This window comes from Oncorhynchus clarkii, chromosome 33 (assembly GCF_045791955.1).
Source record: "Oncorhynchus clarkii lewisi isolate Uvic-CL-2024 chromosome 33, UVic_Ocla_1.0, whole genome shotgun sequence".
Lineage (NCBI taxonomy): Eukaryota > Metazoa > Chordata > Actinopteri > Salmoniformes > Salmonidae > Oncorhynchus > Oncorhynchus clarkii.
The window spans coordinates 17,590,530-17,734,708 of NC_092179.1; the positions used below are offsets into that span (position 1 = coordinate 17,590,530).

A 144,179-nucleotide genomic window follows, 5' to 3' on the forward strand; every position below is an offset into this window, starting at 1 on the left:
CCACCTGTACCTACACCTGGATATACAAGGGGAGGCTGGCAGAGATGAACGCCTCCTTCTCCCTCACACCTGAGACAACCATGGACGGAGGACCCCTCAGCTGTGTGGCTTACAACTCAGTGACCAATGACAACAGCACTGCCAATACCTCAGTTGTGTTACTTGGTGAGCAGCAGTTAGATTGTATTTGTCAAAACATATTTCTATGCAGACCTTGAAACTGAGTGGTCTTGTCACTGTCGTATGAAGCATAAAAAGAGGTAGTTCAGAACGAACAAGCCATTCTAGGTCTAATGTTGACCTTTCTTTCAGATGGACCATCTAATGTGACCATCTCAGGACCAGGTGCCCTGGAGGTAGGGGTCAAGGCCAGTTTCAAGTGTATTGCCCAGTGCTCTCCCTCTTGCAGCTACACCTGGAGTGTGTATGGTCGGACCATGCACGGCAGCGTGGTTGATATAACCGTCAACCGTTACGTGGCCACTGAGTCTTTCAGCTGCGAGGAACACAACACGATCACCGGGAAGACAGCAACAGCCAATGAGACACTCAGTGTCACAGGTATGGTCAAACTACTATGATCCATCAATTTAATTGTTGGTCTTATAACACTTCCTACTACTCCATTCAACTGGGGACGGCATCTTCGGTAATAATTGTCATGCAACCGGCCAGTTATTGCCATCATTTTAATTTTAGTATAAGCTCGTAATTTATCATTATGCACATTTGAAAATTAGCTACACCAAACCTAGTGAATACAACAAAGCTTTGGTGAAACCCGCATCTCAATAAAGTTGACCACTTGGAACTTTTGAAAATGAAGCTTCTCTCGACCGTGCCGTTATGCTCGTAAAATGATTACCAACTTCACCGAATTCATGAAAAACTGCTATTGGGTAAACTGTTAACTGAGAAAAAAGTTGATTTGCCTGTGCTAAAATATAGGTATTAAGACAACTGACACGTTGCTTATAGCTCACGGTTATTCTCAGTTACATGCTAATACAATTATTGTGCAAGCCTTACATGTGTAATAGACATGCCACAAAGTTCAGTCAGCTATTAACATTTCTCCCCTTATTCCCAAAGATTCTCACTGGTGTGGATGTTGAGAACAGTCAAGACAAGAATTCCATTCAATGGCGATGGGACAACAATGCAATCTAACAGTGTCTTTATTATCTTGTACTGCTGTCTGGAAAATGTGTGCTTTGTTAATGCAGTTTGACAGACTTCCTGTAATTTGTTTATTTTCCACATATGTATACTTTGCCAACTTCTTAGTCCATGTGTAGATGTTAACTGTAAAATATAGGTTTTTGGTGTCATGTGAAAACGCTATTTGCTGAAAAGTATCTTCTCCATATCTGCACTTTCAGTGAACATCGATAAAGGTTGTCAATTTATTAAGTATTCACTCATTCACTGCAATTAATGTCTTGGAGATGTACGGTCCTGGACAGAAGAATTGAAAATAACACAAATGTTTTGCCTTTATTCATATTTCAGTTCTCATGGCTTTCTAAGAGTAGCAGATGAATATTTGAACAATTACCCATATGGTTCTTTTGGGCCGCAGTCAGATAGAACATTCTTGTTTTGGCCATGCAGAGTAACTACTGTTCTCATAAGGATGAAACTTATACATGTTGAGCCATAAGGGAAAAAAAATACAAAATAAAACAGTATTACATCAAAATGTTACAGACCTTCCAACATGGCAGCCGAAATTAAGTGACGCATTGTTGCGTACATACAGCAATGTTTGGATTAGTAACATGGACTAGAGCATTGGAAAAACTCCTTCAAGCGATTGCTTGCTGAAGTAAAAAAAAAATTTGCTCTCCGTGGCGATGTCCATTTTTAGGGTTCTGCACTCACGTCACACTCCATACTTCTTTTGCAGGGCTCCTACTGAAACGTCCTCAAGTCCAGCTTGACGAAGAAAGTCAAACAATTCTTGTAGAACTAGAAGAAAAAAAAAAAAGTTTGCCGTTATCAATGACATAATTTTGCATTGGGGTTAAATAATGTATCACAAACTGGGCCAGTTCAACAACCAAATCGGTACCTTTCTTCTCAGGGTTGGACATGAACATGACAGCCATATCGAACCGCCTCACACCGGCCAGATTCCTGAGGATCTCCAGTATGACAGGTGGCTCTTCCTTCCTTCATTTGATAAGGACAATGTGACAGTCACATTTCTTGTAAGAGCCATAACATTCGTAATGGCATGGTATTTGTACAGTACTTACTTGATGTAGAAGCTTTGTAACGTCCTTAGAATCTGATTGAGCATGTCTGGTTCAAGAGAGCTCTGGAAGATCTTTGCAAAAGCCTGAGGCTGGATTTGCTAAAACAACATAAACATACAAACATCAGTCCTTGGTGGCATCTACATGTTTTTCTCAGCAGAAAAGACAAATCTCATTGTATGGTGATTTGTTAGTGAACAAATAGAACCCCAAACAAGAGATGAGGTCGCTGCTGAAGAATAGATGATCACAACAAGACAGGCATCCAAGATAAGATATAGCCTATTAGTAGGTCACATCATTAGCAACCATTTTGTATAGGCTATAACTAAAATGTTAAATAAAAAAGGACATTAATAACCCATATTGTTTATTTATTTTCCCCTTTGAACTTGAACTATTTGCACATATGACATTTGAAAAGTCTATTCTTTTGGATGTGTAATATTGTGTTTATCATCATATTTTAATTCCACACCCACCTTCAAATACTTGTAGATGACTTCAGGGCCATTTCCAATCTTCCTTAGGTCTGCCTCTAGCTGGAAGCTGTTGGTGGGGGCAGGAGGTACGAGCTCAGTTGATGGTGTAGCAGGCGGTTCTGTTGGTTCACTGACAGTTGCCTCCCTGTGCTGCTGTGTCTGTGCTCTCACAGCATACCTCACAGGCCCTCTGAAATAAGAAAACAGCCTCATCAGTGGTGTTAAAGTCTAACTATTGACAAATGTTCTATTCAAAACGAACTAAAAACATGCATTAACAAAATCCTCAAGCCGTTCGGCAATTAAACAATATCTCTTACTTGACAGGGGAATGTGAGGGGAGGTTTGATGTTTCTTCAATCTTCGGGATCTTAGCACTGGGGGAGGTAGAGGGGGGTGAGGCCTGACCCTCTCTCACGGTGTATGCAATGGAGGTGGTCTTCTGGTGCCTAACATGGGGGGCTGTGGTTGAAGTCAACACAGCCGAGGACTCCTCCTGGACCAGGATCTTTCCACAAACCTCTTCAATGTCCACTCTACTCAATGGCTTCTGGGATAAGGAAATCCAATAGGAACATTGTCGTGTGTCAATCTTTCAAACCAAGTTTAGAAACAGCCTACCGAAAATATTTTCCTGTTTTATCTGAGTGACTCACGGTTGACTGCAGGTCAGGTGGTTTGTTAATTGGCTGTACTGTTCTCCGCTGTGCATGCTCTTCTGTTGCCAGCAGACCACTGGTGTCCATGTCCTAAGAGCAGAGAGAGGCTATGTCAATGATTTGTCAACAAAGACAACAGGTCTAAGAACATTAACACAAAAAACATAGTGAGCATGGAACCACATACGTACAATTGCAATCTTCTTCATCTCATAAAATGCCTGCTTGTTTCCTGGTTCTAGCTTCAGGACCTCCTCAAAATCTATAATAAAAATAATAAAACATGACATAATAAACAGTTCCATGACTACTGCTACCATTCACACAAAGACTTCAACCTGCTCAAGGTAGTTACATAGAAACATGCCAAGCCTATACAAAATGGTTGCCTACTAATAAGATAGGCTGTGTCTACTGTACCTTCTTTAGCTTGTTTGAGCAGTCCCAGAGCAGCCCTGGCTGTCCCTCTGCGGGCAAAGGCCTTTGAATAGGTGCCATCCAGGGCTATTGCTTTACTACAGTCCTCCTCAGCCTCTTTATATCTAAGGAGAGAATTAAGCTTAATCAATGCACAGCTTTGACAAAATTTACACTTATCCAATACTCTCTTATCCTGCCTTCCCTGCTGCTTACCTCTGCAGCTTTAAGTAAGCCATGGCCCGGTTGGCAGGCAGGAGGACGTTGGTGCTGTCCGCTTCCATGCCCTTGGTGTAGTACTCTACTGCAGCCTCGTACTTCCCCTCTTTGAAGTATGCATTCCCCTGAAAGAGTCAAGGTTTAGTGTCGTGGTAACGATTTAGAAAGCAATGCACTTAAAAACAGGCAAATAGCATGCTGTAGTACACCTGTGGTATGTCTTCAGCACTGCAGTGTCTCAGAGTCACTGGGTAACTGGTACCCAATATGTAGCGGGCCTACTCTAACAGCAAAATATAAGTGTAGCTGGTGGCTCTACCCTGTCTTTCTGCACCACCGCCTCCTGTCTCCTCTGCTGTTCCTCCATGAGCTGCTGTTGCTTGACGTCCACCACAGATGGCGTCACCACTGCAGCCTCTGGGCTTTCTGCCTTTCCACCCAGTTTAGCAATGACCTACCGATAGAGGAGAGGTTAGAGTGGATCAGGGAGGGGGATACAGAGGTACAGTAATAGATCCAACACCAGATAATGTCTCACCTCTTTGCATTTCATCACTTCCTTATGTGCCTCCAGGTTTCCAGGATCCAGCTTGAGAACCATTACATAATCTAGTTATGTAGAGGAAGGAAGCAGAAATAGTTTTTAAGTGACCTATTCTAAGATAATACAGCATATAAAAACTATACATCCTCTGCTGGCATTCTACCCATTTGAAAACATGTTTTGTTGTGTTACTATTACTCCTCACCTTCTAGGGCAGATTCATAATGTTGCAGGGCGAATCGAGACGCTCCTCTTCGTGCAAATGCTTTGAAGTAGTTACTGTCCAAAGCGATGGACAAGTTGCAGTCAGACTCGGCAACAGCAAACCTGACAGACAGAAATATGAATTCTCACATTAATGTTGTCATTTAAAATGTTTGTTTGTTTGTTTGTATATATATATAGCTTATTTCCTTACATGTTGCTTACTTTTTGAGTCTGAAGAAGCAGGCAGCTCGGTTTGTAGGCAGAACGGGGTTATAAGGGTCTGCGCCCATGCCTCTGGTGTAACACTCAATGGCATCCTCATACTTCCCTTCTTTGAACAGCTGACTGCCCTGAAAAGCAATTGTCAAACTCAGTACATAAAATATAAGATTTTGCAATCTATACATACAATACAAGTAGTAACATTTACTGACTACCGACTGAGTATTATCAACTACTACCATCAATGACTGGTGATAGTTGCTAGAGGCCCCGATGGCGGTATACTCTTTGGGTAATTGTCTAGGATTTCAGAGGCAACTTTCTAGTCCTACAGACATCTAAATCACAGCATTCTGCAAACAAATGCCCAGTGTGCAAGTCTGTTCCTTGAATTGACCTTCAATGGTGGTCATTGTGTCATCATAAAAATAATAAGTCATATTTTAAAATGACAACATTTACATGAGAAATCATATTTGAGGCGGCAGGGTAGCCTAGTGGTTAGAGCGTTGGACTAGTAACCGGAAGGTTGCGAGTTCAAACCCCCGAGCTGACAAGGTACAAATCTGTCGTTCTGCCCCTGAACAGGCAGTTAACCCACTGTTCCCAGGCCGTCATTGAAAATAAGAATTTGTTCTTAACTGACTTGCCTGGTTAAATAAAGGTAAAATAAAAAAAAAAAAAAAAAAAATTCTGTATGTGTCAGGTTTTCTGTGGCTGAGTCTGACTACAATACTATGAGTGTGAAGTCGTACTTTCTCCTTCTCAGCAAGCACCTTGTCTTGGTCAGTAGCAGGAACCCCAGAATCCTCAGACTCAGAGTCATTGGATTCAGCAGCGCTGTCCTCTTTATCCATGGACTCCAATACCTTGTCCTACCAGAAGACAAAAAAAAACACCCCAAGAAATGTTTAGTGTAACAGCAAGCAGTACATTCTGTTTAGCATGGTGCACTACTGCCATTCAGTTTAAAACCATATACTTAGTTTAAACTCACTATTGAAATCAAAGGAGAAACAGGCAAGATCCACCTAATCCATTACCACATCAAATTTGTCCCATGACTGATAGTCATGAGACTTTATCCTGCGTGCTTGTTTTGGTTCAGTATTTGCATTGTTGTCTGATGCCTTCTTTTTCTCTCGCTTCTTTTTGTAGTCCTTGTTTCGCACTGGTGGCAGGCTTTTCTAAGGCAGGAATACATAGGTCAGGATCTTTCTAACATAGCACAATCTCAACGGCAAATATAAAATATACACATTTTCAAGTGTTACATACTTGAGACTTGCTAAAGCTCCCAGTTCTTAGTTGCTCATCCTTCCTCTTTATGTCAGTTTCCCAGCTGTCAAGATCTTTCATGAAGTTATGCAGGTCCTCTGCATTTTGTCGCATTTGCAGTTGGAGTTCAATGGCTTTGTTTTCAGACATGCCTACCTGTCAAATACATTGAATATACTAGGTTGACAAAACAGGAGATAGGATCACTTTCATTTAATATGTTAGTAAGCTAGCTACATCAAGTCAACGGGGACAGAAACAATAAAACACTATCTTTATTGACGTTACTCAAACTGTGGAGCTAGTAACATCAGGCTACTGTTGACTAACTACTATAACACCAAGGAGCTAGCTACAGTTGAGACATTAGATAGTCACGGCTGTCTCGCAAAAGCAGCCATTTATAGCTGGTAGCTAGCTAGTTGCCTAAGCGAACGCAACGCTTTTAACGAGTTTCGACCTGGATATAAGAGCTGATTACATTATAATATTTGAGTACCTGTTACTTGCGTCCCAAATTGATTGTAATTTATCAGTTTACGTTTAAACGAGGCTTACTAGCATTTAACGTTCGCTACAAACTATCACCATACTGTCGTTTTCTGTTTGTGTTCGGCGCCATGACAGCATGTCCTCTTCTTCGATGGCGTTTAATTGCGGTTGGCAACCAATACATTTTGCATTACTGCCACCTACTAGACTGGAATACTCCCCTATACTTTGCTTATTAAAAAATTAACAAACAACACTCACAAAAAAGTAAAACCACGCTACTCCAGTATTTAAATATATTTAGTTCTTCCTCAGGCCAACAACCTGAAAGGATTGGACACCACAACTTAACACACCCCGTAACTCGCCTGATGTCAAGTCTCGCACACCCAAATACCTCTCAGCAGCTGCCACCACAACCTACATCTTCTGCGACTTACGTTCCATCCCTGCAGTACAGTTGATAACCATTGCTATAAATGCTAAAAATCTAAATCGTACTGAAAAATGTGTAACTTGTTGGCCTATCCTCCTGTACTGGTACAGATCTGCTACTCACACCACTTCTCTCAGGATCTGTCCCCCTTGACCCATCTTCCTCTACTTTCTTTACTGCCTCAGCATATGACAACTTTTCCACAGGACACTTCTGATCCACAGCCCCATGGGCACCCCTACAATTAACACATACCACTACTTTCCCCAATGCTACACATTCCTTTGACTCATCTGTAACATAATGCATTTGTCACAAAAGCCAGTACAGGATAACGTATATACCCTAACATCACTGTCGGTCAGACTCAAAATCAGAACTCAAAATAACCGACAATGACGCTTCTATTTAAACCACTCACGACACCCTGTCTGTCGCACCAAACGACGAGCATCACAAACATTGGGAATCTTCCCCTTCAGCTGGTCAACCTTTTACTGCTACTCCAGTAATCACTCCTTTCAATGGCACCCATTTCTTGAGAGCAAAACAATTTACATTTCTTGGCCCCATTCCTTTTAACGCGGAGCGCCTTCTCCCTCTGAACAGCAGAAACAAACAAAGACCACGTCTGGTTACCTTCAAAGATTCCACAGCACCCAGCTCTGTTTTCACCCACCCTGAAACCACAAATGGATCAGCGAAAAGGCACGGGTCCCCTTTTTCCAAAACCTCCACTCCTACTGTCAGACATCTTTATCCCGGTGTCCACATTTCTCGGGCTGGTTGAATTGGAGGGGGCGATGCCAGATCAATAGCAAAGGCGGTAGTTGAGTTTCTTGGGAAGTGTAACCTTAAAAAAGAGAATCTTCAGGGTATTGGCACTGATAATGCGTCCGTGATGACTGGGGTGCACAAGATTTTAAAGGAAAAATGTGCATTGCCAGATTTGGTACTCATCTGCTGTGTGTGCCAGTCTTCACAATTGGCTGTCTGTGCAGAATACAAAGAAACCATCCCTAGGAGTGTTGAGTACTTAATCAGGGAAACCTACAACTGGTTTTCGATTTCCACAAAACGGGCGCAAGGCGTTAATTGTGGCCAGAAACCCCTGCAGATCACGGCTATCGATTGAGCCTGCGGTAACTCATATATTGAGCCAGTGGGAAGAACTGAAACTCCACTTTGAGTTGACCAATGCCAGTGAGCGTTGCTACATGGCTGATGTGCTCCACGCCATGTACATGGACAAGACCAACTATGTCTACCTGATATTCTTGAAATCAATCCTGTCAGACGTACAAGTTGCAGTGAAGTCATTTGAGGGTGAGCAAACAGATCCTGTCAAGCTTTTGGACAATCTGGTACACCTTTTAACATCAAATGGCAAAAATGGATGTCCTGAAGGATGCCATACCTTCGGTACCTTTTCGAGCACACGGTGTACCAACTCAGTCTTGCGCCAGAGGAGAAAAAGGTCATTCGGAGACAGTGCATCAACTACATTGTTGCTTTAAGCAAGGAGCTGCAAGCAAGGCTCCCAGACAACCTAGAAGTCTTGTGAAACATGGCCTTGTTCAGTGTTAAGGAAACACTAAAGCACAATAAAGGCACCACTGAAATTATTAAAGTAGCTGGGCTACTGGGATACCAGCCCCAAACAATTTATCAAATGGTTTCCAATGGAGAAACATCCATCTGTTTAGGTGGGACTCAACTGAAAATACAGTCGAGTTTTGAAGTGAAGTCAATAACTACACGGACTCTTCCGGGTCAAATCCATTTGAAGAACTGTGCAAAGCTGCACTCACTGTCCTCTCCTTACCACACTCAAATGCGGAGGTTGAACGGCTGTTCAGCCAAAAGAGTGTGGTCAAGTCAAAGTTAAGAAATAGAATGTCACTTCACACTCTCAACTCCATACTCCTGGTGCGGTATGGACTGAAGCTGGCTGGTGATACCTGTTACCAGCATAAACTACCAAGTGAAGTTCTGCAGCAGTTTGGCAGCATACAGATTTAAGGCCACTCCATCCTCTACTGCTGGTTCCAGCTCCATGACAATGCAGGTGGACAGTGAAGATGAAGAGGATTGCCAATCTATGATTCATCATATTTACAGTACGTACGCAAGGAGTGGACTTTCTGGAACTGGCAGAGACACACAACTGATGGTGGTAGTGTGTACTGCAGTGTGTGTGAGAACAGTGGCAATATCTGGAGGAGACCATTGAGCAGCTAGCCAGCCAAGCACCACAACAACCTGGAGAGAGCTGGAGAGAGTTGCCTAGCACATAGCTCATTATTTGTTCAATGAGATAGCATATATACCTTGGTATTAGCCTGTACCTATAAATGTTGATCAGTTAGGTAACATGTTAACTAACTACCAATACACTGCTTAAAACTTGAATTGTTCAGAATGTGTAGGTTCACTAGTTAAAAAGAAAATAAATACAATTTAATTGTTCAATAATTCAATGTGTTGTGTTTAAAAATAAAAATGTGATCATATAAAATGTGTTGTGTTTATATTACTTTTCCAAATAAAAATATATGATAATAAATAAACAAATCTAAACTAACAAATGTGAAATCATGTTTTTCGCCGAGATGGCCAGTCAATTTGAGTAACGTTATTGTGTATTCTGTTTAATGACGCAGTTTTACGTTACTACGTCGCAATGACATCCCAACGCCATTTAGCAACTTTTAGCAACAAATCGACCTGCCTCTAGCAACTCACTGAAAGTTAGTTGGCAACACTGTACCGAACGTGCACGCAGTTAATGTTACTTGCCAATGCATAGAGTAATGTGTTTCAATAAACCTAGTTTGTAATTATATTAGAAAAATCAAATGTATTTTCTATAACTAGCTAACAACAATGTTGTCGCTGACATTAATTTAATCTTTCACCTCTGGTTTACAAGGTAAAATTAGTTTTATACTGGATATTCTGTTTTCTCTTGTCAATAGTTAATAGTTAGTGCAAGCATGCCTTGACTATGAAAATTGTATATTCTGAATCAGCATGGATGGATAGAAAAAAAAAAGTGGATTTTTCTCCATTTCTCCATCTCTTTCTCTCATATATATATATATATATATAATATTATTTTAAAAATACAGTATATCATTATCATAGTCATGGCACACCGTGTAAGATCTATTGATGATTGAAAAACGAATATCTAATATCAAACTACTTTTACCTCGGTCTGGTTTACCACGTGATTTGAAAAACAGAACGACCTCTCGTTGCTAGGCTGTAAGTAGCTATTTTAGGAACTATTTTCATGCAATGGATCAAACTGAACAGCAAGAAGAGGACTATGGATATAACCTATTCCCGGAGAGGAATTCGGGAAAGTTCCAAAAGGGATCGATAGCAGAAAGCTTGTTCACTTTCAATCACAAATGTCAGGTCATGCTACAATTCGCAATGGAAACAAGTAAGCTAACAGGCTAGCAAGCTGATATGTCTGTCATCCTCAAATATATCGCATGGCAATAGTTAGCTAGATGACCGTGTAACCATTGATGCCATGTTTACATTTGTCATATACGTCATAGCCATGTTTCTAGCAAGCTTAGCTAGCCAACTAGCTAGCAATCGTTGAACAGTAAAAAGACTGTCATGAGTAAGCCAGTTAGCTATAAGCTAGTTGTTGAATGACCTGATTGCTGTCATGGTGCATAACCGATTAGGCCTAATCTCATTCTATCTCCCCTTCAGGTCCATATGCAAAGCTTCTCCTTGGAGCCATGAAAAGCTCAGGATGGTAAGTGTCAGCCAGCCACTAGCATCATCAATCACAACTCAACAAGGCTGTCAGCTGCCATAATTCTTCTTCTTCCTCCTATTAGTTACCAGCAGACTAGACACTGTAATGCGTATTGCTGCCTTTCTCAGGCTGGAGAGTGAAAAACACACTTCATTATATAAATAGCCTAGGTGCAAGCAGATGGAATAAAGAAACCACAACAGCTTCCTTTCTATTTTGCTCCGCCTGTCATTTGAGCCCAAAATAGTTACAAGCGAAAATGTGGTTACACCCAATTTAGTCAGCTCACAGAAAAATATCCTCCTATTCTCAGCATACTGTCTGCTATAACAGAACATGCGTCACAGTAGTACAGTCTCTACCACCCCACATTCCTCAGACTTGCCATCTGGGTGTTTCTCCACTAACAATAACTCACTTCCCAATCCACAATGCCCCAACCTCAGCCTCATCAACAGAACCCCATCCCTCCTTTCCCTCCCCAGATACCTACTACCCTTCCTCTTAGAATTCTGGACAGACAAAAACTTCCTACCCCGCTCCTCTCTCTCCCACTCCTACATTCCATCCCCCCTAATGGGACCACCACATCTCCCTCCTGAAAGCGGCCTTTGCCACCATATCGGCTGCCTCATTTCCTCCTACCCCAACATGAGTTGGAACCCACAGAAAACCTACCTTGCAGCCTTTCTGCCCCACCTTATAAAAATCCATCATCAGCTCTATTATCAGGTCTGGGTGTGCCTTTGACTTCCCTTCTCTCAGCGGAACGAGGCTGGCAGCAGAGTCTGAACACAAAACACAGTTTTAGGGCCCACTTATTTGACCCATCCCAATGGTCACACTAGTACTAGCATTTCAGCAGAGAAGACTGAAACTCCATCAGACAGCTGCCTCCCCTGATGTATCTGAAACTGGGAACATGTATCCCAAACTCTGCTCTCCCACTGCCTGGTTTCTTTGATCCATCTGTTAATATGTGTAAGTAGGCACCCCCAGGCTCACGGCAGATGGGCCTCAACCACCGGAGAAGGCTCTCTACAGTCCTTAGTCCTTATTACATCAAGAATGTTCATGTCAACATCAGGCTCTGGCAACAGCCTCCGTGGAACACACAGCCAGCAGACAGGGACCCCCACTTCCAGACCTACCATTCCTGACTCCACCCCCCGTTAGTGCACTTGGGTCAGATAGCTTGGCCTACCTCTTCTCACTCCAGTTCCCTCCCCCCATTCCCATGCCTCTCCTAACAGACACCTTGCAGGGTGAGATGATACATGCCCCTGCACTTTCATCCCATAGCGCAATGCCAGCTTAGCTAGTTGTAGCCTCAACGGAACCTCCTCCATTTCAGTCAACAACGCAGGGATAGGGGTAGTTTGAAATGCCCCACAGCACAACCGCAGCGCAATTGTCTGTACCACATCCAACATCTGTAGTGTTGTAGCCAAACCTCCATGAATTTGAATGCCTTGACCCGGTCCAGCAGTCAACCACACATTTCAAGCCCTTGCACAACCTTCTTTCTTTTAAATCCCAAAATTACAAACTTGCTCTTTGCTGCTTAAATTCTAAATCCCCACTTATCTGCCCAATCCACCACCTTTTCCATTGCCTCTTGCACCTTCTGGACCACAAACAGGATATTCCTTCCTCTTTTCCAGAGCACCCCATAATCGGAAAACAGGGAAAGGCCCAAAGCAGGCCCAACATCCTGGAACATGGCATTCACCATTTATGTTAAATAAAACTGGACTAATTACACTTACCTGCGGTGTCCCATTCTCTATCCCCACTAACTCAGAATAAGCTCCACCAACTTCGACCTGTGTGGTCCGGTTCTTGAAGAAATCCTGGATCCAATTAAACAGCAACCACTCACCCCAGCAGAATATAGCTCCAGCAGCAGTCCCCCTTTACAGAGCATGTCGTATGCCATTTCAATGTCCAGAAACAACACCACCACTCCCTCCTTGTTGGCCAGCGCCTTCTTTATATCACAGTCCAGTACTAGCACTGAGTCCATAGTACACCTTCCTAACCTAAAACCACTCTGGTACGAGGAAAACATACATTTACTCTCAAACATATGTACTAATCTGTCTGTGACCATTCTTTCCATTACTTAACACAGTACAGAGGTCAACGCTATGGGTCTGTATGAACCCGGGTGTGATGCTTCTTTTCACGGTTTTACAGTTGGTACCACTAAGGCATGTTTCCACAGTGCTGGTAATGCCCCTTCTTCTCCTACTGTTAACGCCAGTACCTCCTCCAGTAACAAATCATCCAGGTGTTTAAGTTGCTCATAACATAGCCCATCCAATCCCAGGGCTGTGTTTCCTCCTTGTATCACCCGGCTCATTCATTGCAAAAAACACGTTACTCGGGTCTAGCTGCCATGACACTGATTTATTGTACACTGAACAAAAATATAAACGTAACATGTAACAATTTCAGATTTTGCTGAGTTACAGGAAATCAGTCAATTTAAATGAATTCATTAAGCCCTAATCTACAAATTTCACATGACTGGGAATACAGAAATGCGTGCATCTGTTGGTCACAGATACCTTTAAAAAAAAGGTAGGGGCGTGGATAAGGAAACCAGTCAGTATCTGGTGTGACCACCATTTGCCTCCTGAGGTGTGACACATGTCCTTTGCATAGAGTTGATCAGGCTGTAGATTGTGGCCTATGGAATGTTGTCCCACTCCTCTTCAATTGCTGTGTGAAGTTGCTGGATATAGACGAGAACTGGAGCACGCTTTTGTACACGTCGATCCAGAGCATTCCAAACATGCTCAATAGGCTTCATGTCTGGTGAGTATGCAGGCCGTGGAAGAACTAGGACATTTTCAGATTCCAGGAATTGTTTACAGATCCTTGGGACACGGGGCCATTATCATGCTGAAACATGAGGTGATGGCAGCGGATTAATTGCTTGACAATGGGCCTCAGAATCTCGTCATGGTATCTCTGTGCATTCAAATTGCCATCGATAAAATGCAATTGTGTTCATTGTCCATAGTTTATGCCTGCCCATACCATAACCCCACTGACACCATGGGGCACTCTGTTCACAACGTTGACATCAGCAAACCACTCGCAAACCACACGGCACTACACACGCTGTCTGCCATCTGCCCGGGAACAGTTGAAACTGGGATTCGTCTGTGAAGAGCACACTTCTCCAGCGTGCCAGTGACCATCGAGGTGAGCATTTTCTCATTGAAGTCAGTTATGACACTGAACTTCAAAACCCTGGTGAGGACGACGAGCATGCAGATGAGCTTCCCTGAGATGGTTTCTGACAGTTTGTGCAGAAATTCTTCGGTTGTGCAAAACCCATGTTTCGTCAGCTGTCCAGGTGGCTGGTCTCTGACGATCCCGCAGGTGAAGAAGCCGGCTGTGGAGGGCCTGGGCTGATGTGTTTACACATGGTCTATGATTGTGAGGCCAGTTGGACGTACTGCCAAATTCTCTAAAATGACATTCGAGGCAACTTATGGTAGAGAAATTAAAATTGTATTCTCTGGCAACAGCTCTGGTTGACATTCCTGCAGTCAACATGGCATTTGCACGCTCCCTCAACTTGAGACATGTGTGGCATTGTATTTTGTGACAAAACTGCACATTTTAGTGGCCTTTTATTGTCCCCAACACAAGGTGCACCTATGTAATGATCATGCTGTTTAATCAGCTTCTTGATATGCCACACCTGTAAGGTGGATGGATTTTCACTAGTGCTCACTAACAGGGATGTAAACAAATTTGTGCACACATGTTGAGAGAAATAAGCATCTGTGCTTATGGAACATTTACAAACAGTACAAACATATTACATGTTGCGTTTATATTTTTGTTCAGTATAATTGTAAGACAGACATTACAATTAGAATAAGACATATTGTAAGGCTTTAGTCACATGAACAGAAGTCAAGCTCTAACCACAGGGTAGCCTTGGACTAGTAACCGGAAGGTTGCAAGTTCAAACCCCTGAGCTGACAAGGTACAAATCTGTCTTTTTGCCCCTGAACAGGCAGTTAACCCACTGTTCCTAGGCCGTCATTGAAAATAAGAATTTGTTCTTAACTGACTTGCCTAGTTAAAAAGGTCAAATAAATAAAATTATAATATGTCATTACAGTTTTGCTACATTATCTATTATATTATACACTGAGTGTACAAAACATTAGGAACACCTTCCTAATATTGAGTTGCACCCCCTTTTGCCCTCAGTACAGCCTCAATTAGTTGGGGCATGGACTCTACAAGGTGTCAAGTGTTCCACAGGGATGCTTGCCCATGTTGACTTCCAATGCTTCCCAAAGTCGTCAAGTTGGCTGGATGTCCTTTGGGTGGTGGACCATTGTTAATACACACGGAAACTGTTGAGCTTGAAAAACCCAGCAGCGACGCCAGTGCAGTTCCCTAGTGGGGTCGCGACCCCGACTTTGAATCCCACTGATCTACACTGACGTGGATTTAACAAGTGACATCAATAAGGGATCACAGCTTTCACCTGGCCAGTTTGTCATGGAAAGAGCAGGTGTCCTAATGTTTTTTTTTTTCTTCTATTGTGTTATTTACTGTACGCTTGTTTATTCCATGTGTAACTCTGTGTTGTTGTTTGTGTCGCACTGCTTTGTTTTATCTTGGCCAGGTCACAGTTGTAAATGAGAACTTGTTCTCAACTGGCTTACCTGGTTAAATAAAGGTGAAAGGGAAAAAAAAAAAAAAACAACTATGTTTTGTACAGTCACTGTAGGTAACACAGGGGTGTCAATCTAATTATACCGGGGACCGAGTGTCTTTTTTTTTCTTTTGATTGAGACCTAGACAACCAGGTGAGGAGAGTTCCTTACTAATTACTGACCTTAATTCATCAGTCATGTACAGGGGTGGAGCGAAAACCCACAGACACTCTGCCCTCTGTGGAATGAGTTTGACACGTGATGTAATAGATATATCATGCTGTTTTTTTTCTTCTTTTTCTTCCATGCTAATGTACATTTGACATCATTATGCCACCCTTTTGTCAAGTATTATTTTGTCTCTTCAGTGCAGTGTACAAAGATAGACATTTCTCCTGTGAAGACTGTGATGGGACTGTCAGTGGCGGTTTTGATGCAACATCATCACAAGTAAGACAGCTAGAACCGTTACCTTTGTGTACAGGTTCACATGCTACATTGTGTACTTTGAATCATATCTGTAAGATACCAATTGTTTTTCCCCCTTCCCATTTCTAGATTGTTTTGTGTCAGAATAATATTCACCAGCAGTCCCACATGAACCGGGTGGTTACACATGAGCTCATCCATGCCTTTGACCACTGCCGGGCGCATGTGGATTGGTTTAACAACTTCAAGCACTTGGCCTGCTCAGAGGTGAGACCCAAGAGATAAATGTGCATGTTATGGGGAAATGAATTGTGTTTGTAATCAGTTTTAATTGTGTTTTTAAAGGAAGTCATGTTAATTGTTCGGCTCTTTTTTAATTTTTTTTAGATTCGAGCAGCTAATCTCAGTGGGGATTGCTCTTTCCATAATGAAGTATCCAGGTTCAACTTTGGCCTCAAGAAGCACCATCAGGTAATATCTGGAGATCATGTGAATTCACTGCAAACAAAATTATTCTTACTTGTATGTATTTCAGTCAAAACTGCTATCCTTCATGGTATAGCAAAACATTATTTTTTTTTCCCCAACCTGTGGAATGTTATGTTTGAATTGACAACCTGTTTAGTTGAAACTGTAGTACAATGTAATAACAAGTATAGCACTGCCTTTTTCAGTGCTTAGCGATTAACAAGAAGTGCTAATGATGGCCAATATTCACATGAAGAACTTCCTACCTAACCCATTTACTACTATCTATCAGGAATGTGTTCGGGGACGTGCCTTGCGTTCCATCCTTGCTGTTAGGAAGGTGAGCCGAGAGGAGGCAGAGAAAGTGGTGGACGAGGTATTCGACACTTGCTTCAATGACCACGCCCCTTTCGGCCGCATCCCACATGACAAGAAGGACGCCAAGTTTGCCTACAGAGATTTTGAGAACCGAGATCGGTATTCCGCAAACCTTTAATGTGTTATTACGTGTACAAATGAATTGTAATTTAATTTCCATGGGTGCTATTGTGAGGATCCTTGCAGAAACCTGGGCAACCTACCTACCACTGCCCTAAGCAGAATGACTGTGTCAAAAATTGTATGAAATTACCTCCTGAAGGGAAAATTCAGAGTTCTTTCTCTCTGTCATTTAAATAAATCAAAGGATATAATAAGGACCTCCTCCTATAATAGGACCTCCTGCTCTCACCTACCGTCAACCAGTCATGTCTATACGGAGCCCTCCATAATGTTAAAACATTTGAGAGACGCACGTCGATGCGGTAGAGCTCAATTTTGCCTCCGCGAGGCTCCGCAATTGAGTCACACAAGCCATACTGCGCCTACGACCACTTCTTTGGATCAAGCATAAATTGTCTCCAAATCTCGAATAAGAGTTTTGCATACCTGGATAACACAATGTTTGCACATCATTATTTTTTAAATTCTTCAAGCTCTGTCAAGTTGGTTGTTCATCATTGCAACACAGACATTTTTAAGTCTTGACATAGATTTTCAAGCCAATTTATTAAGTCAACACTTTATAGTAGGCCACTTAGGAACATTCAATGTCGTCTTGGCAAGCAACTCCGGTGTCTGTTGGAAAGCTGATGGTACCAGATTTTCCTCTTGGGTTTTGCCTCTTCTTAGCTTTATTCAGTTTTCTTCATTTATTTATTTTTACTCTCAAATCCTTGCAGATGACAAGTATGCCCATAACACGATGCAGCCACCACCATGCTTGAAAATAGGAAGAGTGGTACTCAGTGATGTGTTGTGTTGGATTTGCCCCAAACATAACACTTTGTATTCAGGACATACATTTTTATGAAATTCACTGTGGAGGATGATCCTCCCCTTCCTCCTCTGAGGAGCCTCCACTGATTCTCACCTATATTTTAAGGTACACTGTTGTCCTCTGAATGTCAGTGCAGCTGAGGCCTCTCTTTCTCAGTGTGTGGGGGGAAAAGTAAAAACAAAAAACTTATTCCCCAGACAGATGATGGCAAACACTACCTCTACATCTTATAAACTTCCTACTGTAAAATGTAACTGGGGACATTTTTATAGGACATTAGCATTTTGAGAATCCGTTATCCTTCTTTGGATTAATGAGGAACGGTTACGCGGGAATTAGCCTCATAATCTTCCCACACCATATACTGCATATGGTGACTCTCAGGCTATCGCAAAGAGTCCAGACATCGACTACGACATTTTAATTGTAATTAGAAATAGTGTGGTGAAAGTTACACTGTACTTGTCTTTAATGTATACTCCACCAACAGGCACTACAGAGGGCATATATTTTACATGGGATCAAACAACAAGAAGAGTTGGTTGAATAAGACAAAGAAAAGAAGATTAGGTTCATTTGTGTAGTTTGCAAAAAAAGTACACCCTCATAGGCAAGCAGGGGATTAGTGTTAACTGCATAATAACTAGTAAACAACAGCAGTTAGAGGATATTATCCAAATGACTATGGGAATACCACACAATAAAATATATTGCCATTCATATAAAACAATAAAATGACTTGTAGAATTATTAACTTAACTATGTTAATTGCCATATTGAACAACACTGTGCTTTGTGACATGATCCTTTTTGTTCCATACATACACCTGAGTATGTGGATTTCTGACTTTTATACTTGTTTGAATGGCTGGTGTAATTTGTAATCTAATTCAATAGGTCCTTCCTTTATGGTATTTTCCCCAAATCTGCCTCCTGTAAAACAACTTTAGCAACATGATTTTGGAATTGGAACTGACTGACTTGGTTCACATAGGACCAAGCAGTTGACTCCTGTACATAATGGGTGATTTCATACATCTCAGTTGAAGTGCAGAACCAATGTCGAATATATAAATGCTACGCACATCTGCATGCTAAATGTTGATCCTTGCATTCAAGACCTATGACACATCAGCAATCATCTTATCTGTAGTACCATCATTGTCCTTAGGATGGCAGTCTTGATGTATCAAACTTCAGGCTACAGTGGTCGATTCGACTCCATAAAGAAGTCAGAAGAAAGTGCAATCACAGTTTTAGTGATACAGATGATTTAATCCATTTCAATGAGCCCTGGTTCAGGTGAATGCCAGGCCTTTGTAGGGTAAAATACAGCATGGTGATTAAGTTACCACTGAGAGAATGACTCATCTCATTACTCCATCCATTTAAACAGGCAGCTCCCACTGAGTTCTAATTAGAATGTTCCAGCATCATTTAAGCCCCCTGCCAACTCTAATCTACTCTAGGACAACACATTAACCCAGACCTCACTGATGAACTAATGTGTTCAATCTGAATAATTCCAGATTTAGTTGTGAGGAGTAACACTAAAAACATGAACTTGTGTTTGGTATAATGTTTTTGGAAGTCATCTTTAAACTTGAAAAACAGAAGGAATCCGGTTTGTGCCAAATTCCACGAGTAGGTTCCCAGCATTTTGAAAGCATGGCTCGTTAGTAATGTTGCCACTGGATTGTTCTTGACATTTTTGGCAGGGACAGCCCACGGTACAGTTTTGAAGAGGCAGGTGTGAAACCAAGCTTATTACGCCAGAACTGGAGCAGGTACTTGTTCTATTTGGATGGCTCTTTCTGTCCAGAGAGTGAGCTAAGTAGCATGCTGAAGTGTAATACACTGAAGTGTAAACATGAAACATGGGTAAAAACCAGCTGGAGAGAGACTAGTCCAGTAGAATTTACAGTATAGGGATCTTGCCAATGTTATCTGTCTTTCAAAACACCCTGGCATGTGTCCACCATTATGTTAAAGGTGTATTTTAGCCAGTTATTGCCTGTTTCTCCATATCTGTTGTGTATGGTGATTACCATAACAATTAAAACGACAGTACATTGTCACACTTTTTTTGGATGTTTAATGAGGTTTCATTTAAGTCCAAATTAAGAGTTCTGAGGAGTGATATAAAAGGTTAGGTCATTTGTTTTGCTAAGATGGTCATGCACTGCCCTATCTCCCTCACTCTTTTGTAATGCCATAACAAAAGAAGAATATTGAGTCCATCAGTGCCTGTTCTTTAGCCTGAAGTGGACAATGACTTTCAGCTTATCGAGGACAAGGTTGCCTCTCTAAAGATGGATTCCTGAATCACTTAATGTCCTTGCAAACCACTCAATACATCAAAATAATAATAATCATGATGCACTAAAACTTAACAAATATCAGCTGGTTTACTATCGCCTTTAGGGATGCTAAATGATCACTTATGTTATGAATGATAAAAATGAAATATATGTGATATGTAGGCATATTGTAAATTAAGAAGTGCCCACTTTGTGGCATTATGGGTATTAATATGATTAGGAAAACTGTTATCAGCTCACTCTGACGGAATTGAAACGACTTGCTATCATTATAATTCACAGCACAAAGCCACCTCAGGCTAAGCATCTAACCTGACGATTAACTTGCCCAGCAGGTAACTGCTGTAAGAGGTGCTCAGCATGGCGGTTGGAAATCAATTAATTATCTGTGTAGGGAATTTAATTAAGAAGGTGTTTATAGGTTGGCACAGACCCAATGGCCATCATCATCTTCTTTATGTATATTTTAAAATGTAATGGATTGGTACTGAGTCTCGGGCTAGTTTTAAAGGCGAACTGCACATATTAGCAAATCAATTACCTGGCCAAACAGTTCTTATGTGAACACATAGTTCACTCAAAATGCTGTGATCAATTTATCATTTAAAACACCTATATATTCAACCTCCCCCACAGAAAAATGTGTTCATTACCAAGCTTCTGCAATGAATGATCCAATGAAACACTGTAGGCTTAGTATTCTTGCGAAACGATTTTAATGAGTGAAAAATATAATTAGGCTAGTCCCCTCTCAATTTAGAGTCCCTACTTTGGCTTGATCACTATGAAGTCATCACTGTATCTACATCACCGCAGTATAATACATGTGTAACTGTGTAACATATTCAACAACAATTGTTTAAATCTCTGCTCTCAGACATACATAGCATGTAAGGTCAGGGCAGAACAACAGGTGGTTTAGTGATACGAAGCATCGTCATTGTGTCTGCTAGATGACAGAGATGAAACGGAATGTTCATAAATGACTCTTGGCAGATTGTTAGCATTCATGGCAGAAATGCTCGACAAGTTCTTCAGCGGTAATTAATGTCTGCTGGCATTTGAATCTTAATTTTCCACTAATGATATGCGTGGTATTAATTAAGTGTTTAGCATAACAACCATTGGACAATGTCTTGGGGGAAGAGCAGGGGGGCTGCTTTTACTCTCTGTGAGCCATGTGCTCATTAATGAATCCTTTCAGCTAACTCCAATAACCTTAACAAACTTTCCTCCACAAACATAGTGTTTTTGTCATTAATATTGGCTAATTCATTAATATTCTCTTTCCGTGAATCAGGAGGCAGATTTGATGTGCCTCACTCCTCCACCTTGAGGCAACACTCAAACACATAATTGCAAAACAATACAGTTTGGCCTCGAATTACTGATGTTATTGATTAAAAATACATTTGAATGAAAGCAAGGTTTTTCAAGCATCAATGAAGATGGAATTTTGTTCATCATTATGTGTATGTGTGCAGTGTCAAAAGGAAGACGATGATTCAATCCATGTACGTCCATGTACGTCAAGGCAAGGGGAAATTACTCAATGCCTTTTCATATTTAACAAATTTTCAAATATAGACATCAACAGCAGGAGCAAGAATTAGGTAGAGTTACAGTGGAGGAAGGGGAGTGTAATCCATATTTACTATGTAGACTAATATGCCACAAGGATCAACATTCTGAGAAACTGAGAAAAAGATCATCGGCGTTTGCTCCCCTCTGCTGTGCACAACATGACTGTCCCAGAGCTCCACTGAGGAGGCATTGCACCCCAGTAACCACCACAGCCCACGGCTCTGCTTTGTCTCACTGCTCTGAGAGAGAGGGAGGGAGAGATCCCCCCCTGATACTGGGAGGCAATTAGTTTGAAGTTTGTGCAGCAGAACCTTTGCATACACTTGACTCTGAAACAGTGAAGAAAACTTTCTCCCTGATCCTGCTGTGTAGTGTCTGTGAGTAAGATGCAAGACAATAAAGTCACTATGACCATGGCTTTGATAGCCTGAGGTCAGAGCTTACTCTAGTGGCTATGATGTGAAATATCTTGAAACATACTGTCAATATGAAGGCCAAACCTACCATCAAACTTGATATAACATAACAGTATGGTGGTGTTAAACGCTCCCTGACGTTGAGCTCTTTGTCAGTCTCTGCTCCAAGGACACAGAGGAGAATCACTCCCTTCTTCTAGCTCCCGCTCCATTTGCAAGACAGCGGTCAGCCTTCTTAGTGCCACAGAGTGGCCAGGGGCGTTACACATCATTGAAGAGAGGAGCAGGACTCAGATTGCCTTGAGGTTGTAGACAGATCTCTCTCGTGAGCCAATTTAGAGTGACCTTGAGTTGTCCCCTGCGTTTGGAAGTCCTGATAAGTGTCCCCTCAATCTGGGGGCTTTGTCACACCCCTGTGCGTGTGGTCCTGCAGCAATGAGAAGGAAGTGAACCCCAAAAACTCTGACAAACAGGGATTTACCTTGACTTCACTGAGCCGCAGAGCTAGGGAAACAGATAAGAACAGATTTGATGCCTTTCACTGAAAATGTTCAGCACTTTGTTGAGGGAAAATGGATTGTAAAACACATGCTGCCTAGCACACAGTTACAGTAGGAATGTGTTTTATTTTGATAAAAGGTCAAACATTTGATCAATTTAGGATCAGAAGTGTACGGTGTGTTTACATTAATTAGCTACTACTAAGGTGATGAGAGACTACAAGAAGTGGTGGATAAAAAACCCTCAGAATTATCTTCGAGCAATCCATAGAATGGAACTCTCCTGTCTACGTCAACATTATTGATTTTGAAAAGGTGTTTCACAGTATAGACCGAGAGATGCTGAGGAAGCGTATGGCACTCTATGGATTCCCATCCAAATTCAGGATATCATTAAGCACACCTATCAAGGAACGCAGTGTCAAGTCCTTCATGAGGGAAGTCCATCAGAAAAGTTCAAAGTCCTTACCGGGGTTCGGCAGGGCTGCCTGCTCTGTCCCTTCCTCTTCCATCTTTGTGTTGACTAGATCTTGAAACAAACAACCAACAATAACCAAACCCATATTCAGAGGAGCCTGACCGAGCAGCTAGAGGATCTCTGCTGATGATTTGGCACTATTAGCACACACTCACCAGCGACCCATACTGTAGAAACAATAGCAGCTATGCTTGGACTTAAAATGAATCCCCCGAAAATGAAAGTCATGAGGATCAACAATAAAGACAATGCACCAATATCCATGGAAACAACCACCTAGAGGAGGTAGTCAGATTAACCTACCTAGGTTGTGTGATAACTGTGGATGGAGGAAGATGTGAAATAAACAATTGGTAAAGCAAGAATAGCATTCAACATTTTTTTTAAATTGAACCTTTATTTAACTAGGCAAGTCGGTTAAGAACAAATTATTATTTACAATGACGGCCGACCAAAAGGAAAAAGCCCTCCTGCGGGGATGGGATTAAAACATTTTTTTTTTAAATGAAATATAAATATAGGACAAAACACCCATCACGACAAGATAGACAACACAACACCACATAAAGAGAGATATAAGACAACAACATAGCAATGCAGAAACACATGACAACAAAGGGCAAGAAAGTAGAGACAACAATACATCACACAAAGCAGCCACAACTGTCAGTAAGAGTGTCCATGATTGAGTCTTTGAATGAAGAGATTGAGATAAAACTGTCCCTTTTGAGTGTTTGTTGCAGCTCTTTCCAGTCGCTAGTTGCAGCGAACTGAAAAGACGAGCGACCCAGGGATGTGTGTGCTTTGGTGACCTTTAACAGAATATGACTGGCAGAACGGGTGTTATGAGGAGGATGAGGGCAGCAGTAGATATCTCAGATAAGGGGGGTAAGGCCTAAGAAGGTTTTATAAATAAGCATCAACCAGTGGGTCTTGTGACGGGTATACAGAGATGACCAATTTACAGAGGAGTATAGAGTGCAGTGATGTGTCCTATAAGGAGCATTGGTGTCAAATCTGATGGCAGAATGGTAAAGCACATCTAGCCACTCAAGAGCACCCTTACCTGCCGATTTATAAATTATATCTCCACAATCTAGCGTGGGTGGATGGTCATCTGAATCAGGGTGAGTTTGGCAGCTGGGGTGAAAGAAGAACAATTACGATAGAGGAAACCAAGTCTAGATTTAGCTTTAGCCTGCAGCTTTGATATGTGCTGAGAGAAGGACAGTCTAGCCATACTCCCAAGTACTTGTTTGAGGTGACTACCTCAAGCTCTAAACCCTTAGAGGTAGTAATCACTCCTGTGGGGGAGAGGGGCATTCTTCTTACCAAACCACATTACCTTTGTTTTGGAGATGTTCAGAACAAGGTTAAGGATAGAGAAAGCTTGTTGGACACTAAGAAAGCTTTGTTGTAGAGCATTTAACACAAATTGAGTGCACACCGAGCAGGAGGCCACATAAACCCTCACGTCCTTGGCTAAAATGGACCACCAGTACTTCCCACGAAGACATCGCACCGTCCTACCGATCCCCGGGTGACCAGAGGAGGGGGACGTGTGAGCCCACCAAATTAGCCTGTCTCTAACTTCCAGCGGAACGTACAGCCATCCCGCTGGACACTGTGGTGGAGTAGGCTCAACACGCGACGCTCTCTCGATGTCTGCGCCCACCTCCCACCTCACACTAGACAAGAAGCCGGGAGGATGGGCGCAGGATCGATGGCCCGCTCCTCCGTATCATATAGTCGGGACAGTGCATCTGTCTTAGTGTTCTGGGAGCCTGGTCTATAGGAGATGGTAAACCTAATTTGGGTGAAAAACATGGCCCACCTTGCCTGACGAGGGTTCAGTCTCCTCGCTGCCCGAATGTACTCTAGATTACGGTGGTCAGTCCAGATTTTTATTTTTATTTTATTTTACCTTTATTTAACCAGGCAAGTCAGTTAAGAACAAATTCTTATTTTCAATGACGGCCTAGGAACAGTGGGTTAACTGCCTGTTCAGGGGCAGAACGACAGATTTGTACCTTGTCAGCTTGGGGGGTTTGAACTTGCAACCTTCCGGTTACTAGTCCAACGCTCTAACCACTAGGCTACCCTGCCGCCCCATGAGAAAAGGGTGTTGAGCCTCCTCAAGCCAATGTCTCCAAACCTTCAGGGCCCTGACAACAGCCAGCAGCTCCCGATCCCCCACGTCATAGTTTCGCTCAGCCGGGCTGAGCTTCTGAGAAAAGAAAGCACAGGGGCGGAGCTTCGGTGGCGTACCCGAGCGCTGGGAGAGCACGGCTCCAACCCCAGCCTCGGATGCGTCCACCTCCACTATGAATGCCAAAGAGGGGTCCGGATGTGCCAGCACGGGAGCCGTGGTAAAAAGAGCCTTCAGGCGACCAAAAGCCCTGTCCGCTTCAGCCGACCATCCCAGACGCACCGGCCCCCCCTTCAGCAGGGATTTAATGGGAGCAGCCATCTGCCCAAAACCCCGGATAAACCTCCGGTAGTAATTGGCAAACCCTAAGAACAGCTGCACCTCCTTTACCGTGGTTGGAGTCGGCCAATTACGCACGGCTGCAATGCGGTCACACTCCATCACCAACCCCAATGTGGAAATGCGATGCCCAAGGAAGGAGACGACCTGCTGGAAGAACAAGCATTTCTCAGCCTTGACGTACAGGTCATGCTCCAACAGTCGCCCAAGTACCTTGCGCACCAGAGACACATGTGCGGAGCGTGTAGCGGAATAGACCGGAATATCATCGATGTAAACCACCACACCCTGCCAGTGCAGGTCCCTGAGAATCTCGTCTACAAAAGATTGGAAGACTGCTGGAGCATTCTTCAACCCGTACAGCATGACGAGGTACTCATAATGGCCGGATGTGGTACTAAACGCTGTCTTCCACTCACAATCGCCGTGGCAATGAGAGGTAGCGGGTAACTATACCCCACAGTGATGGAATTTAGACCTCTATAGTCAATGCACGGACGCAGACCTCCCTCTCTTTTCTTCACAAAAAAGAAACTTGAGAAGGCAGGTGAGATGGAGGGCCGAATGTACCCCTGCCCCAGAGATTCAGATATGTATGTCTCCATAGCCACCGTCTCCTCCTGGGACAGGGGATACATGTGACTCCTGGGAAGTGCAGCGCCTACCAGGAGATGTATCGCACAATCCCCTCGTTGATGAGGTGGTAATTGGGTCGCCCTCTTTTTACAGAAGGCGATAGCCAAATCGGCATATTCTGAGGGAATGCGCATGGTGGAGACTTGGTCTGGACTCTCCACCGTTGTAGCACCAATGGAAACTCCTACACACCTGCCTGAGCACTCCTCCGACCACCCCTGTAGAGCCCTCTGTTGCCACGAAATCCTGGGGTTGTGACGGGCCAACCAGGGGATCCCCAGCACCACCGGAAATGCAGGAGAATCAATGGGGAAGAGACTAATTCTCTCCTCATGACCCTCCTGCGTGACCATGCCCAGTGGAGCCGTGGCTTCCCTGACTAGCCCTGACCCTAATGGTCGGCTATCTAAGGCGTGCACTGGGAAGGGTTTGTCAAGCTGAACAAGGGGGATCCCTAACCTGTGCGCTAAACCGCGGTCAATAATATTCCCCGCCGCGCCTGAATCTACTAGCGCCTTATGCCGGGAAAGAGGGGAAAATTCAGGAAAAACAATCCATACATACATGTGACCAACAGGGGGCTCTGGGTGAGCCTGGTGCCGACTCACCTGAGGTGCTCGGCCTGGCGAATCGACTCCCTGGTGGACCCCCCCAGCTCCTGTCAGCAGTGTGCCCTCTGCGACCACAGCTGGCACAGGAAAGGCCCCCTCCTCCTGTCGCCCTTGCTGCAGCACCTCTTAGCTCCATGGGCATTGGAGTGGAAGAATCTGGGGGATGGAACTGACAGAACCCGATCTGGATGTCCACGGGTCGCCAGCAAGTTGTCCAACCGAATGGACATGTCGATCAACTGGTCTAAGGAGAGGGTGGTGTCTCTACAGGCCAGCTCCCTACGGACGTCCTCACGCAAACTACACCTATAGTGATTGATCAAGGCCCTGTCGTTCATCCCGTGCCAGCGGTCAAGGTCCGGAACTCTAGAGCAAAGTTCTGAGCACTCCTCTTCTCCTGCCTCAGATGGAACAGCCGTTCACCTCAGGTGGGTGATCGAACACGGCCCGAAAGTGGCGGGTGAACTCTGGGTAGTGGTCCCTCGCCGAGTCAGTATCGTTCCATACCGCGTTGGCCCACTCCAGGGCTTTACCTGAGAGGCAGGAGACGAGTGCGTTCACGCTCTCACCTCCCGAATGAGCCGGACGAACGGTCGCCAGGTATAGGTCCATCTGGAGTAAGAACCCCTGGCACCCGGCCGCCGTCCCATCGTACTCCCTCGGGAGTGCGAGTCAAATCCCACTGTGCCCAGGCAATGAAGGATAGGGTAGTGGTACTGGTTGGGGTGTGGCTGATAGAGGTGTGGGAAGGCCACCTCTCTCCCATCTCTCCATCGTCGCCATCACCTGATCCATGGCGGTCCCCAGCCGTTGTAACACTGCCATGTGGTGTGGAACTCACTCCTCCACGGACCCTGGGAGTGCGTCCGCTCCTGCTGACTCCATAGATTTGGTGCGGGATTCTGTGATAAGGTGCATCTCGGTGAGAGGTGTAGGAGTCATGTGCAGGAGAGCAGGGATGTCTGAGAAGCGTGTTTAATCATATAGTCCACCAATACAAAAATGGCACAGAAGAAAATCCAAAAACTATGCTCTGACACTTTAGATACACGTGCGTAATTGTGAAAACAACAAACATCAAATATAATCGAGCCCAACACACACAAGTCTAATCCCGCACGAATTTAGGCAGGCAACAGGTGCCCTATATACAGACAGAAATAAACACAAATGAAACCAATTGTGAAAAGGATCATAGACAAAACAGAAAAGGGAAACAGAAAAGGGAAAAGGGATCGGTGGTGGCTAGTAGACGCCGACCGCCAAGCTCCGCCCCAACAGGGAGAAGAGTTACCTTCGGTAGAAGTCGTGACAAGGAGGGTTTATTCTCCAGGTCTTTAACCATTTTCCAGAACTTCTTGGGGTTAGACCCACAGAGAGAGAACTGCTCCTTAAAGTAACTAACTTTGGCCTTCAGGATAGCCTGAGTGCACTTATTTCTCATTTGCCTAAACGAGAGCCAGTCAGACTGAGTGTGCGTGTGCCGAGCCTTTCGCCAAATGCAATTCTTGAGGTGGAGTAACTCTGCAAGATCACGTTCGAACCAGGGGCTGAACCTGTTTTTAAATTATAATTTTATTAATGGGAGCGTGTTTGTTAACAATACCACTGAAAATATCAAAAAAGAATGTCCAAGTGTCTTCGACAGAGGGGATCAAGCTGATTCTATACCAGTTTACAGAGGCCAGTTCATGAAGGAAGGCTTGCTCATTAAGGTTTTTTAGCGAGCGTCTATGACAGATCACGTCAGGCTATTTCACTGAGCAGCCATTACGAACACAGGCTGTAAAACAGTGATCACTAAAGTCATTACAGAAAACAGCATACGGATACCTATCAGGATTATTTGTGAGGATAACATCAAGAAGAGTAGCCTTTCTGGGTGTTTGGAGTCATACCTTGTGGGATTGGTAATAATCTGAGTGTCACGTGTGCTCCCTCTCTGGCCTTTAGGTCACCCGGCTGCTCATTAGGGCGCACACCTGCGCACCCCTGTCATCAGCGTTAGGCACATAATGACATTCACCTGGACTCACCTCCTTGATTACCTGCCCTATATATGTCACTCCCTTTGGTTTCTTCCCCAGTCGTCATTGTTTCTGTTCCATGTCAGTGTGCTGTTTGTGTTACGTGTTTGTTTAATTTATTTATTAAATGTATTCACTCCCTGAACTTGCTTCCAGACTCTCAGCGTACATGGTTAGAATGGGATGGGAAGCCAAAAGTCTGTGTAACCAATAGAGAGTCAGAGTCCTGAGTGTGGGAACAAACATAGTGTGTCCCACAGTTGGGTAAAGAAAGTTCGAAGTCAACAAAGTATGCAGGAGTTATGAGGCAAATAGCAAAATGCACAAGGAAAAAAATAAAATATATAACGACTTCAGAGTCAGAGTCACTCGCACCAACAGTGCCTGTGTGCTGGAGGAGAGCGAAAGCTTGGGAGAGAGGAATGGGTGGGTGGGAGGTGTGGTTGGGGTACCTGTACCAGACAGGGGGAGACAACCAGGGCAGACGGTGAACAGATCGCCAGGTGGAATCCAAGCAGCAGTGCAGCAGGCAATGGCAATGTTACACCCACCTGGGAGAAGCTTTAATTTATGGAGGCAGATTTCTTGTAGAAAATGCCCGTGGATGGCCCTGAACATCAGGATGAGACTTCAAGGCCTCTGGATTTGGGTGGGGTAGCCTACCATTTGTTGGGCTCAAAGGCTTCGACACCTCTCGCTTCACACGTCAGTGCTAATTGAAGTTATGTCTCTTTGTCCTAGCAAGCTTGGTAGCTTAAGCATTCAGTCCATAAAATAAAATATATCATGGTAATGTATTTTTCTTCTTGGCTTTTGAAAGTAAAAAAAAATAGCTTCAGACTAAGCATTACTCACTCAGTTTTTGGTTGGACTGTGTTTTGTTTGTTTGTTTGCCATAATAATCATTGGGTGTAGGAAGCATTCCAGGTAATTCCGTCCAAAATCAAGGTTGTAGGTTTGCAGTTTTGATTTGGAGTGAAGATGATGTTGTTTATGGTAGCATCCTGTATATATATCCCTGCCAAAACAATCAAAGTTCTAAATATACAGTATCTATTTTTTTTAAACATGCTGAAAAACATGGGAGCTCATCTGCTCATGACCTCTCTCTCTCACTTTCTCTTGAATCTAAATAAGATCTGGAAAACCAAAAACATCTCACTTTAAACAAAATGGAAAATCTTCAACTAAAATGTGAAATCCATTCTTCTGTACGGATCTGAAACATAGAGAACCACCACTAATATACTGAATATATTACAACAACCACTGTCTCAGACGCCTTCTGGGAGTCCACTGGTCAGATACCAACAGCAACATCAAGCTGTGGGAAACAACTAAACAATAACCACTAGAAGAACAACTCAAGAGGAGAGTGAAGTTGGACAGGTCACACTCTGAAGAAACAATAATTAAATCACAAAACAGGCCCTAACATGGAACCCACAAGGCAAACGCATGAGAGGAAGACCTAGAACAACCTGGAGACAAAGCACAGAGCAGGAGATGAAGGCTGAGGGTCTGACATGGCAACGCCTGGAGCGGAGGGCAAAAGACCGAAAGGGATGGAAGCGATTCATCGATGGACTATGTTCCGCAAGGAATACAAAGTTTTAAGTAAGGACATCATAAAAAACACACAAAAACAATCACAACTCTCTCGCCCATCCAACCAAACCAAACAACCGTCCAATGTTTTGATCCAAAGTCAAAGCAGAAAGACTTCTCACCCACATCAACCTCTTTAGGGTGCCCCGGTCAAACAAGTCTCTAATTGCACTTTGCATCTTCGTTAACCTGCGCTGGCCCACAATCCACAGGGGGTTCATTATCCGGGTGGACGGACCTCCACGGTACGTCTCTGACCCAGTCTTTGACCTGGCCCACGTCGACGTTGCTCCTCACTCTCATTAGTAAAAGCTAGGCGAGCGAGGCAGCCGAGCCACGAGCCCAGTGCTACAATGTAACCCACTGTTATTGATCAGCCTTTGTATTAAATGTTGTGGTCGCCCCGAGGCAGTGAGCAATTAAAAAGCAAAAAGCTGTGTAACTATACACACTTAGCATGACATAATGAATGCATGCTAATTATTTATTTTGAGAGTAGGAAAGAAACTCTGTGCACTCTCAGACAGTGGTGTTGAGGAGAAAGAGTGAAAACAAAGTACAGATGTAGTATCTTAATTTGATCACTCTTTTGTTGCTGAGAATCTTCCTGTGCTGCAGAAAATACAGATGACCTTTGTGATATACATTTTAAAAAATGAGTTACAGTTCACATACTGAAATCAGTCAATTGGAATAAATTCATTAGGCCCTAATCTATGGATTTTACATGACTGGGCAGGGGCCCACCAACTTGGGAGCCAGACCTACACACTGGGGAGACAGATCCAGCCAATCAGAATTTGTTTTTCTCCTCTAAAGGGCTTTATTACAGACTGAAATACTCCTCAGTTTCATCAGCTGTCCAGGTGGCTGGTCTCAGACGATTCCGCAGGTGTGGATGTGGAAGTCCTGGGCTGGTGTGGTTACACGTGGTCTGCGGTTGTGAGGCAGGTTGGGCGTACTGCCAAATTCTCTAAAGTGATGTTGGAAGTGGTTTATGGTAGAGAAATTAACATTCAATTTTCTGGCAACACATTCCTGCAGTCAGCATGCCAAATGCACACTTCCTCAAAACTTGAGACATCTGTGGCATTGTGTTGTGTGAAAAAATTGCACAAATTTAAAGTGGCCTTTTATTGTCCCCAGCTCAAGGTGCACCTGTGTAATGATCATGCTGTTTAATCAGCTTCTTGATATGCCACACCTGTCAGGTGGATGGATTATCTTGGCAGAGGAGAAATACTCACTAACAGGGATGTAAACAAATTTGTGCACATTTCACATCTTTTATTTCAGGTCATGAAACATGGGGCTAACACTTTACATGTTGGGTTTATATTTTTATTCAGTATATATTACCAGTATTGTACTTTTCATGTAGCTTACTTTTGTCCAGCTCACCACTGATCAAGCAACATTAAGGACTAAACAGTCAAATCCTGGTGCTGCAGGATTATTTTTCTGCGACAATACTGGTCAAATTAAGATCCTACATATGTACAGTGCCTTGCGAAAGTATTCGGCCCCCTTGAACTTTGCGACCTTTTGCCACATTTCAGGCTTCAAACATAAAGATATAAAACTGTATTTTTTTGTGAAGAATCAACAACAAGTGGGACACAATCATAAAGTGGAACGACATTTATTGGATATTTCAAACTTTTTTAACAAATCAAAAACTGAAAAATTGGGCATGCAAAATTATTCAGCCCCTTTACTTTCAGTGCAGCAAACTCTCTCCAGAAGTTCAGTGAGGATCTCTGAAGGATCCAATGTTGACCTAAATGACTAATGATGATAAGTACAATCCACCTGTGTGTAATCAAGTCTCCGTATAAATGCACCTGCACTGTGATAGTCTCAGAGGTCCGTTAAAAGCGCAGAGAGCATCATGAAGAACAAGGAACACACCAGGCAGGTCCGAGATACTGTTGTGAAGAAGTTTAAAGCCGGATTTGGATACAAAAAGATTTCCCAAGCTTTAAACATCCCAAGGAGCACTGTGCAAGCGGTAATATTGAAATGGAAGGAGTAGACCACTGCAAACCACTGCAAATCTACCAAGACCTGGCCGTCCCTCAAACCTTCAGCTCATACAAGGAGAAGACTCATCAGAGATACAGCCAAGAGGCCCATGATTACTCTGGATGAACTGCAGAGATCTACAGCTGAGGTGGGAGACTCTGTCCATAGGACAACAATCAGTTGTATATTGCACAAATCTGGCCTTTATGGAAGAGTGGCAAGAAGAAAGCCATTTCTTAAAGATATCCATAAAAAGTGTTGTTTAAAGTTTGCCACAAGCCACCTGGGAGACACACCAAACATGTGGAAGAATGTGCTCTGGTCAGATGAAACCAAAATTGAACTTTTTGGCAACAATGCAAAACGTTATGTTTGGCGTAAAAGCAACACAGCTCATCACCCTGAACACACCATCCCCACTGTCAAACATGGTGGTGGCAGCATCATGGTTTGGGCCTGCTTTTCTTCAGCAAGGACAGGGAAGATGGTTAAAATTGATGGGAAGATGGATGGAGCCAAATACAGGACCATTCTGGAAGAAAACCTGATGGAGTCTGCAAAAGACCTGAGACTGGGACAGAGATTTGTCTTCCAACAAGACAATGATCCAAAACATAAAGCAAAATCTACAATGGAATGGTTCAAAAATAAACATATCCAGGTGTTAGAATGGCCAAGTCAAAGTCCAGACCTGAATCCAATCGAGAATCTGTGGAAAGAACTGAAAACTGCTGTTAACAAATGCTCTCCATCCAACCTCACTGAGCTCGAGCTGTTTTGCAAGGAGGAATGGGAAAAAATGTCAGTCTCTCGATGTGCAAAACTGATAGAGACATACCCCAAGCGACTTACAGCTGTAATCGCAGCAAAAGGTGGCGCTACAAAGTATTAACTTAAGGGGGCTGAATAATTTTGCACTCCCAATTTTTCAGTTTTTGATTTGTTAAAAAAGTTTGAAATATCCAATAAATGTCGTTCCACTTCATGATCGTGTCCCACTTGTTGTTGATTCTTCACAAAAAAATACAGTTTTATATCTTTATGTTTGAAGCCTGAAATGTGGCAAAAGGTCGCAAAGTTCAAGGGGGCCGAATACTTTCGCAAGGCACTGTATGTAATCAATATAGCAAGTCTTGAAGAAAGTGAATCAAATATTTCCAGTGTAAATGATAACCATGTTATGATAAACCAAAGATGAGATTAATTTTGTCTTGAAAAAGGTTCTGGCAGTAGTTTTCTCAAAGCCACCAAACGTTCCTATGGTGACACTTTACCTGCAGTGGTAAAGCGTCCTCACATCTTGTCCTCAAAGCAACACAACCTTTCACTGTAAAGACCGACGCTGGAGTAGAGAAGCAGGTACTGGGAGTCAAGATTTAATAAGGAGCAGACATGGACCAGCGTCAGCACACGGGTAACACAACAACATACAACATTTTTCATGCTGAAGCGGGGGAACAGACAGATATAGGGGAGGTGATTACATCCAGGTGAGTCCAATAATCGCTGATGCATGTGATGGGAGAAGGCAGGTGTGCGTAATGCTGGGGAGCCTGGTGCCCTCGAGCGCCAGGGGGAAAGAGCGGGAGAAGGCGTGACATTCAGTGTCATGATTGTTCTCACTTTTACCCATAGTAACTGACTTTGTTCCTTAGACCTCCTAAATTTTATTCCATTGTATGACCAAGTGCAGTAATTATACAATCATTATGGTCAACCGTACTCTCTATCAAAGAGGTTCTGAATGGCAAAGGCACTGAGGAATTGTGAATATTCAGAGGTGAGGGAATTACATCTATGCCAAAGAGGAGACTTTCTCAACCTGCAAATGTCTTGTTTGACACTTCCATTTTCTAGAAAGTTCACAGAATTGACAATGGCGATTCGTGTTTATTTTCTACCAGCCAATAAGATTGGGAGAGAATTAGAAGACCAGGTGCTGTTGGGAATAGTCCAATGCACAAAACACACTGCATTAACAAGTAATATGTTCGTTTAAGGGAGTGGGGAAAGTCTTCCAGCTGTAAAATGAAAAACAGAGAGAATGGATGCATGAGCAAGTTATGAGAGTCCTTCCCTGAATACCGACCTACCTAGTATTGTACCTCCTTGCATAAGTTCATGCCAGAGGTTGCTGGTGGGAGGAGTTTTAGAAGGACGGGCTCATTGTACAGACTGGAATGGAATATATGGAATGGTATCAAACACATCAAACATATGGAAACCAAATGTTTGACTCCGTTCCATTGATTCCATTACAGTCTTTAAAATGAGCCCGCCCTCCAATAGCTCCTCCCACCATTCTCCCCTGATTCCTGCCTACCTATTCGTTTTTTCTACCTTTATTTAACTAGGCAAATATTATTTACAATGACGGCCTACACCGGCCAAACCCGGACGACACTGGGCCAATTGGATGGTATATGCCAGGATCAGTTCATGGAGATTGGCTACCTGAATGGTGGTCAGGATTCACAATCCTACCTACTTACCTACATGTCTTTTCGCATGTCTGCCCATCCATCCGTCCATCTGTGTCTGTCTGTCTGTCATAGAATTTGTATTCTAACATGTTTCACCAAGGCTATGTTTTGCTGATAAGGGAAGGCAGGAACCATGCAGCTGACCAACCGCCACATGTTTTCTCACTTAAACTCTCTAGACTTCTCTGGCTTTCATCTACACCCCTGCCTCCCATTCTCCTTATTCCCTCGCTCCCCTCCGCCTCCGAAAGAAAAAAACACTTTCTAACCACTTCTAATGGAAAATGCAGCTGTTTGCAAGTTTTCTCTGTGAGAGTGCATGGAGCACTGTACAAGAGGGTGGAGAGAGCGGGGGGGAGAGAAGAGGGTTGAAGGAACATACACAAGGGCACAGACCTGCGGTTGGCCATGGGGTTGTGAGTCATTGACCAGAAACATGACTCTTCTCACATAGAATGGTGGGGTGTATCAACCCAAGATATTGCTGGATACAAAATAATAGTTAAAGAGGTGTGTTGCTATCTACCCAGGGGTACATGAGTTTCAATCAGACAATATATAACACTCCTTATCAGGATTTGTGTCAAAGTAACACAATAGGAGTCAAGTTGCTTGAAGAAAAAGTGAATTGAGTGAAATTAATTTGAGCTAAAAACCCTTTCTTGTGGTGAAATCAGCTGTTAGTCTGGGAATGAATTCTCCCCCCAAGCAGTATTTGCCACAAAAAGTGAGAGAACAAAAACTAAATGTTCTATGTGGTGAATAACAACAGGGTTACATGTTGTTTATCCAAGGCCATACAAGTTCATAACAACACAACCACTGATCTGAAGAACTGTGAACTTGGTGGATATGATCTGGTTATACGGCCTACACAGAAATGAACTGTGTCACCTTCTCTGGTTATAGATCTTAAAAACATTTCATGCCAGATATACAACATAGTTCCCCTCTCTTTCTTTTCTTATCTCAAAAGATACGTTTGAACCACGTTGTGGGTGTCAGAATGATCATTGCAATCATGGCAAAGTGATTAAACTCGGACGTTCTTCTTTGATTGATTGATGCAATATGGCCCACATATGTGCTCTTGCACTCTGGTAATTACAACACTTTGAAAGCCGTGGAATTCGCCTTTTGATGTGAGTCCGTCTGCGCTGACTTTGAAGAGTCCAACTAAAGGCCATCTGGGTTTGAAAAGAAAGATGATCGTCAGGAAAAGAAAGGGAAAAAAGCCACCCAGAGACATTCATGTCTGAAAACGCAGTGCAACAAGTCGTTTGAACAGAGCCAAGAGTTCTCGGCTCTTGACTTCGGAGAGAGCTGTGACGTGTCCAGCATTTACATGACGTAGAGGACCATATGGTGGTTTTTAAGACTCATGGGTAGTTTGAGGCGGCTAGAGGGAGGTTTTCATGTGGGTTATATGGAGCGTGGAGGTTTAAAGGGATCAGTACATGCCGGTATAGTGCATGGTTGGAACATAAGTAGTATGTCTATGTGGAAATGGTAGGGCTGTTTCCCTATAACCACATAAATGTGTGATTTAGTTGTAGTACACAGAAGTCTGGATGAAGCAAGATACCAAGTCAGTTGTACAACTGAATGCATTCAACTGAAATGTGTCTTCCGCATCTAACCCCTCTGAATCAGAGAGGTGCAGGGGGCTGCCTTAATCGACATCCACCGTCAATGGCGCCCAGGGAACAGTGGGTTAACTGCCTTGCTCAGGGGCAGAACGATAGATTTTTACCTTGTCAGCTTGGGGATTTGACGCTCCTACCCACCAGGCTACAGATGAGGGATGTCACTTTATGCCAAGAGTGCGTGTCTTCCCACTTGATTTTAGTAGGGAGTAGGAAGGACATTGATCAAAAGTCTATTAGCAGTACTTTTCAGCCTTTATTGTACAAAGGAACAGCATGCCCAAATGCTTTCAGAACTGAGTGCTGTTGTGGTGTCTGCTAGCTAACCGAGGGGGCATATCAAAGACAATAGTGCTGGGCAATGGAGGGAGGTTGGAAAACAGTTTCATACACACGGGGTACATAACCTAGAATAATTGTAGGATATAACAGTAGGGATGGAAAGGAACAAACAGTACAAGGAAAGGATCTCCTCAGGGAGATAATCAGACAATTCTGCCACCAAACTGTGCATGTTTTCTCCCCAGCTACCTCCTCCATTGTGGACATGATTAGTTTAACTGCAGCGAAGCAAGTTCCACCCACTACCATGGAAAGTAATGCTGTTTTTCTCTGTAGGGAGTAATTTGTCCACCTGCACTTCTGAACACCAGGTTTGGTAACAATTACTGGCCCCAGGAGAGAAAACATTACAGAGTCATTACAATAATGATAGTAATTCAAGCCAGGATTGATGGAGGGCTCTGCCGGCTTTCTCTCTACCTCCGTCCCTCCACCACTCTCTCTCTCTTTCTTTCTCCCTCTTGTCCGTTCACTTTTTCTCTCCCTCCTGTCCACTTTTAATTCCTTTGTCTGTGTTTCACTGTCTCCCAATACTTCTCACTCACTGTGAACAAACATTGGCATCTGAAATAGCACAGGTTAGTCCCACTCAAAAGCTGACTGAGGCCTTTGACTGAAGTGAATTCATCTGATTGCAGAACTGGAATCAAAGCAGGGTATTCACACCACATATTGTATGAATACAATCTGAGAAAAGCCTGAGGGATCAAATGTTATTTTTACATGTGCATTGAGTTTTCCAGCAGGGGGCACAAGGCAGCAGAGACAGAGAGCTGCTGGACTCATTCTGCCTTCACCACGACCATCTTTTATAATAATCTTATTTATGTTTCAGAAAGCTAGCAGTGCCAGGACATTATCTAACACACTGATGGAGCCACCACAGTGCTTGCTGCCGCTGCTTTTCCCCCCTTCGCTGGTCTGGAAAACATTAGAAAGTCTTTGTTATGAAAAGCGTGTGATGCTCACCAAAATGAACTGCACGTTTGAGCTCTCATGCCTCAGTCTTCATGTTGTAGAGAGAGTCTTGAGGAAGAAAAATAAAAAAATCTCTATTTCCATTTGGATCGTACTAAATTGATGTGGGGAGGAGGGGGTAATGTATACAAGACTTTGGCACCATACCCAGAAAGTCAACCTATGGAGAGGAGGGTTGTGTAACTTAATAAACATTTATTGTAATATTCTTCTGGGTGGGCTTGGAGATGTACATCTCAGAAGATGTCTCCAGGGGCTTAACTGTACTTATCCTTCATTTTGGGTGAGAGAGAGCCATCAGCTACAAAAAGACCCTGGCTAAGGTAGACCGATCCATCAACGGAGAGCCCCTCTGGACAAATCCACCTGATATGGAAACTCTTCATCTATCAACTGGAGTTGGTGTTATGTCTTAAAACAGAACCAACAGACTGCTAGCCAAATGGCACACTATTCCCAATTTAGTGCACTACGTTTGACCAGGATCCATAGCACTCTGCTCCCAGGGCCCTTGGGGCACTGGTGAAAGTAGTGCACTACTTAGGGAATAGGGTGCCATTTGGAATGTACAAATCTGGGCTGGGAAAGTGGGAAATCCCCCTCTCTCTGTCTCCACTGTGGGCCTTGTTGCTACTCAAGTCCAGTGTCATAATTCAGTGCTATAACCCAAAACCAAACAATAAATATTAGACAGTTTAGTTGTTTTAAAAGCAGCCGTGTTTCTACAACAGTGCATGCCTGAACATGTTCGCTTTATGGCGATGTGGAGGCTTTTTCTATTGTCAACCACCAGCCTCAAAACATACTGTAGCCTACTATACACAACCCAAATGAGGTTTCACACACAGGCTCTTACATAACTTCATTGCAAGTTCTCCAACAGCACAGATCTGTCTGTATTTTTACATATAATATTTTATCAGTTCAATAGTCTTCAGGCACATGGTATATGTCAAGTGTGTACATTTTCAGATTGACTGCACATATTATGATTAGCCTGGAAAACACACAAGTTATGTGTTTCAATTGGCTTTTTTGATGGCAGCAGTGCATCAGGGCTCCCCAGACAGCACCAGCAGAGCACGAGGCAAACAAATACACCATGGAGCCAAGAGTGGATTCTTTGCATGTGAAGGGATCGAACAGATTGTTTCCATTAATCACTGGCAAAACCCAGAAAAACACAATAATTGCCTTAACATACCAGCCAAGACTTGAAATCAACATATCTGCAGCGCTCTCTGATGCTCCACAGAGAAACTCTTGGAGCTGAGTACTTATAATACTGTATATGGGAATATAGAAGTACTCCCTATAATGAAAAGTCTCCGGCACATTCAGGTAATCTCCATAGCACAGTACTGGCTAGCTATCTTCCCCACACTGGATGTAGCCATATTACTCCCCAATGTCATTCCTGGTCCACCTTCTGTTTGGCCAAGTCATTTGGAGTATTCTAAAACAGCAGCCATTTGGTGGCTTTGTCTCTCAGTAAACAGTAGATTGGTTACCGTGGTAGAAGACCAACCCAAACACCCCCGCTACTCTAAACCTCTTCCCCTGTTTGTTTTCTGTCATCAGATCTGGTTTCTACGTAGAGCACTTTAAATCAATGAATGAGTCATTTTGGGGGTGAGGGGTCGATGTCTGTGTGCCCTCCTCCTGCCTTCCTCCCTCTTCCTCCCCCTCATCCCTCTTCTCATTCAGGTGTTGTTTGAGCTGATGACAGGGGGCTTGGCTTCACATTACAGGCCTTTGGTGTTCGCTTGCTCATAGTAAACAAAAGGGCCTATTCCATCCATTTATGGAGGAGCATCACTCACACCTTTTCAAAGCACATCCATTGACTTGTCCCAGGCCATCCATTGCAGTGCCGTAGGTAGACTCCCAATGGTGGAATTGAAGATATGTCATGTCATCGTTTGACAAGGACTCATCTGCACCTCAGTTCCAGGACAGCATCTTCAATGTCTTTAAAGGATAGCTATCTTTATTTAAGAAATTAAGCAAATAAGTGAAAGACCCTTGAGGTCAGGTCTTTGCCCATTTTTGTGTGTGGTTTGAGTGTGTGTGCGTATGGTGAGGTTCTCCTGAGTTGTTGTGTCAGCATGTTTGACCCTGGAGTGTCTGAAGTGGCGGTGCTCCAACAGGTCAAGGGTCAGATCAGTCAATACCTGGTGTGGGAGTGTCACCATCGCCTACATGATCAGACACTGTGTGGCACCCTGAGTTTTGCTCCATTTCACCTGTCAGTTACTCCAAGGATGTATGACTTAATAACCCCCTCTCAACCTCTCTTTGAGCAAATCTTCTATTTGCATTGATCTACGATACCATCTCAATTTCGAGCATGTGCCTCAAGTTAGCATTAATCTTTAGGTTTCTTGTAATTGTAAATAAATTCTGAAATTCTTGAATCGGACAATTAGCATGGCACTTCAACAACGCAAACTCAGACGCATTATTCGCTTCACTATGGAAAGATTGGGGGGGGGGGTATCTTACATGGAATAGCCTTGGGGTCAAGCCAATCAGGCCCTTCTCAAGAGTGAATGACCCTCTCTCCATCGTCAAGCGTGCAAGGCAGATCCCCTTATAGATAAGAGAATTGGCCCTCTGGCCAGTCACACATTTTTAAGGGGGGGTACTAGCCACATGATCTTAGAAGTTTCATGTGGCTGGTGAAAGCACCACAAAAAGGCAATATTCATGCCTAAACTTTGCTATTTTCTACAGCTTTAATACGGAACATTGTAATACTGAATATATTGTTTTAATATGAAGTTGTAATAAGAAGGCGGTGGAAGAACTATCAGTGCCAAGGGGCATCTTCTATCTACAGAGAGCATGGGGCACCCTTGATTGATTGATATTTGTGGCAGTGCCCTCCAAGGTCCTTCACTAAGTGAAGTTAGCCATGAAATGTGGGTTTGTGTCAATGACCGATAATGTCATAGTTGCCAGGTCAAAGAGTTTAACTCATGACACAATCTACCAGGCTTGACAAATAGCATGATGTAGCTGTAAAAGACGTTATGTTCTCACCTGCCTTGCTAAGACTGTCATTGCCATCATCGTGGCATCACGGAATCGTGGCTGAATGATGAATGATGACATGGATATTCAGTTAGCAGGATAAACGCTGCACCGGCAAGATAGAACAGCACACTCCGGTAAGACGAGGGGAGGGCGGTCTGTGCATATTTGTAAACAACAGCTGGTGCACAAAATCTAAGGAAGTCTCTAGACTTTGCTCGCCTGAAGTAGAGTATCTTGTGATAAATTACAGACCACACAACTTGCCTAGAGAGTGTTCAGCTATACTTTTCGTGGCTGTTTATTTACCATCACAGACTGGCACTAAGACCGCACTCAGTCAACTGTATAAGGAAATAAGCAAACAGGAAACCGCTCACCTAGAGGCAGCGCTCCTAGAGACCGGAGACTTTAATGCAGGGAAACTTAAATCAGTTCTACCTAATTTATATCAACATGTTAATAACCTGTTGAATCTAGGGTCACTATTTTCATTTTTGGAAAAATAACGTTCCCAAAGTAAACGGGCTATTGTGTCAGAACAAGATGCTAGAATATGCATATAATTGACAGCTTAGGATAGAAAACACTCTAAAGTTTCCAAAACTGTAAAAATATTGTCTGTGAGTATAACAGAACTGATATTGCAGGCGAAAGCCTGAGAAAAATCCAATCAGGAAGTGACTCATGTTTTGAAAGCTCTGCGTTCCGATGCATCCCTATTGAGCAGGGAATGGGCTATCAACCAGATTCCCTTTTCTACTTATTCCCCAAGGTGTCTACAGCATTTTGACATAGTTTCACGCCTTTATGTTGAAGAATTTTTGAAAAACACCTTGAGGATTGATTATAAACAACATTTGCCTTGTTTCTGTTGATATTATGGAGCTAATTTGGAATATTTTTTCGGCGTTGTCGTGACCGCAATTTCCAGTCGAATTCTCAGCCAAACTAACGGAGTTATTTCGGCTACAAAAATAATATTTTTGGAAAAAAGAAACATTTGCTATCTAACCGAGAGTCTCGTGAGTGAAAACATCCGAAGCTCATCAAAGGTAAACAATTTAATTTGATTGCTTTTCTGATTTTCGTGACCAGGTTGCCTGCTGCTAGCTAGGCATAATGCTATGCCAGGCTATCAATAAACTTACACAAATGTCTTGTCTTGTCTTGCTTTGGCTGTAAAGCATAATTTCAAAATCTGAGATGACAGGGTGATAAACAAAAGGCTAAGCTGTGTTTCACTATATTTCATGAATATGAATATTTTCTACAAAATATATTTTTGTCCGTTTTTTGTCTGTTGCGTTATGCTAATTACTGTAGTTGATGACAACGCTCCCGGATCCGGGATGGGTAGTTACAAAAATTAAATGTGCAACCAGAGAGAAAACATTTCTAGATCACCTGTACTCCACACACAGAGACACGTACAAAGCTCTCCCTCGCCCTCCATTTGGTAAATCCGACCACAATTCTATCCTCCTGATTTCTGTTTACAAGCAAAAATTTAAGCAGGAAGCACCAGTGAAGTGAGGAAGTGAGGAAGTGATCAGATGAAGCAGATGCTAAACTACAGGACTGTTTTGCTATCACAGACTAGAACATGTTCCAGTATTCTTCCGATGGCATTGAGAAGTACACTACATCAGTCACTGGCTTTGTCAATAAGTGCATCGAGGACGTCGTCCCCACAGTGACTGTACGTACATACCCCAACCAGAAGTCATGGATTACAGGCAACATTCGCACTGAGCTAAAGGGTAGAGCTGCCTCTTAAATGATGCGGGGCTCTAACCCGGAAGCTTATAAGAAATCCTGCTATGCCCTACGACAAACCATCAAACAGGCAAAGTATCAATACAGGGCTAAGTTTGAATCATACTACATCGGCTCCGAGGCTCGTCTTATGTGGCAGGGCTTGCAAACTATTCCAGACTACAAAGCGAAGCATAGCCGCGAGCTTCCCAGTGACACGAGCCTACCAGACAAGCTAAATCACTTCTATGCTCGCTTCGAGGCAAGCAACATCGAGGCATGTATGAGAGCATCAGCTGTTCCGGACGACTGCGGGATCACGCTCTCCGTAGCCGACGTGAGTAAGACCTTTAAACAGATCAACATTCACATGGCCGCTGGGCCTGACGGATTAACAGGACGTGTGCGCCGGGCATGTGCTGACCAACTGGCAGGTGTCTTCACTGACATCTTCAACATGTCCCTAAATGAGTCTGTAATACCAACATGTTTCAAGCAGACCACCATAGTCCCTGTGCCCAAGAACACGAAGGCAACCTGCCTAAATGACTACAGACCCGTAGCACTCACATCCGTAGCAATGAAGTGTTTTGAAAGGCTAGTAAGGGCTCACATCAACACCATTATCCCAGAAACCCTAGACCCACTCCAATTTGCATACCGCCCAAACAGATCCACAGATGATGCAATCTCTATTGCACTCCACACTGCCCTTTCCCACCCGGACAAAAGGAACACCTATGTGAGAATGCTATTCATTGACTACAGCTCAGCATTCAACACCATAGCCCTAAAAATTGTCAGACTCCAGCCACCCCAGTCATAGACTGTTCTCTCTACTACCGCATGGCAAGCGGTACCGGAGTCTAGGACAAAAAGTCTTCTCAACAGATTTTACCTGCAAGCCATAAGATTCCTGAACAGGTAATCAAATTGCTACCCAGACTCTTTGCATTGTGTGCCCCCACCCCAACCCCTCTTTTACGCTGCTGTTATTCTCAATTTATCATATATGCATAGTCACTTTAACTATACATTCATGTACATACTACCTCAATTGGCCCGACCAACCAGTGCAACCGCACATTGGCTAACTGGGCTATCTGCATTGTGTTCCGCCACCCACTACCCGCCAACCCCTCTTTTACGCTACTGCTACTCACTGTTTATCATATATGCATAGTCACTTTAACCATATCTCCATGTACATACTACCTCAATCAGCCCGACTAACCGGTGCCTGTATGTAGCCTCGCTACTGTATTTAGCCTCGCTACTGTTTTTTTCGCTGTCCTTTTACTGTTGTTTTATTTCTCTACCTACCTATTGTTCACCTAATACCTTTTTTGCACTGTTGGTTAAACCCTGTAAGTAAGCATTTCACTGTAAGGTCTACACCTGTTCTATTCAGTGCACGTGACAAATAAACTTTGATTTGATTTGAATAATGGTTCATTTTCTGCTCGGGTATTGCCACACTGAAATCTGTTGATTATGCTGAAATTAAACCTGTAAATACAAAAAGGTAAATACATTTTTTCTGGTTGTAGTTTGTAAGTTTGACTTATTCTTCCTTTAAATCTACAAACACCTGTCCCCCTCTCCATCTTACAATATGAGTTTCTTCACAACAAAATTACTTTTAACAAGAATTTTAACACAGAATTTCCATTTTTCACACAGTTTATTTTAAGGCTTCAAGAGGGATCAGACGAGCACAAACAAATGAATATGATAATGATAGCCTGCCAATTACAGTGCCCACTATGCACAAAGAGCATTGTTTGCTCCCTGCAGTGGCTCTTTGCATACAGTGAAAGAATGCAAAGAGGCTGGAACGTCGATTGTGTTGACAGAACGAGCAGAAACCACCTGGACTTAAATTAAACAGGCAAGGTCACCTTTCTTTAAAAAAAATATATATATATATATATATATATATATATATATATATATATATATATATATATCTCCGCTCACAAAAGATGCCCCGAAGACATACACTTAACCAGTCTGGGTTTATCCAGGGCTATAATTTCAGTCAGGCTAAACACAGACAACATTTAGCTCTTTATTGGCCATTTGTTAAGGGATTATTTCTGGAGTGTTTGACACCACCAATATTGTAACACTATGTTTAGATCCATTAGCTACTGTTATTTAATTGATACACTAACTGTTCTATTCTTGTTTTTACTATGATAATGACTATCCCTTTCCAGCAAAACAAAGTAACGAATCCTTATTTTGTTAATCAAGGGGAATATGCCATGGAATTAATATAACTGTTCTCTCTGACAACACAAACAAATTGACTGAATACGTACTACTTCTGAAACAAGAAAGGACTCCTTGCAGTCAGCCTTTAAAGCAGCTGTAAACCAAAACAAAAACCTTAATAAGGTCTGAGGTAACCCTGTTTCAGGCGAGACTGATGGTCTCTAGTGGGTTGCTGTCACCATCACCTCCATAAATCCTGACACTTAGCCTCTCGTCGCTGTACTCCCCCATTCTTCTCTCACCCCTATCCCTCACTACACTACTCCCCCAGTCCACTACACTCAGAGCAAAATGTCACAAACCCCTATTACAAGGTCAGGAAATGGAGAATGAAAGGGGGCACACCACTATGAGTTAGTTAGACTATATTTCACCTGCAGGGTTTGTGTCAACTAGAATGGGGGCATGTAACTGTACACTAAAGCACAGAAAGGTTAAACAATGATGAATAAGACACATCTTGCTTTAATTGATGGGGAGAACTGGAATGAAAATCCATATAGAGTTTGAAGGTCTGAAGAAAATATTTTTTTCCTGTATCTTAGTCTAATTAACAGTAGATTAGTTGGCTAGACAGTACAGTGGTAGTCACTATTCTTGTATTTGTGTCAAAATAGCAAGATATCTCCTCCCCTGGTTATAAACATAAAATCCTCTGGGACCCTGTCCTAATCCACCATTATCAGTGTGAAATGCAATGGGATGGGAGTAGACTGTAGTGTGGCTTTGAGGCTATGGTGAGAGAGCATCTTTTTCGAAGCTGTCAAGGGACTGATTCATGGCCTTGGCCGTCGCCTCAGGCATTAATGCTTTTTTTATGGGGTGGGGATATTAGCTAACACCATCCGTGGAGGCTTAGGCAGTCTGGCTGGTTCAGCCGCCATCATTTTGTGTGGAATTAGTCACAGTATAGACTGCATTGGAGACAAGGGAGTTTAAGATCGTAGCCTCCATTGTGAAAATAAACTAGTGTGAGAGAATGAGAAAGCCGGCTGTGGGCGTTGTTTCCTTCCTTTATGGTTCCTTCAGGTTTTCACCTGTGCTGACATGGTTGGGAGTTTACAATTGTCCCGAAAGATTTACAAGCAACCTGGCAGAAATTCCAGACTTTTTTCTTCAAATAGTTTTTACGGGAAGGGTGGGGTGGGGGGCTTAGTTATTGTGGAACATTTGTCAGACATCCAGTTGCCTATGCAAGGCCAACTAGTGATTTATTACAACATCTGCAAGATGAAAAATGCTTCTATCTGCTTTTAATCATATGAGCCCCTATGGTTCGATGGGAGAGCCAAATGAGAGCTTTTTAGTGGCGGAGAGGGTGGGATTCACTGATGGTTAACTTAAAGAGACGTTCCGGAACTTTGGCGACTATGTAAGTATATTTTAAACCTCCCAATTTGGGCTTGATTTGTCAATTTTTTGTTCATACATGCATAATCTATGAGCATTATTACTGTCTTACAGTGGCGCGTCCTTCAGGGCAGGTGGGGCAAAAACAAAAAATAATAATTGAGTTAATAAAACCGCATACAAACATGGTCTCAGCAACTTTCTGTGCCAGCGGAAAATACAGAGCATAGGGGTTGGTAATATTCATTAGTTGCACCGTGATTGGCTCAGTGTTCTGTCACTCATGGGGACACTACATCACCGCAAAATCTACGGGTAGAGCTTGAAATTCAAGCCCTTTGGGTGCTGCCAGAAACTTACATTAGAAGTGCCCATCCAAGAAGCCTCAAGGACATTGGCCACAGATAAAATGACGTCAAATCAAGTTATATCTACCTTAGCTTTGATTGGACTGAGCATGTCAACATCATACTTTCAAAATCTTAGCTAGCAAGCTACACAAGCAGTCATCATCATGCATCAAGTCAGCAATCTACTGGCAAATCCTTTTCAATCCTTGTCATATGAAGAGAAATTATAGATAAAACGTATCGGTTCTCATCGGCCATTGGACATAAACATTACACAACAAGTTGGAAATCGCAAATTCAACAATGAGTGCCACTGCAGCCCCGGGTTCGATCCCAGCTTGTGTCACAACCGGCCGTGACCGGCAGACCCATGGGACGGCCAGGATGTCCTTGTCTCATCATGCTCTAGCGACTCCTTGTGGCAGGCCGGTCGGTCGACTTTGGTCGTCAGTTCGACAGTGTTTCCTCCGACACATTTGTGCGGCTGGCACGGGTTAAGCGAGCAGTGTGTCAAGAAGCAGTACGGCTTGGCTCTCGGCCTTCTCCGAGTCCATAAGGGAGTTGCAGTGATGAGACAAAATCGTAACTACCAATTGGATATCACGAAAAAGGGGGTTACGCCATGAGCCATAAAAGTTTGAATACATTGGCTGTCAATCAAGCATGACTTCTGCCATGTTCAAAACAACTGTAAACTCAGATCTAGGAAATCTCAGATTTCAGTGAGTTCAAAATACGGAAAATAATGTTGAACGGTCATCCATCTCTGAATTCCAAGTCGGGATTTCAGGCCTCTTTCTAGAGCCCACAAGAAGGAACGTCGTGCCACCTTCCTGTTCAAGTGAGCACAGCACAACAAGGTGAGTGCAAAAATGTATTGTATGCTGCTGCATAATTGATCAAATCAAATTGTATTTGTCATATGCGCCAAATACAACAGGTGTACCTTACCGTGAAATGCTTACTTACTGTGAAATGCTTAACCAACAATGCAGTTTTAGGAAAATATAGTTAAGAAAATATTTACTAAATAAACTAAAGTTAAAAAAATGCAATAAAAACAGTTACACAATAACATAACAATAACATAACAATAACTCGGGGGAACCGAGTTAATGTGCGGCTTTCAGGTTAGTCGAGATCATTTGTACATGTAGGTAGGAGTAAAGTGACTATGCATAGATAATAAACAGCGAGTAGCAGCAGTGTAAAAACAAAGGGGGGTTTTGGACCTAGTCTTAGTGCCCCGGTACCGCTTGCAGTGCAGTAGCAAAGAGAACAGTCAAAGTCTTTGGTCAGGAGGTATCTCTCACTGGCCACTACTCCAGTGTTACCAGTCAACTCTCAAGACGCTACAGCTAGCTCCCCGCTTGTGGAAGATCCAAACATTTTATAATGCTGTTAATGACAATCAGACAAAACCAAGAACGTCCTTTAGGCAAAACCAGCAGTGGGTTTGAGTTACTTGAGAAGGGTAAACTGTGACAGCATGAACAAACTTGCAAACAAACTCAAATTTGCATTGGTTTGGGGGTGGTACTGTTGTTTAGAAATGACATGATGCGTGGAAGAAGCAAGCGCTCACCATTTTGTTTTCCCCCAGAAGTTGCATCAACCAAAAAGTTGTGAACTAGTCTGGAAGGGCTTGAAAGAATATCCACAAGAAAGAATCTCCACTGACCAGTGAATGTAAGTCTCACCATGTTCAGAAGCAGATAAAGGAAAACATGTTTTTTAAGAGAATCATTATGAATAATTCTAATTATTCATGTCAGTGAATAAACATGATTTTCTCTATGCACGGTCTGAAAACTTCTCACAGACGGAGTTTGAAAGCAGAATATTGGGATGTGGAGGTAGGTAGTAAGAGTTAGACTCCATTCCCCCAGCAGATTTTCTGAACTTCACAACAAAAGAATACAATTTCAGCGAGCCGCCCGTGGCCATTTAATATCATAAACATCTGTATCCATGTCGCCACATCTGGCAACAATGAAGACAAATTAGATACGAATTTCAGAGTGTCTGGCAATGAGATAAGGCTCTGGCATGCTAATTCACAGGGTTGGGGAGTCCAATGCTGGCCTAAGGAACTGATTCAAGATCAGTGTTTGATTGCTGGTGTGGGTCAATGTGTGGTGCTCAGAAGCTGATCCAGGACCAGGGGTTGGGGGGGGGGGGTGACACTCACTAACCCCTACTGTCAGTCATTTGTAGTCTGAGGAATAGTCGACTTCCTGTCTCGTTTCTCTGGAGCCGAAATCAAAGAGGGGAAATTATTCTGTAATCTGGCCAGTGTTTTCTTTTTTCCCCCGGCTGGAAACGTGAAGGTTCTCGCTGGCTGCAGTCTCTGCAGGAGTTTACTGGCTCTAAATCATTTCTTTTTTTCTCTCAAGTAAACCTTTTAAACCCCCCTCAGCCCCTTGTTATGGCACAAATTGTTTCTCGATTGCAGTTGTTTTCGAAAACTTTGCCAGAGGAATAAATAAACCATTTTGGCCTCACCCAAATGTGTGGAGGTAAATTACATCCACACAGGTAATTGCTACAGGCATAGTAGTTTGGTGTGTAGTTATAGTAATACATAGTAATGCAAAACTATGTTTTCTAGTGAGAAGTCTCATCTGAACAACATTGTGGGGAAATCAGCAAGGTATAATCTTAACCTAAAGAAACCCTTGGTGAGAGTTAATGAACTATGATTTTTTTATTTACATGGGCAGCTAACTAACTCAGTAATGGGAACAACATATACATTTCCTAGATCATTGAAAAAGACACGAGTGGAAGTTTGGTTTTACTGACTAATAACATGAACTTCAGCATTCTTTGTGTTCATCAAACATCAATCATCTAGCCATGAATTCACTACACTGTTTAAATTCAGGAAGGTTTGAAGTGAATGCTTGCAGGCTTTGGTAATTCTCCAAGTTGATCAAACATCACATCTTTCTGCACCACCTCATCTGTATCGGGTCATTTTTGTTAGACCCCACAAGGTTCTCTAAACCAATGGGAGGCCTTGGGTTTGAGGACTAGCTTCAGCAGCTGTCTTCCAGGTGTTTAAATGTGTGTGGTTCTGGTTCCACCATCTTGTGCTTAGCCCAAGTTTCTCAAAGAGCTGGCAAGACTTCCAACAGATTGTTTCATTCCTTCACACTGGGGTGAATGTATATTCCCCAATAAGCACTCAGTGAATAACAAGGTGTGTCGCTGAGGCTCAAGGACATGGATGGGTTTTCAAACAAACCACTCTGAATATGATTCCATCAAACAAAAGGTTTAAACAAAACATTTGAATACATCTAGAAAATGTGTTATAACTCAATGAGGTCTTTATAAGCTCTTGTAATATATTCCACATTGGAAGATTGGCAGATGAAGTGGACGGCTGAACTGAATCCCCTTAGTAAGGCGTCTTTCTATAAGCCCACCTCAAAATACTGGCACCACCATCCCCTCTCAGTGAATCATCCATTTTATACACACATCTCCAATGTGGCAGTGAGAGAGCCCGCAAGACAATTTCCAAGGGCAAGTTTCAACAGCTAGCGGACAAGCACACCTTTTTCCTCCATGTTGAAAAGGAGAGGCCTGAAAAAACAAACCCAAGATGTGAAAAAGCCAGAAGGGGACAGGCTTGAGGAGTGACTCATCTGGTGAAAAGCTTCCATGTGCTGAATACAGCAAGAGCAGCAACCCCCACCCTCCTTCCCAGAGACGAAGGCCCAAAGAGGGGGAGAGGGGAGCCCTGTGACTGGCTGGTTGGGAGAGAGCAGGACCAGACCAGACGGCCAGCTCCAACAGTTCCAGAGACCTCATGTGACTGTTCCTTTCCTTGACATGTCTTCACTAATTTAGCCTTCCATCGATTGTCTCCAGGGTACTGAGTCTACACTGAGCCAAAGACTGAAGAAGCTAGCCCTGAACTTCCCACACACACAGACAAATGCCAAACGTATACACACACACACACTTTCTCAGCATACACTTGTTGGATTCTATTTGGGCAGCATGGTGGGGGGCCTCATGGCAGGCGCAAGCCGTCCTTGGCGGTCTGTGGTTCTGCTCGGAAAAGCCACGCGCTATGTCAAACCCCCCCTTCTCATCCCCGGCTTCAGCAATACTCTCTTCTACCTCGATTCTCTTCGTCCTCCATTACAGAACAGTGGTGTCTGTGCATGGTACAGCCATTTAAAGATAGGAAGGAGTCGCAGTACTTTTAATGTACGTAGCAGCACATGTTATGGTGTTTTATTATGTATAGGTATGTGCAAAGGGGTGCTTAACTCAAAGCAAAACAAAAGCTAGAATAACTGAACTGGCATGGTCGGTCGCACAACACAAAATACTCATTTACAGGAAAAAGGACAGCAAAAATAATGGATTCTATTTTTACACTTAATTTACAAAATATAATAAACTTTGTATAAAAAAGTATATACATTCAATATCTATCTTCAATTGAAGATGTTTCCCATTTTTCTTAAAAAAAGAACAGTCCTCGCTGTTAATATCTCCTCATATAATTTTTCAGCCTTTTGTAGGCACAATGCATTGTCCTTTTACATTCAAGCGTTGCACATTTGCAGTGTCCATCATTAAGAAAGTGTCCATCATTGAGAAAGTGTCCATTCACTGAGGTAGTATTTTGTTTTGGTCATCCTCATTGTGAAGAAAAACTCAAAGAAATGTCAGTTTGTTTGAATGCACATATCCAGTTATGTGCTCACTCGACCTTGCTGACTAGTAGCAGTCCTGTGGAGATCATATGGTTTCTCATAGATATTATTGCCGCTCTTTTCCGATTCCGATTTAGAATTCTTTGACTGGACGCTGTTCTTGTCTTCCTCGCGTTCCGAGTCTGTGTCCAGGGCTGCGTAGGGATTCTCGTGTAGCATCATGCTGTTGTGCAGGGCCAGTGGCGGTGGTCCAAATCCGGGGTATAATTCCTGTTGAGGCCTCCATGGGGCTTTCCCAAACGTTCCTGCGAGAGAGAAGGATGGAGGGAGATACAGGGTAAGGCCTGAGACATTCACATGTTGTGCTAGTTGTCAAGAAAATTAATATTCAATAAATCACTTAGTAATTGAGTGAATTTATTTTCTGAGTGGACTTAAAATGTGCTTGACTTGACCCAAATCCATACGGAGAAATTTCCTCAGACGTACCCATGAATGTGTTGGAGGAGGAGAGCCTCGTCTCCCGAGGTCGGCCGTACTCACTTCCATCTCCCTCGTCCATGGAGAGGGGGCCTTCGCCCTGTAGGTGGGGTGGCCCGTGGAAGCTGCTGCCGTTGGGCATCTGCATCAGCACACTGGGGCTCCCGTGGTCAAATGGGTCCTGGAGGGCCCCGCCACATGGATAGTAGTTCCTCCTCTTGGAGCTGGTCAGGCTGCCACTGTAGGAATCTATGCAGATGGGCCGCTGGTCCATAGCACAGCCTGTACGGAGGGGGGAAGAAGTTACAGTGAGCCATGGTAAATCAGATCAGTATGACAGCAACACATTATTGTTATTGTTTCATTTAGGGAAAAATACTTATAATGCTACAATTTAAAAATATATATATCTATCTGTTGCACCAACCTGTGAAAGACTCTGAGGATTCTTCGGTGTACATGTTGCCTCTCCTGAGGAGAGAGCTGATGGGTCCTTGGTAATGGCAGAGCAGGGGATCTATGGCCGCCTCCATGTCCGCTTCACTTCCCGTGTCCAGCTGACACAGACCTGTACGAGTCACATGACATATTAGTAACGCATTGGTACTTGCCTCAAATGACTTACACTATTCCAATATGTATTCAGGTGAAACAATACATATAGAAAAATGCTCAGAATACAGTTGACTGATCTAATGCACATATTCATGACATAAAAGTCCCCATGCATTTCCAATGAAAGAGCTGCTCTCCTACCATTCATGTCTTTAGGCTGCATGTAGAATCCACTCATGGAGGAAGCCATGAACTGGTGGTTGCCACTGCCACTCTCTGAGGGGACATAGCCATCTTGTCTGTCGGCCAGCGTGCCCTGAGAGGATAGGTAGCTGGGGATGTCTGCAGGCAGGTTGGTCTCGTCTGCAGGGAAAACACCAGGGAGGGAAAAGTCTCAGAAATGTTTCCATAGAGAAATACAATGCCCAATAATAATCTGTTCAAGGCAATGGTCTGTCACTGATTCATTTCAAAGCATTCGTAAAAGGTGTGGTTTTAACAACATGCCAGCCAAAGTATGTGGAGCTGGAGCCCAAAACTCAAGCTCCCCAAAAAATTGTATTTTCTGTTTGAAGGAGGAGGCAACATGGGCATGCAAGTACTGAACTCTTCAAAACCAGTTCCGTGCTGACAAAATAAAATGGCACCCTCTCTTCACCTGTGTTGGTGACGCTGCAGTCCTCGTTGCGCCGACGCGTATGGTAGATGATGACCACCCAGACCAGCGAGGTGCCCACCACGCAGCACACCACCGCGATGATGACGATGCCCACCGTGGTCCAGCCGTCCTCGTCGGAGCCTACGCCTCCCGAGGCGCCCACCCCCACGTCACAGTTGGGGTTGGGCAGTACGGCTAGGCGCACGTTGCCCCGCTGGGTGCCCAGCGTGTTGGACATCTCGCACGTGTACATCCCGGCGTCGTCCTCCGCTGCATCTACGATTATGAGCAGCTGGTTGCCGGCGGCGAAAAAGTGGCGCTCTGTGACCACAAGGGGGCTGTCGTCTTTGGTCCAGTTGAGCCTGGGGGAAGGGCTGCCGCCGGCGATACACTGAAGGACCGCAGTCTCCCCTTTGGCCACGGTGCGGTCCATGAGAGGGCGCAGGAAGGAGGGCGTTTCTGGAGGAGAATGGGGTAAGGGGGAATGTTAGTTGTCTTACAGTCCCAAAACGCCTGATTTATATGTCATTTTTGGGTGGGGAAAACTTATGGAATACCATGAAATTAAATTGATCTGTGACAAAATGAAGAGGCACACACAGACAAATGCAAAGTTCTTTGACAGCAGGTGAAAATAGAAAGAACCATTCTCACCTAGCACAGTTAGCGTAGCGTTAGCTGATATGGCTCCGGCGGTATTCTGGGCGGTGCAGCTGTACAACCCGATGTCCTCTGTCTTCACATCCACGATGAAGAACACATCGTCCTCAGGCATCACGTGCATACGACGCTCCCGGGCGGCGGGGAAGTCTGTGCCCCCGTCTTTCTGCCAGGCGATCTGTGGAGACGGGTGACCCACGGCGGCACACTCCAGTCTGGCCGTGGCACCAGCCCGGATACTCAGGTCCATGGGCATCTTGGTGAAGGACGGAAGCACTGGCGGGACAAAAGGGATGGAAATGTTATTTGACATCTAACTGCACCACCACTTCAAGAGCAACATGATAGTTACAAGGTTTTGCAATGTCAGTCATAATGAGATTCCTTATATGTTCTTAGGGCACTCCAAGATGATACAAGTGTACTTGTGCACTGGTTCGTCATAGTTTATCATGCTGAGAGTTATACTAAGAAAGACAAAACTCTTGAAATAACCAGTGTAAGGGAATTCCGCCCTTTGTGCACACAAGTGACCCCAGGAAACTTTGATCAGAGGTTAGTTGGTTTTCGTTTAATAATGATTGCAATCTGGAGTATTCACCCCCCTACTGAGGATCACCCCGCCCAGGGTGATGTCCCTTAACTTTAATACCATATAAGCTCATAATTAATAGTTGCTAATACAAAGATGTCTCTGCTAGGAGGAGTTCAGCTTATTGTAATTTGCAGTTAGTTTCCCAATCCTTCTTCCTCCTATTGCTATCATGTGCTCGCAGAAGTAAGACTGGAACATAGTATCAACAGGAACTGAAAGTATAGTTTCAACACACATGAGGCAGCGCACAATTGGCTCAGCGTCGTGAGGGTTTGGCCGGCCGGGATGGCCTTGGTCCCATTGCGCTCTAGCGACTCCTTGTGGCAGGCCTGGCACATGCACGCTGAGTTCGGTTGCCAGCTGTACGGCGTTTCCTCCGACACATTGGTGCGGCCGAGTCCGACTTTTGCACAGTTGACCTCTTCATGCACTTACAAAGTCTACCACTGATTCTCAATCTCAAGCAAAACATGAATCATTGTACTTTTGTAATTACAGGTGTTCCTATAATCTACAGATATTATACAATTCCTTTCACTAGTCAAATCAATACCAGTAGGATATTTAACTTACTGTTGACAGTGAGCTTGGCCTTGGTGGAGTAGGAGGAACCAAAGTGGTTTGAGATGACACACTGGTACTTCCCCTCGTTGGTGAACTCTACACTGCGTAGCTGCAGTGTGGTGGTGTACTCTGTAACCTCTGTTTCACGGCCTTGGCCTCCCCCCTGGGCTCTGAGGTGTGCCTGGTTGTGGATTTCAGCGTCATTCAGGACCTCATTGTCCTTCTTCCAGGCAAAGGTCATGGGTGAGTCGCTGGAGCTGGCTGCCGAGCACACGAAGGTGACGTTGGTGCTTTTGATGGCCGACTGGGTCTCAGGTTGCACCGTGATCTGAGGATTAGGGAAGTCGTCTGGTTGGAAGACAAGAGAGGAAAAACATTAGTTTCCATTTGATGTGAATGGGGCTAACTCAAACTGACATTCATTTTGGGGCTAACCAGTTTTTGTTAAAACCGTGATGGTCCACAAACAGCTTAAATATGGAAATTATACTATTTTATGCACCAAGAGAAATGAGAAATGTTGAAAGCTCCGAAGGCAAAGCACCTCAGCTCTAATAGTAGTCATTACTTAAAGAAACTGATCCCAGAAATTCCTCAACAATGATTTATTTTCTCCCTGCTCTCTCTGACTCCACCCGGCCAAGCTGTTAACTCACTGAGTTTCCACATGGTTCCATTACTACGCTGGCTCCATCAGAGTGTCCATGAGTTGAAGGAAAATATGGAACAATCTGGGTCAGTTCATAAAATGGAAAACCTGTCACGGCTAAATGGCTGTTTTTAACTAGGGCTACATTAAGAGGCTTTGTGTGTGTGTGTGTCAGTCACACTCACCACACACAAAGTCCTCCTGTCTGACGGTGAACACGCTCTTGCCCTTCAGCATCAGGGGATGGGCACAGCTGGCGTTCACGTAGGGCAGGAAGGCCTGCTCCGCCACCCACAGAGGAAACCACTTGAGCTGGCAGTCACACAGCAGGCTGGATGTGTTCAGGTGCCTGGGAGGGAGAAGGTACTGCATTAGAGCCAGGAATCACAAGAGAGACCCAGCACAAAGATTATCCATAATACTTGAGCAAATGTATAGTTGTTCCATTTGAAGATAATCACTTTTATGAATATAGGTGCTTTTGAAGTAATCGTCTATGGAGGATTCTTCATTTCCTCAGTTAGTCCAGAACAGTGACTCTGGTCTATTGGCATTGCAGAATATGAATGCAGTGTGACTGAACCAAGAGATACTTACAGTTCCTCAAGCTTCTTCATCTGCACAAAGGCGTTCCCTTGGACCGACATGATCGCATTGTTACTCAAATCTCTGAGAAGGGGGGGAAAGAGGGGAGAACGGATGGATCTTTACACAGAAAGATGGCAAACTTTCCCCTCCATCTAGACCTATCTGGAGGAAGACTGCTAACACTTCAATCATCAGAGAGGGGGAGGGAAGAAAAGGTCTTGAGAACAATAGAAATCTGGGCAGCACCGTGCTTTGTTAATCAAGAGGGGCCCGACTTCGGCTCCTTTGAGCTCAGACACGACTGGGGAAAAAAGTTAATTACAATCAAATGCAGCTGTTTCACAGATAGAAATACACACACACAGATGTACACACACACACTTGTACACACAGAAACCAGCACACATGCAAGCACGAACACACAGGCGCACACAAACACTCCTCTCGCAATGCCTAAGCAGTTAGTGATCAATAGTCTCCCAACATATGGAGATGGTGAATACCAGACAGCTCTGTTTTTCATCAAAGTGTGGACAAGAAGCAGGGACAAGAAGCAGAGACAATAAGGTCATGTGGTTCTCACTAACAGGCTTTGTTTCTCATGGTTATGGATTCTCCCATATTTAGTTTACAGCTTTAGGACAGTTGAGACAGACGTATGAGGATATTGATTTGAGGTCAACTCACAGGTGCTCCAGTGTGTCCAGGCCAGAGAATGACTTCTTGGTCACCGAGCGGATTTGATTTCCTTGAAGGAACCTGAGAAAAGGATATTTCATTCAAATACAGCAATTTATATTAAGATAGCAAGAAAATACTTCCAGTTAAAATCCGTTCTCATGGTCCATTTTATAGTTTCTAATCTATCTTCTGGAAACTAACAGGTTAGAAGACAACGCCATGGTAAAGTCAAGCCTACTCACAGTTTCCTCAGTTTGTCCAGAGCAGAAAATGGTCCGTTCATATCTTCAATGGTCCAGGAGATTTCGTTGTTCTGCAGATCTCTATTTCAACAAAAAACAAAAACAAACCACATTGTAAAAATCCACACCCAGAAAACAATTGCACTTATTATAGTCTTAGCAAACCTTGGTGCGGCTTTGCGTTTCGTCTGAAGGACGAGAAAGAAGTCAAAGTCTTTACATTTGTATTCAAATTGGTCCCATCACTGGAGGATGTTTCTCGCAAACTTTGGGGCTTTTTAAATGTTTGCGATGGTTTCTCCGTGTCTCGCAGCTTCACATGCAATGCTGCGTGTTTAACAGGGAGGAACTCAAACCCACACGTTGGTTCTTCTTAATTTAGTGATAAATTATACGTTTTTAGTCATGGGTTTTATGGCTGGGGTAAATAACATTTTAACTATATATCAAAGGGTTTTGAAAAATGCGAAATATCTTTGAACCTAACTGAATGTCATGTGCACACAGCAGTACATCATGTCTGCTAAAGAGATTTGCTGGATGTCGTCGCCCTTCCCCCGCTCCTTCACTCTCAAGTCTCTAAATACTTTCAAACAGCTAGTTTCCTCCTCTGCATGCCTGGTTACAAATGATTGGGGTTGAGGAGGGGTGGAGGGGGTAGAGGAGCGGGTTGTGGAGAGAGGCTGGGGGGTAAAGCCCTCTAAGCCACCCCAACTCCCCATCCACCAACCTACACACCTGCCCTCTGTTGACCTTTCACGCACAGTTAACATTTGGTTCCATTTAAGAGAGGGACAAGGGGCAATGTTATGGAGCCGGTCTGGAGATGGGGGGGGGGGGGTGGAGCGGTGGACTCAGTCTCACTCTGCTGACTTGTTGAGGTTATGTCTGGGGAGAAACCACAGGCAGTACGTTCATCTATTCCACATCCCGAAAACAAACAAGGCGGGAATATTTACACTCACGCCTCGATGAGTGTGGAGAGGGACAGGGAGCGAAATGCAACAAGCTGGCAGCATCTGAGAAGTTAGCTACCTGCTAATGTACTCTCATAGAAGTGAAATAGGACTTCTCTTATAGAACACAAATCAATGATAAAGTGTAGGCTGATGGGGCCTCCCAAGTGGAGCAGTAGTCTAAGGCACTACATCGCAGCGCCAGAGACATCACTACAGACCTGGGTTCGATCCCAGGCTGTGTTGCAGCTGGCCATTGTGTTCTAGCGACTCCCTGTGGCAGGCATGGCGCATGCACGCTGAGTTCGGTTGCCAGCTGTATGGTGTTACCTCCAACACATTGGTGCAGCTGAGTCCGTAAGGAGTTACAGCAATGGGACAAGACTGTAACTACCAATTGGATATCATGAAAAAAGGGTAAAATATATATATATATTTAAGTGTAGGCTGATGAGGAGTTTAAATCGAGTTCATCCCTAAACTCTCATGAGCCTTGAGGCTTCTCAAACAACATCAGGGAAAACTCTAACCAGGATTAGTGATATTAACCATGGCTAATACACTCACTGCCAGTGGGACGTTGAAAATAATAATTTAATGCTTCGGCACATTATACAATAGAGCTGTCATCTCTGACAAGTAATTCACTGAAATTGAGTTTAGACATCCTTATTCAAACTTACAGCATCTGTAGGTGGGAGAGTCCTCGGAAGGCTCCGTCTGCGATGAAGCTCACACGGTTGTTCCCGATGTGGAGTTCGTCAAGCAGGCTGAGGCCCACAAAGCTGGACTCCTCCAGTCTTGTCAAGTGGTTGGACGAGATGTCCCTGTCGGGTGGAGAGAGAAGGAAGATCAGCATCACACAGTTCATACCCCCAGGGCAAATGGAAAGGAGGGGGGGTAGAAATAAACAGTTGAGGTAGAGGATAAACTGGCCTCAGATCACTAGGAAGGTGCACCAACTAAAGCCAGATTAATCTATGAATTACCAATAAGGTAAAAACCTTTCGGTATAGACTATTTTAAGTTAAGTTTTGAAAGTTAGATTGTACCTTGCACAGCTGGTCTACTTTGTTTAACCGTATGCAGACTAGAGGTCGACCGATTAATCGGAATGGCCGATTAATTAGGGTCGATTTCAAGTTTTCATAACAATTGGAAATCGGTATTTTTGGGCGCCGATTTTGCCGATAAAATATATATATTTTTTTTACACCTTTTCTTTAATCTTTATTTAACTAGGCATGTCAGTTAAGAACACATTCTTATTTTCAATGACGGCCTAGGAACGAGGCAGAATGACAGATTTTTACCTTGCCAGCTCGGGGGATCCAATCTTGCAACCTTACAGTTAACTAGTCCAACGCTCTAACCACCTGCCTCACGAGGAGCCTGCCTGTTACGCGAATGCAGTAAGCCAAGGTAAGTTGCTAGCTAGCATTAAACTTATCTTATAAAAAACAATCAATCAACGACTGTCGTTGCTCCAATGTGTACTTAACCATAAACATCAATGCCTTTCTTAAAATCAATACACAAGTATATATTTTTAAACCTGCATATTTAGCTAAAATAAATCCAGGTTAGCAGGCAATATTAACCAGGTGAAATTGTGTCACTTCTCTTGCACGCAGAGTCAGGGTATATGCAACAGTTTGGGCCGCCTGGCTCTTTGCGAACTAATTTGCCAGAATTTTACGTAATTATGACATAACATTGAAGGTTGTGCAATGTAACAGGAATATTTAGACTCATGGATGCCACCCGTTAGATAAAATACGGAACGGAATAAATGTTTTGTTTTCGAGGTGATAGTTTCCAGATTTGACCTAAGGCTCGTATTTCTGTGTGTTTATTATAGTTAAGTCTATGATTTGATATTTGATAGAGCAGTCTGGCTGAGGGGTGGTAGGCAGCAGCAGGCTCGTAATAGTCAAAGGTATATGGTTTAGAGAGAAATAGTCGACGCGTTAAAATTCCTGTAATAACTTGCGGCTGAACTTGAGAGGGGTTCCTTCGTTATTTTACCGTTCATGTCTTCCATAGAGAATGTCTTGATCTACTTCAAATAAGGTCTGTGTTTCGTGCAGGCTTAAACCGCCTCAGCGTTTTGATACTCGTGTAACTCTCACTAGGATAAGGTAACGGTTGTCAAAATATTTTCATAAATCCACTCTAGAAAAAAAATGATCTTCGCTTATATTTAGCCAATATTGACCGTATAAAAAGTATTAACTTTGTACTAGAAATCCTCAAATGCAAACATCAGACGAAAAAACTAACAAACCAGGAAGAAGGTTATTTACCAAAGAGTGGGAGAAAAAAGATCAGTCAACTGCCAATTTGTTTAACGCTCAGGCTCACTTGATAAGAGAAATGGAAAAAACAACCACTCCCCTCTCAGAAACAACCTTGTCGCTAGTAAAAAAAAACATGGCGGACTTAGTAATTGGCCAGTGCCATAAACAAAGTTAACAACAAAGGAAACAATATGTTGCTGCCGCCACTTGTGGCAGCAGACACTCTGGTTGTGAAATCCCTCCCTCCTTCTCCCCCCTTTCTCCCCTATAGACGTGGCGAGGCATTAAAGGAAGGGGGCTATAGTGGCGGGGGTGAAGTGGGGGAGTAATATTTTGTCAGGAGCCCTGCATTGGTGTTGGCACTGGGCACTAGGGGTGGAGGAAGAGAGGGTGTGTGTGTGGGGGGGTGGAGAGTTGGAAACTGCGAGGAAGGTGGGGAGAGCAAAGGAGAGAGAGAAAGAGAGAGGTGTTGGGAGTTCACAGTGTGAATAGGAGAGAAAGTAAGAGGGAAAAAGAGAGGGAGGGAGAAGAAGAAGAAGAAAAAAGGGTCACTCACAGCTCGCTGAGTTTCTGGCAGAACTCCCAGGCGTCGGGCTGGATCCGGCTGATGGCGTTGTGGCCCAGGTGGAGCTGCTGCAGAGTCAGCAGGCCGTACAGCCAGCCCTTACTCACCTCCGTCAGGTTGTTGTAGTCCAGCTGCCTGCAGGGACACACAGAGACATACAAACAGAGGTCAGTCATCAACATATAGACATATAGACACACACAGACAGACAGAGATGAAGACGTATGCTGGCCTGGACTGATCCCACACTGTATAGGCTATAGTCAACTATCGTTGTCTAGACATATAGCTGCAAATACGTATCCAAAGATGGTATGCAGACACTTGCAACCAGATATATGCTGTTAAATCCACCAATGTACACTAGTAAAGGAAGACACATTTTCTTGTCACAGAGGACAGTTACTTACAGGACCTCCATGTTACTGAGGCCCCAGAAGGCTCCGTCCATCAGGCGGCTGATACCATTCCTCTGGATCTTCAGCGAGCGCAGGGCGTGCAGACCGTGGAACGTCAGGCCCTCCACCCTGCGCACCCGATTCCTGTTCAGCTCCCTGCAAGGTTGGACCACAACCAGACCGTAAGAGAACCGCAGCATCATATATGCAGGGTAGGAATAAGAGTTCACTCAACTCAAGAAGTGAGGTTGAAAAGGAATCTAATTCATCCAAGAGAAGCCAAGAAGATGTCAATGACTGTTGGAAGAGTGGTCAAAGAGTGGTTAGAGACTTCAACGCATTGTCAATAAGTGCCGTCACAATGTGTTTTCAGGAAGTTCACAGAGCAGTCAGAGAAACATCAAAGAGTAGCGAAAAGTTGTGGACTGTTACACAAACGTTCAAAGAGCAGTCAAAGTATAGTTTGAGGTCAACCCCAACAGCGCTTAAAGTGCAATTGTCACTTACAGGTGCTGGAGGTTGGGGAGCTGGAAGATCTTGGCAGGGATGGTTGAGAGGCGGTTGCGGTTGAGCCTGAGGACCTGCAGAGTGCTGGACAGGTTGACAAAACAGCCCGTCTCCAGGGTGGAAACGCGGTTGTTGTTCATGATACTAGAGGAGAAGAAAATGCATAATGTGATATTGATCACATAATTCATTCCAAAGAGGAAAAATGACCAAAGAATGTTGTAGTTCCACCAAAATGTTACTATTTGATCCAAACACTTATATCGTATTCTTGGACGGAGTTTAACCATGCATTTTAGTTCAAAAGTCCAAACGGACAGACTCACAGGATCTTGAGAGGCAGCGCAGGGAAGGAGTCAGCCTTGATATCCACTATGCTGTTATTGCTGAGGTCCAGGGTCTCCAGGCGTTGCAGGGGCCTCAGCTGCTCCAGAGAGATCTGCGTGATCCTGTTGTTTGCTCTGAAAACACAGATCGAACGGCTCCAATGAACGCTAGAAAATACGCTGTATTTTAACAACGCGGGTCACCAGTCTAACGTTTCCAGACATACAAACACTCAGAGCAGTCAATTAGCGGGTGGTATTTAAAAATGACCAACCTCGCCCGAGCATTCCCTTCCACCCTCACTACCCGTTTTCCCATTATTATTATGTTATTAGACATTTTTCCTAGAACATTGAGTCTCTCCCTGAACCATGAAAAAGACCACAGTTCCCTTGTTGTCTAGGAAAGGGGGGAGGACGGGGCAATACTAAAGCTAACCAATGTCACTACTCATCTCAACAGGTCAAAACAGCCGTTTGGTTTAGTGCTGTGTTATTTTGTTTATAAGGTAATTACTAACAAGGTATTTAAAAAAATAACCTGCCAATTACTTGTCTGATGAATACCATTCCCTCAGTGAAAGCATGCCTCAGCAGAGGCTGGCAATTTCCTGAGCTGCAGTGCAGGGACTGCTTAGTTATAAACAGTGTCTGTACAGAGCCGTCTTTGTGTATGGGCCTCGATGGGTAGAGAAAGGGAGAGTGAGGGAAAGGAGTAGGAATTCCCTCTAATACACCAGACTGCAGGCCCTGTTTCAGTATTAATTGCAAGGCTAACATAACAACAACCCACCCCCCCCCCTCAAAAAATATAACTTGTATTAATGCATCAGTTCTTAATTTGATCTTCTTTATGATACGTATTTTTTGTGCATTTTCCTGATACTGACCAAAGTGTTTGCGTTTTCCCTATACTGTGCATGCATGCAATACACACGTCAACATACAGCCCTTTGGAGAAATGGATGAACATTGACATGGCTGAGAAGTACTGCTTTATGTGAACACTAGCACCCTCCAAGAAGCTGCCAATAAGAAAACAACAATGAAACGGACACACGGAACCAGCACTAGTCGAGAGCCAGGCTCAAAGTCTCAAACTGACTCAGCTCCTCTGTACGCCTGGCCAAAGCGAGACTAAAACAGCACTGAAGATACAATCAAGCGAGAAATTGAGCACAGTGGCAACGTAGCTTCTCAGTCCATCATAAAGCCTCAGAAAGTGGGATCTTTGACTTGGACAGAGCAGTCATTTTCCACACATTTCCCTAAATCTGCCATCCATACCTCTCTTATGACTAGGCTCCCCACGTTGAGACAGTGACACCCCTTGGCAGCCTTTTCACCAAAACATACAGAGGAAAACAGACGAGTGTGTCTGTCAGTCAGTCCAACCTGGAACAAATGCAGTACCAGGAGGATATATGGATAGAGGCCCAGGAAGGAGAGGCTGATGGGGTGTCTGGGGCACTTAGGGGTAGAACCTGCCACAGCACGTCCCTCTGCCTAGCCTCTGGCAAGGCCAAGACTCAACGCTTGGTTCTATGCCAACCGACTGTAAGAGTGTGGAGCTGAGGGTGGGGGTAGAGTGTGGGGCTGAGGGTGGGGGTAGAGTGTGGGGCTGGGCGTGGGGGTAGAGTGTGGGGGCAGAGTGTGGGGCTGAGGGTGGGGGTAGAGGGTAGGTTCTGGGAGGCTGAAACTAAATCCCCCTTTTTTCTTCTTAAACACTCAGTCACTGCCTAAAAATGGTTTTATCATTTTTTAACACAGTTTAGGCAACAGCCACTGGCTGAGCTAGGTGCAGTGCAGCACACCACACCACCCGCAGTAAAAAGGGTACAAGCCAGCCTTTTGTGTGCAGATTTGCAAAGGGCTTTCCACGCACCACGGCCTCTGTGGTCCAAAACAAAAGGGGCACACACCACCTGGGCCTGGGTTTTCATGTTCCCCTGACTGGTCGCTGAGAGAAGAGGAGAAGAGAGGTTGGCGAGAAAAATAGAAAGAACCTGTATTTCCAGTTTTGTGGAGCCCTGGATATTTTGAGGGGAGGGGGCAGTTGAAAAGCAACTGTCAACGCTGGCTGCTCAGTCCATGTTCCTCTACAAAAGACGGACTGACCCTGGGGCCTGTCAGCTGGAGGGAGGTGTGATGTGGTGGTGATGATGATGATGATGATGATGAGTCCCTGGTCTTTGTACCCCAACACGCTCTCCCTTCCCCCCCCCCCCCCCCCCCCCCCCACAGTAAACATCTGGCCAGCTGTGGAGACCAGACAACTCATATACGAACAAACCTTGTTTGTTTGAGTGCAAATGGGCCAGATACATCCAAGATTCCATTCAGCTGCTTGTGATGCTAACCCTCAGCTAAGTTGTGGAGAATTAGCAGCCCCTCCATCGGATAAGCCCCAAATACAACATGGTGTCCCAAGCTGATGTTGTTAATGCTTACTCTCTGACACACTTCCCACTTGAACCAAAACAGTGCTGCTACAAATGAGCCTCTCCGTGGCTTTAAAAACTTGACATGACCCATGAGGAGCATAAGAATCCATACAAGAGTCATGTCTTGGGAAGTACAAAGACCACACAAGTCAACGCCTTTTATAACCTTCACGAGGACCCCTATTTTGAAGGAAGTGTTAAAGACCATCTGGCAAAACATGGACTACACACAGCAGAGGCCAGCCCTCTCCAGATAGACAGAGAGATAGGCTACGTGGGGACCTACAGGAGCTGTTATGGCTACACTTGCTTGAATCTCAGAGACCACTGAGCAATTAATTGAACCCGGTTGTATTAACCTGTAAGTACAACATACAACAGAATCTCAACACCCAGCCAACTCTAACTTTAAACATTGTGTCAGATGAGGACTGTGATATCAACTGAGACTGTGCATTTGAGGCCTACAGGGATAGACGTGAAGGAGAACTTGGCTACGGTCCATTCAACAAAACAGTTTCTCTCTCTCTACTCCCTAACATCTGCCCAGAGATCTAATGAGAGCTTTTGAAAGGCCAACCTAAATGCTGTGTACAGGAGAGTTCTGTTATCTGTTGATCTCCACCCGTCGGGCCAACTCCACGGACAAACAAGCAGGGGCATTGTCCATTTGGACGGCACACACTTCAAATTTGTTTAACCAATTTTCTCGCAAATAAGGTTACTATGCACCGTTGGGTTAATAGTTTCAAGATCTGCCTGTCATTCTCGTTTGGGTCTCTTCAGGTTTTAGCTTCTCATTTTAACACACATTGAAACGTATGACCAGGGACATTTAAAGCATCTATAAAACTGTGCTTTGTTTATTCATTAAATGAATCAGGTAGCACATGCATGTGTCCCAATTTGAGGAAACTCCAAGCCTTTGGGTATAGTAGGCAACTTAATAACTATTTGAATAGAAGGCGGTGTACCCTACATTATTGCTGAGCTGATCCTAGATCAGCTGAAATGTGCTGCCGGACTCATTAAAGTGTACTCTAGGGAATTTGATTGATATCAGTCAAAAAAAGCTAAAATGAAAAAAATAAGACTACACAGCAGCACATCTAAATTTGAATTACACCTCTGTCTAATTTGTCTGTTTTCGAGCAAATCTACTCCATATTTTTGGGCTGTGTTGCCTTCACACGCCGAATGTGTTTATCTGAAGAAATATGACCTACATAAACAAGACGACAGTGTCAGACTTGTATAGACAGCTGACGCTGCAACAGAAATATTCCTTTTTGAATTAAAGAATTTAAAAAATCCACATAAATTATAGCTAAACCGCAGAGGCCGCTGTCAGTCAGAAACACACATACGCAAACAAGTTACCCCAAAGGCAGCAACACTCCACTTTTTAATAACGCAATAAGATGGAATCAACAACGGAGGCCTGATAATCCTGAAACCCCCTTTTTCTCTCCATTTAGTACAGTCTGATTTTTCCTTCCATTCGCACATACTGGAGATGTTCTTCCCCTTCCTCCATTTCTCTGGCCTGGGAGGGGAGTAATGAAAAAAAAAACCCTGGGGTATCGAATGCCACTTATTCAAACAGCCAGGCAGACATAGCGGCAGCTCTCGTCAACTTCCTTGACCCCGCAGACCAGAATAAAAACAAACGGCAATAACCCTGCAGCTGGTAGTAATTGAGTTGTGATCATCTTAATTAATTGAACAATTTCCCAGGAATTTATGGTAGGGGGTGGGTGCTTTAACCAGATTGCTGTGAAACCACCTCTTGTTGAGTTTGGTGGGCTCTACAAATTATCTGGTGATTCCAGGGCTGATTAGGTATTTGGAGAAGACGGTTTGATGGAATCTCTGTGTATGGAAAAGGTAACCGAGTTGGAACTGGAAAGAGTTTCATATTCTGCTTATCTACCAATTCATCCTTTCTTCTGTGGCTAAATAAGCTGACAGATATACTTGGATGTCTTGCTTACAAAGCTCTTGGCAACAAACATTGTAACTTTGTAACTCAATACTGTAATAACCTAATATCTACTAAAACAGTGTTTCCCAACCCTGGTTCTCAAGTACACCCAACAGTACACATTTGTATTGTAACCCTGGACAAACACACCTGATTCAACTGGTCAACTAATCATCAAGCCCTCAATTAGCAAGAATCAGGTGTGTTTGTACAGGGCTACAACAGAAATGTGTACTGTTGGGGGGTACTCGAGGATCGGGGTTTGGAAACACTGTATGAAACCAACATTATAACGCTTTCTCTCATCGTTCAACCATGTTTCCCTTCAGACAGACGTTGTGTATTATGTATCAGTTATAGCACTGTAGTTGATGCGGTCCTACTGCAACCTGACAATGTACAGGAACAATGTCGTGATGATGTGTTAACTGTGCTATTAGCAATTTGGGTCAGATGCTGGTGTAGTGTTTAATATAGTGTCTGATGTGTGCCTGAGCCGCCCCAGCTAACGCAGCAGCCCTGCTTCTCATTACAGGCGCCAGTCTGAAAAATAAGTCATCTGATGGCTTCTCAAAACTCTGTTATTTTTCCAATAGGAAATACCACACACATATTCTCCATCAATGATGCCAATACCAGCAACAAAAAGAAAGAGAGCGGGGGGAAGAGGAATTTTGTATTTACCCCCCCCCCCCCCGAGATTTGAGTTGCCGAGTAGACACTAAGCAATGCAACTGGGAATACTATGCACGCACCCACAGACACAAATGAACACACGTTGTGGTAAGAAAGTATGAATTGATCATTCCCAAATGCACATTGAGGATGACAACTAGGCTGGCTGACATACTTTGGAACATTGCTTTCAATGGTGAAATCTATTGGAATTGTTCTCCTATTCATGCATTATATGTTTTAATAAGAAGCATCAACTAAATATACACCTTGAGTGGAGATTTGAGAGTAGAGGGGAATACTATTGTACAACTCCTAGAACCTCTGAATGTTGTCAAAACAACAATGTTCATAAGTTCATAAATGAATCAGACCTACTGGAAATCAAACATACCCTGGGGCACTGCATTTTGTTTTAGTTCCAGGTAATACCGCCAGCCACATCTGTGGCCTATAGGCTATACACCTAAAAGTCTGAAGACAAATTGACTAATAGCCGACGTCTGAAACCCCTTAGGCTTCTTTCTCTGGTGTTACTGCTTGTCAAGTTCAGGCTTGATGAGGAATATGCCTCTTCTACTTTTTGAAATGGATGCATTCTTGTTGGGAAAAAAACGTCCTATCCATTGATTTTGTGAGACATTGTGCCGGGGGAAAAGTTCGAAATCAATGCCTTTGAAACCTCTGACATTGTCGGGTCTATTTGTCTTTGAAAACACATGAAAGCCCCACATTGCTCCATCATGTTCTGGGGCCATCCTACTAGGAGTGTATACAAACACTCAACCTCCAGATGGATGAAATGCCACACTACTCATACAATCAATCAATCAAAATGATTTATAAAGCCCTTCTTACATCAGCTGATGTCACACAGGGCTGTACAGAAACCCAGCCTAAAACCCCAAAAAGCAAGCAATGCAGGTGTAGAAGCACCTAAGTAGATACAGACTTTCTATAACGGAAATGAGATGGACAGACAGAGAAGTCTAATCTTACAGATCCCAGATCAACATTTATGGAAACACTGGAACCACCTCTGGCGATTCCATTTTTAACAATTACATTTATTTTCAGACATGTGAGTGACTTGTCTCAAACTGGCTGCCATGCCTGGGACAACCCAGTCTGGGAACCAACTCAGCCAAAAGGGGTTCCACCAAGGAGGGAGGAGCAGGGCTTAGCAGCTCTACACTGTTAACTAGCACTGACAACTCTGATGGGTGGGTTGGTGGGGGAGGGTTGTTTCAAAAGTAATTCATACTTACAGAATGAGGGTGGTGATGTTTGCTGCATGAGGGCCCAAATCAGGTACCGTCTCAAATTCATTGTTGTTTAGCTTTCTGTAAACATACAGGCATAAAGGTTGTTTGTCACATGTGGTGTGAAGGGGCGGTGGAGGGAGAGTGTTTGTGACTGATGTTGTTTACTCTAGGAAGTACAGAACACAGAGTATACTTACATCTCACTTAAGTGCCGCAGTTTCCTAAACACAGTGCTGTCGAGCGACTGCAATTTATTATGGCTCAGGTCCCTGTAAAGAAAGACATTTGTTAGAGGAAAGTTATACAACATGGAGGGCCATTCACTTCACAACCAATCATATACTGGCCTTTCTGTTTTTAAACAGGAGACATAAGTTGTCTTAGTGAGCCTAGCTTATACAGCTCCAACTGAAGTAATGTGGGAAAGCAACTGAGTCATTTTCAAAACAAACCACTGTATGCAAAAAAAGTAAAGCTAGCCAGCTATAGGCCTAGTTTTGGCATAGCAGCCTTTTTTAAAACATTGAGAGAAAATCCAGCCAGACAAGCTCACGCATCCAATCCGCTCTTGAATCACCGAGCCAAAACAGACAACCAGATAAGTTATGGAAGGGAGAGATTCCATTTTTTTTCACTTTTTGAGAGGGGGTGGAAAACAGGCCTAGAGAAGCCTGCCTTGCCCAGAGTGTTATAAAGCTGTGGAGTTATTGACGCTGCTGCGCACGATCAACATTGTGGTGCCAGACCCTTTTTTTGGCTTCCCCCCCATCTGGAATCCATCAACTGGAGCTGAAAGGAGGGAGGGGAAAAAACTAACAACTGGTAATCTATTCACAATGCCGGGGAAGTGAGTTTCCAAGCAGAAACACTCCTGTTGCACTTTTCTAGATCTGGCCCTGGTTTTATTCTTCAGCAAATCGTTTTTTCAACTCTTCAACAAGAGTTTTACTTCTCTCTCTGAAACTTTTTTCCCTTCCCAACATGCAGCTGTATGTTTTTTTCCCCACTAATCGGGCCATATGGGAGAGGTGGAGAGGTGTAGTATCAAAAATGTCCAGATAAGCCCTGAGGGTTTCTGACACTTACACTTCCTTCAGAATTCTAGGTCCAGAAGTGGACCCGATTAAATCAGTACAGCTAGATATGCTTTGGCCTGTATATATTAGACTGTGCGCCACACATTGATCCGTGTCTGAAGAGTGAATGAAACCAAGCTATCCATCCTCTTAGTAATGAGATAAGATAGACCTGCTGGTTCTTTGATGTGGTTCTTAAAGCACAAGCACATTGACTTCCAAGCTGACAAAGGCATTCCCTTACCCACCAGCTAAAGCTCTTACGTTATAATCCAGAGCCCTTTCTCTCCTTATCTTTGAAGTGCCATAACATAATGGCTTGATCTCACTCGCTCATGTAAATCTGAGAAACATAAAGTTATTTTATAGGTGAGAACTGGCTGTGGATGGGATGGTCTGGTAATACAGCAATGTTGAGTGAGTCTCCTGAGAGAGCCTACCTCCTCAAATGCATATTACGCTACATTCCAGGCTATAAACCCGAAAAAACGAAAACTTGTCTAGATTTGAATCGTAAAATCTTTACCCCTCACTCACTCATCGAGAAATTTGAAGCTCAAACTAAATGCCTCTCCCTCCTTCCCTCCCACATTCACTCCCTCCCTCCATCCATCCCTCCTTCCCTTGCTTTCTCTCTCGTTCAGAGAGTTTGTACGAACTAATCCAACAGTGGCTCCTTAATCAGTACCATCGGTGGCTCTGGAGATGCTAATTCAGCAGATCTAAACGGGTGCTGGAAAACAAAGGGCCGGGCAGTTTAAGATGTGCTGGAGAGACACTTGTAAATTAGCATGCCAGGGTGCAAAGAATTTTCCCCGTGTGGAACTTTTTTTCTCCCTTTTTGGCTGGCTTGCCTTGGCTATGAGGCTGTGCCTGTGTTTTCTGGCAATGTGAAATTTCCAGAGCGGGCAGCACACATTTTGTAAATGCCAAACAAACATTCTAACAGGGGACTAACTAGCCTAGATGTGTTGTGAAATATGAACTAGAAAAAGCACAAGCTAGTAGTGAGGATACATCAACATGGTGCAGTCTGACTGGAAGCCAGGCAGACAGATCTATGAACATTTGCTTATTAATACATGTTAAACAACTATTTGAGTCGTTACCATGGGAGATTGGCCTGGAGTGACTATGACTTCATTTGACATTATGTATTTATTGTCTTAATAGCCCTGGGGCCTGAAGAGCTACTGAGCTCACATAATATGGAAAGGCCCAATGATGGTATCACCTCATAAACAAAAGGCAAACAATTGTGATTCAGCAGTTGGTCTCATCTAGGGCCTAGTGTAATGGACATCTGTATTCTGCATTAGCTCCTTATCATGATGTCACCTGATATTTACACGCTGAAAAAGGTTCAACAAGTTGTCAAAATGAATTGTAATCCATTGTTTATGATGGCATTTTAGGCTCTTCGTTCATGGAAATTGTGATAGCACCAAAATCCCAAAAGTCTGTTGAAAGGTCTCCATGAACTATTTTTTTAAATGTTTTACTTTACTTAACTAGGCAAGTCAGTTAAGAACAAATTCTTATTTTCATTGATGGCCTAGGAACAATGGGTTAACTGCCTTGTTCAGGGGCAGAACGACAGACTCGTCGTACCTTGTCAGCTCGAGGATTTGAACTATGCAACCTTTCGGTTGCTAGTCCAACTAGCTCTAACCACTAGGCTACCCTGCCACCCCCAAACTATATAACGTTGGGAAATGATTGTACCTCACTGCACTGACAACAAACTCAGAAGCAAACAGTACTACCAACTCACTAGCCTACTGATGTTGGCATGTCTTGTTGGGCCTACTGGGTGATTGGAATAATCCTAATATAAAAACGCTATGCAGTAGGTAGGCCAACTAATGATTCACTAGTGTAGAATGACTGACAATGGGGACACTGATGTGTAAAGGTCATTCGTGTTATATCTTCTTCTAAAACGGCTGGCTTTATTACTCACAAGACTGAGCTTCCCTCTTGTTCCTAAGGAGTATGGCACACATGTCCTATAGGTATTCACATGGAAGAATTGTAGGCAGTGTGACATTGCAAGAAATACGTTTGATTTCAATTACAGTGTTGTTCGAGTGCAAAATCTAAATTTCCTTGATGTTTAGAGTAATTTCCTTTATCTTAAATAACACCAAATGTTGCTAAGGAATGATAAACAATCGAGTATTTTACATTTGAAATCACAATAAATAAAAATCCAATAATATAATTCTAAATGTGACAAACACAACTTTTATTCAGTAAATATCTCTATACCTCAGTTTGGCAGAATATGGCGCTTGCAACGCCAGGGTTGTGTGTTCGATTCCCACGGGGGACCAGTACGGAAAAAAGTACAATAATGTATCAAGTTGCACTGGATGAGAGCGTCTTTTAAATTACAACAAAAAAAATCAGTTCTGGCCTTCGCACCTTGTAAAATGGAGAGGCCTATCGCGCGTTATTGCGAAATACTTTCTAAACAAACAGCAAATTAGTCCTGGGGAATCAAAAAGTAAGAATTTAGGACTAATTTCCCTTTCTTGTTGATGTGAAGTGAAAGAAACTTTGTTTCCAAACGGTTTCATTCTCTTCGAATCGTCAGTAAGCAACAACCTAACAAAGTTGGCAACAATGTAACAAATCACACAACGTTAATTCTCTGCATAAATGTATCTATTCGAGTATTCATTCCATTTATACACTTGTTGTAACTGTGTTAAAACCTATATCTATCAAACTACTCATTTCAAACATAGGTGTGAAAGGTAATTAAGATAGCTGTTCGTATCTATGGGCAGTGAAGATTAAATGGCAAATCAACAAACGCTCTCTAAATTGACTTACAATTGTACGGTCCATTCGGGAAGATTTTCAGGAATTCCACGCCTTTTCAACCGACTGCAGTCCAAAAGTTCTCCAACACATGTGCACGGAGACGGACACGTCCTTGTGTTTTCATCATATCCAAGTATAAGTTCTATTCGGGAAAACAGTAAGAAAACGACCGCATACATCGCAGCGTTGAGAGGCTGCATAGATGCGGACATTTTAGCCACACTGAAGTTCCCCCCAAGTTTTAGAGAAAAGCGCGAGAAAATCCGATATAGTAAAAGTTCCAACCCAAGGACAATGTTGTACGGTTTAGTCAGAGGTTAGGTTAGTCCTTAAATCCAATTCCTCGACCGTATTCCTTTGAAACTACGAACATGTAAAATATTTTTACGGGACTCAAACTTCTCCATACCTTCGTAAAAGTTTTAGCCTGTAATAGCATACTTTTTGCCTTGCACTCGCAGCAGCTACTACTTTCAAGGCTCTCAACAGCGCGCCTCTCTATTGGTTGTTGTAGTGATACGCACCGGCGGGGCAGGGGTGGGGGTGGGGGTAAATAGTAGGCCTATTTTACAACTGTTCCAGATTCATTTTATTCAAATTTTACACAACTTTGTTTACACCATAATGTTGATAACACAAACAGACGGCTTATTCTTGTCTAATGTAGACATTTCACATAAATATTTGCTAATGTGTGTCAAAGACAGTCTTAACACAGATAAAACCAAGGTTTTTGAGAATGCCTGGCCAAGGGTAATTTGTTTTATGACTTATTACTGGTTGTAAATTCTCGAAAGCTTAACAATGTGTAGTCTCTGATAAATGATTACATTAGCAAGATGAAGGCTACTTTCCCCTCTCTTTGCTTATTACCATGTGAGATACAACAGGTGTAAAACAGTACAGTGAAATTCTCACCTTGAGAGCTCTTTCCAACAATACAATGACAATAACATAGATAACAGAAAATAGAATAAAAAATGTAAGTAATAATAAAAACCAAACAAGAACTACTATTAGAATTTAAGAAACTCCCGTCTCGTTGTTTATTACCATGTGAAATACACTTCATGGCCCATTGCAATGTATCGAGCCTTCCCGTAGGCAGAGTGTGAAAGAGCAGCTTCCTGTAAATTCACTTTTCTGTTGTTTCTCCTCGTCTTATCATTCAATCTCCCATGTTATTAGGTGTGACTGTGGACATAGTGTAAGTGTACTTTGGCCAGAGTCTGATACCAGTTGGTTACATTTCCATAAATTGCAGTTCACTCCGTGAGATCCTTCAGGCAAAACAACCTGAATAATGCATGCTTCTAATAAGTCCTGATTGCTTGCAGCATAACTGACTCTATTTCCTCCCCCTTTTTGTCCAATTACAACAAAAAAAACTCTCCTCAATTTCGTCTGAAAATTGCACGTCCTCTGGCTATCCCAAACGGGCTCAATCTGTCCTTTTCCCCCAAAGTACCTCTTGTTTGGACAGACATTGTATTAGTTTTTCCACTCCAACTCACAATGAAGGTCATTTAGTTGAGGCATGTGTATTGTTGTCTTTAAGCAGTCTCTTGACTGCTTTATTGCATCAATAATTGAAACAGCAAGGTGTGAGACTTGTCCTTCGGCCCAGTTGCCCCAATTATCTTTGTCATTTGTATTCAAAATGGGTCACCTGGTCAATTGAAAATGAGATTGGGCCTCTAGAATCAGAATACAAGCAAACTGGGGCACATGAGAATCAATTCTCATTGACGCCAGTACAGCCAGAGAGCAACTTCATTATTTTATTCTGTGCTAAAACTTCAGCAACAAATTAAGAGCTATCTTATTGGACTGTCCTGTTAATTATCTTTATAAGTATAGCTCTCTGTGCTACAAATTCAGAATTATGTCTGAGGCACATTCGAGGTGTGGGTTTGCTATTATGTAAGGTGCTTATATTCTGAATGGTTTGCAGTCAAATTGCACAAAATAAATGCTGCAATTTAAGTGAGTATCTTTTTGTAAGGTATTAAGGTATGCACCTTAAATAAGGTAGGATATACATCTAAAACACCAAAATGGTGTGTTGGCAATTTAGAATGTGAGAAGCACAGATAAGACAGTATTGGTATACCAATCATACCAGTCAATCCAATGCATAGTCCAATTTTCCATTAAAAACAATTGATCAATGATAATTATTGTATTGTACTAGAACTAGGTAGAATTATTCTCCCCTTTAACATATAATTAGAGACTCAACTAGGTTTCAATCATCTGTAAAAGTTTATTTGAGATCAGTATTGAACAATTATGAAATAACCTGAAAAAAACGGTCCTTTGTCTTTCGTAGAATAGAACCATTAGTTGTTTTTCATCAATCTGTTAAAGCCAATGCTCAAATAAGGACAGCAAAAGTACTGTTGTTCTGTGTCTATGTGCTATCTGTTATTTTACCAGCAGCAAAAACAGTCTTCCACACTTCATTCCAATACATTAAATTGGACTAAATCCACAGACAACCGCACATTTTCTAGAACATCTGACTTAGTAATAGCACCCTGGAACAATCACAGTGTGGGAATGCATGGGGAGTTTGGGGGTGGAAAGGCATGCCTATGCATCTGCATGACCGCCGTGATTGATTAGGTCCCTGGGGACCCCTGCTGGATTAGGGGAACGAGGGGGGAGGGAGCGTGTAGGCCAGCCAGGCCTGGATGGTGGGTGAAATGCCCTAAAGGCCCTAGGAAGTCCAATCCCTGATCAGTTGATTGCTTCCCCATGCTTCACCAGTCTGCAGTGGTCTCACTCTCAGACTGAGAGCAGGGAGAAGAGAGCAACAACAGCAGTTGTTTAACCAACCAACCCACACTCTTTAACATATAAACTACTGGGTGAACACAAGCCAATACATGTCTTTGCATGTCTCCACAAACCTTTATGAAAATCACCTGCCAGTGAGAGAGAGAAAGCACATTACAAAGACAGAACTTTGTTTGTAATCTGACTGTGTGTAATGCGAGTGACATTTATTGTGACATATTCACAAGCAAACATTCGAGACATATTCAACAAAGACACACATTTTTCTGCTGTCTGGAGAAGCACTGAAGCAGACCCTCGTTCAGCTAAAACATATGCCATCTAAAGCATTCCCTACTTGGTGAAATCATATTTTCTCTTCTTGGCTGCCGAGTTGTTTGGCGCCTAGATGATGGATGCTTCTCTGGGCACGGAACATCCACCGCACCCCACACAGAGGATAGCTTTAGGTACTTTTCTCTTACATGAGAACTACAAGTCCATCAAGTGTGGTTTAATAAGACAAGTGTCTGGAATGTAAGAAAATAAAGGCGTTGAAGACCTGGTGAAGTCCTCAGAAGCACGTACAGAGGTTGGCAGTGGACTGCTTTCACCCGATAACTCTCTCCAAGTGGCTAGGTGCCAGTCATTATACTCAGAATAGTAACAGAATTAAAACATGTCTACCCAGCATGCCTAGCTCCAGGTATCAATGTTGGCCAGTAAAAACATTGAGGAGGGTTGACGGGTGTGTGTGTTTGTGTGTGTGCATGAGAGGGAGGGGTCTCTCTACAGGCAACAGAAGGCAGACACTGTTTATTCACGTTTCTTTACCCAGAGTCAGAATGAGGTACTGTGTCTGTATAAACCTGCAGTCTACTCCATCTAAAATGTCAGACACAGTTGCACTTGATAAAAGTTGCATTTGGGTTGGGGGAGGACATGGAAAATAGTTGATACCATCCAATTGAAATATAATAAACCACAGTTAAAACAGTCGTGGGAAAATAAAACATTTTAGTAACAGTTTCACCTCTTAATGTGACTGAGTGACTAAAATGTCACTGCATATGTTTGTGTCACATTGAAAATGGATCTTTAGCAAATGAGATTCTAACTGAAAACTGATGCATCATGCTTTTGAGAGTGAAACCAGGCATTGGAATGTGGAGCATCTAGACACACATCTTGACACATACCAGGTTTATGAGACCTCGTCTCACCTCAAAAGTCTTGACTACCAAAACACACAAACAACATCACTTTTCCCAGACTCCTCGGCTCATCGACTCGCTACCACAGGAAAGTGTCAGAACAGAGTGGCCGCTGTCAAGGTTACACACACAAGCCTCCTATCCCCATGACTGTGTGGGGTTTCTGTTGATGGGTGGCTGAGTGGGTGCAAAAGTGGTCTGTGTTCGGGTCTGAGTTGTGTGGCCTTCGCCAATTACAGGTCGGAGACCCCTAAACAAAATAAACGTTGTGCTGACTGGGACGTGGCATAAAGAGGGCAGTGTGCAGATGCATATTTCATGGTCAGGGATACATGCCGCTTATAATTAATGAGATGACAGCCGTGGGCATTGAGTGTGGTCGCCAGTCGATCACCCAGCAATTTGTCAACAAGCCCTCACTCACCCTATAACACATAAAGCCATAGTACCACTTTCTCTGCATGCATAGAGGGGATCCACGTTTTTAGAGGACAGAATTCCCACAACCTTCTCCCTGTCCGATTTGGGACTCTAAAAAGAAGTGTACTACTGTTCAATTGTGGGTCCTAGTAGGCTAATGTCTGTACATTGAAAGAACGCTAGTGGAACATTGTATTCGTGTTTTATGGTTCATTGCTAAAAGTCTACAGCCTCGTGTCACTATTGATTATAGATATGTAATTATCTAGTTGTCCTCTAAAGCAGTATTTCAGTCATTTATAACAACTAAAACAGGTGATATTACAGCAGTGAGTAAACACAAGTCATGTTGTTTGATATGGGGGACAGCTGTACTAAAAGTAGATATTGTCCAAATGTAGTCACTACTACACTGGGATTGCAGGGTATAAGGCAATCACAGACACTGGGTGCAAGTACACATTATGACTACAGTATTGCTGGTGAAAGACTGTCCTAATTCCTGCCTCAATCAATACCTCACACTGTGGGAGACAAAATCTAATGACATTTCAACATCTCACAATATGATGGTCATGACACTCAATGCCTGTGGCAATGTCCAAACTAACCCATTGTAATCACTCTTACTTGTGTGTGTATGTGTGTGTGTGTGTGCGTGTGTGTGCACGTGTGAGAGTTGTGTAAGGGAATTCTGCCCTATGTACACACAAGTGACCCCAGGAAACTTTGATCAGAGGTTAGTTTGTTTAATAATGATTGCAAGCCGGAGTATACACTTACAGTAATTTGCAAGTAACACACTCAGTACAAAAGATGGTGTTTTCCCTTTGTATCCCTACTGAGGATCACCCCACCCAGGGTGATGTCCTTTAACTTTAATATCAAATATGCTCATAATTAATAGTTGCTAATACAAAGATGTCTCTGCTAGGAGGAGTTCAGCTTATTGTTATTTGCAGTTAGTTTCCCAATCCTTCTTCCTCCTATTGCTATCATGTGCTCGCAGAAGTAAGACTGGAACATAGTATCAACAGAAACTGAAAGTATAGTTTCAACACACAGACATCTGACTATTGCACAGTTGACCTCTTCATGCACTTACAAAGTCTCTACCACTGATTCTTAATCTCAAGCTAAAGCAAAACATGAATCATTGTACTTTTGTAACTACAGGTGTTCCTATAATGTACAGATATGGGGTTCGGTGGTTCATATTAATTGCTCAAAAAGGTAACGAGAAAAACAGTGGAGACATGAGTTCCCCAGATGCTGAGTTTTCCCTCTTGAAAAACTGCTGAGCTGAAAAAAGAGCCAAAGGACCCTGACTGAACCTCTGCCAACAATGTTAACACTGAACGTCTGAATGGAATCCAGCATTATTAAAAGATGACTAGTGACATCATCTGACGGAAAACGATGACACATCGCCGATGCCTTCTCAGATAGATGGGAAGAGCAGAGCTAGCTTTACTGTGGAGCTCGGCATCTGCACCATTCATCACAAAACCATCTGTGTGTGAGTACCTCACTATGACAGACAGAGCTGTGTGACGGTTGTCAGGCAGGATGTGGCTGTGTCTCGTATCTCATTTGAATGTCCCCATAAGGCTTGTCTTTCCCCACAAGTCCGTGTGAAATGTCCCACAGAGGTCATCTGTCCTGTTTACTGCCACATATGAGAGTACTGTTTTTTATAGTACCATGTAGACTAAGGTTGTAGACCTCTCCATGCTCTGGCAGCCCTACCTCTTATAACCACTGAACCCAGTAATAGGGATGGTCTCAAATAACCTATAATTACTCCAATAAAACATACCAAATGATGTAACATTTTTGACGGTCATGACTTTTATTTCTTATAAATCCAGACCAGAGGCAGCAAACTTCCATGTTGACAACTCAAACAAGAACATTGATAGCCTAGATGGATGAAGACCCCCTAGGAGTGTCTGCTTTTGTTTGCAGATTATCTTAAATTACATTCCCTTGGTGTTGTTTTTCTCCAAGTTAATCATTGTTTCACTCTCCCACTCACCAGTACAATGCAGTGGGTCATAGAATCACAATGATTTTAATACAGACTCAGGTCCCTGACAGGTCATCCATCTTATAATGATGGGTAAGGCATTATTTTCAGTCCCAGGAAATGAGCCTGTTTTTCTGACAAATAGCTTCTGGGACACTCAGTAGCTGGAGACTATACATGTATCATGTTTCAGACTAATGCTTTGAGTGTGTAGACATGTATCCATCACCATGACAACCTGACAGATATGAAGTGAAAAGGTCCAACCCTTTTTTTGTTTGTTGGTCAAATAAAGATAGAACAACGGCTACAGAAATTATGAGCATTTTACAATATATAGGGGCTTACCCATTAACCAGAAAATGGTGGTGGTTTGTTGGTGGTTTGTTGCTGCACTTGGCCAAACAATGAGGCGTCAGTCAAGTCAGACAAGATCTCTCTCCTGCTGGGCCCTTCGGACATGAGGAACCCTCCCCTACCAGGAGAAATCAGTAGTGGAGTCAAACTCAATGATAAAGAAACACTAGCTGTTCCAACAGCACAGATTAACCCCCACAGGAGATCTGAGCCACACATGGAAGAAAAAAGGGGGTTGATTTGAATTGCAAATAGACAGCTAGTATTTTTGTGTTTACAAATAAATAAAATCAATAAAAATGCAGCCTCAACAGCTCAGGACAGACTCAAGAAACTACACACCAGCCCCCATTCATGTTACTTTTTTTGTTTAAGCAAAACACCTTTAATTATCTATTTTATTGTTCATGTATTTAAGTGAATGCTTTTAACATTAACAGTATGACAAGAAAAAACGATCTAAAATTAACCGAAAATAAATAATTTGGTGAAGGGTAGTAAGATCCTGACATCCATAACTAAATGCAACAGAGCAACAAACAAATAAACTTTGATAGTTAGACCATTTAATAGGTATTTGATTAAAACCTGCATTACTATTGTAGATTCCTGTATCATCGAAGACAACCCTGGTAGCCCATAGCTATATGTAAACACTGTCTCCCACCTCCAGCTTCACTACTGCTGTGGTTACTGGTGCTGTACCAGTTAGACGCAGGTAGCCTCTCTTCATCGTAGACACAACAGATGGTTAACTTCCTTGGTTGTACATGGTGTAACGCTGCGTTTCCCAAACTTGGTCCTGGGGACACGATTGGGTGCACGTTTAGATTTCTGCCCTAGCTCTACACAGCTGATTCAAAGAATCAAAGCTTGATGATGAGTTAATTATTTGAATCAACTGTGTAGTGCTAGGGGAAAAACAAAACGTACACCCCTTGCGGTCCCCAGGACGGAGTTTGGGAAACGCTGGTGTAACGGAAAAATATAGCCCTTTCACCATGGCTGTGAAGACGCCTTTAGCAGAGTTGTAGCCACTGCCAACGTTGGAGAATACTCACTTCTACTGTAAATGGATGTCAGTGGAGATCGGTCCAAAGGCCCAGAACCAGACACTTTAAACCCTCCTACAAAGTCTTCAGTTCTTCCTCTTGAGCTTTGTTCACACTCCTCATCTCCTCCACAGCTCTGAGTTTCTGGTCCGTGGTTCCCAGTTTCTCCTTCAGCACAGCCAGCTCTCTGATCAAAGAGCAGGGGTCAGTCTGGCAGACAGACAAACTGGTTCCAGGCCTCTGGTGAGGCAAAGAGAAAGCATTAGTAGGACCAAAACTTCCTTCAATCTTACAATGGGTGGCAGGTAGCCTAGCGGTTAGCGTGTGGGCCAGTGTCGATCAAATCAAATCCAAATCAAATTTTATTGGCCACATACACATGGTTAGCAGATGTTAATGCGAGTGTAGCGAAATGCTTGTGCTTCTAGTTCCGACCATGCAGTAATATCTAACAAGTAATCTAACAATTTCACAAGAACTACCTTATACATACAAGTGTAAAGGAATGAATAAGAATATGTACATAGAAATATATGGATGAGCGATGGCCGAACGGCATAGGCAAGATGCAGTAGATGGTATAGAGTACAGTATATACATACGAGATGAGTAATGTAGGGTATGTAAACATTATATAAAGTGGCATTGTTTAAAGTGACTAGTGATACATTTATTACATTCAATGTTTAATTATTAAGGTGGCTAGAGATTTGAGTCAGTATGTTGGCAGCAGCCACTCAATGTTAGTGATGGCAGTTTAACAGTCTGATGGCCTTGAGATAGAAGCTGTTTTTCAGTCTCTCGGTCCCAGCTTTGATGTACCTGTACTGACCTTGCCTTCTGGATGATAGCGGGGTGAACAGGCTGTGGCTCGGGTGGTTGTTGTCCTTGATTATCTTTTTGGCCTTCCTGTGACATCGGGTGGTGTGGGTGTCCTGGAGGGCAGGTAGTTTGCCTCACAGCGCTCCGGAGAGCCTTATGGTTGTGGGCGGAGCAGTTGCTGCACCAGGCGGTGATACAGCCCGACAGGATGTTCTCGATTGTGCATCTGTAAACGTTTGTGAGTGTTTTTGGTGACAAGCCAAATTACTTCAGCCTCCTGAGGTTGAGGCGGCGCTGTTGCGCCTACTTCACCACGCTGTCTGTGTGGGTGGACCATTTCAGTTTGTCCGTGATGTGTACGCCAAGGAACTTAAAACTTTCCACCTTCTCCACTACTGTCCCGTCGATGTGGATTGGTGAGTGCTCCCTCTGCTGTTTCCTGAAGTCCACGATCATCTCCTTTGTTTTGTTGACGTTGAGTGTGAGGTTATTTTCCTGACACCACACTCCAAGGGCCCTCACCTCCTCCCTGTAGGCCGTCTCGTCGTTGTTGGTAATCAAGCCTACCACTGTAGTGTGGTCTGCAAACTTGATGATTGAGTTGGAGGCGTGCATGGCCACGCAGTCATGGGTGAATGGTGAGTTCAGGAGAGGGCTGAAAACACACCCTTGTGGGGACCCAAGGTTGAGGGGCCTGGGGGCGTATCCTCACCACCTGGGGGTGTCCCGATAGAATGTCTAGGACCCAGTTGCACAGGGCAGGGTCGAGACCCAGGGTCTCGAGCTTAATGACGAGTTTGGAGGGTACGATGGTGTTAAATGCTGAGCTGTAGTCGATGAATAGCATTCTTACATAGTTATTCCTCTTGTCCAGATGATTTAAGGAAGTGTGCAGTGTGATTGCGATTGCATCGTCTGTGGACCTATTGTGGTGGTAAGCAAATTGGAGTGGGTCTCGGGTGTCAGGTAGGGTGGAGGTGATATGATCCTAGACTAGTCTCTCAAAGCACTTCATGATGGCGGAAGTGAGTGCTACGGGGTGATAGTCATTTAGCTCAGTTACCTTTGCTTTCTTGGAAACAGGAACAATGGTGGCCCTCTTGAAGCATGTGGGAACAGCAGACTGGGATAGGGATTGATTGAATATGTGCGTAAACCTGAGGACTCGGCTAGGGATGCCGTCTGGGCCGGTAGCCTTGCGAGGGTTAACACATTTAAATGTTTTACTCACATTGGTTGCGGTGAAGGAGAGCATGCAGGTTTTGGTAGCGGGCCGTATCGGTGGCACTGTGTTGTCGTCAAAGCGAGCAAAGAAGTTGTTTAGTTAGTCTGGGAGCAAGACATAGGGGTCCGCGACGGGGCTGGGTTTCTTTTTGTAGTCCGTGATTGACTGTAGACCCTGCCACATACCTCTCGTATCTGAGCCATTGAATTGCGACCCTACTTTGTCTCTATACTGACGCTTAGCTTATTTGATTGCCTTGCAGAGGGAATAGCTACACGGTTTGTATTCGGTCATGTTTCCTGTCGCCTTGCACTGATTAAAAGCAGTGGTTTGCGCTTTCAGTTTTGCGCAAATGCTGCCATCAATCCACGGTTTCTGGTTGGGGAAGGTTTTAATAGTCGCCGTGGGTACAACATCACCGATGCACTTGCTATTAAACTTGCTCACTGAATCAGCGTATACATCAATGTTGTTGTTCGGCGCTATCCGGAACATATCACAGTCCATGTGATCGAAGCAATCTTGAAGCGTGGAATCAGATTGGTCGGACCAGCATTGAACAGACCTGAGCACGGGCGTTTCCTGTTTTAGTTTCTGTCTATAGGCTGGGAGCAACAAAATGGAGTCGGAGTCAGATTTGCCGAAAGGAGGGCGAGGGAGGGCCACTTTAATAATGGAATTGATGGAAATTGGTGTAAAAATGTATCACTAGCCACTTTAAACAATGCCACTTAATATAATGTTTACATACCCTACATTACTCATCTCATATGTATATGTATATACTGTACTCATTTAAACTGCTGCATCTTGTTGCATCTACTGCATCTTGCCATCTTTATGTAATACATGTATCACTAGCCACTTTAAACTATGCCACTTTATGTTTATATACCCTACATTACTCATCTCATATGTATATACTGTACTCTATACCATCTACTGAATCTTGCCTTTGCCGTTCTGTACCATCACTCATTCATATATCTTTATGTACATATTCTTTATCCCTTTACACGTGTGTGTGTGTGTGTGTGTGTATAAGGTAGTAGTTGTGGAATTGTTAGGTTAGATTACTCGTTGGTTATTACTGCATTGTCGGAACTAGAAGCACAAGCATTTTGCTACACTTGCATTTACATCTGCTAACCATGTGTATGTGACAAATAAAATTTGATTTGACTTGTATGCGTCGCGGAAGTTAGAGTAACAATGATCCAGAATTTTGCCAGCCCGGGTCGCGCATTCGATATGCTGATACTGCCACGCCCTGGCCATAGAGAGGCTTTTATTCTCTATTTTGGTTAGGCCAGGGTGTGACTAGGGTGGGCATTCTATGTTCATTTTTCTATGTTTTGTATTTCTTTGTTGTTTGGCCGGGTATGGTTCTCAATCAGAGGCAGCTTAGAGACTGTTGTCTCTAATTGAGAACCATACTTAGGTAGCTTTTTCCCCACATGGGTTTTGTGGGTAGTTAATTTCTGTTTAGTGTTTGTTTCACCTTTCAGAACTGTTTCGGTTATTCCTTTTGTTATTTTTGTATTTAGTGTTCAGTTTCAAATAAATAATATGAACACGTACCACGCTGCACCTTGGTCCTCACCTCCTTCCACCAACAGCCGTTAGATACAAGTTAGAGAGCCTTGTTTTCAGATTAGCCTTGTTAAAATCCCCAGCTACAATAAATGCAGCTTCAGGATATGTGGTTTCCAGTTTACATAGAGTCCAGTGAAGTTCTTTCAGGGCCGTCGAGGTGTCTGGATATGCACGACTGTGGTTATAATCAAAGTGAATTCTCTTGGTAGATAATGCGGTCGACATTTGATTGTAAGGAATTCTAGGTCAGGTGAACAAAAGGACTGTATGTTGTTATGATCACACCACGACTCATTAATCATAAGGCATACACCCCCGCCCTTCTTCTTACCAGAGAGATGTTTGTTTCTGTCGGCGCGATGCGTGAAGAAACCAGGTGGCTGTACGGACTCTGATAACGTATCCCGAGCCATGTTTCTGTGAAACAGAGAATGATCTGCCCTTGAGCAAGGCACTTAATAACCCTTTAATGTCTTCAAGGATTCTGTGCAGTCCATTATGTTTATCTCTCTCTTATATAGGGATGTGAATGGAGGAAGCTATAATAGGAACAAATGGGAATTGTTATTGATTGGAAAATAGGTCAGTCCTTGCTTGGTTGTGGAAACTTTACCAAACTTCCCAGTGTCATCATCAGCAGTGATCAGCAGTGGGGTCGTTCCACCAAATTAGTACTTGTTGCGTCCCTTTGATATGTTAAATTAATGTTAAAGCCTGTTGTATTAAATTAAGTGCCCTTTAATATAGACCACATGGAGAATTCAACAAATATATGTTTTTTATATGACTAAAGACTTGCTAAAGAGCCAGAATTCAGTGTTTTGACATGTCCCTCTGTACACCCTCTGTGACTTTTTCAAATGTTCTTATTTTAACCCACTTAACCCCAAAATGTTCTCCTTTCTCTTTATTTCTCCTTGTTAGCCTATTGTCTGCAAAGTTGTTACATTGTAACCGCATAGTAATAATAAAGGTTATACCCTATGGGTTTCACTTTACATGAAGTTACATGATAATTAAGCAAGAAGGCCCTCGGGGGTGTTGTATATGGCCAATATTCCACGGCTCAGGGCTGTTCTTATGGGAGTGCTTGGATACAAACTTTAGCCGTGGTATATTGGCCATATACCACAAACCCCCGAGATGCCTTGTTGCTATTATAAACTGGTTACCAATGTAATTAGAGCAGTAAAAATACATGTATTGTCATATCCTTGGTATACAGTCTGATATACCATGGCTGTCAGCCAATCAGCATTCAGGGCTCGAACCACCCAGTCTATAATTACAATTATATCTTACATAACTACATTGTTCTTACTTTACTCCTTGACTCGGTATAGCCTTTGAGCCAGGTCATAACATAGACATAAACTAATTGAAAATGACTGGAAGTTAATGACAAGGTGTGCCTTGTTAAAATTGTTGTTGCCAGGTAGTTGCACTTGTAACAAAGGTCAGATTTTGGTTTGAGCTATTAACATGATCATTTTACAGGTGACTTTCAAACGTGTAATTACAAAACATTAATTACACAGTGGAAAAAGAACATGTGCAATAACATCAGTAATTACACATGCGGAATAACCTTCACCAAGTGGATGTGCAATTACACAGTGCTTGTTTCAATTGTCTAACAACCCATAGCCCTACAACCTTATTACCATGTAATTACATAGTAACACCTATGTAATTAGTATGTCGTCATTACAGTAATTACTGTGTAGTTACATAGTAATAGGGCAAACTTAATGGAAAGTGTTTTTTTATTTTCTTACGAAGTTACACTACCCAAAGAATACTCATTTGGTGGAATGACCCAGTGATCAGTGAATTTTCAAAGTGTGTTGCATTATAATTATAAAAGCCGCAAGTCAACTGCATGAACTTTACAAGGACCGATGGAAGGCCACACACTTTTTGATAGTCACAGCAAGTCCCTGCAGCCATCACATGCATTGTGGGAGGCAGTTGTATCATTCGGGTGTTTTTGTTGACCCACGTGAACGTGACTAAAACTGGAGAAGACTTTCTGTTGCAAACTACAAGCTATGGTGGATTCAAATAAACAGGATATTTGAGAAACCTTTCTAATCTGATGATTTGCCATAACCCATCCATCCATGTCACTATTTCACCCATGCATGCTAGGTTTCTGGAATATTGTTCCACTACCTAGTATAGAAAATAATGTAATTTTAAATGTAATTTCTGTTTTTGTGTGTGAAAGCATCTATGTGAGTCAGATTATATTAACATGACAACAAATATTTACATGAAATCATCCCTTTAGTGCTCTAACCAAACGGTATAGTCATGCATTGTTCCATACCGTAGGTCTAGGAGGAATGATATCCAATTTTCCATTGTGAGCACTTATGTCCAATGGCGCAAACATGTGGCAAACATGCCTGTGGTCAAAACAGGATGTGTGCCTCTGTAGAAAATGTGATTCTTTATGTGCTGCTATAGAGGGCATCGGGTCTAGAAAGTCTTTACTGTGAAGTAAAGTACTGTACCTCAGGGAACCTGACAACCATGATGGATCCACCAAATCTCCAGTTAGCTGTCACTGCTGAGAAGGTCAATATTAGTCCATGACAGAGGTTGATCCTGACATATTGTACATCCCTGTCTCAGTCCAGACTGATTCCAGTTCTGCTTATACGGTGGACCATTGGAGAACGCTCTTCAAAATAATTGGTCTCTAAGGTTTTTTCAAAAATATATCACCCTGGTAAATTTGATACTATCTCCAGGTTTTCGAGACAAAATTAGTTAGATATTCGCTGTTTAGTTTCATTTGCATTTCAAAGACATGAAAACAGGCATGCAACCCCCTAACACCCAGGTCAGCATTGTTAAGGGTGATCAGCAGTGTTAAGGGTGATCAGCAGTGTTAAGGGATGTCAAGGAAAACAATGTAGAGTTAATAACATGTAACTGATTTCTAATTTGCAAGAGGACCTACAATAGGCCTAGCTGATACATTTCCTGTGAATCACAAGGTGACACATCAGGAATGTGTTATCAATTACAATACATCATTAAATGGAAAGGGACAAAATAACCATGCATAACTCTTTTCACAGCTTCGGTTCCCTGTGTAGGTTGAATACAAAGAAGATGCAGGGAGCTTGGTGAATTGGTGACAGGGAAAAAGACAAAAGGCCTTACCACCTCTGGAAAGCAAGGGGGAGAGGGGGTGAACTCCACAGTGACAGCACCTATAGGGTTCCATGTGGAGTGCTGATTATGCACCCTACCTCCCCCTCCTATCTTCCTACCTCCCCTATCCCTCCTCCATCCTGTGCTTTTGTGTGTAGGTCGACCGTGCAAGGCTGGTGTTGTATATTCAGGGGCGGCATGGGACACCTCAGTAGCAACTGCACTACTCTTTGTGTGAGGTACAAGGAACTTTAGCAAATGGGAAACAGTTTTTGTGTGTATGTGTGCCTGCCAGTTTCTGTGTGTGTACTGTGAAAGCATGGAAAGGCCCTGGTCAGAGGGCTTGGTAGAATACAGCTGCTGGTTGTCTCCTCTCTCCCCCCACCATGTTACAGGGGGAGGCGGTGAGGTAAGAATGGGGGAAGGGAGAAGCCCTCCATATCTCCATTCCACATATCAACACTATACTACCCCCAGCTGCAGCTTCTCAAAACACCCAAGGTCTTTTACACAGGTACCTTTGTGGAAACAACAGGACAGCAGAAGTAAACACTAAGGTGTTGAGAGAACCACTTCCTATGGTGGTCTTATCAGTCACTGGATCAAATGGTGTCTAAGTAAAGCTTGAATTAGAAGTACAGTGCACTTAAGCAGTACTCTAGCAGGCTTGCATATTTTGAGTTGATACAGTAGATGGTACAGGATGAGAACATTTATCATGAGTAGGGTAGCACAGTTGCTTTAATACCAAGTACAGTTGTCAGCAACAATTGAACAGAAGATGACGCAGATAGACATGGCAGCTCTGCATCTAGCTCCCTAGGATTTTTTTTTTTTGTGTGTGTTATATTTTTTACAAGGATTTTGCTTCACCCACAATAACATTTGCTAAATATGTGTATGCGACCAATACAATTTGATTTGATTGGGATCTTGATTTTCTTCCTGGTTATTTGAAGCCCCAATGGGATGTTTCTAGTGACTAGTGACCTCTAGGGGCAGAAGTTAGAGATGAATTGACATTACAGAGACTTGAAAGCCTTGGGACAGTAGTACGCAACCATGAAATCAACCAAGAGCAATATCATCTAACACTGCAATCTGAAATACTGAAGAATGAACTGATTAGTAGATCAAAAGATAGAATAGATTGGGTAAGTAAAAAGAGAAGTTACCTACAGTCAATATGAAGGACAGCCATTAAGAATTTTCTTCAGGCGTATGTGCTTAGCACAGAAAGTACTGTGGTTCAGCAATCAATTTTCTAAAAAGCAGCACAGACCAACTTGCAAAAACATATTGGTTTGGAAACCTCAAGACAGAAAAACTACAAGAGAAGAGTATGAATATGGACATATATTATGATTTCTACGGGCCAAAACCAATATAAATACAACCAATGCAATAAAACTCACATATTACATGTTGACCTTCTCACAAATCCTGCCCCCTTAATAATAGGTCTTCAGTTAGCACAGAACCCAAGTTGGTAACTTACTATAATGTACTCTTGTAAATTTGTTATTACATGGTTATTACTAGTAACAACATTGTATTTGTGCATTTACTACACATCAAGCTGTCCCTTCATGTGCTGGGCAACACACATATTCATTGACAATATTGCCTCCTGGTGGTGATCAGTTGGCGTCAGTCATACAAAGAACAGTGCCCATGGCAACAGTGCCCATGGCGATACATACTATTATATAGATTAGCCAATATTGATTATTTAAATAATTCAATTCAGTGTGCCTTTAGTCTATTTTCACACGCTCTTTGAATATACACTGAACAAAAATATAAACGCAACATGTAAAAAGTATTGATACCACATTTATTGAGGTGAAATAAAAGATCCCAGAAATGTTACATAAGCATAAAAGTTTATTTCTCTCAAGTTTTGAGGGAGCGTGCAACTGGCATGCTGACAGAGGGGTTACGGCATGGGCAGGCATAAGCTACGGACAACAAACACAATTGCATTTTATCGATGGCAATTTAAATGCACAGAGATACCGTGACAAGATCTTGAGGCCCATTGTCGTGCCATTCATTCACCACCATCACCTCATGTTTCAGCATGATAACGCACGGCCCCATGTTGCAAGGATCTGTACACAATTACTGGAAGCTGAAAATATCAGAGTTCTCACCAGACATGTCACCCACTGAGCATGTTTGGGATGCTCTGGATTGCTGTGTACGACAGCGTGTTCCAGATCCAGACAATATACAGCAACTTCGCACAGCCATTGAAGAGGAGTGTGGCAACATTTCACAGGCCACAATCAACAATAGCCTAATCAACTCTGTGCAAAGAAGATGTGTTGCGCTGCATGAGGCAAATGGTGGTCACACCAGATACCGACTGGTTTTCTGATCCACACCCCTACTTTTTTAAAGGTATCTGTCATATCTGTATTCCCAGTCATGTGAAATCCATAGGTTAGGGCCTAATGCATTTACTTAATTTTCTTATATGAACTGTAACTCAGTAATATCTTTGAAATTGTTGCATGTTGCGTTTACATGTTTGTTCAGTGAATTTCAATTTCTGTTTATTTTCTGATTACATGCACCATGGCGACTAGTTTACTGTATATTATGATGGTGTTCTCCCAACAAAGAAGGTGCTTATCTTGAACGTTTTATGTTATTTTTCACTCTTGGTCCAGTTTAAAATACATACAGCTCTTTGTTGTAACTATACATACTACAGCAGTGAAAAGCTCATTTATTTTTCTTGGCTTTCACTTGAAACTTCACCTACACTTCATAGAAAACACACACTAGTTGGATGTTTTTGTTTGGCTTTTGGGAGCGCCAAGCTTCCTTAAATTCTACTCCCATGTTTGGGTGGGGAATTCTTTCCCGAACATGGAAAAGGGGACTGAGGTTTTCAAAGCATGTTCATGTGGAGGGAGATGATAGCTTATTGTTTTGTCCATTATTTGAAGCAGGTAGGGGGCATCTTCTGAAGAAGTGTATATCACATATGGATCACATGCTTTCATATAAACTATTGAGCAACAGTTACTAACTAGGTATGAAGGATCGGGAGACAGGCGCCGGAATGCGTAACAGGGTTTCTTATTAAGCCCCAAATTACGGCGTGCCATGTAAAGGCACAGGGACAAAGACCAAACAAACACGTACACAAAACACAGGGTTGAAACCTAAACATAAAAGCGAGGAGTAACTCAAATAAATACACACGCACACAATGATTATCACACGGGACGAGACCTGTAATCATCTGCACAATCCACAAGGACACGAATGCCCAAAACACACAGCACAGGTACTCACACGAACCAACGAACATTGCAACAATAATCGACAGACTACGGAAACCAAAGGGCACACTTATACAAGTACTAATCAGTGGGAATAGGGGCCAGGTGTGCGCAATGAAAGTTCCAGAGGGATCCCTGACACTAGGCTGCTTCAGTTAATCAACAAAATGTTGATTAATTTATTGAGCAACTACAGAACGTGATATACTACCTGATTATCCATGACTTATTTCTTGCAGCTGTTAATAAATACACCATATATACAAAAGTATGTGGACACTCTTTCAAATGAATGCAATCGGCTATTTCAGCCACACCCGTTGCTGACAGGTATATCAAATTGAGCAGAGAGCCTTGCACTCTCCATAGACAAAACATTGGCAGTAGAATGGCCTTACTGAAGTGCTCTGTTATTTTCAATGTGGCACCGTCCAAGGATGCCACATTTCAAACAAGTCAGTTTGTCAAATTTCTGCCCTGCTAGAGCTGCCCCGGTCAAGTGCTATTATTGTGAAGTGGAAACGTCTATGAGCAACAACAGCTCAGCCTTGAAGTGGTAGGCCACACAAGCTCACAGAACGGGACCTCCGGGTGCTGAAGCGCGTATCGCATAAAAATCATCTGCCTTTGGAAGCAAACTGCCTCTGGAAGCAACGTCAGCACAATAACTGTTTATCAGGAGCATCATGAAATGGGTTTCCATGGCCGAGCAGCTGCACACAAGCCTAAGATCACCATGTCCAATGCCAAGCGCCGGCTGGAGTGGTGTAAAGCTAGCCGCCATTGGACTCTGGGGTGATGAATCATGCTTCACCATCTGGCAGTTCTACAGACCAATCTGGATTTGGCAGATGCCAGGAGAACTCTACCTTCCCCAATGCATAGTGTCAACTGTAAAGTTTGTAAAGTTTCTAGACAATTCTGTTCTTCTAACTTTATGGCAACAGTTTAGGGAAGGCCCTTTCCTGTTTCAGCATGACAATGCCCCTGTGCACAAAGTGAAGTCCATACAGAAATGTTTTGTTGAGGTCAGTGTGGAAAAACTTGACTGGCCTGCACAGAGCCCTGACCTCAACCCCATCAAACACCTTTGGGATGAATTGGTACGCCGACTGCCAGCCAGGCCTAATCGCCCAACGTCAGTGCCCTACCTCACTAACGCACTTGTGGCTAAATGGATGCAAGTCTCCGCAACAATGTTCCAACATCAAGTGGAAAGCCTTCCCAGAAGAGTGGAGGCTGTTATAGTAGCAAACTCCAAAAGTGATGTGTGATGGGCTGTCGCGAATGACAATATGGATGACTGAAAATAATAATTATGTAACAATATTGATTATAGAAACATTGGGTCTAATACAAGACAAGGTGTGCAAATCTTTGTTTTATAATACATTGAAACACATTTAAACTGCTGTGAAGAAACAATGTTTTGTGGTATTTACAATCTATCATGAAATTGGGAACCAAACTAATAATTGCTGGCGAGCTTATGGCACTCGAGAGACTGGTTTCAGTTCAAGATAAGAAAATATATGTGTGACAAAAAAGAATGATTTCACATAGATTTGTATCACTGACTGCAATGTTTCCTGCCTGTTCGTACTCCTCGCAATTTTACCACTGTCTATGTAGCCTAACGTATAGCTCCAGTGATGATGGAAGCAATGCACTCAATGAATTTAATCCATCCTGCCATGACACTGGTGCTACAGAGAGCAAACATCAATCACCTTAAGATGCCAGGCTATTTATATCACCCACCACCACCAACTGTAACTCTCTCTCTCCCCACACGCAGTGACACCTGGGCCTGTGCAGGCAGCATCTCTGTGTCACTGACATGTCATGCACCAGTAGCTCTCTATTTCAGTGAATACATTACTCAGTTTGTGTGATACTTCTGTAAAAACCAGCCTGGTTATTACTAGAATAAACTAGAGTTCATTGCCTTTAGAAATGTATCCTGCTCAGAGAGAATTAACTCATGCATAAGCCTACAGGCTAAGCATAGTGCATGGAATGTTTCTATGTCTAATATAATAGTGGGAACAAAGACAATACATTTTTGTTGGATGGACATTTGAGAGTGATTATGAGGCCTAAGGGGATTCCCCAAGTCAGAGACAGAAAGAAAGATCATTGATAGATTCTGGATAAGCCTAGGGTCTATCAGAGTACCAAGCCTGTATGCATTCACATAGCACTGTTCTAGAATATTGGACCCTTGGATTTCATATTTTTCTAATTCTCAGCGCAGCTCAAGCAATTTCTCCAACTGTCAACAGATTCAAATGAATTTGGGATGTGTACCAGAAACATGTTGGTTGGGAATTGTAGGGAGGTGCTCGTCCGTCTGTGTGTCCCCTGGGGATGGTGCTCTCAGAGTCGCTTAACTATGTCACAAGGAGACGCCGGACTATCGCTCCTCAGGATGGATGAATAAAATGTACTTTTATGTCCATGTGCACAGTGTAAAATGTGTGTTTGGATTAATGTAGGCCTAATTACAGTTTGAGACAGACACTGTGTGAGGCAAACATAATATGTTTGGTTATGTTGCTTTTAGTAGGTTATTCAAATTAGTATGATTAGTGGCATCAGGTGTTTTGTCATTATCTGGCATGCACAGTGGTGTAGTGGTGCCTGGAGAAGTGGGTATACAGCTGGCTAACTCTGCAAATTGTTTTGACTCTCTGCAATTATTTGCTAATGGCAATGGCAGCCCATGAGGAGATTAGCATGGCTACTACTTTGACTTCCACAGCCAAGCAAGCTCACCATCGCCTGGCCCAACCTCGTCACGGTGAGCATGTCATCACGAGTCCATGACATGCGAGTGTTCCCCACTACAGTGATCGATGGAAAGTGCAGTGTTTCTCGTGGAAGTGTTATGGACAGTTTTATTTGCAGTTTGAAACGGGATGCTGTTTTCTGTAAAATGTGTAGACATTTCCCAGAGGCCACTATGGAAGGCTAATTTGTTTGAGACAGATAAAAGGATTGGAAGTACCATATCAAGGCATGCTTCAAGCACCAGGCTAGCCAACCCCACTCCTTTGTACTGGATCAATTTGAAGGCTACAGTGCAAATCATCACAATCAAACCAGGAGTAAATCAACTTTTAAATCAACTTAACCGCGAGGTCATGGACTATTCATTTGTAGAAAGGAATTGTGATCATGCCAAAGTAAACAGGACATAGCACTATGTGGACACAAGGAGAGTGAAGAAGCCCTTAAGGGCAGCAACTTTTGAAATGAAAAAAAATGTATATCTAAATATGATCAAAAAAGTATAAATCGTCTGACTGAGCTGCAGACCCGGTTCCAGGAGGATAAATATGATAATATGATATATAATGAGAGCAGCAACTGCATGTCTGCCAGGGTCTAGGACTTTTGCACTGAAATAATCACTGTTGGCTCCATGTAATCACTATTATATATCCTCTGTTGAGGATGCTGAATTAAAGGTGTATATTCAGCAACTTCGTCAGAATGTAGAGGGAGGTCAGGAATTCCCAACCAAAGTTATGGACAGCTGCAGCCCTGACATTTTCCCTAGCATCAATAGACTACTATAGTATTATATACAGTATATACTGTATACAGTGCAATGAGAACTGAAGAGTTACAGGCTGAATTCAAAATTGATTCAATATTTATTTTTCACCCATCTACACACAACCCCCCGGAATGACAATTTGAAAACATGTTTTCAGAAAAGTTTGCAAGTTTATTGAAAATGAAAATGAAATGCAGAAATATTAAATTTACATAAGTATTCACACCCCTGAGTCAACATTTTATTGAAGCACCTTTGGAAGTGATTACAGCTGTGAGTCTCTAAGAGCTTTCCACACCTGGATTGTGCAACATTTCCTTTATTATTTTAAAAATTCTTCAAGCTCTGTAAAAGTACAGCCATTAAATTCTGTAACTGTTCTAAAGTCCCCATTGGCTAGGGTTGAATATTTCCCCGGTATTTTACAAATGTTCCATGCCGAGAATAAATCACAAGTTATTCAAAAGCATTATAATGCATATAAATGTCTGGATTTGAGAGCTTTGATCAGCATGAAAATTCAAACCTAATGCTACCTTAGCCTGATGAGCCCCATATTAAATACATTTCCTGAGCCCTACGTTAACAACATTTAATAAACCCAAGCCCAAAAAATCCCAAATGATTGTATCAGGAATCAAGGTAAGACCTAGACGCAGACCGTGTCGAAGTAACAATGTTTATTACAGCAACAGGGGCAAAGGTACAGGACGGCAGGCAGGCTCAAGGTCAGGTCAGGCAGAGGTTGGTAATCCAGAGGTGGGGCAAAGGTACAGGACGGAAGGCAGGCTCAAGGTCAGGTCAGGCAGAGGTTGGTAATCCAGAGGTGGGGCAAAGGTACAGGACGGCAGGCAGGTTCAGGGTCAGGGGCAGGCAGAGTGGTCAGGCAGATGGGCGGGCTCGGGGTCAGGACAGGCAAGGATCAAAACCAGGAGGACGAGAAAAGAGAGACTGGAAACAGGAAAACAAGGGCTGTGAGACATGGATTTAACTCAGGACACATGAAAGGTGTGGTGTATACAAAGGGTAAGGGGCAACAGACGATGAACAGCAGAGGGACTAATCATTTTAGAGATGGGAGAGCTTGCGGGTTTCCACCCGGAGCGGGAGATCTCGGGTGGATAGCCATACCTTCTGCCAGAGACGATACCGGGTACGACGACAGTGGCGGACAAACATCTGGAAAGAAGGTACGCTGACCTCTTCCTCCTACTCGGAGATGAGCGGGGGCTAATACCCCAGAGAACATTCAAAAGTTGATAGGCCCATGGCAGTAGGGAAGGGTGTTGCCTGCATATTCCACCCACACAAGCTGCTGGCTCCAGATGGTGGGGTTGGCAGAGACCAGGCAGCGCAGAGTTGTCTCAAGATCCTGGTTGGCTCGCTCTGACTGGCCATTGGACTGGGGGTGGAACCCAGAGGACAGCCTGTCCAACAACCCAATGAGGGTGCAAAACACCTTCCAGAACCGGGACGAGATGGCAGTGTTGCCCTCAGATGGGGGAGACCCGTGACGAAATCCAGGGATATGTGGGACCAGGGACGGTGAGGGACAGGCAGAGGTTGCAGAAGGCTAGCCGGAGCTTGCCGAGGAGTCTTGTTCTGAGCATACACTGTGTAAGCGGAGACAAATGCGGAGACGTCAGGAACCATGGTGGGCCACCAAAAGCGTTGTCACACAAACGCCAGGGTCCAGCGGGAACCCGGGTGGCAGGCCAGTCTGGAGGAGTGGGCCAACTCCAGGACCGCGGAGTGGACCGCGTCAGGCACGAACATCCGATTATCAGGACCCCCCCGGGGTTTGGCTGGGAACGCTGTGCCTCCCTGACTAGTTTCCCTAGACCCCATCTGAGTGCAGTTGCCAGGCACAAGGTGGGAAGGATGATGTCGGGCTCCAGGGCAATAACCGTGGGACTATAATGGTGAGAGTGCATCCGGCTTGACATTCTTGGATCACGGCCGATATGAGAGGGAGCAGAACAGCAGGACCCATCTAGCTTGCCTGGAGTTGAGGCGTTTGGCGGTGCGGAGATACTCCAGATTTTTGTGGTCGGTCCATACGATGAACAGATGTTCTGCCCCTTCCAGCCAATGCCTCCATTCCTCCATCTTCACTGCGAGAAACTCACGATTTCCAACTTCGTAGTTTTTCTCCGTGGCTTCAGGTCTAGGGCAGAACACTGGCACAGGACCGCCTCCAATCCTACATCCGACACATCGGCCTCCACCACGAACTGACGGGGAGGGTCAGGATGAACCAGGATGGGAGCAGTGGTGAAGTGGTGTTTGAGGTCCTGGAACGCCCGGTCAGCAGCAGGGGACCACGTGAACGGAACCTTGGATGAAGTGAGTGCTGACAGGGGGGAAGCCAGGGTGCTGTAACCCCAGATGAAGTGGCGATAGGAGTTGGTGAACACCAGGAAACATTGCAGCAGCATCCTGGACGAAGGCTGGGGCCAATCCACCACCACTCTCACCTTCCTAGGATCCATATGGACACTCCCAGCCGAGATGATGTACCCCAGAAAGGGGATGGTGGAGCGATGGAACTCACACTTCTCTGCCTTAATAAACAGCTGGTTCTCCAGTAGGTGTTGAAGAACCTGTCGGACGTGGAGCACATGTTCTTGGGTAGAGCGGAAGAAGACGAGGATGTCATCAATGTAGACAAAGACTAATCTGTTCAACATGTCGCAGAGAACATAATTTACCAGAGCCTGGAACACAGCAGGGGCGTTGGTCAGGCCAAATGGCATCGTAGTGGTTTTGCACTCATCCTCCTCCCGCATCTGCACCAGATGGTAGGCGTTCCATAGATCCAGCTTGGCGACTCAAAGGCCGAGGAGATGAGTGGTAGCGGGTAGCGGTTCTTCGCCGTTATGTAATTGAGTCCCTGGTAGTCGATGTACAAGCGCAGGGTGCCCCTGCGCTGGAAAAAGAGGACAAAGGACGTATTAAATCCTGCAGCTAGGGAGTCCATAGCCTTGGTCTCCGGTCCCGACAACAAGCACAGTCATCCCCGGAGCGGAGTGGTGCTAGGGAGAAGGTCAATCCTGCATTCATAAGGTCGGTGTGGCGGAAGCGAAGTGGCCTGGGCCTTGTTGAACACCTCTTGAAGGTCCTGGTACTTCACAGGAATGGCGGAGAGGTCCTGGGCACCTTCCAAGCACCCAGGAAGACGTCCGGGGCAGGTTGCATTGACTTCAGACACTGGGTGTGGCGGTACGGACTCCAGCCCATGATGGCACCAGTAGACCAGTTGATGAGGGGATTGTGTCACTGGAGCCAGGAGAATCTGAGTAGACTTGATGAGCAGGAATTGAATAGTCTCGCTGTGATTCCCTGACACCAGTAGGTTGATGGGAGTGGTGATATGAGTGACCTGGCCTATACAGCGCCCGTCCAGCGCTCTAAAATCCTTAGGAGTGGAGAGGGGCTGAGTGGGGCTGTTCAGCTCGGAAGCCAGGGAAGTGTCAAAAAAACTCTCATTGGGCCCAAGAGTCAATGAGGACCCGGAGAGATTTAGACTGGCCTCCCCACAGCAGAATGGCATTAAAAGGGTGCGAGCAAGGGAAGCAGAAAAGTTCTCCATATGGCCCATCAGAGGACTCACTCCTACCAGTGAGCCTGATCTCTTTAAAGGACAGGAGGACACAAAATGACCAAGCGTCCCGCAATACAGACAATTCTTCGTGTAGATCCTGTATTGCCATTCCGCTGGTGAAAGCCCAGCTCTACCTAGTTGCGTAGGCTTGGGAAGCGGTGGCTCAGCCGTCTTCGGCAACCCTCGTGAAAGGTCGGGAAGCCTCAGGTGCTCACAGCAAAGGGATCGTTGGGGACTTCCGGGATGACTCGGAGCCAAGGTGGAATCCCTGGACGTGCAAGTGAAGTCGAATTTCCTCTCCCTCCCTAGTTCCTGTAGTCGACCATTGATTCAGATGGTCAAAGCGATGAGGGAATCGAGATCCGTAGGTAAATCTCGAGCAGCAAGCTCATCCTTGACCTCCTCCGAGACGCTGTGCAGGAACATATCGAACAGTGCATCCTGGTTCCATGCACTCTCCTCTGACAGCGTGCGGAAATCCACCTCGTAGTCAGCCACACTGCAGGAGTACTGCCGAAGCTGGATTAGCTTCTCTCCCAGAGAACACAGCGTAAAAACCCTTCTTAACCTTTCCCACGAACCCCTCCAGACTAACGCATATGGCCGGCTGCTGTTCCTACACAGCAGTAGCCCAGGTGAGAGCCCTCCTGGACATCATCGTGATGAGATAGGCTATCTTGGTGCAATCTGAGGGAAAGAGGAGGGCTGAAGCTTGAAAATGAGGACACACTGAGCTAGAAAGCCCAACATGTGCTCGACTCTCCATTGAAGCGTTCCAGAGGGGGTAAATGTCAAGGGGTCTGAATGTAACGGATGTGAAACGGCTAGCTTAGTTAGCGGTGCGCGCTAAATAGCGTTTCAATCGGTGACATCACTTGCTCTGAGACCTTGAAGTAGTGGTTCCCCTTGCTCTGCAAGGGCCGCGGCTTTTGTGGAGCGATGGGTAATGACACCTCGACGGTGACTGTTGTTGATGTGTGCAGAGGGTCCCTGGTTCGCGCCCGGGTATGGGCGAGGGGACGGTTTAAAATTATACTGTTACATTGATGCTGTTGACCCGGATCACTGGTTGCTGCGGAAAAGGAGGAAGGTCAAAAGGGGGGTGAGTGTAATGGATGTGAAACGGTTAGCGGTGCGCGCTAAATAGCGTTTCAATCGGTGACGTCACTTGCTCTGAGACCTTGAAGTAGTGGTTCCCCTTGCTCTGCAAGGGCCGTGGCTTTTGTGGAGCGATGGGTAACGATGCTTCGTGGGTGACTGTTGTTGATGTGTGCAGAAGGTCCCTAGTTCGCGCCCGGGTATGGGCGAGGGGACGGTCTAAAGTTATACTGTTACATAATACCTTCCGAATGCACTGTAGTATATATATATATATAAAATATATATTTTATACATTGTTTGCAAACTGATATGTGACACGTATTAATGCCAAAATAACATGCAAAACAGACAAGCCCCAAAAAAACATTTTGCAAAAAATGTGGGGATCAAAACAGGTGAGGCTCACCTGCCCTGAATGACGGGTCGCCACTGGCCGGGCAGGTGGCGTTGCGTGGGCGAGATCCTGAGCGCATTATCGTGCCATTCACTGCCATCACCTCATGTTTCAGCATGATAATGCACATCCCAATGTCACAAGGATTTGTATACAATTCCAGGAAGTTGAAAATGTCCCAGTTCTTCCATGACCTGCATACTCACCAGAAATGTCACCCATTGAGCATGTTTGGGATGCTCTGGATTTACGTGTACGACAGCATGTTCCAATTCCCGCCAATACCCAGCAACTTCACACACCCATTGAAGAGGAGTGGGACAACATTCCATAGGCCACAATCAACAACCTGATCAACTCTATGCAAATGAAATGGGTGGTGCTGCATGAGGCAAATGATGGTCACACCAAATACTGACTGGTTTTCTGATCCACGACCCTACCTTTTTTTTTTTTAAGGTAAATGTATCTGTGACCAACAGCTGCATATGTCTGTGACCAACAGCTGCATATGTGTATACCCAGTCCATAGATTAAGACCTAATGAACTCATTTTGATTGACTGATTTCCTTTTATGAACTGTAACTCAGTAAAACCTTTGAAATTGTTGCATGTTGCGTTTATATTTTTGCTCTGTGTATGTATACAAAATGTGTATCACAAGTTGGACGCTGCACCTAACGCCTTTATGGGCGATTGGCGCTCTGGGATTCAATTGCTCTTCAAACAGGTAAACTTGTAAAATTGGCCAACATAAGTGATGTGAAATTATATTTGCTAAAATATTTTTGATGCATAGTTTGCTAGCATGAAACAAGCGTTTAGACAACTCCCTCATTACATGACTGTTTAAAAGAATCCCTGTGATAAATCGGATGACCTACATCGAGTTTGTTTTGAAGTGTTGAATGGGGCAAAACACGCGGAGCGTTCTTCCAGTGGAAGCAGACGCTAAACCACATAAGGTTTCAATAACAAAAGAATGAGAAACATCCACAAACAAATTGCCAAACGCCCCCCTCTCCTCCCTACCGGTATTGGAGCGCAAGCCGGCTGGTTTTACTTGATGCTCTTGCCGGTCTCTTGTCTCCAGCGCTATGCTCGCTATGCTACCCGTGGTCCAGAAAAACAGCAGGTTGGGCCGCCTTCTTTCAACGCTCTACGTCACATGCAGCTTCCTAGTAAGCGAATTCAAATAGAATACAGCCCCATCTTCCCGCAACACTGACAAGGTCAGCGACCAAGGACCACATACCACATTTGGGGATAGACCGCGCCTATATTCGCAAAAGGTAATATGCGTTTCCTGAAAGTTATCCGTGATGGAATAATGCTTACGAAACTCTGAACAGCTGCCGGTGCGTTCACGATTATTATTTTTGTCCAACAATGATACGCTTTGCTTCGGCATTTAGAGAGATGCTTGGTCATCGTGACAACAATAGCCTACACCACTTAAGCTACATGCTTTATAAAACAAACAATAGGCTGAATTTTGAATTACATTATGTTTCAGTTTGAAATGTACATATATTGTGCGTAATCACGGAGTTAACCAAATGTGGCACCGACAGACATGTTAGTCGTTACTCTTATTACTCCCAATATTGTGCGAATGATGCTTATAGACTACATTAGCCTAGAGAATTATGAATACTTGTTTATGTAGGCCCAGTGTAGACTATGATATGCATATTTGGCTGGTTCCATCCGGTTTCTGTCAGCAGCACACGCACACAGAGTATCTGACTACACGGATTAGGATCTACACGCGGGTATTGCATCATAGTTTGAGGCATCACTGATCAGTAGATCTACTGTACATCTCTCTTCTCATCCCGTGCGTCTCGATGCCTAATATAATGTAACCATTTTCCCACTGAGATGACACAGTTACCAAATCATACTAGTCTATTATTATCTAAGGATCTGATCTGAAGGTTTTTCGTAAGCAGGTTTGGGCCAAGCAGAGGATGTTTCACTCTCCGGGTCAGCTGGTGCGCTTTAAATATAACATCGGTCAGTCACATTTGGTCTGTCTTTTTTCCACCTTGACTTGATATAGCACGAGATAAAAATGTTTTTTATCAAAATGACCAGCGAAGTCTGCCTGGTTCTTGGGTAATGCAAGATGTTATGAGAAATTGGGCAATATATGGCTTGCATTGTTGAAAGAAATGTAGACAAATAACAATGGGCCATAGATTTGGCTATTTGCACATATTGATAATGAATTAATAAGGCACTTCGGGGGCTTTCGCGTTCCTCCCCAGGTCATTACTTTGCTCTATGGTAGGCCTATTGGAGAAGTTCTGGTACTGGCATAGGCTGGTTCTGCCTCTGGTACTGGACTACTTTCTTTGGGTTACTAAAGGAAGGGTAACATGTAGACATTGCAGGCATGAGAAACCTTTGTACCATTGTTGTATTGTAACCTAGATAGGGGCCTCTCCACTTTATTGAGCCACCACTTCATAGTTGACCTGACAGATGCCTAGGAAACATTCAAATCCCAATAGAAATGGTGCATTCTAGTGCGCTAGTCTATGTAGCTAAATAATACATGGATGGTTAGCTTCAAGCTTAGCTGACTCATCTCCACAACCCGTTGTCATCTGCCTCTTAGCCTCACCATCCATCTGGCTTCCCAACCCCTCTGAAGATAAATCAGTTTTATAGACGGCCATCTCACAGGGGAAAGGGTTTCTCATTGTGACTAAAACAAGCAGTGACCAGCCAACCATCGTCAGCAGCCCGTAGGCCATCTTTCACTGTTGTGATTTGGGTAACATGACCTCTGACTCGATCCTAAATACTGGAAGGTTGTCATAGCCCTCAAGCCACATTCATTGTCCTCTGCTCTAATGTGTTTCACTGTTTTCATGTAAACTAAAGCAGTGTTCCCCCCTGAGCATGTGGGTAGAAAATCAAGCCTTAAAAGTTGCTGAGGTTTTAACACTTAGGTGTTACAATAATTCCCAAACAAGTTTGTGGTGTTGACATAGTATTTACAAAGCTGTTGTTATGATTATTGTTGTGTACACAATAGTGATGGGGGAAAAAATCGATACAGTTACATTTAGCAATATTATTTTGGACAAATATATAGATATAATAATGATTTTCTAATCAGCGTTAGCTAGTGCTAGTCGGCTGTACCTGTGCCAAAACTGGTATTGTTTATCCTTAAGCTTGTTCTCCATCTTCTTTTTAAATATTGAGCCAACATGTTTCCAGCACTTTTATTTCCATGACTAATCAAAACTAATTTTCTCATGCTCTCTCTTGTCTCTGCAGTAGATGTAGTGAGAAACATGTTCCCATATGTTTGCAAATTTGGAACATCAAATCGCAATAAAATCTCAGTATCGAATCGTAATACATATAGAATTGTGAGAATCGCAATACATATCGTATAATCAGCTTAAATATTGTGATAATATCATGACGTGAGCTCCTTGGCAATTTCCGGCCCTAGTATACAATCTATTATGCTGTTCCCGTTGTCCAGTTTCGGTGCTTTTGATGTTTAATAAGTGCTTGCACGATTCAAATAGGAAACCATTTCCAGTGTCCTACACCACAGTATATTAGGCATAGAAATGCCTTAGATGTATACCGTGTAATATGTCAACTGGAGTCAGGTATGTATTAGGTTGCATACCTTCAGTAAGTCCCTAGCCTGGCACAAGAACCCTTGATCAACAACGTGGCTTAGGCGCTGTGTCCGTCCAGTGCTCCAGTCCCATGGTGCCGTCGTAGAAAACAGGGAGGGAAGTGGAGCTCAGACTCTAATCCCCTGTGAGTAGTTGAGCAGTCCTCTACAGCCGTAGCTTATCAAAAGAGGTTGTAAGAGACAGTTCATGTTCGGTCAGAGCCCAGTTTGTTTATGCTTTTTCTCCAGTTATGAATGTCCTGTTTGGCGTTTACGTAGCCTAACCCTTACTCAGTGGTCCCCTTTGACCCCCTCTCAAACAAATACTTGGATTAAATGTCCCTCAAATCAATGTAAGCTAATGAAAAAAATGTTTGTTGTACAAGAATTTAGAAGAATAATCTACACACCGTTATCAAACTACTAAAACTTTACACTTAAAATGTGTGGTGTAATATGTTATGTTTTCCCATACCATTACTTAGGCGTTGACGCTGCAGCAAATATTGGCATGGATTAACAGGTTGGTTCTTGGCACTGGCAGCACTGGATGTTGCTCCGGGGGCCATGACACTCTGCCTAGACAGAAATCACCACTTGTTTTAGCTCGCCCTGTGCGCCAGGAGGGCAGAGTTGGCACTTAAAGACCAATGGAACGGTTCCAAAAGTTAACACCACCTACCTGGCACACTGGGTGAGCTAAATCCATCGCTGACTACAATCTGCTGACTACGCACAGGCACCGCTCAAGGCCTTCCATGGTAATTAAATGTACTTACTTAGCAGCTGAAGACATGTCTAATAAGTAGTCTAAGTGGGTGTGGTTAGCTGGTAGATGGTAGATACGTCACCACCCATGCATTTGAACAGAATCAGCTCAGTAGTGGGTTAAGAGCACCTGTAGTAAAAGGCACCCGGTAACACTTTACACCAAGTTGTTCTCATACCTGTGTAGTAACTTGGTATTTACTCTTGTAATGCCATTATATTAACAGGTATATTGTTGCTCAAAATGTCTCCTTATAGCCCTAAATGTGGTAGATAGACTTATTGTCTGCTTTGCCATTACCAGTTGTTCATGTAAGACTACTTTCTGGGTGTGTTGCCATAGAAGTTAGAAAGAAGAAACTACAATAATAGGATATCAAACACCTATTGATTATTTTCATGGAAAGACCCCTGACTGCTGGGCAGGGTGTGTATTCTGGCTGTCAATGGCCCCATTGTCTCTCAGTAGTCTTTTTTCTATTGAAGGTTGCTGTTACGTCTTTAGTATACAGGGCTTCAAAGAGGCAACTGTATACTGGATCAGTGTTTCTGGTAGATTGAATCGTTTTGTGTGAAGTGAGAGATGGCAATTGTGGTTAATGATGAGCTAGTTGTACGCATACACGTTTGCTACAGTACATACATTACTTTCAGGTGACCTTGAGGTCAGATGCCTGCTTTCAAAAAGGCTACAAGCCCTTTCAACACCACCCTGGCTTACACTTTTGACATGCCAAGTCCTAGAATTAATGTATTGAGAGAATGAGAGTTCATTTATTTTAAACGTTTGCTTTCGTGCGTAGCCTTTATCATTAAAAGTGCAATATGCAACTTTTTGGGCCACCTGACCAAATTCACATAGAAATGTGCATTATAGGTCTGCCATTCCTTTTGGGCTCCCGAGTGGCGCAGTGGTCTAAGACTCTGTGCAGGAGGCGTCACTGCAGTATCTGGTTCGAATCCAAGCTGCATCATTGGGATTGGGAGTTCCATACGGCGGTGCACAATTGGCCCAGCATCGTCCGGTTTTGACTGGGGTAGTCCGTCATTGTAAATAACAATTTGTTCTTAACTGACTTGCCTAGTTAAATAAAGGTTCAGTTGTTGGCCTCATAGTATAACTTGCAGACTTTTCCTTTTTCAAGAAGAGGCTTCAAAACGTTTATATGTTTTCCCGAAACACAGACTGTTTCTGGAATTCCTGATTTGTTCTTCTCAAGTAGAAAACCCATTCTGGTTCGACGCCCAAAACATGCTTTGGTTGAGGTCAAAGTGTCAGTGGAAAATGGTGACATAGGATTTAAAATTCCACCCAGCAGAGTATAATTTCTTAGACCCTCAGATCTATTCACTCTACCACTACCACATAGTGAGTTATTTTAATGGTGAGCATAGAAATAGCACACCTAGAACAGATCTACCACTTCTTAGACTTGCTTCAATGTGAATTGTATATATATATATATATATATATATACAATTTTAACCTTTATTCAACTAGGTAAGTCAGTTAAGAACAAATCCTTATTAACAATGATGGCCTACCGGGGAACGGTGGGTTAACTATCTTGTTCAGGAGCAGAATGACAGATTTTTACCTTGTCAGCTTGGGGATTCAATCCAGCAACCTTTTGTTTACTGGCCCAACGCTCAAACCACCTGCCGCCCCAATAAGCCAACCGGTATGGAAAGCATGTTGTATAGGAACATGTTTTGACTGGGGCGAGGGCTGGGGATGGACACCTGCAGTATGGCCTGACATATGGCAATGGTCAATGAAAATTGCTTCTGAAAGACAACGCAGAGCTGTGTAGAGCACTGCAATGGGGAACATTTCAGATGGAGGAAGTTAATATTCAGTTAAGAGTAATTAACACATTACTTAGCATATTTATTAATTTTCTCTTTATTGTATACACATGATTTCCAGTGTTCTATTTGTGACACTCATATGTGTCACAGGTTGATGGTCGCTAGACTCCTCGCTGTATATTATGTATTAAAACTCGTCTGTTGATAGTGAAGGACGTCAGACTGGAGGCACACTGATATTGTATTGATGACCTTGTGAGCTTTGTGTGAATTCATCACCCAGTGTCTGGTGGAAAGCAGACACTTACTGTCTTTTGTTGTGACTTTGTACAAGACTCCCTGGATGTTGTTTAGAGAACATTGGTGCTGTGAGGTAAAACAAAAAGGGGTGGGGGTGGGGGGGGGGGGGGATATGCTTAATTGTCACATACAGTGAAATGTGTTGCTTTCACAGGGTCCGCCATAGTAGTACGGCGCCCCTGGAGCAAATTAGGGTTAAGTGCCTTGCTCAAGGTCACATCGACAGGTTTTTACACCTTTGTCAGCTCAGGTATTCGAACCAGCGACATTAAGAGAAGGCGGATTAGACATTTCTCTTGGCTTCTGCTCTGGAGATGTTCTCCCTGAATTCTTATAATCAATCAACATGATTTTGATAGATGGGATCAATAACGGCTCTCCATTCTGTTCACCTGGAAAGTCCCTTTTACAAGCACACATCTTCTCCATCTCAATTTATTTGCTCTCCACCTCTTCCTCATGTCTTTCCTCTCCCACAGGCTATTCAGACCTACTTAACCAGGTAGTGTATCATGCTCATGAAAACACTTGGCTCATATCTCCTTGTCAGTTTCATCCAAGGTGACACAAGATTCCCTGAGGACTAGACTGTCACAGGAGTGGCCTGTGCCTGCCCGAAGGCCTGTGGATACACAAACCAGACTACAGCATGGTGACGCTAGTGACCTCGCAATGCCTGAATGCCATTCATACCTCTGAGCAAGGGCCCAACAAGAAACTTTTATACTGCCTGTTTTACATTTAGGCAGAAGTCAAATGCAGTTACTAGATATGATATATTGTTCTACTTCACCTCTATGACCGTGGCAATTGCCGTAGCTGCTATTTATAAAACCTAAATTATAACACGTCAATGAAAAAAAAAGTGTGATTATCCCGTAATTTGCAAAGCTCAAAACCGCAACCAGCCTCAAAGTGGTTCTATATTTACTCAAATCGTTCTGTCAACGTGGTGCCAAGATAACTCTGAGTAGGTTACCTATCCTTTTTCATTTTCGCTCTGCACACTCTATGCCACATAATCCTGTTGGGTGTACCAAGAGACACAAAGCCACCAATCCTGATCATCATGTGGCTCAAGGGCAGTCAGTCGTGTTGCTGCAGGTGGCACATTGTGTCCGTTAACTCAGTTACACGCCTTCTCTGTTTCAGGCTCCATGGTTACTCAACGTAGTTCACCTGAAACAGAACACAGCCAGGCTCAGAAGTTGTACCTCTTAGTCAGCACAGGTCTAGGATCAGTTTACCTTGGCCATGAATGTCTGAGGGAAGATTTTAGGCAGCCTGTCAAGCTATCCCTCAGGTTCGACCTTGGAGGAAAATGCAGACCTACCAGCTTGACAAACTGCCAAACCAAAGACACACACACACTATTGTGTTACATGCTCTGATCAGCTTGTCATTGAGATAGTTCAATTAGAGGAATGCTGTTGTAGTGGTTGGCTACCTGCCTCTTCATTCTAATTCTAAGGCTCCATTGTTCATTTAACCTTCCCTGAAGTTTAAGGTAACAGGATAGTTTCGAGCACAGGTAGACCTAAGGTAGGCACACTGTTTGCTCAGTTCAACAACGGGCAAGGACAGGCATCTGAGGTGCCTTGTGATTGGCTTAGATAGGACACATCCCTCTGGCTGGGCGGGACTGTGGTTGGTTGTCTCTGGCTGTGAAAGCATCTGCCCATCCCTCTGTGTCAGCTGATATTCTGAGACACCAAACAGAGGAAAGACACATTACAGAGGACACATGATGACATCATGGGGAGAGGGGAGAAACTACTGTGGCGCACAAATAATTAATAAACTTCTCTTGAAATACACAAGTAGGCTCATGTAAGTCAAATAGCCTAAACAAACTTGTTTTGTATACTCACATAAAGTTTTTTTGTGCGACTTATCATCGCTTACACGGTGTGTTTTGGTATTTTCACTATACTATTCAGACTTATAAACCTAAGCAGCTTATGACTCCTGAGACCCCGGTATGCATTGTCGTCACGTTCAATCAACCAACCCCACTATCAACCCGGGCCAATAATCAGATTAGACTTTTATCACCATATGGATGTTTGAAAAATAGATCATCTCTGAGTTTAATTAAAAGAGCAACACATGGGAATATGCACAGAGGATTATATATCTGAGTGATTAGCAACATTTTTTGCTTACGTTAGAAATGTAAAAAATATTGTAAGTCAAACACCTGAAAAGAGTGACGTGAAGATGCCCGGAACGCCTGTAGGAATACCCTTCCCCTACCACTTCACCCTCCGTTAAGCCCACATTATACAGCTCACAAATACTCATGGTGTCTGTTAAATAACAACTGTGTTTACATAGTCGTGATGAAACAACGTCTTTATTTAGAAAAGCTGGGCTGGAGATATTCCTTACCTAAACAATGTTGTGTTTGTGTGCGTTTGTGTGTGTGTGTGTGTCAGAAGTCGTGTAGTGTCGTGTCATGTCGTGTCATGTCGTGTCATGTCGTGTAGTGTAGTAGTTATAAACCAGCTGATAAAATCTCAAAATTCTACTACTATCAGTTTTAGCATAAGATTTAAATAGGCTTTCTAACGTCTTTATAGTGACGTTGAGTCACTGTCTTCATTCACGTTTTCCTTTTTTCTTCTGAAAGGTCAGCCAATCACAGCACATGGCGACTAGTTTAGCTAATTGCCTGCCGTTGACAGCTGAGATGGGGCTGAATATGAATGAGGCTCCACAGCAGTGCAATCTGATCTGGCCACGACTTGATGAGAGACAGAGACTGATATAATTTATTGATGCCACTGCACCATGTTGTTGTCATGGAGCTCGTTTTATAGCCACTCTTGAGATTGAAATGGTAGGTTCTAGTTTTAGTGCTTTTGTCCCCTTCTGGTATGGTTGGAACTTCAACCCCTTTCCTCAACTCTTTACCTTGGATAGAGTTAGTGTGCTATGGGTCGCCTTTAGAGCTATGGGTCTACCTTCATGCTTCTAACCCACCTAATCAAAGCCATGCCATGCCCCTGTTAAGCTGTATCGTCTAGAGTATGGCTGAGCATGTTTTACTAAACTACGATAATCCCATTAAAATAAGCTTTTACTTGTGATGTTGAAATGCCTTCATAAGCCAGTGGTTGGTTGTGTTATGTCAACGTATGTGAGATCAGAAAAAAATGGAATGTTAATTAAGCTCGTTGGATCACGAAGGCACATATTAATATCACTCATCAGTTGTTGTAGATTGTGTGCCTGGAACTAAGCAGCTGCCTCTTACCCATGATATCTCTTGAACAACTTAGAAAGTGTGTATGTGTGGTGTATGTGTGTATATACGATCAGAGACATGTTTGCTTTGTCAATAAAGACACGTGATCTTGGTCACTGCTGCCCGTACACCACTCCCCTGTCACTCCACTCTCCACCCATTCTGGTTTCCATTACTCCATTACCTTCCTGAAATGTGAGGGCAGAATGGGGGGTGGGGGTGGAGGGGGCTACCCTCAAGGTGAAAAGTGGGTGGGGCAAGAGCTGATCTGGTTTCAGGTAGAAACTCAACCTTGTGACAAGGGTGATTAACTCTGTCAGTGTGCTCAAGTGCATTCTGGAGCTGAGATCTGGTCTTATGACCCAGCAGTCAAGAATTTAAATGACAAAAGGGACATGGCCTCAACCTGTGGGAAACTGATTTTCAGTAGGGCGCACACTTAAAACATGCCATTGTCAATGTGGTATTGGTGTTAGCTACAGTTGTCTCCAAACAACCTTTAACCTCTGAATATTGTGCCTAATGGTCCACATATGTGGGAGAGAATAGTCCAAAAGTAGTCCACATATGAGAGCTTTTTTTATTATAATTTTTTTATAACTTACATTTTTTATTAGTTTTTCAAGCCTAAGTTTACAATACAGACATTCATCTTAGAGGGAGTGGAGACATCATTATCCTCATTATTGTCCAGCTCCCCTACCCAGAGAGCTTTTCAACAGTTTCTCCCACTGTTCCTCTTCATATTTCCCCTGTACTGACACTCTCTATCCTCTTCCTCTTCATATTTCCCCTGTACTGACTCTCTCTATCCTCTTCATATTTCCCCTGTACCAACCCTCTCTTTCTTCTTCCTCTTCAACATTCCCCTGTACTGACTCTCTCTATCCTCTTCCTCTTCATATTTCCCCTGTACCGAAACTATCTTTCCTCTGCCTCTTCATATTTCCCCTTTACTGACCCTCTCATTCCTCTTCATATTTCCCCTGTACTGACTCTCTCTTTCCTCTGCCTCTTCATATTTCCCCTTTACTGACCCTCTCATTCCTCTTCATATTTCCCCTGTACTGACTCTCTCTTTCCTCTCCATATTTCCCCTGTACTGACCCTCTCATTCCTCTTCATATATCCCCTGTACTGACCCCTGTTCTTCCTCTTTCCCCCTCCAGTAAACAGTGAGCGCTGAGAGCCAGCTGGGTCAGAGATGCCACCCCCTGCCGCAGGCCCCCCAGCAGTGACCCCTCCGGACGGGGGCTGGGGCTGGGCCGTGGTCCTGGGATCCTTCATCTCCATCGGCTTCTCCTACGCCTTCCCCAAGGCCATCACCGTCTACTTCAAGGACATACAGAAGATCTTCGACTGCTCCTACAGCCAGATAGCATGGATCTCCTCCATCATGCTGGCCGTCATGTACGCAGGCGGTAAGACCAATACATTAAGTTGGTGTCCAGGTAGTCTCTTGTTGAAGTCGTCTGTCTGATTTGTTAAGGTTGGGGTTCTGTATATGTAGTGCCCTGAGTTTATCTTCATCATGTGACCTGTCCAGGGAAAACTCATGCCCTAAGTATGGGGCAAGGTACCTGTACTGATCTGATTGTGTGTCTCCTATGAGAACCTATGACCATCTTTAAATTGACATTCAAGAGGAAAACATGGTTTCTGTGACTAGTCATCAGCATATTGTAGTAGTCATGCATCACATTGTCTCCTTCTCAGCATGACTTTACCCCTCACTAGGTTACCCGGTAGGCACCTTGCTTGGCAGTGCCACGCTGGCCATCTGTTAGCTGATGCCATCCTATCCAGTCATTTCTAATTGTTGCTGTCAACAGGGTTTGTTGTATCCTAGGCCGTTGTTGTGATGACGGTGACAGTGATGGCCAATTGGCCATAGAGAGCCAAGGACACCCAATACCATCCTCTATATGTGACAAGCCTGTAGAAGGCACTTGTCCCTCGTTAAAATGTTTAGTGTAATTCATTCATATTGATCTCTGAGCAAAAGGGGAGAACAGAGCTTCATCAGCTATTCATTAAACACCTGCTCTCTTGTCCTATGTGTTTGCACCAGCTGTAGGCCGATAAAGCAATTGTCCTTTTAGTGTTTAATGCATTCTTCATCTCTACAAGCAACGGACAGCCCAGTGCGGTATATGCTGTTCTCTGGAATAACATGGCGGAAAAACAATCACCAAATATTTACCCCAATCAGAGAGCTGCTTATTGAGGGTGTTTGTCCTCTTGGAAGAGGAAGGAGACTTGTGGCTCTTTTACAACGCACCTGTTGTTTTCGCACCGCCTGCCGTCTGTGCTGTTGACGCAACTGCCACCTCCACCACGTGTTCAGAGGTCAGACACATACTGAATTCTCCAGGGCAGTCATCAGGCAGACTCTCTAACTGATAAGATAGCAGTGCCACTTATGATGCTGATTGGATGTCAATCACAGAGCAAACAAACTGGAAATGCTTGCCATATCCTCAAACATCAGGATAAGCCAATGTGTGGCTCTTGCTGATTTCAAACAACAGCAGCCAACCTATTTTTATGATGTATGGCCACACACACATATTAGATAAGACCACAAATGCACAACAACTGTAAGTGAAGGCAACTATTTCATATCTTCCTGGATGTTGTGTGTCTCCATAACCCAGGGTGTAACACAGACACTGAGGTGAATGATTAGTAATGATGTTGATGGGTGCAGAAAAGAGCCCAATGGGAATTATTTTCAAATATTGCACTCTATTACATCAGCTATATGGACGCCTAATGCAGATCTCCCGTCCCTCCTCCCTTCTAGCCTGGCTGAGTGTCGCTCTGCAGTGACGTGCTAAAATGGAGGCTGTGTGTGTGTCAGTGTTGGATCAATGTCACTAATCCACACAGAGAGAGGGACAGTTGACCTTGGCTAGGCTAGGCAGCATGGCTACGTACAGTACCATCCTCTGTTGACGGTCAGCACAGCAGAGCTCTCTCACTGCCAAGCACATTAACTGAACTGTCCAGAAATATGGCTAGCTAAGCTGTGTTATTAGTCGATCAACCACTTATAGAATTCATGTTTGCGTCCTTGCATAACTGCTCTAGTTTCATATATCAGCGCTTTATTCCGTATTGAGAGTGACATTAATAGTATGATGGATTGCAAACATCAGTTTCCTGCATAGTCAGCTGTCTTGACGGTTTATCAACCTTTTCTTTTGCAACCTCACAAATCAGGGAGTGGTCGGCAAATGTGTTACACAAACTTCCATCTTTCTGCTGTCAAACTAGCTTTTAGGTCCTGTGAAATAAATCACAGCTGGAAGGGTAAATGACGGGTGTACCCATACTCTTGTAGGTTTTCGTTTCCATGATTGAGCCCATATTTTGCCTCAAGTCTGGACACAAGCAACCTTAAGTTATGGTATCTGATCATGCTTCATTAAAATGTTTTATAATTGAGCCCAATCATGTTGGTAGGGGCTGAGATACAGTATGTTCAAATATAGCGTGTTCTATGTCAATAGTAGTCTAATTTATTGTTCTTATAGTTACTGTCAAAACAAACTCCTCATTTCCTTTTGGTAACCTGGAAAGTGTGTCCAGCTATTGCAGCAATTAAACTTCACTTATGAATTCCTTTTTAAAAGGAGTTAATATGAAACCTCAAGGGCTCCCTCCACTTGGCCTATCCAGGTTTCACCACCAGACTCAGGAGAATACTGACAAGTGCTCTGTATGCAAACGAGGAGGGCTCCTCTTCTCAAGGTCGGAAAAAGATTCACGCAGAGCAAATGAAGTCAGGCGACTTCTTCCCCAACCTGTTTTTAAATAGCACCTCTCCCCAAGTCCGACACAGATACCGCACATCTTCTGCTCGCTAATGGGGGCATTGTTAAAAAAAAAGGGAAAAAACCTTTCATTACTCTTATCGTTTCTTATTCAATTTACTCGTCCTTTTGTTTAACGTCTGTCATGAAAGGGGACATTGTGACATGCCATAGAATCGGAGTCATTCCTCACCCTATCAGTTAATGGAGACCAGAGGTTCAAACATAACAGGACTTTAGAAATACGAAGGACAAAGTTTCCCTCAACAACAACTTTTAGAAAGGACACAATTTAAAAGGAACTGTTTGGACCTGTCAGTTTGATGTACTATCAATGACCATAGAGAGGGTTGAACGACGGGTTGACCCACTAAAACCAACATCTGCTAAGATTCACTTGCTGCCAGTTGTCTTGTGTTGTATGGCCCTAAGAAGAAGTTGTGTGGCAAGCCCTTATTGAAGGTAACAAGGAAATGGGAAGTGCTGTGTGGCATAGTAGCGCGATGCTGGTCGGCCCCACTCAATTCAACTGCGTGTGTACTACCAATATCAAGTGCTTACTGTTACTCATGGAAAACTGTGAATGAAAAAGAAATGGCACTGAGGGACAAATGGGCCATGGAGCCAAGGTCTTCTGATCACTTCAAGGTGTGTGTGTGTCATAGTTCCTGATTCCCCCCCCCCACCCCTCTCTTTAGATACGAAAACATTACATTGCAGTGCACTTTCAGAAAATACATCTGGTAATGCTTTAATGCAGTGTAACCAGACCAATTCAGAGGAGTCCATTTACGTTAACCAGTGTTCTCTCACTGTTACATCTGAAACCTATCTATGCCCATACAGTGTGTATTCATACAGTCAGTGTCTATTATCCATTTCATAAGATAACTGGTTGCCACATTGGGTCTCTGTTTTGCATTAGCATGGCAGCTGTGCCTTGAAAGCTTATGAAATAGAGAGAACCATTGCGTGTCCAACCAGAGCTCAGTTCATTGTCTTCACTCAGCGTGTCGATGATGCTTGACGGGCCCGATCGATTCTGACTCATTCTGTTTGACTAACGCTCCATTAGTTTGGCCCTCAGCTCTCAGTGCAGCCTGTCCAAGGCTGACAGGCACCCATTGGTTAATTGTCTAGGTGCTGAGTTATGTCCAAGATGTCACCTGCACTCTATGTCATTGGTCTTGCTGGTCCAACAGTACATGTATTGCTTGTCGTGATGGGATCTCTGATACATATGTAGCAAAGTTGGAAAATAACAGATGTTTTGTCAACGTGCTCTGTACTTATTGGCAATAAGGCCATTTTTTCCGTTTGACTACTAAGATAATGCTGTGTTATACCCATGCCTGTTTGTTACTGATCTCTCAATGCAGCCCTCATCCCCTTAAGAATGCATGCAGAACACACAACACGGTGTTGTACATTGTTTACCAGTATCAACAAGGTCTTGTTACAGTACTTCTATTTCCAGAGCTGGGAAGTTTCACTCTGTCTTTCAACGCTAACAAGCGTAAACCGTTAAGTAATCACTACATGATTACCCGAGTCTATTGCAGGCTGAATGTTTGGGTTGGATGAAAGACCATGTTTTTAGTATCTCATTTGTTTCTCTTCCAGGTCCCATAAGCAGTGTACTGGTAAACACATATGGCTGCAGACCTGTCATGATCATGGGGGGAGTACTGTCTTCTATCGGGTTGATATCCGCTTCCTTCTGCAACAGCGTGGTGGAGCTTTATGTTTGCATCGGTCTTATAGGAGGTAATTCCGATGAAATCCATTTTCAACTCATTCGGAGTTATTTGATTATAGTGTCAAACTCCTTAAGTGACTGGATGAAAATAGGCCTACAACTGATTTGGAGTTTCCCATTCTGTCTTTCACAAAGGTCATAGTAAAAGACTATAGATACATTACAAGAGTACAGTTAAGCTTGATTTGTCAAATCATTTAATGACCACAGTCTGGCTACTTGAAGAAAATGTATATTATTCCGAATGTGTTCTTATCAGATAATTATCTTGTTAGAAATGTATGATCTTTTTAACTCTAAATCATATTATTCATCTCTCCTCACAAAGGCCTGGGCCTAGCCTTTAACCTTCAGCCAGCCCTGACTATGATTGGCAAGTACTTCTATAAGAAGCGTCCCATCGCTAACGGAATAGCCATGGCCGGTAGCCCAGTGTTCCTGAGCAGCCTAGCCCCTTTCAACCAGTACCTGTTCAACTCCTTCGGCTGGAGGGGCAGCTTCCTCATCCTGGGGGGCATACTGCTCAATTGCTGTGTGGCTGGCGCCCTGATGAGGCCCCTGGGGCCACCGCTGGGCAAAATCAAGAAGGATGAGGAGTTGGTCGTTGCCAAAACCGCCACCAAGAAGAAGGAGACGACCACTTGTTTGGGGACTGTCAACAAGTTCATTGACCTGTCGCTTTTCAAGCACCGCGGTTTCCTTATCTATCTGTCGGGCAACGTCATCATGTTCTTGGGCTTTTTCTCGCCAATCGTCTTCCTGACGGCCTATGCCAAGGACATAGGCGTGGACGAGTACTCGGCCGCCTTCCTGCTCTCCATCCTGGCCTTCGTGGACATGTTTGCCCGGCCCTCCATGGGGCTCCTGGCCAACTCCAAGTGGATCCGGCCCAGGATCCAGTACTTCTTCAGCTTCGCCGTGCTCTACAACGGGGTGTGCCACATCCTCTGCCCCCTGGTGGAGAGCTACACAGGCCTGGTGGTGTACGCCGTGTTCTTTGGTTTTGCGTTCGGCATGGTCAGCTCGGTGCTGTTTGAGACCCTGATGGACCTGGTGGGGGCTCAGAGGTTCTCCAGCGCTGTGGGGCTCACCACCATTGTGGAGTGCTGCCCTGTCCTCATTGGTCCACCCCTGGCAGGTATGTCACTGATCTCTCAACTCATTGCTACTTAATTCAGTTGTGAGACATTGTTTACTTTTTAAGCAGTTGATATGCCAAAGGAATAAATTAAAGTCACCCAATTATTGTTTTATGGAGTGCTATTGCTTAGTAATCATTCACTTGGTTTGATCTTGATTATAGAGTTTGCTGATTTAGAGTGGAAAAGCCATATTACGTTTTGGCATTCTTATAATATGTGCTTATTTGTCTAATTACAATAACAACAAATGGAAAGTTCATTCTGTGATTATTGGTCCTTTACAAAATGCTTCATTTATTTGACATAATGAAAAGCATTAGACATGAAGAAACTGATAAAGGCATATTTGGAAATGCAGAACATAACAATATGACAGACCTTCATCACTCAATAAAACATTAAAAAACATTTTCCAAAAATGTAATAACATTGACCCTTTCTATGCTCTTATTTACAGGTAAACTGGTGGACATCACCAAAAACTACAAGTACATGTATTTCTGCTGTGGGGCTGTGGTGATCATGGCCAGTATTTGGCTGTTCATCGGCAACTTCATCAACTACAGACTCCTGGCCAAGGAGCGCAAGCAGGAGGAGATGTACAAACGGACTGAAACCGAGGACCCTGACCGGGACCAGGACCAAAAGGAGACAGACGGGGACACCCAGGCCTTGGAGGACATGGTAGACCCCAAAGATGAGGACGCCATGCAGAGGGAGACCAACATCTAGAGCCCCTCCCTACTGTCAACCACACCCCCCTCCACCACCACCCTCACGTCCCCCTCTGCCACTATCAAACTGCAGACTGAGCTCAAGTGGGGTGCCTCCTGGTCTTTCACTCTCCAGGGTTCCGCTCGGGGGCCTCCCCGCAGGGGCCCCTTTGTTTCAGAGACACTCAAACTGCCAAAGTAACAACGACAACCATGTCGTGGGATACTGCGAGGCGTATTGCTGGAGGAAGGGGTGACTGCCCTGACTGCTACTCAAACATCAGACTAGCCGGATATAATGGTGTAAGATACAGATCGCATGTTAGGAGGCCACAAGGCTTGGAATATGAGAAAGAAGCTTTTGTCGCGTATCTAGGAATCTGTGAAATGCGCCCTGTCGACAGAAATCTAGTACTGCTCATGTATTTAGTCTGTGACACTAAACCTACCACACCAGCAGCCCAATTCAACTGTTCTGATTGAAATCAATACAGATTAATATCCCAGCTTCCTATGCTGGGAGCTGACATGCCAGGACACATAATGTCTGTTATTACCAGGGTTATGATGAGAGACATATCATTTCAACACAGGAACAGAGAGGAGTTCATGGTTTGGTGGCTCCAGTGACCATGTATTATACTGTCCTTTAGCGCACTGTGTCCGTTGTGTTCGTTAGCTAAACCTGCACAACTGCCAAGCTTCTAATCTAACGATAACACACCCGCTGTTTTATTCACTATTGCATATTGCACATGGAGTCCGTATACGCTGCACTACTTCTAAACCGGCCATGTTTAGGCCTCATCCAAAACAACAATGAAACAAAAGCAATTGAATCATATTTAATGAGGTTGAATGTAAATTCGTTTTATTGGCTGTATTTTCAATGGCCTTATTAAGAATACTTGATATTCACAATCAAAATCATCTAGAAATGTGCATATTGCTGGTTTATACCAAATAAAGAATCCATGAGCAATATAACCTATTCCTAGCCATTGTTTTGATGTACGTATGTACAGGGATATTCATTTGTGTAGTCAATGGTCATTTCTGGGAGTAGCTGTTTAACTTTCCCCAATGATACATTGCCTTATGTAAAGAATGCACCTAAGTTGTGTCATATATACAGTACCAGTCAAAAGCTACTCATTCAAGTGTTTTTCTTTATTTTTACTATTTTCTACATTGTAGAATAAGAGTGAAGACATCAAAACGATGAAATAACACATATGGAATAATGTAGTAACCAAAAGAAGGTTAAGCAAATCCAAAAAATATATATTTGAGATTCTTCAAAGTAGCCACCCTTTGCCTTGATGACAGGTTTGCACACTCTTGGCATTCCCTCAACCAGCTTCACCTGGAATGCTTTTCAAACAGTCTTGAAGGAGTTCCCACATATGCTGACCACTTATTGGCTACTTTTCCTTCACTCTACTGTCCGACTCATCCCAATCCATCTCAATTGGGTTGAGGTCAGGTGATTGTGGAGGCCAGGTCATCTAATGCAGATGACCTCTCCTTCTTGGTCAAATAGCCCTTACACCGCCTGGAGGTGTGCTGGGTCATTGTCCTGTTGAAAAACAAATGATTCCCACTAAGTGCAAACTAGATGGGTTGGAGTATGCAGAATGCTGTGGTAGCCATGCTGGTTAAGTGTGCCTTGAACTCTAAATAAATAATTGACAGTGTCACCAGCAAAGCCTACTTTGCATCTCACAAAGACACTGTGGTTGGAAAGAAAACATCTCAAAATTAGACTCATCAGACCAAAGTACAGATTTCAACTGGTCTGATGTCCATTGCTTGTGTTTCTTGGCCCAAGCAAGACTCTTCTTTTTATTGGTGTTCTTTAGTAGTGGTTTCTTTGCAGCATTTCGGTCTGATTCACGCAGTCTCCTCTGAACAGTTAATGTTGAGATGTGTCTGTTACTTGAACTCTGTGAAGCATTTATTTGGGCTGCAATTTCTGAGGCTGGTAACTCCAATCAACTTATCCTCTGCAGCAGAGGTAACTCTGCGTCTTCCTTTCCTGGGGCGGTCCTCATGAGAGACAGTTTCATCATAGCGCTTGATGGTTTTTGCGACTGCACTTGAAGAAACGTTCAAAGTTCTTGAAATTTTCTGAATTGACTGACCTTCATGTCTTAAAGTAATGATGGATTGTCGTTTCTCTTTTCCTCTTTCAGCTGTTCTTGCCATAATATGGACTCGGTCTTTTACCAAATAGGGATATCTTATGTATACCACCACTACCTTGTGACAACACAACTGATTGGCTTAAAAGCATTAAGAAGGAAATAAATTCCACAAATTAACTTTTAACAAGGCACATCTGTTAATTTAAATGCATTCCAGGTGACTACCTCATGAAGCTGGTTGAGAGAATGCCAAGCGTGTGCAAAGCTGTCATTAAGTCAAAGAGTGGCTACTAAGAAGAACCTCAAATATAAAGTATATTTAGATTTGTTTAACACTTTTTTGGTGTGTTATTTCATAATTTTGATGTTTTCACTATTATTCTACAATGTAGGAAATATAAAAAAAATATAGAGAAACCCTATAATGAGTAGGTGTGTCCAAACTTTTGACTGGTACTGTGTATATGTACATATATATATATATATATATATATATATATATATATATATATATATATATATATATATATATATATATATATATATATATATATGTACATATATATATATATATATATATTAGAAAGTATTTATTGAAGTGTTATAGAAATTACCAAATTAACATGCCTATTGTGAAACGGTTAAACAGCTTCTTATGTGACCTTAATTTTCAAGTACAGTATTTCTTCCTTTCAACTCTAACTCTCTTAAATGACTTTTGAGGGAAGTTGTAGTAAGCATAATGTTTGCTTGAAGAATTTTGTCAGCAATTTCTATTAACATAATAATGAACATCGTTTAACCAACTATGTACAGTACCATATGTACACAATTCAAAGTATAGCTTCACTTAATTAGTAATATCCGTTTCATTGCACCACAAACGTTATACATGTTAATATGATTTAATATATGTTTAATAATAATTTGTACAAATAATATGCAAATAATGACCTAAATTAACAATAATTAACTAAATTATGTTATATGCTATATATTATAACGTGCAATATACCATAACATTGTTTGACATTGATTCTAAATCCTCCATTGGCTGGATGCCATCCACAGAGAAGATTATTCATTTTTTGGGGGGAATTCTTAACATCCATCACTTCTTGTGTTCTGGTCAAATAGCTCAACACAGCTTGAAACAGACGTATGCACCTGTTAGATTGCGGTAGTTTGCTTACCGTCCCAATTTGTGTGTAGCCTACCAGCATTTTATATTTAGATTTTTTTTTATAGATATATCATTATGATTATGTGATTTCTGGTAGTTTTTAGATTTACTGTGGGCTGTATTACATTGGCAAGTGTCTACTTTTTGCTTGCAGCTGCAGGGTCTGGATTCCCGGTCACTGACAACAGGGGTCAGTCAGTATGCAGTAGTTCTTAAAGGATGAATGTACTGTACAATCACTTTTATATATCAAATAGCACTGCCCCCTACTGGTTTCAAAAGACCTAGACCAAATGTTACAATCTGAGCTGCCCTCAAATAGCAAAACGACACGTTGTTCTCAGTGGCTGCTCTTGTGTGATGTCAAAAGATAAGAAATTCCTAGATGAAATAAGTTAAAAAAAATAAAAGTTATCTTTAGTTTTGATTTTCTGTATTTTAAGTTTGAAGTTTAAAAAAAAGTTTTTTTTATGGCCATTGAATATATTTTCTTTGTACTTTTATTTCCCTTCTATAGCTTCAACAGGTGTGTATATACTAGTATTTCACAGGGTGTACATTAACGGTAGATTGACTTAATAAACACACTGCATTCATGTGCTGCTGTGGCAAAGCCATTTTGTAGGCAATTATGTTTGTTATGGAGCAAAATCATGTTTGTTTCCATTTTCAACCATGTGTAGTATGTGTATGATTTGAGTTTGTGTTTTGTATAATCAGAGGCATTATTTCTAAAATAATAAAATCATAGTGTTGCTTTTCCCTTTAGTTACCATATCAATTGCTTATTGTCATTCCATCGACAATGTGGATGAGCAAAACGGCTAAATGTGTTGTGCTGTTTTTGGAATGATTTAACTCTTCAGTATTCAACAGTTTCTTTCCTTTTCTTATAAGTTATATTCTGTTTTTATTGTGAAGGAAACATAATCAAACAAGGTTGTAACTCTGACTTATATAGTCCATTCTTTATTCCAATGCAACGCAGTATAACGATCAGGCTGTAACTTTGATTTGTGCCACAATTAAGTATAATATTATATCAAATTAAAATTATACTTCATTATACTCTTTATATACAATGAATCTACAGTATTCAGATTGTTCTGTACATAGTAATGTGAAGGCAATGTGATGCGTTTTTAAATGTGTCATGCTGAAATTATTTGCATATTATTTAAGGACCAAAAGGAAATTGTTTAAATTTGGGTCAATCTAATAACAATTATGCACCATTAGCCTTATAAAATACACTTGGCTCCTATGTATGAAGAATTCTGTATTATAATGTTGTATTTTGGGCATGTTTGGTATGTCTGTGGGGTTATCATAATACCAACACTTTTTGATTTATAAATCTATATTTTTTTGTGTAAAGGTTAATCTGAACAAAAATGCTAAGCCAAAATAGGTATGTATGGAATCAGATGGTCAAACAGCATCTAATACATCACAAGGAATTTCAAAGAATGTCTATACTTTTTATTTTTGTTAATGCGTTTTCTGTTTTTATCTCTTATACGCACACGTTTATGATCCTATTGTAGCTAATGAAAATGTTTCCTACTAGGATAAGGCTGTAACTCTAGTAATGATGTATTTAAAGATGGAGTTCTCTTGATTTGCTGACTGTGGACATAATGTAATTGACTCGGGTTGTGTCATAGCGTAATGGAAATTGTTTTTGGAAGAAAAACAATCCTCTTCTGATTAATTCACAGCTTAGACTGTATCTCAATTATGACTCCTACAAGACTTGTGACCAAACACTTTAATTGTCATTCTTCTTTAATCAGAAGGGCTGAAAAGCACTTAGAAGCTTAACCGTGCAATGGACAGTGTTGGTGTGGCAAGGAAAACACTCTATAAGTATGAAAATACATATTTAGCCACAATACATTTTTATTTCACACATCTGTTTTCACAGATGGATCTGGATATCAACATGGGGATTAAAAACTTAAAGGGACCGCAGATGATTTGCAGTTGCAGAAATGTCTTGCTGTACTAGGAGGCTAAAGCTGTCATTCATTTCACACTATTGAAAAGGTATTGTCAGTAAATGTTTAAGTTATCAAGTTACTGTGCCTTATTAGACCCTGCTGAATATTGTGTTTAAATATTATCCATTCCTAAGCAAGTAAGGGTTTGCCTATAAACAACCTTGTTTAATTGGTGTTGACACTGCATTTTGTGAGAGAGTCAACTGTGACAGTATTTTGGGGGGAATTTGTGTAATTTTTTTCTCAGTTTGCTCCTTGATGTTTACAAATCCTATTCCATCATCTGATCTCATGTGAGTAATTCATTTGGACATCTGAATGTGACATTTATTTTCCTTTTCAGTCTTCCACAGTTGTTATATTCAGCACATTTTGAGAACATACCCTTGGATTTATGTGGGGAGGGAACCCAGCCACAGTGACAAACAAAAATCCTAACCTTTCAGTACCTGTATGTCTGCCTTACATCAGAACACACAGAAGTCAATGGGCATAACACCTTGACGATAACGACTCTTAAACGTGAATCTAAAAAGGTCATGTTTTCAACTACGTTGGTTGTATGTATAACAACACATACATTACCATACTACTCTAAGGATGCAAACGCGCAGGAAGGTTTAATGCACCGATTCTGAGGGAATGATGTATATGATATGGTTTTGTGTGCCCACTTCAACGTTCTCATTTAATGAGTAGAAACATGAGCTCCAGTCAGTAGCTGAGTCCCAGTGTTGTAATAGAATAGACAATCATACTATATGTCAGATTGTGTCAGTAATTCCACTACCTCTGCAATTGTCATTTTGAAAGCAAGTATAAGTGTCACACGGGTACGCAGACGACCAATTACATTTTTGTAATTGCAATATAAAGAAGTTGCATCACGATAGTCCAATAAAAGATCATGCGAACACATCCTCTGTTCACTGCACTTTTTTAAAAATGTATTATCTTTGCATAATTAGTGTGAATCTCTGATTGATCGGTTGGGCATGAATTGATTAACGGACATGCTAATATTGGCTACACTGACTTTCATTGTTTGTTGTTCAGAAATTATCACGTTAGCGACTTGTTGAAGTGGCTAGATGTAAAAAATGAAAGCATGGATTACTGCTTCTCCTTTCAGGGTAAGAAAATAAATGAGTAATTAAGAAATGTTGATGAACTATCCCTTTAAACCTATAGTTTTGACAGACACCTTATGATGATCCCAATATCAAAATGTGAAGTGGTCTTTTGAGAGAGGCAAATCACTTTTTCCCTTCAAGGGCCTGAAACATTCCAAACCATCAACCACCTGATAACCTGTTCCCTCCCTAACATTCACCATACAGGAAACGTTACATTTGTATTCGATCAATAGTCAATGTGAAAGTGCATAGCAGCTTTAAGAACGCCAGTCTCCAGTTCTGATTCAGCATTTGCCTATAAATATGAGAGATCATTTCTATTGTCATATTTTAGGATGCAAGCCGCAGTCTCCTCCAACTCTGTGCATACCCTCTCGTTAGAATGCAACGCTGTTTACCAAGGCATGCGTGCCGATGATGGCTGAAGACCCTCAGGCTGGGTTTCAGGCTAGATTTTAATGGGGCGGTAAGGGTCAACAGGAGAGGGGAGAACAATGAGCCTCTCTAGTTTCCTGTGATAGGCATTTTAACAGGGCAAGGGGACCCCAAGGGAATGGTATGGGGTTTGAATGCAGGAGGAATTGACCTTCAAAACAGTGTCAAACTATTCCCTGGTAAGCTGCAGAGCCTCAGTTCAACACCATTTCCCCATGGCTTCATTTAGTCCTCATAGTTTGCAATTAATTGTCCCCATTGTGTTTCGACGTAGACACAGAACCTATTTTCTTGACATTGTTGTGATAAGTTGATGTACTAAAGGGGGACCGGACCCCTGGCACTATAGGGGCAAGATGCACATTTCTTTAATGTAGAATTGACTTGGTAATAATAACATTAAGCTAGTTGTATCAGCACAGAAACAATGACATGTGAGCGAATGTGTGACAGACAGGACAGGCTTTTAACAATGACTCGGCTCCACGTATCTCATGTAGCTATTGTGTAGCAGTCAATTGTGCCACATTCCCAAGCAAAACAATTAATTTCATTCTGTATGTGCCTAATATATAGCAAGAGCATGAAATGGACCCATCTGTCCATGTCTTAATTATCAATAAGAAATACACAGATCATTGAAGTACATCCACCTAATACTCTACACCACTAAATCTACCTAATACCCCTACACCACGATATCTACCTAATACTCTACACCACAACATCTACTTAATACCCCTACACCCTACATCTACCTAATACCTCTAATACCCCTACCTCTACATCTACCTAAAACCCCTACACCACTACATCTACCTAATACCCCTACACCACTACATCTACCTAATACCCCGACACCAGTACATCTACCTAATACCCCTACATCTACCTAATACCCCTACACCACTACATCTACCTAATACCCCTACACCACTACATCTACCTAATACCCCGACACCAGTACATCTACCTAATACCCCTACATCTACCTAATACCCCTACACCACTACATCTACCTAATACTCTACACCACTACATCTACCTAATACTCTACACCACTACATCTACCTAATACTCTACACCACTACATCTACCTAATACTCTACACCACTACATCTACCTAATACTCTACACCACTACATCTACCTAATATCCCTATACCCCATTTCATCTACCTAATACCCCTAACATCTACTTAATTCCTCTATACCCCTTCATCTACCTAATACCCCTACATCTACCTAATACTCTACACCACTACATCTACCTAATACTCTACACCACTACATCTACCTAATACTCTACACCACTACATCTACCTAATACCCCTACACCCCTACATCTACCTAATACCGATACACCACTACATCTACCTAATACCCCTATACCCCTACATCTACCTAATACCCCTACACCACTACATCTACCTAATACCCCTACACCCCTACATCTACCTAATACCCCTACACCACTACATCTACCTAATACCCCTACACCACTACATCTACTTAATTCCTCTATACCCCTTCATCTACCTAATACCCCTACACCACTACATCTACCTAATACCCCTACACCCCTACATCTACCTAAAACCCCTACACCACTACATCTACTTAATTCCTCTATACCCCTTCATCTACCTAATACCCCTACATCTACCTAATACCCTACACCACTACATCTATCTAATACCCCTACACCACTACATCTACCTAATACCCTTACACCACTACATCTACTTAATTCCTCTATACCCCTTCATCTACCTAATACCCCTACACCACTACATCTACCTAATACCCCTACACCCCTACATCTACCTAATACCCCTACACCACTACATCTACCTAATACCCCTACACCCCTACATCTACCTAAAACCCCTACACCACTACATCTACCTAATACCCCTACACCCTACATCTACCTAATACCCCTAATACCCCTACCTCTACAGCTACCTAATACCCCGACACCAGTACATCTACCTAATACCCCTACATCTACCTAATACCCCTACACCCCTACATCTACCTAATACCCCTACACCCCTACATGTACCTAATACCCCTACACCACTAAATCTACCTAATACCCCTACACCACGATATCTACCTAATACTCTACACCACAACATCTACTTAATACCCCTACACCCTACATCTACCTAATACCCCTAATACCCCTACCTCTACATCTACCTAATACCCCTACACCACTACATCTACCTAATACCCCTACACCACTACATCTACCTAATACCCCGACACCAGTACATCTACCTAATACCCCTACATCTACCTAATACCCCTACACCACTACATCTACCTAATACTCTACACCACTACATCTACCTAATACTCTACACCACTACATCTACCTAATACTCTACACCACTACATCTACCTAATACTCTACACCACTACATCTACCTAATATCCCTATACCCCATTTCATCTACCTAATACCCCTACACCAATAAATCTATATAGTACTCCGACATCTACCTAATACCCCTAACATCTACTTAATTCCTCTATACCCCTTCATCTACCTAATACCCCTACACCCCTACATCTACCTAATACCCCTACACCACTACATCTACCTAATACCCCTACACCCCTACATCTACCTAATACCGATACACCACTACATCTACCTAATACCCCTATACCCCTACATCTACCTAATACCCCTACACCACTACATCTACCTAATACCCCTACACCCCTACATCTACCTAATACCCCTACACCACTACATCTACCTAATACCCCTACACCACTACATCTACTTAATTCCTCTATACCCCTTCATCTACCTAATACCCCTACACCACTACATCTACCTAATACCCCTACACCCCTACATCTACCTAAAACCCCTACACCACTACATCTACTTAATTCCTCTATACCCCTTCATCTACCTAATACCCCTTCATCTACCTAATACCCCTACACCCCTACATCTACCTAATACCCTACACCACTACATCTACCTAATACCCTACACCCCTACATCTATCTAATACCCCTACACCACTACATCTACCTAATACCCTTACACCACTACATCTACTTAATTCCTCTATACCCCTTCATCTACCTAATACCCCTACACCACTACATCTACCTAATACCCCTACACCCCTACATCTACCTAATACCCCTACACCACTACATCTACCTAATACCCCTACACCCCTACATCTACCTAAAACCCCTACACCACTACATCTACCTAATACCCCTACACCCTACATCTACCTAATACCCCTAATACCCCTACCTCTACAGCTACCTAATACCCCGACACCAGTACATCTACCTAATACCCCTACATCTACCTAATACCCCTACACCCCTACATCTACCTAATACCCCTACACCCCTACATGTACCTAATACCCCTACACCACTACATCTACCTAAATCCCCTACACCCCTACATCTACCTAATACCCCTACACCCCTACATCTACCTAATACCCCTACACCCCTACATCTACCTAATACCCCTACACCACTACATCTTCCTAATACCTCTACACCACTTAATCTACCTAATACCCCTACACCCCTACATCTACCTAATACCCCTACACCCCTACATCTACCTAATACCGATACACCACTACATCTACCTAATACCCCTACACCCCTACATCTACCTAATACCCCTACACCACTACATCTACCTAATACCCCTACACCACTACATCTACCTAATACCCCTACACCCCTACATCTACCTAATACCCCTACACCCCTACATCTACCTAATACCCCTACACCCCTACATCTACCTAATACCCCTACACCACTACATCTACCTGATACCCCTGCACCCCTACATCTACCTAATACCCCTACATCTACCTAATACCCCTACACCAGTACATCTACCTAATACCCCTTCACCAGTACATCTACCTAATACCCCTACATCTACCTAATACCCCTACACCACTACATCTACCTAATACCTCTACACCACTTAATCTACCTAATACCCCTTCACCACTATATTTCCCTAATACCCCTACACCCCTACATCTACCTAATACCCCTACATCTACCTAATACCCCTACACCAGTACATCTACCTAATACCTCTACACCCCTACATCTACCTAATACCCCTACATCTACCGAAAACCCCTACACCCCTACATCTACCTAATACCCCTACATCTACCTAATACCCCTAAACCCCTACATCTACCTAATACCCCTACACCAGTACATCTACCTAATACACCTACACCAATATCATCCTCTCCTCTTTCCCCACCTGATAGTGACACTTCGTTATCGCCAGCAGCAGAAGGGGATGTTGGACACGTAAGGTAGAGCAGGTTGTGTGACCATCCCGCCATGCTGCTGAGTTTTCATCCCAGGTGTTGAGGCATTGAAGTAGTTGCGGCATCAACCAAGAGGGGATTGGGTGAAAACTGCCGTTTCATGTCATTTGTGGAAAACCCTATTTGTGTGCTAGTCGCCGTTGCTACTGGGTAAATGAAACCTGTACTGCCAGGCCCTGAGGCAGTCGGCTCAAACTGGACCTCAGACTTGCAATACCCAAAAGCTACAAGCTGCTGGGCTGTCTCAACAAAACACACATGAACCTTTTTTGTTCTTTTTCTGTGGAGGATCTCCCACTTTGAAGTGCTTCTATTTAACCTTCATTTAACTTTTGTGTTGTGCGCTCCCCGGTGCTTCGTTTCTGACAGTGGAAGCCTTTAGAACTTTTGAAAATGCCTGGGGGCAATCGATGGCATATTCCGCTGCACATCTGTCTCCTCTGCGGCGTCAGGTTCCAACTCGGAACTGGAAGCATCACATTATTCTGCTATTGGTCGACACGCCTGATCCTTTTATTAATCTCAATCCTGTTCTTGAGTCGAACTGTTGAGGTCTTTCCTCTTTCCGTAGGATGTTTACTGCATGCCTGGGGTTCACCTACATTTGAACAGATGCTAATTCCTCAGCTTTAAGTGCAAATGCTTACAGTGTTCTTTGTTTGCTTGATCAGGTTTTGTGCATCATGTGCTCCCTACTAGTATCAACTACCCAGTGTGCATAATTTGGCTCATTCTCTTCTTGCAAAGGGGAATGTTTAAAGGTGATACGTGTATTTGGAGCCGTTTGATAGCCCTCTAGAGAGCACATGACAAAAGCTGTGTATAACATAGCACAGACCATATGTTCTCAGGAAACCATTATTCCCTTATCATGATGATTATGCTTTTCAAGAAGATCCCTGGTATTACTATATAACCCAAGAAGATCCCTGGTATTACTATATAACCCAAGAAGATCCCTGGTATTACTATATAACCCAAAAAGATCCCTGGTTATACTGTATGTCTAATGATGTTCTGTATTATGTCATTCTGTATTATGTTTCATGTTTTGTGCGGACCTCAGGAAGAGTAGCTGCTGCTTTTGCAACGGCTAATGGGGATCCTAATAAAATACCAAAATACCAAATACCATATAACCCAAGAAGATCCCTGGTAATACTGCATAACCCGATTTGGGAATCCACTTATGTGCTTCATTGGATCCACCTGACTGGTTTCTTTGATGTGTTTTTGTCAGCCATTTGTTGGAGTATTGTTCATTCTACTGCATTATATAAGCATATATAAATATATATATGTATATTTGGGTTACTCAGGCATGATATAAAATGCAATAATATTGATTGAGCCTTTCTTACACAGATAATAAGGGCACCTATTGTAGACTATCTGAATGGTTGACGAGTTAATTTCTAATCTATGTTAGGAATATGTGATTTATCTTAGCAGGCAGGTTGCGGATGAGGTCTTGACAGGGTCTCTCTTGGTTTAGTGGATAAGACAGTGGAGATCTGCTGGCGGAACTCTCTGATCTGCCCTGTCTCTTCATTTAACTCCATTTGACACTGCACATAGAAAGGGAATTTTGAATGGGAACGTTTCTGATGCATCTTTCACCTTAGATACACCCTTATCTCTGAGGGAAGACAAAAATATGTTTAATTTAAAACTGAGTATCTGGGCTATTGGTTATTGGCTGTTGGTTTAAGCAAGAAATGTCTGGAAATGCATCAAATGAATAAAAGTGATTGTGTTGTTATTTTATCATTTAGAATAAATTGTAATAGGACGTATGAAACCGGTTTGATTATTGCAGAACTAAATACCACTCAGAAATAAAAGCGAGGACATAGCCTGCATACAGGGGGCACTCTTCTCTTGTTTATACAGTCTGTCTGTAAGCTCAGCCTGCAGGTGCTCAGGGTGTCATCCAGAGAGTCCACATTTAGCTTTGAAAGGATAAAAAGTAAAAAAATATATATATATATTTGCGGAGGTGAGTTTTCTTCATGTCAGCAGAGCTACAAAGCATTTCTTATAGTTCCCCTGAGAACAGTCTTACATTATAAACTTCATCAGCACAGATTACTATAAATAGCCTCTATGATGAGAAACTAATGGTGCTCATACTGATCAGTGGCAAGACAGAGTATTTAAAGTGTTTGAAGTTCTGTAAAAGGATTTCAAAGGCTGTCTTTGGGAGAGATATTCTGAAAGTGCAAACAACTTTTCTCTTGTTAAACTGTTGCATGGAGATAATTTAAATTTGCGATAACAAACGGTAAATCAAAGTATGTACCTGGGAAAATAACACATGGGTACAGGAATGTTAGTTATATTTGGAGAATGAGCTGTTCTTTGTGACTAGTTGATACAGTTCATCTGGGAAACGAATCATTTAGACAAGACTCCCATAACAATACACTCTTCTCCTGCAGATAGATGACACATATTTGTATTTACATTTCCATATCATTAATTATGTCCTTCAACTGTGCACTGATTATTCACCAGCTGCCAAAGTTGGATAAAACTGGGACACCTCCGTTCAGTTCTGCAATTTAATTACAATCAAACTGCTGACTTCAAACTAACATGCTGCAAGTCGCAGCACATTCTGTGATATTTCTGCACCATCCAAAAGAGAGACAAAAAAAAGCCTTATTGTTGTTTGCACTTGGTCATTTGTAATTCTACCCACATAGGAATGATCCACATACATGTGTTATTCAAGCTACCTACCCAGAGAACACACGTGTCTAATCACACATTTGATTTCCTGTAGATATGCTTGTTAGAGGTCTGCAATTCTAATTATGAAGATGCATGCAGAACTTAAAAAGCTACAGTATTGTTTGTGAATAGTTATAACCTGGCAGATTTGAATAGAAACCGAACCAAGATTTTGGCAATGTGAGGCTTGTTGAAAGCTCTGAGCTAAATTTTGATCTTCAATCAAACACTCCCTGGTAATTGTCTATGGCTGCACTGTAGGGGGCGTTACCTAGGGCGAGCAGAATCCACAGGATAGGGTCACTCCAGTCTCAATGCCAGCGTGTCTACACCCCCTCTCTTGATGCAAGGTAAAAAGGCTATCTCTAGTGATGAGCCTCTCTAAACAGTCTCAACTAAGTTAATGATGGTTAGTTCACTCCTTCCAAACTATAACAGATATTCCTCCTAAAATAGTTCAGCCTCATTCAAAAGCTGCATTTGGGAACTTAATATTCCAAGGTAGGAGCTCTGAATTAAATTGGGGAGAGCCTTCAGATGTTCCAGGCATTCTCCAAGTTAAAACATAGTAAGGGAACCTTGTGTATGCAAACTCAGTTCAGCAGAATTTACCCTCTGGTGACTACTTGATAGCACACTAGGCTATAACACTTTGTCATCATCCCTAGGGTGAGAGTCAAGGCGGCACATCATTAGCTCAATGTCATCATGCCTAATCAAAATTCTGTGATATGTACAGTGTCTGTCTATACAGTAGATACCTACATTCAGTGATATTTTACTGCAGTTTATATGGTATATCTTATGAACGAACACAGAGAAAGAAGCTAATCCTCTCCACCTCCAGCACCTGCCATACTACCTCATCATTAAAACAGCTGAAGGATCTTGACCATTTTAGCTACAAGCCATCAGTTAGTCTTAAGTGTCTGTAAAAGCCCTTTGCCAATCCAGGCATGAGAGTTGCATTGTTCCTCATCCATCCACATTTATGTTCACAGGGGAAAGACTAAAATACACTATGTCCCACAAACCTTACAAACCCATCCGGAAATCTCCCGAACCCTCCCCCACTCCCATTCATTTTAGCTTCATGTCGTCACACAGGATGTATAGTGTTGTAGTACCAATGAGCTTGATGACATAGTGAATGTGCACAAGCTACTCTAGAGATGGTTGAGGTAAGGTCAGTATCCATGCTTTTCCCTGAGTCAGGCCAGAGCCCATGCTAACAGCTCCTCCCTGGTTCTGCTGGTGGTTTTCATGGATTCACCGTGCTCCTCCTCTGGAAGGAGCTCACCCATTGTTAATATGGCCTCCCAGGAGAATGTCCGTGCACTCTGCTCAGCAAGGAACGCTCCTCTTCGATGCCTCACTAAGCATTATCTGGCTATGATGCACACCATGCATTCAAATGGATTTATCTTCAAATGGAGCTGAACCGTTGCCGGTCCTCGGCAGTGTAAGAACAACGTGCGAGTAGGGATTAAGGGATGTCTGGAAGGATATACAAGTATGCAGTACATCCTTCAAAAGTCAACCTTTCGTTTTCTGGAAATACATGTTTCTCAGATGGTGCTCAATTCTTGTCCATTTGGAATGTCTCCAGCTACATCTTCTTAAATGTTTTATTTAACTTCCATTTAGCATTAGTTTCCACTAGACACAGGTTCTCGGTTTAATGTTTGTTATCTGAACACTTGGACTTTGCTTACACTGTGACCAATGTGTTGATAGCCTCTCCTTGAAGGGGAGCTGAACTGACAGTGAGGTAAATCTGGTGTGACCAGAGACCATGGAAGGGAGTCTTGTTAGTGCCATTGCCCTAGGACGTGAGACAGACCCAAAGGAGAGGCAAACACGGAAGGTGAAGACAGTACAGAGAATACATTTCATGTCTGCTGTTTGAAAAGCCTCTCTCTCTCCTCCTCATCTCTTTTTCTTCTTGTTGAGGCAGAACTTGATGTGTCCACAGGCCAAAATAAAGTTGCACTCCAAACAGGTTCCCTGGAGCGAGTAGAGCAGAGGCCTCCACTCTATTCCACAAGGAAAATCGGACTTCCACTCAAAGACTCTGACTTGGGAGTACGGCATGGAAATAACTTCTTCCCTTGCACTTTCCGTATTCTGTCTTTTTTCCTTCAGTGTTCAGAGTGGTTTGTTGTTTTTGGAGAAACATATGCTGTTATGTACAGTGGTCCACTAGAGATTCAATGTTTTCTGTTTGTCTGGGCTTGTCATTCCAAATCTACTGCCATCTAAGTGAAACATTCAGAGGCTCATGTAAATTCTGCCATTACTGTGTTGCATTGGTCAGCTAAAAGGGTCATGTTGGTTCACAGTTCAATGACTTTGCCTAGCTCAGTGCTAAATGTCAGGGTAAATGCTATTTTATCCTTTCCTGTCCCTATTTCTGACTTAATAAGTAACATTTATACGTTATATTTGCTGAACATTTTTAATGTGTACTTGAGAGGCATGCTCAATATTAGTTAGGCCTACACAAGATTGTTTTCGTGCAGCTATGTAAGACAAATGGCTCACCATATTTCAATGCTAATTCATGCTAATGTTATTCTTATGAGCTAGTCATGCTAGATTAGCTTTTGTTTGCTATCGCAGGGGCATGCTTATATCCTAAATGTACAATCATTTCAGGTCAAAATAAATGTATGCAATTATCCACATGTGAGGGATGTCATATAGGCCTACGATCAGCTCATATGTCGTAAATTATGCATTAGCTAATGAATGATCATTTACAAGCTAATAACATATGATAATTACAGGGAGCATGATGTTTATGGTATTATGTGTGTAGAATAGCAAGTGAACGCTGTGTTTGTGTTTTGATGTCACATAAAGCCATTCCACTAGTCTGAGACTTCCAGTTCTTCATTGTTGGTCTGTGTGTTCAGCTATTCATCTCCCGAAAAGAGCTAGACAGAGTCAGGGAAAATGTCCTGCATTTATAAAAGCTTATTGGAGTGTAACCGACTGGCATTGAACCCTGGTTTTCAGTGTTCCACTTGTCAGAATTGACTGTACATAACAATAGAGTGTAAAGCTAGCTTTGCGTTGGATCAGGTATTCCCAAACAGGGGAACGCGCAATGCTGTCAGGGGTACGCCAAATAAAAATGTGATACACATTCTTAAAAAAAAAAAAAAAGTTTTTTGTTATGTTTTGGAAAAAAAAGTCTTCACATTTTCAAACTGTCCATTTATATTTTCCAGCTGGGCTAAACATTTGGGTGAGGCTTTTTCTCCCCTGAGTAGCCTCGTTTCACTGCCAAAAATAAAATTAAACCATCAAGTGTTCAGCGAAATAACCACACAATGACAAATACAGGTAGCCGAGTCAAATAATTAACATCCAATCACATTAACCGTTACTCTCTCGAGGGAATTCCACTAACGGTATGTAGCCAAATGTAGCTGCTGCTCATTCCGTTTCCTCGAAAACTGATAAATGGTTCAAAAAAGTAAGGCCCACATCCATAAAGACACATACCAGCTCTACTGGTAGTACTGCTACTGCCAGCAGTACTACACCTGCACCTGTCGACGAAACAAGTTGTTCTGCTTCCACGAGCACATCCAATGCTAGCATCAGTAATTCTACATTTGTTGTTAGCCCAGCTAGCATGGACACTGACAGTTGTGAAACTGATGCAGCCGAAGAGCTTACTGCCCCATTACCCGGGAAGTCACCGAACAACAGACAGGGACGTTGGACCATCGAAGAAGCGCAAATATGATGAGAACTACATTGATTTGGGGTTCATTTATATTGGGAGTAGTGCCTTTCCTCATCCACAGTGTGTTATGTGTGCAAAAGTACTGTCGCATAACTCAATGTGAGACATTTAGAAACAAAACATGCCAATTTGAAAAACAGGCCACAGGGGTTTTTTGAGCGAGAATTAAGACGTGTATAAAAGCAACATATACCATTAATAAGAAGGGGCTAGAAGCGTCCTATATGGTGAGCTACCGAGTGGCTAGGACAGGCAAGCCTATTGTGGAGGACTTAATTCTTCCTGCTGCCGCGGATATGGCTGGGACACTGCTGGGGGAAAAGGCCAAAAAAACTATACAGACAATGGCTTCATCAAACAACACTGTTTCACTACGCATCAGTGACAAGGCAGGAGATGTTTTGAAACAATTACTGCTTCGCATACAAGCCAGTGAATTCTATGCTTTACAGCTGGATGAGTCAACAGACATGGTGGGCCTGGCACAGCTCCTGGTATATGTCCGTTACGTTTATGGGAGGTCAATTAAGGAAGATATCTTCTTCTGCAAACCACTGGAAACCAGGACAACAGGAGAGGATGTTTTTAAAGTACTGGACAGCTTTGTGACATCAAATGGACTTTGGTGGTCAAGATGTGTTGGTGTCTGTACTGATGGCGCAAAAGCCATGAGAGGGAGACATAGTGGAGTGGTAATGCGCGTGCAAGCAGTTGCTCCCAACGCCACTTGGGTACACCGCAGCATCCACCTGGCTCTTGCTGCCAATGGAATGCCTGACAGCTTGAAAGACGTTTTGGACACTAGAGTGAAAATGGTTAACTTTGTTAAAGTAAGGCCCCTGAACTCATGTATTTTCTGCACTATGCAATGATGTGGGCAGCGACCATTGTAACACTTTTACAATATACAGAAGTGCGCTGGTTATCAAGGGGCAAAGTATTGAAGTTTTTTTAAATTGAGAGATGAGCTTAAAGTTTTCTTTACTGACCATAATTTTCACTAGTCTGATCATTTTTACTAGTCTGACCGCTTGCATGATGACGAGTTTCTCACACGACTGGCCTATCTGGGTGATGTTTTGTCTCACCTGAATGATCTGAATCTAGGATTACAGGGACTCTCCGCAACTATATTCAATGAGCGGGACAAAATTGTGGCTGATTAAGAAGGTGGAGCTCTTCTCTGTCTGCATTAACAAGGGCAACACACAGATCTTTCTACCATTGTAGGAATTTTTTGTGTGCAAATGAACTAAAACTTACGGACAATGTCAAATGTGATATTGCGTAGCACCCGAGTGAGTTGGGTGCATAATTACGCAGGTACTTTCTTGAAACGGATGACACAAACAACTGGATTCGTTATCCCATGCCCTGCCTCCAGTCCACTTTACCGATATCTGAACAAGAGAGCCTCATCGAAATTGCAACAAGTGGTTCTGTGAAAATTGAATTTAAATCAGAAGCCACTGCCAGATTTCTGGATTGGGCTGTGCTCGGAGTATCAAATCGCGCTGTTAAGACACTGATGCCCTTTGCAACCACTTACCTATGTGAGAGTGAACTCTCGGCCCTCGCTAGCATGAAAACGAAATACAGGCACAGACTGTGTGTGGACAAAGACTGAGACTCTCTCCAATACAACACAACATTGCAGAGTTATGTGCATCTTTCAAACACCCTTCTCATTAAACTGTGGTGAGTTATTGTCACGGATCGCTCCGGAACTTTCATTACGCACACCTGTCCCCTATTCCCACTGATTAGTACTTGTATAAGTGTGCCCTTTGGTTTCCATTGGGCTGTCGATTATTGTTACTTTGTCCGTTGGTGCACGTGAGTACCTGTGCTGTGTGTTTTGGCTTTCGTGCCATTGTGGATTGCGCAGATGATTACGGGTCTCGTCCCGTGTGTTAATCATTGTGTGCTTGTGTTATTTATTCGAGGTGCTCCTCGCTCTTTGTTTTGGGTTTCTACCCTGTGTTTTGTTACGTGTTTGTCTTTACACGGCACGCCTTAATTTGGGCTTAAATTTAAAAAAATATTACGCATTCCTGCGCTTGTCTCACGAATCTCTTCATACCAACGTGACAGTTATTCACAATTTGTGATGAACAAATAAGGTTTTATATGTAAGATTTTTAAATACAGAGCACAATTATTGATTATTATTATTTGTGCCCTGGTCCTATAAGAGCTCTTTGTCACTTCCCATGAGCCGGGTTGTGACAAAAACTCACACTCATTCTTATGTTTAATAAATGTGTCTGGCCGGCTTACAATGATGGCAAAAACAACATTTGAGAGCACACTGACCCTGGTGCTAGAGGGGGTACGCAGCTGGAGGTTGAATATTTGAAGGGGTACGGGACTATAAAAACCAATAGCAGTAGGGGAGAGAGAGGGGGAAGTTCTCCTGGAAAGTCCTCTTATCAATTCAGAGTGCATATGATATCACACCACTGGCCATTAATCAGATATTACCCTCTCCTATCTATTACAGTAATATAATGAAGTTCTGGACTGTGTCGGATTAATGGGGACAATAACGTTTTCCACATGAAGACTGTCTGTCCACCAGCTCATTTCAACTCTTTCAGGCTCCTTTTCCAATTTGAATTTCTAAGTGAATGACATCTCTATATTTAGATAGTGGCATGTGATCCTGATCTCTAATGAACATATGATAAGACAGTCTCTGCAGTAGGTCTCTGTTTCATTTCTTCAGAGTGTGTGGTGAGTGTACGGAGGTTGAGCCATGACCTATACACCAGTCCATCATTCAATACAAACCAATTGTTCCCAACTAAATCGGTATTGAATTCATTTAAATATAATTGTGTTTTCTCGAAAATAGCGCTTTAAGGGAGACTGACTGCAGGTAATGATATCTGTAGGCCTGCAGCACATTCACTTGGGTGAATTTACCAAAGGCTAATGTTAACATTGGCTCAACGACTTACCTCACAAATAGGAATATATTAGCCTGGTTGCTTCGGCAATTTGTTTTCCAAACAGAGATCGTCTGAAAATAGCGCCCATGCATGAAAACATTTCCATAAATAAAATGTACTGTAGGCTGTGGATAATTATTACACAAGCCAAATGAATCTGCGTGCATTCATAATCTGTACAAACCGTGACGATGCTGATGAATTCTGAAACACAGATTTGTAAGACCTCTCTGGTTATTATTGTCCATTTGTGTGTGTGTATACAACTGTTAATTTGCAAAACACTGTCATAGTCATGAAGACGTAATGTTCCAGAGAGACTTCAATATGTACAGCATAATATCAAACCGGATGTTGTGTTGTCTGTGTCCCTCCATGTAGATCTATAACCCCTCTTTGTCCCCACTCAAGGATGGCGAGGAAACAACCTGTCAAGGTCATGTAGAGTATGAACGTGTTAGACAGAGGGATATTCTGTCACACGCACACACACACACACACACACACACACACACACACACACACACACACACACACACACACATTCACACTAGTGGCGGTGCAACTTAATTTAATCTCTCACTTTGTCCGGTCTGCTGCAGTATCTCTTTTTCATATTTGCTGCCCCCCCCCCCCCCCCCCCCCCCCCCCCCCCCCCCCCCCCCCCCTCCCCCCCTGATTGCTATATTAGGCATCAATCAATGAGAGCCAAGGCCTGCTGTTACATAGAGAGGTTCTCTCTTAATTAAGGGATGCAATTGAAACCATTAACATTTATTTAATCAAATGGCCCGAGAAGCAATCAGATAAACAAGGTGACTTATTCTTGTATTTGTTGTACTTGGTTTTGTTCAGAGCCCCTCTTAACACCTCATAGCCCCTCTTAACACCTCATAGCCCCTCTCTAAAAAGCCAATTGTCCAGAATATTGTCATGCAATTGTTCATCTCAGAGCTATTTGTCCACTGTAATCAAAGGACAACGTGGTATGATCAACTAAAATGGCAGTGTTGACTTCGTTCTTAGTTACTGTGAGACCGTTTTGTGACTGCCTTGGAATGTACAATGTATACTGGTTGAATCGTTCAGCTTTTACTGTGGTCATGAAACGTAATTTGTGTCTGTGTTGTTTATAGGAACTCACTCCTGTCGCTCTAGACCTAGCCCAAAGTGAAGTGTGTATGAGTGTGTATGTGTTCCCATCCTTGGAATTACCTGGCGTGACAGAAATACTTGCTAAGACCAACTGCAAGAGTATGGAGGCCACAGTCACCCAACACCAACTGCGCTGGCTCGGGCATGTCTTCAGGATGTCTCAGGAGCGCCTGCCGCAGAAGATCGTGTATGGTCAGTTACACCGTGACCGGCTGTCTACAGGGGGCAGACGAAGCACTACGAGGACCAGCTGAAAACGTGGCTGAAGAAGTACAACATCAAACCCACAGACCTGGAGGACGCTGCTGCCGAACATCCCACCTGAAGGCAGCTCTGTCAGAGCAGTGTACAGAGGTGGGAGGAGGAGAGGAACACAAAGTGACAGCAAAAACAACCTTCCCCCACCAACACAGAATACACAAGCCTTCCCCCACCAACACAGAATGCACATGCCTTCCCCCACCAACACAGAATGCACATGCCTTCCCCCACCAACACAGAATGCACATGCCTTCCCCCACCAACACAGAATGCACATGCCTTCCCCCACCAACACAGAATACACATGCCTTCCCCCACCAACACAGAATACACATGCCTTCCCCCACCAACACAGAATGCACATGCCTTCCCCCACCAACACAGAATGCACATGCCTTCCCCCACCAACACAGAATACACATGCCTTCCCCCACCAACACAGAATGCACATGCCTTCCACCACCAACACAGAATGCACATGCCTTCCACCACCAACACAGAATGCACATGCCTTCCACCACCAACACAGAATGCACATGCCCCACCTGCAATAAAGCTTGTGGATCACGGATTGGACACTACAGCCACCAAAGACTTCACCGTTACCTCAAAAGTGGAAGTCATCATGGACTACCATAAGCAAGTGTGTGTGTGTGTGTGTGTGTGTGTGTGTGTGTGTGTGTGTGTGTGTGTGTGTGTGTGTGTGTGTGTGTGTGTGTGTGTGTGTGTGTGTGTGTGTGTGTGTGTGTGTGTGTGTGTGTGAGCATGCCCTTGACTAGCTTTGGGAACAGATTTGCCCACAACTGGAAGGGGGCATCAGGGACATCCCTATCACCGTGCCCAGTGTAAGGGACAGCTGGCACAGACACCAACCAACGTCATATATTAGCAATGTGGGTCCTCTCAATTCACCCATAAACACAACATGAGCAATAGATGAGCAATATAAAACAGAGTGAAGAAACTGAAGACTTCTGCACCATTCAGTCAATTAGCGTTTAGCGTTACCATTTGGCAACCCCTGAAGAGGAAGACAATGCCTTTTGAATAATGTACTTTGTTGTGACACTGGACAGATGCAAGGTCAGAAGCTTCAAAGCTGCGGTAACTAAATCTGAAAAAGCACTTCTTGTGATTCGCAAAGGGTCGCAACATTCCACATGTCCGTTAATGGGTTTGAGTGTTCTGCATGGTGTAATACGATCAAGTCCACTCGTCAAAGACAGATTGACACTTCACTTACTGGTTTATACCTGTAATGCAAAGATAGCCTTTTATATGGAAACAGAAACTACGAACATTATCTGAAGAGCGCTTTGAATTTCGTTCATCACCCTGTTTATTGCTCCCATTCTTTGTTCAATCGCAATTGAAGCTTGGCATCGATCAGCCTTTAAAGAGAAAATATATTTTCTAGATAAATACATTCCTCCACTCAAATGCTTACGTATGAGTACGATACATCCTTTTGACACAGAGTCTGAAAGTGACAGTAAGCCTTATTATCTAACCATGCTGAGGTCAGGAGGCAAGGCCTGTCTAGTTGATAGTATCACCAGTTTTTCGCTGGACTATCAAAGGGGAACAAATACTTGTTGTGCTGGCAGTGCCTTCAGACACTCTCTCTCATGTGTGGATGCTGTTGCCAGGAGCTCCTCCATCTTCCTTTGGGATTTTCTGTCCACTTCAGACATTGTCCTTTGACCTCCTCTCTCGCTCTCTCTCTCACACACACTCTCTCTCTTTCCCAGTCTCTTCCCCCCCCACCACTCACACCCTCACTCTCTCACTTTTGCTCTCTCTGTCTGTCTCTCTCTATCTCGCTCTTTTGCTCTCCCGCTCTCTCTCCCCGTCTCTCTCTTTCTCCCCCTCCTCTCTCTGTCTGTCTGTCTCTCTCTCTCCCCACCTCACTCTCTCTCGCTCTTTTGCTCTCTCTCTGGGATGGAATGATCCTCATTATCTCTCAGTCACATTAAAGCTTATATGCGGCAGCCAGCAGAACCCCCTCAAGGTGATAAGGGGCGAAGGGCCAAGTAAAGGGTTTCATCTCTCTCAGCCTACAATGTGACTCTAAGCGCACACACACAAACACACGCACGCGCACATACGCAAATATGCACACGCACGCGCACACACACACACACACACACACACACACACACACTTTGCCTTTCACTGGCGCAGTGGCGCTGACAAGATACATGATGAACGCAACCACAGTGATTTATAATAAGTCACTTCAGAGTGATGCCATTGCAGAAGAGGAAATTGAACAAACAGGCCATGCTATCTGTCACCAGATGACCCAGTTCAAGTTCAAGAAGCTGCCTGTCAAGTACAATTGACTGCACAAGTGATATATTAGACCTTAATGGCAGCAGAAAAAAGACTGTCTTAACGATTGCCTTTGCTGGATATGTGAAGGTCCCACTGTAGGGTGGATTGCAAAGAGGAAACAAATGATTTCCCGGTGCAGCATCTTCCCTCCAAAAACACATTCGATACACATCCAGAAACAGCACCGGCAAGGGAGTTACGTGACCACATACCAACCCGCTTCTTGATTGAAGCAAAGCCCTTTGAGAAGGAGTTTAGGGGAACTGCACTTGCAGTTTTCTCTTTGACATTGTAGAAGAGGGTGTGCTATGAGAAGATGACAAGAAGAAAACTCAACAGCTGCTCAGGTGCTGTAAGTGTTACACCTTCAGAAAGTATTCACAACCCTTAACTTTCTCCACGTGTTTTTGTGTTACAAAGTGGGATTAAACTGGATTTAACTGTAACTTTTGTCAACCATTTGCACAAAATACTCTGTAATGTCAAAGTGGAAGAATCATTTTCTAACAGTAATAATAATAATAAAACAATAATAGGGTATATCTTGATTAGATAAGTATTCAATCCCCTGAGTCAATACATGTTAGAATCACCATTGTCTTTCTGGGTAAACCTCTAAGAGCTTTCCACACCTGTATTGTGCAATGTTTGCCCATTATTATTTTCAAAAATCTACAAGCTCTGTCAAATTGGTTGTTGATCATTGCTAGACAACCATTTTCCGGTCTTGCCAGATTTAAGTTTCAACTGTAACCTGGCCACTCAGGAACATTCACTGTCTTCTTGGTAAGCAAGTCCAGTGTAGATTTGGCCTTGTGTTGTTGTACCGCTGAAAGGTGAATTCATCTCCCAGTGTCTGGGGGAAAGCAAATTCTCCTCTAGGATTTTTGCCTGTGCTTAGCACCATTCCGTTTCTTACTATCCTGAAAAACTCCCCAGTCCTTAATGATTATAAAAATAGCATAACATGAAGCAGGCATCACTATGCTTGAAAATATGGAGAGTGGTACTCAGTAATGTGTTAGATTGGATTTGCACCAAACATAACCCTTTGTATACAGGACAAAAAGTGAATTGCTTTGCCACATTTTTTTGCACTATTACTTTAGTGCCTTGTTGCAAATAGGATTCATGTTTTGGAATATATTTATTCTGTACAGGCTTCCTTCTTTTCACTCTGTCAATTAGATTAGTATTGTGGAGTAACTAAAATGTTATGGATCCATTAACCTATCACATCTGGTAAACACTGTAACTGTTTTAAAGTCACTCGTGGTGAAATCCCTGAGCGGTTTCCTTCCTCTCCGGCAACTGAGTTAGGAAGGACGCTTTTGTATCTTTGGGTGTATTGATACACCATCCAAAGTGTACATTTTTTTTTACACCGCTACCGGTAGGTGGCCTTCTTTGCAAGGCATTTGAATACCTCCAAGGTCTTTGTATATAGTTGAATCTCTGTTTGTAATTCACTGCTCGACTGAGAGACCTTACTGATAACTGCATGTGTGGGGTACAGAGAAGAAGTAGTCGTTCAAAAATCATATCAATCACTATTATTGCTCACAGAGTGAGTCCATGCAACTTACTATGTGACTTGTTAAGCACATTTTACTGCTGAACTTATTTAGGCTTGCCATAACAAAGGCGTTGAAGACATTTCAGCATTTCTTTGTTATTCATTTCTACAAAAATTCTAAAAACACAATTTCACTTTGACAATATGGGGTATTGTTTGTAGGCCAGTGTCCCCCCCAAAAATCAGGTTAAATTCAGGCTGTAACACAACAAAATGTGGAAAAAGTCAAGGGCTGTGAAAACTTTCTGAAGGCACTGTATGTAGTGGGAGCATATCCAGGGGCATGAAAACGTGTAGACCAAAGATAAAATACCATTGACCTTATTGTCCCCAGAGGGGATTTTTACTTGGACACACAGTGATGCTGTGTCCAAACAACACAAATGATAGAAGATGATCTCATACAAACATTTGAAGCAAATGGAAACTGTGGAGCCGAAAGTCTTTTGATCAGCAGCTGTGCCACATACGACGCAGTTCTGTCTAATCATCATTAGAAAGCAGTCATGAAAGGCCTATAAAAAAAGACTCATCATTTGTTCCCCTTACCAGATAACAACGATGAAAAATGGTTATGTCACAGGTGACATTCTCTAGCATCTGACAATTTCCACTGGGGGTATAAGTTCTTTACAAGGTGACAATAACAAAGCAAAATTCAATTGATTGGCATTATCAGAAAGGATGGGGGAGCATATGTCGCAACAGATGGTCCAAAAAGTGGAACTATGGATTTTGCAATCAGAAGGGAGGATAGGGCTGTTTAACTTGGTTTAGAAAGTTCCCGAAACCCAGCACATGGTTGATTGTGAAATACACATTAACCTTTTCACTGAGTGGTGTGGAATGGAAGGCACAGATGTGTTGGGGAAATAGGAGAGCTGTGGAGGTGCATTCCGATTTGCATGCTAGTGGCCCCGGATGTGTAGTTGAAGCGTCCTTTTATTTATTTTTCTCATTACACTACACCAGACCTAATCATATCCCCATGCCACAGTGAGGGCAATCTACAGGCACAATTGCAGCCATGTCAAATTGCAATCAATAGACACTGAGACCCACCCCAGGGGTGAGTTTACTGTTTCATTAGCCAACAGGAATAAAAGCCTTTAGGAGGGCCTTGTGGTCCCGTTGACACAGCAACCCCTCTGTGAGTTTGCTACTTCCTCTTTGATCCTTGCAGGGAATTTCCTTTCCGATGTGAATTTAGCATGTTTTTATTTTATTTTATTTTCACCTTTATTTAACCAGGTAGGCTAGTTGAGAACAAGTTCTCATTTGCAACTGCGACCTGGCCAAGATAAAGCATAGCAATTCGACACATACAACACAGAGTTACACATGGAATAAACAAAATATAGTCAATAATACAGTAGAACAAAAGAAAACAAAAAGTCTATATACAGTGAGTGCAAATGAGGTAAGATAAGGCAATAAATAGGCCATGGTGGCGAAGTAATTACAATATAGCAATTATACACTGGAATGGTAGATGCAGAAGTGCAGAAGATGAATGTGCAAGTAGAGAGACTGGGGTGCAAAGGAGCAAGATAAATAAATAAATACAGTATGGGGATGAGGTAGGTAGATAGATGGGCTGTTTACAGATGGGCTATGTGATGATGCCTATCTAATCTATAGTGCTTCAGTTATTAAATCTGTTATTCTGAAACGTAACGGTCATATATTTTATTTTAAATCCTATTGATGTCTGAGTTACATGAGTGTGATTAGTTCATGCATGTCTAAATGTTTTCATTG

At 43.0% G+C, this 144,179-nt stretch overlaps 4 protein-coding genes across 11 annotated transcripts; 2 read left to right on the forward strand and 2 right to left on the reverse strand.

Moving 5' to 3' along the window:
* Positions 1 to 678: 678 nt before the first annotated feature.
* On the reverse strand, positions 679 to 6,934 carry LOC139392649 (RNA polymerase II-associated protein 3-like). 7 transcript variants are annotated; one of them, XM_071140782.1, is made up of 17 exons: positions 6,789 to 6,934; positions 6,290 to 6,445; positions 6,009 to 6,198; positions 5,767 to 5,886; positions 5,012 to 5,139; positions 4,788 to 4,909; positions 4,577 to 4,647; positions 4,358 to 4,492; positions 4,036 to 4,163; positions 3,823 to 3,944; positions 3,594 to 3,664; positions 3,400 to 3,492; positions 3,064 to 3,293; positions 2,744 to 2,933; positions 2,262 to 2,359; positions 2,075 to 2,175; positions 679 to 1,971 (listed from the first exon to the last, which is right to left on the reverse strand). In XM_071140782.1, the coding sequence occupies exons 4-17, from the start codon at positions 5,866 to 5,868 to the stop codon at positions 1,886 to 1,888; spliced, it is 1,677 nt and encodes a 558-aa protein (XP_070996883.1). In that variant the 5' UTR covers positions 5,869 to 5,886; positions 6,009 to 6,198; positions 6,290 to 6,445; positions 6,789 to 6,934; the 3' UTR covers positions 679 to 1,885. The 7 variants fall into 7 exon arrangements, with proteins under 7 accessions (XP_070996883.1, XP_070996878.1, XP_070996880.1 ...); XM_071140777.1 differs by having other exon boundaries at positions 1,161 to 1,971; positions 6,055 to 6,198; positions 6,848 to 6,934; XM_071140779.1 differs by having other exon boundaries at positions 1,161 to 1,971; positions 5,788 to 5,886; positions 6,055 to 6,198.
* A 3,500-nt stretch (positions 6,935 to 10,434) lies between these two features.
* On the forward strand, positions 10,435 to 18,651 carry LOC139392651 (mitochondrial inner membrane protease ATP23 homolog). Its single transcript, XM_071140784.1, has 6 exons — positions 10,435 to 10,671; positions 10,956 to 11,001; positions 16,070 to 16,151; positions 16,260 to 16,397; positions 16,518 to 16,601; positions 16,891 to 18,651. Exons 1-6 carry the CDS (start codon positions 10,521 to 10,523, stop codon positions 17,092 to 17,094), a joined length of 705 nt encoding a protein of 234 aa, XP_070996885.1. The 5' UTR covers positions 10,435 to 10,520; the 3' UTR covers positions 17,095 to 18,651.
* A 32,399-nt stretch (positions 18,652 to 51,050) lies between these two features.
* Positions 51,051 to 73,030, reverse strand: LOC139392803 (leucine-rich repeats and immunoglobulin-like domains protein 3). Of its 2 annotated transcripts, none has more exons than XM_071141061.1 (19): positions 72,525 to 73,030; positions 68,805 to 68,876; positions 68,611 to 68,685; positions 62,240 to 62,374; positions 61,914 to 62,057; positions 61,419 to 61,562; positions 61,000 to 61,143; positions 58,827 to 58,970; positions 57,188 to 57,268; positions 56,952 to 57,023; positions 56,274 to 56,345; positions 55,862 to 56,025; positions 55,037 to 55,375; positions 53,863 to 54,144; positions 53,209 to 53,667; positions 52,752 to 52,913; positions 52,423 to 52,563; positions 52,005 to 52,277; positions 51,051 to 51,820 (listed from the first exon to the last, which is right to left on the reverse strand). In XM_071141061.1, exons 1-19 carry the CDS (start codon positions 72,725 to 72,727, stop codon positions 51,555 to 51,557), a joined length of 3,372 nt encoding a protein of 1,123 aa, XP_070997162.1. In that variant the 5' UTR covers positions 72,728 to 73,030; the 3' UTR covers positions 51,051 to 51,554. The 2 variants fall into 2 exon arrangements, with proteins under 2 accessions (XP_070997162.1, XP_070997163.1); XM_071141062.1 differs by having other exon boundaries at positions 52,059 to 52,277; positions 72,525 to 72,959.
* A 27,238-nt stretch (positions 73,031 to 100,268) lies between these two features.
* On the forward strand, positions 100,269 to 118,952 carry LOC139393215 (monocarboxylate transporter 2-like). Its single transcript, XM_071141657.1, has 5 exons — positions 100,269 to 100,435; positions 110,098 to 110,349; positions 114,370 to 114,513; positions 114,834 to 115,643; positions 116,105 to 118,952. Exons 2-5 carry the CDS (start codon positions 110,133 to 110,135, stop codon positions 116,377 to 116,379), a joined length of 1,446 nt encoding a protein of 481 aa, XP_070997758.1. The 5' UTR covers positions 100,269 to 100,435; positions 110,098 to 110,132; the 3' UTR covers positions 116,380 to 118,952.
* Positions 118,953 to 144,179: the final 25,227 nt, after the last annotated feature.

Coding starts and splice junctions, on each gene's coding strand:
- LOC139392803 (XM_071141061.1), bottom strand. CDS start 72,727: ATGTCCGCATCTATGCAGCCTCTCAACGCTGCGATGTATGCGGTCGTT. Junction 57,269..58,826: donor CTCTCCCACCTACAGATGCT/GTAAGTTTGAAT, acceptor TTGTTGAAATAG/AGATCTGCAGAACAACGAAA. Junction 57,024..57,187: donor CTGGACAAACTGAGGAAACT/GTGAGTAGGCTT, acceptor TCCTTTTCTCAG/GTTCCTTCAAGGAAATCAAA.
- LOC139392651 (XM_071140784.1), top strand. CDS start 10,521: ATGGATCAAACTGAACAGCAAGAAGAGGACTATGGATATAACCTATTC. Junction 10,672..10,955: donor ACAATTCGCAATGGAAACAA/GTAAGCTAACAG, acceptor TCTCCCCTTCAG/GTCCATATGCAAAGCTTCTC. Junction 16,152..16,259: donor TTGATGCAACATCATCACAA/GTAAGACAGCTA, acceptor TCCCATTTCTAG/ATTGTTTTGTGTCAGAATAA.
- LOC139393215 (XM_071141657.1), top strand. CDS start 110,133: ATGCCACCCCCTGCCGCAGGCCCCCCAGCAGTGACCCCTCCGGACGGG. Junction 114,514..114,833: donor TTGCATCGGTCTTATAGGAG/GTAATTCCGATG, acceptor CTCCTCACAAAG/GCCTGGGCCTAGCCTTTAAC. Junction 115,644..116,104: donor CATTGGTCCACCCCTGGCAG/GTATGTCACTGA, acceptor TCTTATTTACAG/GTAAACTGGTGGACATCACC.
- LOC139392649 (XM_071140777.1), bottom strand. Junction 4,648..4,787: donor TTATGAATCTGCCCTAGAAG/GTGAGGAGTAAT, acceptor CTACATAACTAG/ATTATGTAATGGTTCTCAAG. Junction 2,934..3,063: donor CCCTCACATTCCCCTGTCAA/GTAAGAGATATT, acceptor TTCTTATTTCAG/AGGGCCTGTGAGGTATGCTG.